The sequence below is a fragment of the Sceloporus occidentalis genome, unplaced genomic scaffold (assembly GCF_023333645.1).
Source record: "Sceloporus occidentalis isolate IW3139 unplaced genomic scaffold, rSceOcc1.0.p SCAF_66, whole genome shotgun sequence".
Lineage (NCBI taxonomy): Eukaryota > Metazoa > Chordata > Lepidosauria > Squamata > Phrynosomatidae > Sceloporus > Sceloporus occidentalis.
In genome coordinates, this window is record NW_028317046.1 from 5,129,660 (window position 1) to 5,250,985 (window position 121,326).

At 43.8% G+C, this 121,326-nt stretch overlaps 2 protein-coding genes and 1 pseudogene across 2 annotated transcripts; 2 read left to right on the top strand and 1 right to left on the bottom strand.

Annotated features, from left to right (window-relative positions):
• Nucleotides 1–1,493: 1,493 nt before the first annotated feature.
• Nucleotides 1,494–93,735, top strand: LOC149286938 (rho GTPase-activating protein 32-like). Its single transcript, XM_089493711.1, has 25 exons — nucleotides 1,494–1,592; nucleotides 2,193–2,279; nucleotides 36,766–36,886; nucleotides 37,788–37,929; nucleotides 45,417–45,525; nucleotides 53,543–53,649; nucleotides 55,192–55,276; nucleotides 69,642–69,728; nucleotides 71,401–71,538; nucleotides 72,457–72,549; nucleotides 73,159–73,281; nucleotides 73,875–73,952; nucleotides 74,152–74,233; nucleotides 80,799–80,948; nucleotides 82,257–82,359; nucleotides 82,480–82,624; nucleotides 83,196–83,278; nucleotides 84,604–84,711; nucleotides 85,393–85,538; nucleotides 86,632–86,833; nucleotides 87,462–87,610; nucleotides 87,724–87,798; nucleotides 88,237–89,223; nucleotides 90,942–91,360; nucleotides 91,513–93,735. The coding sequence occupies exons 1-25, from the start codon at nucleotides 1,494–1,496 to the stop codon at nucleotides 93,733–93,735; spliced, it is 6,141 nt and encodes a 2,046-aa protein (XP_089349837.1).
• Nucleotides 93,736–102,020: 8,285 nt separating this feature from the next.
• LOC149286939 (G protein-activated inward rectifier potassium channel 4-like) lies at nucleotides 102,021–104,961 on the bottom strand. Its single transcript, XM_089493712.1, has 2 exons — nucleotides 104,025–104,961; nucleotides 102,021–102,301 (listed from the first exon to the last, which is right to left on the bottom strand). Exons 1-2 carry the CDS (start codon nucleotides 104,959–104,961, stop codon nucleotides 102,021–102,023), a joined length of 1,218 nt encoding a protein of 405 aa, XP_089349838.1.
• Nucleotides 104,962–114,992: 10,031 nt separating this feature from the next.
• LOC149286940 (ATP-sensitive inward rectifier potassium channel 1 pseudogene) lies at nucleotides 114,993–116,114 on the top strand (annotated as a pseudogene).
• The last annotated feature ends 5,212 nt before the right edge of the window (nucleotides 116,115–121,326 follow it).

Below are 121,326 nucleotides of genomic sequence, written 5' to 3' on the forward strand. Positions count from 1 at the left end.
CTCATTATTTGGAAGTTATTAGCAGTAAATGAATGTAAAAAAATAACGATGTTATGTGAGTTCATTGTTACCGGATAGTACATATCTATAAATGGAAGAAGAACCAAATATGTTTAAAGTTTCCAATAGGCAGTTTCCTGGCATTATTATAAATGTCATATTATGTCAGTAATTATTTCCTTTATCACATTCATCTATTTAATCATCTAAATTCTTTAAATTGCATAAATTGAGATGTCGTTAATTACATTTGACAAAAGGTAACAAGGGAGGGAACATCCTCTAAACCAAATAATCCCTCATTTTTGGTGGTACCCACACATGATCATCTGAGCTACCGGTAATTACGCTGGGTTTCTGTGTGTTAGAACACAGCAGGCGCAGTGAACAGGGACATTACTCAGCCTTTGTCCACAATGAAGAATGATATGATGTCATACACAATACCGGCTTATGTTCCTAAATATTATTGTATCACAGGGTAAAAATGATTTCTTAATAACAGTAAACAGGTTCACGCTTTCTGTGCATTAAAAGTATGGCCTGGGAAGATGCTCTGCCTTAACCATTTGCCACAGACCTGCCGTATCACAGAACAATAAGGCATTCATTTCATTCACATTATAGACAAATAAAACAATTAGGGAAATGTAAATATTTAGTAAATATGTCAGAGTTATGAGGTGATGAAGTATAACTAAGGACAGTGTGGGCAGCAAAGATTCTCCCCCAAAAGAATACGAGGTACTGAACTGCTGCCACGAAACCCATTGTAACAGCAATTACACCACTGACTCAGATGAAAAGGAGTTCTGTTCTTATTGTTCCCGTCAAATATCCAGTCTGTATTCCGGGACAAATTAATTCCAAAGACTCTGACACCCATTTTTTGGCCTGTTGCTTAGTTAGAACCCGTGAAAAAAGTAACTTCCGTTTGGAGAACAGATCTGGGCCGATGTATCTAAAGTTCAAGAGACGCTTGCCTTGGAGCCGGTTTCACAAAAAGGAGTCGATAAAGTCAAACATAGGGCAATATCGCTAAAATGTGTCTAAAGAGTCTAACGAGTAAATATGATGGTGGAGAGTCAGGTTAATGTTCTTCCAATCTTTAAGCAGATAAATTGCTTGCTCACTAGTAAGTGTTATCTCATACACTTCAGGAGAAGCCTCCTATGAAATATGAACATATTGACTCTCATAAAGCTTGTGTTTCATTTTTTTCTAAACATAGAGCCTCGAGGACATAGCCCTCGGCCAAATAAGGAGGTGTTAACAAGAGGTTAATAGGTCTCGATTAAGGGAGTACTTTATTTCATACACAAGGGTCGTTGGACTTTTTAATCAACTTAGATCATCCCTTTTCATGGGTTGGAAGCAGATGTATTTTCCTTGATGTTGTAAACAAGGAATTGCTGAATTGCGTATCCCTCTACTCTTTCGCAAGCACATTTACCGCCCATCTGTGATTTGTGGCCCCACAAGAGGGCGTTCTCATGGATCTCTGGGTCCACCGCAGGGTCACCATATCCGAGCGAGAGGGACCAACCATCCCCACCACGACGTGGGACATTACTACGCTGTGCTCTCCAGAGGTAAATGCTTATCTTTGGTGAAAAGCTACTAGAAACCCTCTCTCTCCGCTCAATTCACATTCAGATGAGGTTCCCGGCACTTCCTTTAAGAATGGCAGAAGAGCCTGGCCGCCTACCCCCATGGGCTGTATGCCCATAGGCATGCGCAAAGTCGCAAGGACTTCATTTATATTATAAATATAATCTGAATTCAAAAGTACTCCTGGCAAACCTTGTGTATTATCTATTCGTTTTTAAATGGCTTCAATTCTGTTTACACTATTAATGATTGATAACACCCTGTTAATGCTGCTTTCCCTGCGTCCTTTTCTTGATTATAGGTACTCGCAGAATCAAAAACACTTCAGTCATTATGATTTATTTTAACATTTATGAGAACTTACTTTAAATATAACACTGATGCAAGTGAAGTACCCTCCCTAAAATTATAACCATAGTCATATGAATAACTCTTTTCCTAATATAACATATGGGTGCATATTAATTGCTACTCGGCCGTGGCATTCCCTGCAGGCTTTCAGAAGCACGTTTCACACCCGTAGCTGTCACTAGATATCAGAAATAATTTTGATTATTGCTTTAGATGTTCCCATATTACAGAACGGTAGTCGGCAGTCAGTCTTCATTGAGTTGATCGGTTACACTGAACGTAGCACACGTCACGCAGTAGATGTTATTCTGCGGAAGGTAAGCAGTGCTGACGGCAGGCGGCTCCGGAGAATATAATATTATCTGTCCGGCTGAAAGATCTTGGAAACTATTAGCCAATAAGTTGCTGCTTACAAAACAAATGATTCCCTGGTAGCGCGTCACGGCGTTCTGACGTTTCCTCCATCTACCGCAAATACAAGCGTATGGCTCGCAGGATCGGCGTTTCATGCTGCCCCCAAAATCCTTGCCTTATAAGTGCATCATGCACACAGACACGCTGACCCTTTTAATCCTTTTGCCGTAGCTTGTGAGACGCCACCCGGGATTAATTCATTATACCGTCCTGGTATGAAGCCTCCTCTCATTGAAGTATTTCCGTATAGTGCATACAATTCAAGTTTATTCATTATTACACATCTCCATGAGTGCCCCCCGTCCCCTCGCCAGGAATATATTCGCTGCGCTCATGGAGGAGGATGAGCCGGCAGGTGTCACTTTAAACACATAACAATAGTAGGAGAGAAAAGAATAGACCCAGAGCTATGTACACACGGATAAACATTTACATGGGGGTGGGGGCAGGTGTCAAAATGTTAGGGCTAGAACAACAGAGCCATTGTTATCAAACATGATAAGTGTATCGGCCTGATCTGCAGACTGGCAGGAGCTTCGCATGGTGTGTTAGTTACCGGACAGGGCAAAACTGACCCAATATTGCCCAAAGCCATCTGTATGAGCATTACGTCTCATATATAATGATAAATATAACTTCCTATCACTTTGCAGCCAGAACAATAAGCTACTATCCTCTTTAGTTGACATATCGTAGAAAAAATGAAACTTGGCCAGAGGGGATGTCAGCGGTAACTGACAGGCGTAGATTACATTCTTAGATGGCAGGGAAAAATTAGAGCAAAAACACAACAGTTTCCACAGTACGTAGCTAGCAAGGGATATTATCAAGCTAAAGTAAAGCACTTGTGGGGTAAGTTACCATCAATCAGTGTCACCTGAGGGACTGTCTGTCAAAATGACATCACATTTGGGTTTAAATAGATTAAAAGCCACATATTTTGCTTAATGCTTTTTTCCCCAAGCTGAAAAAACCTACCTTAAAACAAAATATTTTCTTTACGCTGTTGTACTTTTCAGGTTTCTACTTTATTTATGCTGTTTTGAAAGTCATAAATATTTCCATTGGTGATGCTTAGACGCAGAGCAAACACATCTATTCAGTTAAGAGCGATGATAAAACCAGAACTGGCCTTATCGAGCTATCGGTCTTGGAAATGGCTTTCCAGTTCATTATCTGGCCACTGTATTTTTTGCGTTACTCAGCAGCCTACAAGCTCCATGTATGTGGCAATTACGGAGAGAGATGTTTGTTCTGCCCTCATCAGCCTGATCATGCTTTACTGATAGTGCCCGTAATAGAGATGTGATCACCGAGGACAGTTACCTATTTTTTGCTTGCCTATCAGTAAATGTTTTTTTAATTCCCTTCCTGGAAGCTGAGGTATGTGGCAGCCTGTGGCAGAGCCAGCATTTTCAAATCAACTTCTGGACATGAAGTTCTCAGCTGCCCCCCCCCCCCCCACATGTTCTCTTAAGCCAATGAACACCAATCTGCAGCTTTACAATGAGGAGGAGATAAGTTATGAAGAATAGGAATGAAGCTTTTTAAATGTTCAGTAAAATAAAAATGGAAATGTAAGCAACAGATAGAACATCTTCCTACAGACAGACAGACAGCCTCTTCTATCACACCTAGGAGTAGTATGTGTGATAGTAATGAACAAAATGCAATGAATATTCCATAATGAACAAAATAACACAAAGTCTGTTTACATAAAACACAATGTGAAGGAATTTGGAGGCCCTTCGGATAATGTATTGGTTCCCATAATTACCCCTCAAACACAATGTGACAATCAGATAGAAGATCACTTCAAAGAAAAAATGTCCCATATCGCAAAATCAATCACACCCTCGCTAAAAGCATAAAAAGGTGTAGCCGGCAACAGGGAAACATGTTCAACGCGGAACTTTAAAGGGAACAAAAAGGCATTTTTTATGTTTTTCTTAATTTTGCTCTCACATATGCTTTTAGTTCATAAGAGGGACTGCAGTGAGTGTGGATGATGAACGTTGGGTCATTGTTAGGATCCTTTGCTGAATGAAGAGCAGTTAGATTTAGAATTTGTAAATAAGCAGAAAACCTTTATTTGAAAATAAATCCCATCGGAAAGCGGATCTAGGAGCCGTAACGTGGTATCTCAGCAGACGTTGGTATAAAACGCCACGACACATTTCGTGCCAGCAGCAAATTCTACAAGTCAGGATTTAAATGTCCATAATTGAGACAAACCCTACATTTCAAGAGTTTTTTCAGATGGGCGACAGGTTAATGTGATTAATTCAGGAGGACACAATGCAAATCCACGCTTATTTTCTGTCGGAACTTTTGTGTTTTTGGCTTCTGTCAAGATCATTGTATTTCTTTAGTGTAAGATGTGCCACGGAGAGACATTTCAGACATTATACCTAACATAACATTAGTTTCAAAGCCTGGTGGGTACTTCTTGTTCAACTTATGTCTTACGAAAATAATTTGAAATGTAAAAATGTACTAGCTGAACTTGTTTAATGATAACTACTAGAGGATGGAACAAGTGCTTTGCACACACGGATGTTCCTGAATCCAGGTACTGATCACCTTTCTGGTCTGTCATGCGGAACTTTTGCCCCGAGTTGAAGATTTCTATTGCATGCTGAACATCGTTTTGTTTGTCCATTAAACACATTGAGATTTTGGGATAGTACGTGGGCTTTATTACCGCTGGGTGCTGCTATTGGGCTCTTCTTCAGGCCCAAAATGCTTCCAGCAGTTTGTAGTTGTGCTATACTGCCATCTACTGGCACAGCTGGTACATGAATGCACTGAGACAGCCAGCAAGGAAATGAGCATTAATGAAACACAGACTAAAGCTCCCCAGAGTCACCAGTCTGAGCCTTTATGTCAAACCAGGTTCACCAGTAAGAAATGAGAAGAATGACCTGGAATGGAAAGGATTAAAACTCCAATTCAAGATGAAAGTACTAGGGGAGCTGGTCACCTGGACAGTGGACCCAGAGGAGCTGGAAGATTTCTTTTGTGTTGGGGGGACATGGGTCTCACTTTTACTTGAAGACTTAAGTGGAAGAGATGCAAGGGGACACATATCCCTTCGGGGAGTGAGACCCCAGAGATGTAGATTTGGAGGTTCATTGATCTAGTGTGGCCAATAATGGGCACTTTTTGGCACAGATCACTTTTCTTCACTTTCTGTGAAACACTGAACCTCTGGTTCAAGACCCGCTTGGTCTTATAGCTGAGACCAAGTGGGTACCTGTGAGAGAGGGAAAGTGTGGTCCTGTGGGCCTTAAGGCTGAATGCATAGAGGACTGAAGTGTTGTGAGGGCCCTTCACTTTGTTTTATCAGGGCTTCCATCTCTAGTGGTTCCTCTGTGCCGTGGTAAACATGCCCTGGTGTACGGAGCTGGTGAGAGCACTTGACAGCTTCAGACCCTTCATGCACCTTTATTCTTTCCCATTAACCTGGCCTATGGCTGGTAAGTGGCGGAATTAGGTTTTTATAAAAAGACATAGATTGGGACCTGGAATTGTTTTGCACATTTACAGATTCTCTTTGTTTTTTGTAATATAGATTAAAAAAATACTTTGCACTGAAAATGCCACAGTAGCTGGGTCCCTGAAGTCTTGGTTTTTGGTGGGGGGAGTAAGTTAGCCCTTTGGCTGCCGGCGTCAATAAATATAATGTGATCTAATTGTGTAAAGATTGACAGCAAGCACTAGGGGGCAGCATCACACCGCAGGATCCGGAGGCTCTGCAGGTATTGCCAACATCTTCACACACCTGCAAAAACATCCCAAAGTGACAGAGATGTAAATGACTTACTTCATTGTGTGAAATGAGACTTTGTTGAATTTATTGAATCCTATTTTGTTATCGTGCGATAAGGAGCGCATGAATATCAATGCGAGAGTTATTTGAAAGTAAGCAAAGGTTAGGATATTCTCCTAGACACCAATGGAAATGGGTGTTCCAGTAAAACACTATAATATATATATATATATATATATATATATATATATATGTCATTTAACACTTTAGCATAAATGTAACCTAGATCACATTAGGTTGCACTTGCCATAATGAAGTGGAGGCAGGCGAACCAGCAGTGTGTCTGAAGAATGTATCAAATTATTGTGATTGGCCACAAATCACAAACTAAAAAATCTTATATAGTCATCTCCATAGCAACGCAGTACATATATTAGGATGAGCTGATATCCTGTGGACAGGTTTGTTTATTCCAATATCTCAAAACTCAGAAACATTCTATTCCAATAACTGTTTTTTTGTTATGGGGTGAGGGAGGCACTGAGACCGCGAGGATGGAGAAATTAATTATTATTCATTCATTCCTGGTCTGCGGCTTAGGGGCCCTGGAGTCCATCACGGAGTTCACTAGAGGCTTTAGAGAGACGTCCTGCTCCTTATTCTCCAGTAGGCGGCTGCCTTCCCTGCCATAAGTGAGTGTTTACTCAATCTGTATAATGGTAAAAAGAGCTACAGATTTAAAGATAAGTGCAGTGATTACCTGGCACAAATTGAGCAATTCTGTGTGCGAAGAAGTATCTCTAACAAGCTCCAATTTAGTTGTAAATGGTATAAATGCAGGTCTATTACATTTGCGTACAATGGCTCCCATGTGAGTATCACATACACAACTTAAAGGTTTTCAATCTGAAAGCAGGAAGGGGGCTAATAATTTGGTGACCCAGTGCAGCCTGATAGGTGAGCAGGACTGATTTACCCACACGAGGGCTAGTTTTTGGTATAATTGAAGAAAGGTTTGGAATACAGACATCACAGCAGGTAGTAAGGATCTGTCAACAAATAAAGGGACAGCATGATCCATAAGGAAAGACTCATCTTGTTCTGGAGGCTCTAGAAAGCACCTAGTCCAGCTATTGTCACTACAAATTCCAGTAATAAATGGTTAGGTGTCTCAGAGTCAATTAATGCAAAATGTTCCTCTATAGAAAGACCTTTAAATTCTCTGGTAAGCGTTACTATTCCAATACACAATCTACTTACTTGGTAGAAAAGCAGATGTATTTTTTGTATCTGCTGCTCCTTGGTTATTTATTTTAAAGTCTGGTTGATAATTATAGACAGGTGAATTTATCGAGACCCAGCACCACCTCCTACCAGATTCAGGTCCCAAATCTATCTTACGGCGAGCAGCGGAATCAAAGCCGTGCGAATTGCTTGCCACGCTGAGTGAAAAACTCATCAGTCTTCAGTTTCAGATTGAAAAATAGGAGATAAAAGCAGTGGAAAGAACCTGGCAACGTACCCAGCTCCAGAACTCACGTCCATCAAAACGTGGGTATTAGCCGTGGCTCTCACACCCTATGGGAAGCTCGGGGTATCCTTGTGTATTGCAGCTAACAATTCAATCCTGGGCTTTAGACAGAAGGTCAGCCCCATAATCAGCAGACGGGCAGCAGGTATTACTACTTATAATCATTTCTTGTGATATTTTGGGCTGCACATGGAGGAAGTGAACAGAGTTGTAAATGAAAGGTTATTCAGAAAAGGGAAGGAATAGCAGATCCACAGTTGTTTTGGCCCATATTGAAAAATTTAAAGCTGACCTAAGAAGCAAAGTCAGAGGTAAATTTATTGTCGCCAATGATCCTTCCAGTCCAACAGTAGTCTTGGTGTAAAAAATATAGGAGTTCCGACTATATAATAAAACGTACAATTAGCTCATGAATGATGAAGTATTTTGCTTTTTTAAGACAATAAATAAGATTTTTTATAGTTATACAGTTACTTTGCAGCAGAACTATTTTTTGAGGGAAACGTTTGTGTTCTCTGCCAATCTCCAAAATCTGTGGCACAGCTGGCATATAAACGAGCGCTATGGTCTAAATGGAGGAATGAATGATACAGCGCTGCAAACTTGCAAACCATTTCAATGAGACAGACATGAGCTGGTGCATCTTACGTGTTTCTGAGTATTAGATCTACTCTGTTCTTTTGTCTTTGGGGCATCTTGGAGTGATTTGTGTTCCAACTCTAGACGACATTTTCCTCCGACACGCCTCAGCCAGAAGAGCTTCTAACATCCGTGCGCCCAGCCTAATGCAGCTTTATGTTTAAACTAGTACTGGACTCCAGAGACATTAAGTAGTCCTCCTTGTTTCTCTAGGTCATTGTCGGAAGCACAGATAAAGCAGAGAGCGGTACCGTAGACAGTCATCTACTTTACTCATCCTATGAGTACCATGCATTACCTCTCCCCATTCAGCACCAAAATGTCTTCATTGACAAGCATTAGCCATCTGACATTACGGACAAAGCTGATACTTCCAGAGCAGATAAAGGATTCATTCCCTCAGTGATGAAGAATAGTGTTAATTCATTCATTATGTTTTTCTCCGAGACATCCCCATTCAACCTTGTTGTCTGCTGTAAAAAATAAAAATGCAGCCAACCACATCCCAGCTACTGGGCAATTTCACGGTGATAGTTCACCAACTGCACGTAAAAGAGTCTATTTACATGAATAAATACACAGTATATTCTAAATTAACACTAAATACCTATCTAGCTCATGGAGTTTATCCTCAAAAGACAGAAACCCGAGCATGCGTTTCCGCAGTAAACCTTTACTTTTTGGCATGTGGGAGCGTTCTCTGTACTTCAGTTTTTATGGTGTCCAGCTTGTGCCGCCATTAATGCTGCAATGACATTGTTAGAACTGTTTCTTCTATGAGATGTTCCCCATGTGTATAGCAAACAGTTAATGAGAGAGAGATAAGTACAGGGAAAGACTCATTCTATGCTCAGAGTAGACCAGGCTTATAGAACCTGGATGGACTCCATCAGACAAATATATAGTACGGTCCTTGTGCACAGATTCCCCTGGAGATCTAAGGAGATCATTGCCCTATAGAGGTGGATCACAGACTGAGTGGAGTACTGGCTGGACCTAATCTCCCTCTGAGCCGTGGTGTAGGTCAGTGCCTTTCAGCATCTCCTTCCCAGTGAGGAACCCAAAAGAGCTTCAATATGTTATTCAGGGCCCAAGAAATCACTTTCACACCAGCTGATTGCTCCACAAATAAACAAATTATCATTATCATCTTCCTGCAAATCCCTCGAGAGTCATATAATAAGTTGTGCTGTAGTATAAGCGTGAGATGTCGCTCCGCACATTTGGAGGGACCACCTCATGTTGTTGGTATAACTGCGGGGCACTGAAAGCACAAATAACTGATTAGCACAGTGTTTGTTCATATTAAATCTGAGATGAGAATTTTAGTTTTTTTATTTGTGTGTTTTACTTTATTTCTCTGCATTATGCAAAATTGCAAAGTGACAGAAATACAAACGATCGCCATGTAAGAGGTTTCACCATTCAGCCGTGCTTGCAAAAAAGGCAGATTAAAAATGCCATGAAAGGCTGCTGCTACAAAGTTCCTTCGCATGAAGAAGCCGGGTCAGAGAATTGGGATCAGCGCAGTCAGATTATATAACGCTCGAGTTGCCTTCCAGACACCTTCAGCCTTTTATTCCTGGCCCTGGCTGATTCCATCCGAGTAGACGAATAGAATACGCTCCGTGCTGCCGACGACGTTCAGCCAGATTCCTTTGGAATTTAGCTGTGCGCCCGTCACCTGTCCTGGGTGTCCAGCCGTCGCGTTTAGCTCATGCCGGCCATAGAAACGAATATACGAATCCTCTTTGTTCTGAACTAGGACTTTCAGAAAATCTATTTGTATTGATGATTGTGTGGATTTTGACGTGGTAGCCTGACTGCACTTCTCACGCACACTCTGTGTTCACGCCATCGGTAACAGGTTCTCTGTGACGTGTGACGTTAATGGATCTTGCACAAAGTTCTTTTCTCTCTCCATGAACACAATGCGTGGCGGCTCTGTGTACTCAGCACGCTGCTATATGAACGTTCTTATGCTCGGCTAATGTGTCTTAATAGCTGCCGGTTATCTTTTCTTCATAAAGGCCGCATATAGTTCTTCATGCAGGTAGTCGGCGTGAATCCATGCGCAGGATCTGTCGGGAGACACGGCTCACACTGGATTCTGTTGTTCTTCTAATCTGCCCTTTTAATTGTCTAATTGGTTTCCACAATGGATTTGTTGAGTAAACGCCCTCGGGTCTAACGGGGTGTTCGCAGAGCTCAGCCTGGTGGGAACTGTTTTGTGGGAAAAGCTGAACTGCTTTCCCAGTGCGGTTTTTATTTTTTTTCCATCTCATTCCTTGACCTGAATAAAATTCTTGGCAAAATGCTGTAAAACGTGACCTCACTTCTCTCCCAAACCATTGTCCCGCTCTGCTCCCCCGCTGGGAGATCGGCCTCTTCTTTCAAAGGCCTGTCTGAGCCTCCTTTCACTTCTTGCAATGAAAGGCACGGAGAGAGGTCCAAGAAAAACCCTCAGCTACCGGCAGCACCGGCCGGCTTCTATTCAGTCATGATAAGCGGCTGGGCACCAAGTATTACAGAATTTTACTTCTGAAGCACTAACAGATGTACTCAGCACCTTACAGTATAACTGAAGGAGAGGTAAGATAAGCATAGCCATATATACAAGCGCAGTATGATCGGGTACCGTCAGGAAAGGAGCTTACAGTCGGAGTAGTAGTAGGGAGCAGGAGGGGTAATCGTGGACAGGGAGAGGTAAACCTGCGCAAAGTGTGTATAATACATTATAGATATGTGTACATACATTTATGGCGCTCTTATTCATAAATCCCCAGATGTTCTACTAATGGGAATGTTCATATATGCTAATATCACATGGAATAGTAACCCTTTAGTGGCAGGAAGGCCTCAGGCTGATTGAAGGATCATAGACCCATCCTTCTGACATCTGGAGAATCGTCCCATGTGTGATCCCCGTGACTAAAACACTTTTCCTGGAGGAATTTGTGATGATTCTGCTTTTAATAAGGAGTTTGCAGCCACGGGCTCTGGGCGTTTGGTGAATTTATAGCAACTCGGTCTGGCCGACTTTGCTCGGCTTTGCTTCAGATGCTGTTCCACTTAGTGATGATTGTGGCCACAATCCTTTCATTTGCATTAACGTCCTTTAGTATCACCGGCTCTTCCCACTCCCTTCTCCTTTTACTGTTTTTCTCTCTGCCCCGTCCACCCTTCTCACAATTTCCATTCTTTCTTTCCCCCTTATTGACGCGAGACTTGCTTTTTTCCACCTTTCATTGCCGACTCTCATGTTTAATGTAAAGCAAGTCACACAATATGCAACAATACTGTGTATCCAATGCGCCTTTTACCATGGTGACAGAAGGGCCAAAAATGTGCTGCTCCTCTGTCCCGCAGCGTGTGGGGTACCCATACATGGCGCTGCAGCTCTGAACCGTGCGGGATGTGCAGCCCGAGGACATCGATGGCGTCAACGTGTGAGATGCCGCTGCAGAATCCTAATATTATCAGAAATGTAATAACTCGCCTTTTACCCACACAGAGCAGTCGTGACAGACGGGGCAGACAGGGCAGTCGGGGCAGACAGGGCAGGGGCACTATCCGCGCTGCAGTGACTGCGAACAAACCGATCTCCAGAATATGAAACCAATTATTTGCAATCACTGTGTGGAAACCTGACGAGATGTCGCCATGTTACGGGAAATGAGCGCAGAATCCCAGATACATCGTTGCACAAATTGTAAATATGTTCCAAGGTCAGGGATCGTTGGTTCTGACGGCAGCCGGCCTCATGCATTTGTTTATTCTACCAAATAAAATATTCCTTTGGCCTTTGGGTTTTTCCATCTCTTTTGAACCAGAAGTTTCCTGGCTTAACACCAAATTCAAGCTTTCTATCTGTCACTGAGGGCATTGCTGGCTGCATTAGTCTGGCATGCATGGGGTTAATGGGTCACGGTTCGATGCTAATCTTTGCAGTGCCTGCCGTGAGCCGATTGCTCCGTAATCTACTTTAGTTCAGCTTTTTCCAGCGTTTTGCCGACGCGCAGGCATATAGAGGTATTTAACCTACATCCCCGTCTTCATATTATTGCTTTTTATAGAAAATCTCTTGGACTGCGGTTTAAACTTCGTATTGGTAGAAACAGATTGAGTGCATTAACGCCAACGTACGCACGGAGTGAAAGCAATAAACCAACTTTTAACCAACAGCTACCTGAGAGAGATCTGCTAAATTATCGCCTAATCGAGAGCAAAGAGCCCTTGGGTAAAGAGAATCGTGAAGCCTCGCCCCGCTCGAGGATTCAGGCCAATCATATCTTTAAAACACCTGAAAATGTCTGAAAAGTACCACGCATGATATAAGAATGATGGGATTTCTCCGGTGTTTGGATTCCATGGATCTGCCGACTGCTGGAGATATTAACGCTTCTGCCCCGCGCTCCTCCATGTGCCCCCCGCGGACGCTGGCCTAATTCTGCCCATACCACTCACTTTGTATATCGTATATATATATCGTATATATCACACATTTATATTATATTTATATGATTTTTACGAGTGCAGCCAGAATGTTTGACTCGCTCTTCACTTTTAATAAATCTGTTTTCGGACGGCCAGTCTCTGTAATAATATAAGTGAAATGGTTTCTCCAGCTCAAGGCTGCTTTAACCTTTATCCACAAAGGAAAAGTATTTTACCGGCTGCTCAGCTGGCTCTCCAGGCAGGGAACGGGCAACCTGAATTATTAATGCTCATCTCACATTGCATGGAAGGTGCAGATAAACAGTTCGTGTTGCGGTTGCCATCATTAGTAAGTTATCTGCCTTCTTTTTATTTTCGTAGGAAGACATAAAATCCGGATCAGTTATGAGTAAAGAGATCTCCGCGATCAACGTGAAGCACTGAGTACCAGCAGAGCCCCAGGGAGGGCAGAAAACACAAGGTTTGTAATTAGTTCTTTTATTTGGGGTTATCTGGAGATGCCGTTTAAAGGGTTTGGTTTCTAGCCGTTAGGAGATGGATAATGACGCCGTTATATCGTGTTGTTAAGTCTTTAGGTCACCTGCTTCGGCAGTCGGCAGTCCTCACAATGTCAATGCTTGCGATGAATTTATATTTCACAAAATATGACCCCAAACAATAACAGTTATTTTCCATCGCATTGTGAGTTTCATCCTTTTAGATAATGCATTTGAATGTAGTAGTTCCTGCAGTAAAATAGAATTACTCCTCGTGTACCAACCTTCTCCCCTCTGTGAGTAGAGCCGGGGTTTGCCTTCCAGAGGAGTTGGTAGATGTACCCCAGCTGTGATTTTTTGCTAAGCCACAGGTGGAGTTACCCTTCACACCCTAGCTTTTCGCTATATTTTCCTGAGATCCATCCACGGCTGACTGCAGATTTGCTGAAAATATCTGAATTTAATGTTTAATCTCCAGAGGCTGGAGCCGGATTATAACTCGGGTGATGTGCGCTCTGTATATATATATATATATAATATGAGTATGCACTCGTTCTCATGCAGAAGCCCGGATCTGTATTACAGTCATTAGCGAATGTGAATCATGTTTCAGTGAAATGTGAGCCGAGGTTTGGTAGGAAATGCTTCCCTGCTGCTTCCTCCCCGATGGCGCCCGTTCTCTGGGCATGCTCAGTAGGAATGGTAGAATTCTCACAGCTGCTTTCCAGGCTGACGTAAAACCCCACTGGGCTGTACAGTACAAGGTACCATAACGTGATACTTTAGACTGATGGGTCTCAGGGGTTGTTGGTCGTCGTCAGGTGAATGCAGTAAATACCCGGCTCAGCCCGGCTCTGATCATACGCAACAAAAATTCCCAGCGAAGCACCAAACAGCTTTCCCTAAATAAATTGGGCGCTGTCTCTTTAACGTGCGTCCTACCGAGCGTAAGCGCGGGATTTGCTCAGTACCATCCACCCGCTTAAACCTTTAGTGACCTCCAGGTCTCTCTGCCATTGATGGCCGGACAAAGACCTGGCTATGCCCACAATGGCCGTATTGATAATTAATTATGCTGCACAGTTAGACATTGTGGTTGGTTCTCCGCCTGCATAATGGGCTATTGACAATCATCTGCTGGCCCAGAAAAGTCTGAAAACCCATTTGCATTTTTTTTGCTTTTGAACAAACTAGACACTCCTCATCCCAAATAATGGATGATGACCTAATTGGAAATACTATTATTTCACCCCACAAAAAAAGTTTACACTGCCATAAAAAATGTACATTCTGTTCGCTCTCCTTCTCAGGCCCCATTTCTTGCCGCTTCCAGTTTCTTGCTGCGTGTTCTTTCTTGGCCATTCTTCGCAAAGTGAGTACGACCCTCGGCAAACACCCCTGGAGGTGGAAATCATGCTGGTTTGGGGTTCTTTGCAGTCATCTCTCTGCACCTCTCATACTCTCTAAGCACACGAGTGCAGCGATAGATTGGAGCCGTTCTGGTTCTGAATGTAACGAATAAATGAAAATTACAGGAGACTCTGGAAGATATTCACTAAGCTGTGATATCTGTGCCGTCCGTCCAGCGTGTACAGAATAACACAATCTCTTTACTCCCCGCTGCATGCCCATCACACTGACCTGCCACACACCCTCACCCTAACAGCCTGATCCACACTTATTTCACGTGTGTTACACAAACACACAGCATTCACTCACACACAGATATACAACACGCTAATCATCCTAAATGGGGGGGTCATAGATAAGATGGCGAGGGGAAGGATGTGGGTGAGGGTTTTGAGAGCCCAACTTTGGGACCTCATTTATTATTTTGGGGGCTTTAGCCTGCCTCTGATGAGCTGCTCGGCCCTTTTGCATTTTGTGGGTCAGGGCACTTTGGTTATTTTTGCGTCGGTTATTGGCAGTAAATTGCAGACGTTGCGCGGAGGAAGCTGACGGGTCTCCAGCGGCTTTACCTCTGGCCACACCTGAGTCAATGAATACAGCAAACTTTTATCTGGGGTAAAATGTTCTGAGCCGTAGTAAAGAAAAGCCCCCTCGCGTTATTCAGTCTTTCCCAAAGGACTGATCTTAATTAATTGGATATTTCTACCAGTCCATGCGCAAATCACTTCTCATCTGCTGGTAAGGTTGGGAAAACGTTTCTAGGACAGAACCCTTGGGAAGCTTTATTTCTCTACAAAAATGGTTTCAGAATTTTGCCCTTTTCCAAAAAAAACAACCCTAATCTCTCTGTCTGGGTGGGAATTGAGTCTGTATTTATTAGGCCAACTAAGTTCTATAATTATTACCGTGTTTCTAGCGCTGGCCTCGTACTTGGCTTATCGACTTGTTGGTGAGTTGGGACTATACATGTGAATGGCCAACGCAGGGGCCGGCTGGCTGGGTATGCGGCAGGGTTAAATATTCAGTATCTGGTGAAAATCAGTTTATTAACGACAGCGTATACGTGGCCAGTTTGGCCCCTATTGTTTCTTGATATATAGGGAATTAATATGGTGAGTGTAGCTGGGACTATTCAGATTTACCAAAGATAAACAAGGTGAGTGGCAGCTCAACACGTGTCACAATCCCTAAATATTCATGCTTTTGTTACTATCTTTATATATATCGCTAATGTGAATCCCGTTCACTCACAGACGGCAGAGACGGCTTTCTGAAGCTGCGTGTTTGGAGTCTGTAATATCTCGCAGCCGATGCATTTTCCCAGCGAGGTATTAAGCGGTCGCTGGAACTGAATCTTTGCTCATGAAAGAATATTTTAAGCTCGTGGGTTATACAAAAAGCACAAACCCAGCTGGTAAAAAGCGCACTGCGGATCTCGCCAGATACTTCTCTGTGCGCCATTCTGTCCACACACCATACGTTCATCCCGCGTGTACATTCACCTCCTGATCTGGATTCATTCGTGTGAAGGTTAGATGACTTACTGCGCATGCTTGGAGAAATTTAACCCTTTCGAGTACTAACCAGTTGCCTTTAGCATCCTAGTAGCCAGCTAACTTTCAGTACCTTGGACAACCTCATGGTTCATCTGTATTGCATGATTATCAGGGGTGGATTAACAGTTTGGAAATAGATTTTCCTCTTGGACCGCCACTTACTTGAGTTTACATTCTATCTTTGTCTGCGCAGATTGAGCTTCCTACTTCCTCACGTCATATGACAGCATCTGCCAGTAAGAAACTCCCTTCATGGTCACATGTTGCAATCAGTAAAAGCGGAGACTGCATGTCTGTCTGCTTGGGAGGAAGCGGCAGCTGTCAGAGTGACTGTTTCAGGATTAGAAGCCTGCAGTTACTGGAGCAGAGATGACTCTTCGCAGGTAGAGGTTTTGATACACACGTGTGGAAATGCATGTATGTGCGTTATGTGTGGTATGTAGGGATGTCTTTGTGTGAATGCATGTGATTGGGCATTTCTCTAGATGCTTAATGCCTTTGCATAGCTAAGTTTGCAAGTGAAAAATACAAGGAAAGAAGCAGCTGCCTCCATCACCGTGCCGTATATTAAGCTTACCTTTATATTACTTACTTGTACAAAGGACACACAGTACTCAAACTGAGCCGCTAATGCACTGGCACTATAGGGCATATATATTATTTTAGAGGAGGCCCATTGTAGCAGTGTTGCCCCCTGTGGACCCCTGATCAACCCCTATAATCATGAAAGAGGGGTATCTGAGCAGAAGGCGAATCAATCACTAATTCTTATGTGTGTTAGAGCATTAATTGCACTTGATTTGCTCAATACAGTAATTGCGAACGTTCCCCGGAGACGTGCTGTGACCGCTCTGTGTTGCTCGAGAGGCCGTTTAAATGTGCTTGACTTCTAATGGCTGTAATATGCCCCGCGTCTCAGCGCTCAGCCTTTTCCAAACCTCCTTTTAATGCCTCATTTGTCTGTTTCCTGCGGCTGAACCTTCCTCTCCCTACAAACATCACGCGATTACAGTCAGTCCAGTCCCTCGTTTACATTCCGCGCATCTAATGGCAGAAAACCCATCACGTTTATCCATTCGGGATCCTGCTTTCTGCTGTCCCTTTTAGGCAGGCAGTCTGCATCGTCTACGTCTTTACAACCAGAACCACAAAACATGTCAGCAAAACGAGTCCTTCTATCCGTGCTGAAATGTCATTGTTCACAGTCTTAGCTTTCACTGATATTGCGCTGTTTTATTTGCCCCAGTTGTAGTTTTTGCCCCATAATATAATGGGGATTTTTTGCCACTTCTATGAGTTCTCGCTATTAGACAAACACCCTGACCCCCCTATCATACTGCCTGTGGGAAAGAATAGAATGGCTCAGTCTTAATTACCCAGACACTGTAAATTACATTTGATAAAAGCACAGTTAGGAGGTTTTCCTGGCATAGGCTGGTGCGGCTCGAGCTCAGATTAGTGTTTAAGTTGTTGGTTGTACAGCCTGAGCCTAGGAAAGGTTTTGTATCTGAGTTATCAGGATCTATAAGTTCTGGAAGCTGGAGCCTTTATCTGTAGAGTCTGGCACTTGGAGACTTGTAAAGCATTTTTGATCCTGCATTTGAAACATTTATTTGGCTTCTATCCCATGATGGTTCCTCGGGAACGGCTCTCGCCGCATCAGCGTTTCAATTCCAATTTGTTTCCAAGGTACGATTTTTGTTATCTTGCCTGAAACAAAAAAAACTGTTTTGGAATCCCGCAGCTCTCTGTTACATTCATCTTTTTCACATCATAGCTCTCACCTGCCAGGAAATATTAGGGCTCTCGTTCGGTGCCGCTGCTTTCACCGATAGCAGAGTAACAGATCACGATGTACTAATTTGTGTGCCCATCAGCTGCCGCCGGGCATTCAGCCTTCAGTCTCAGTGAATGATTGGAGTCCGGGCTGGGAGGTCAATGAGAACGTTCAGCGCACCAAATCCCTCCAACCAAAGAGACCCCCGTGACCTGCTCATTAAGATCATCATTCTGTGTAACACAAGACAAACTATATGTTGTCTGCATTAATGCGTCTTTCCTAATAACACCATCTTAATTGCCAATAGCCAAAGACGAACCAAACTCACTTTCCAGGTTTGCTGGTGCACTCAGACTCGACTTTTTGCGTCATAACTGGCACAATTTGTGGCTTATATGTGTCGGCTATTCTGGGTTCTGGGTTATTAGTTATTAACTAAGAGCTTAAAGTGTTTGAGTGACTTCCTCATCTCTACATCCAAGTTAGTAACACAAAACCAGAATGGCTCTGCGGCGCTCGCCCCCCCCCCCCCCGACTCGAATGGTTCCTTGTCACGTGATGTCATTTTTCAGTAAAATATCTTGTCCAGGAGAACATATCCTGAAACTTGACTTTCTGTTAAAAACACAGCTTGAAACGAATGCAAACTTTTTGTGCTATTTTGAAACGACCCGTGTAGATTAACCTGTTTGTGCAGCGACTACATACTCCAACCGGCCTATGAAATATCTCATCCAGAGCTGGTCAGAGCCAGTAGGGTATTGTCCTTCGTACTCATTTACTGCTTTGAGTTACAAGGCATCCTACTCAGGCATTTAACTCCGAGCCGTGTGGTCTCTGTTCACCTCGTGCTGTGCACTATACCCACGAATGTGAGGTCACAGAGGTCCCACGCACAGTGTGGTCAGGTACTTAGACATTGTACCAGGCTGCTGTATAGGCCCTTTGGCCAGTATTAAAGAGGAGCCGTCTTAAAGCCTGCGGCCCCCCCTTCTGTAATACAGACTGTGCAGAAATCAATTTGAAAGCAATCTGATGTTCTGTGCAGAGCAGCCCAGCCGTCCAATCATTAATCAGGAAAGACAGAGGCTGCCCATCCATCCAATCATAAATCAGGAGAGACAGAGGCTGCCCATCCATCCAATCATAAATCAGGAGAGACAGAGGCTGCCCATCCAGCCAATCATAAATCAGGAGAGACAGAGGCTGCCCATCCAGCCAATCATAAATCAGGAGACACAGAGGCTGCCCGTCCATTCATAAATCAGGATAGCGGGATCATATGTTCAGGTAATAACATTGGCTGCAGTATTAATTCTGCTTTATTAATTAAACGCCTAAAAATCCACCTGGGGATCATAATGCAGATCGTTGCGGCACAACAGACATCGCCAGACATCACGCTCTCTGCTTTTAGGGACTGAACCCCACATTTTCATTTTATTCCCAAACTGTATCTCTCTTTACCGCCATTGCCTCTGGGAATGTCATTCACACACGTATGGAACATGTTTCAACGTCCCCTGTTGCTTTTGCCCCTTTCTGAGAACGTATCACATGCCTACCTGAGACTGCAGCCACCTGAGTCACTGCTGGGTTTCTAAGACCAAGCGCTCTACTGGGACAGGCCTTGTTTTTTCTGCAGACTATCTGGAAATGTTTACGGGGCAATGAGGAGCTCAGGGACTCCGGTGAATAACAGCCACGTGTGTTATAAATATGTCGCTGCAAAATCAGACATATTGCTATAGTGTCCGCCATATTTGTTGTAGTATTTTGTACCCGGTCAGAGTCTCCACGCTCACTTATATTTTTAAGATTGATGATCCCCCGATGGAGACTTTTGTCTCTAGTTATGAAACGGTTGCCATTAGGGGTACCTTTTAGGAGAAAGGTTTGCCTCTGAGGGTTTCTGGTTGAGAAGCTGCAGTACAGCAGCAGGAGCCGGCTCCGCACGCCGGGGTCTTTGCTTCACTGTTTAGTTCTCTGATCACAGAACATTTCTGAGATAACGTTGGAACGTTGCTTTTTAATGTCATCATTTGGAAGCTCTTATGGATACGGAGATGATTAAGATCATGTTATTGACAGACTCTGTATACGGACATGAAAGCCGCGCCGTTCCCGGTGCCCACAGAGAGCCACACGACGGAGCTTTAATGTTATTTCTGAAATCTTCGCATCAGCGAGGAGCTTTTTTTATCTCTCACCTCAAGCGATTCCAGCAAACGTTAGCGGTCAGCACAGGGAACTCGAGAGAAATGCAGGAACCACCAGCGGTCCGGCCATGTATACGTCTATCCCGCCATGACTTCTGGGCTATCTACCTGGAAAATCTGGGGTCCCCCTGCGCACCCCCAAACCGATGCAATCCCGCATTGTTACTATTCCGAATGATTTATTTCCATTATCTGATTATTTACTATTAATTAATTACTATAACATTAGGCATTTAATACAAAGTCACATTCCAGTTAATAGAACATGGTGGTTAGCAATTGGCGACGTCTGCGAAGTAAATCCATAAGAGTGTCTCAGCTAGGCGGCCCAATCCTGGACAGGAAGACAGGAAGGTTTCCGCTACGGGCCTCTTTTTTTTTTCTTTTGTAAATTATTGATGTTGTTCTATAAAGTACAGTAAAACCGAATAAAAAAGGAAAAATAACCCCACCATAAAATAAAAACGTACAGATACAATATGTGAACATTCAAAGGGCGTCACAGGAGAGATTTCCAGAATACTCACTGCAGATAAAGCCGTCATTTCTCCCAATGCCTGATGGAAAAGCAACTGGGAAAAAATGCTGCCTTCATGTAGACTTCGATTTACGACGGCCAAGGAATTAGTGTGAACGGATCATAGGCCGGCGGCCGGCGACCATCATTTAATGGTTTGTTGGCGTGAAAAGGTAGCGGAGATTACTGAGAGACATCACAACGTGATCCAAATCAGAGAGCGATGCTTATAACACTAAAGAGACTCATGAGCTGGAACGTTACGGATATCTGAGAGTTTCCGATAATGACAGCCCTGCTAGGAAGTGCTTTTATATAGGGAGGGCTGTGTGTTATATAGGGGATGGCTGCGTGTTATATAGTGGTGGTTGTGTGTTATATAGTGGTAATTGTGTGTTATATAGAGGATGGCTGTGTGTTATATAGTGGTAATTGTGTGTTATATAGAGGATGGCTGCGTGTTATATAGGGGATGGCTGCGTGTTATATAGGGAGAGATGTGCATTAAATAGGGGATGGCTGCGTGTTATATAGTGGTATCTGTGTGTTATATAGGGGATGGCTGCGTGTTATATAGGGAGGGATGTGCATTATATAGGGGATGGCTGCGTGTTATATAGTGGTACCTGTGTGTTATATAGGGGATGGCTGCGTGTTATATAGGGGATGGCTGCGTGTTATATAGGGACAGATGTGCATTATATAGGGGATGGCTGCGTGTTATATAGTGGTGGCTGTGTGTTATATAGTGGTATCTGCGTGTTATATAGGGGATGGCTGCGTGTTATATATGGAGGGATGTGTGTTATATAGGGATAGCTGCACATTATTTAGGGGAACTGTGCTTTATATAGGGAGGTCTTGTATTTGTGTTTATGGAGCTGTAACTGAAAATTCCCCCGCTTTCCGATTCGTCGTATTTCTCCTTCCTCAAAATGCCAGCTTTGGAGAAGCAGCCTGTGCAGAGGACCCGGGGACTCGGCGCCCACAGAGACGCTGTACGGGGTGACATTTACTCTCCCCTGAAATAATAATATGGTATTAGGACGCGGGTCACCCCGGGAGCTCGGAGCGCGGCACACGATGTCGCTGGGAGTGGAGGTGGAAGCTGGAGAAAATGTCACAGAATCAGTAGAAATATTACATTTAACTGTGAAAAGCCTCCAGGTCTGTGAGATTCCCGGCTCTGCCTGCACTCAACACAGAAGCTGCAGCATTCATAGCAGAGGGAGAAAGGCAGCTCTGGCGATTAACTGGTTAAATGGTCCTGATGCTAAAATGTTTGCGATACGCCGGTAATGAGAGTGCTCCGGGGGCACAATACGCTCAGCAGTGCGCTGCGGAGAAGCCAGGGAGGGAGGATGATGTGTGACGGAAGCGACACAAGGCAGGGAGGTTAGACGCGATATTCCATTGTATTTCGCTGAATTTTCGGCATGAAATCCAGAGCAGGTTAATCGGACAGGATCGTGTGGCTGTACCGCTCTCCCCAACACGCTACAGATGGATTTATATGAACATTAAATATCCTTAGAAGTATTACGGAGCACTTTCCTCGCAGTAACAGCTGATTGAAGCATTAAGGTAAATATTTTTTGTGTTAAGCTGCACAAATCCCTCATTTTGTCCGTTTGTTAACTGACCTGCATCGCTATAAATGAATACTGAGTATCTGATTTATGTGACGGGCGGCGTGTCTGATGCTAAGGATCAATATTTTTACTGTTCTTGTTTGATTGTTAAGTTATGGAAAGATAAGTCTTAATCCACTTTTAACTAATTACATAGCATCGATATTACCCGGCGTGTGCCGTACATTTCAGCAAAAAGAAACAGTTCTTTCATTTAATGCGTTAGAAGAGAAAAAGCCTTTTTGTGTTAAACCCATTGTAGTTTAAATCGTCTCCTGAAACCGAGTCTGAGGCTTATTATCCCGACTCCTCGCTGATCCCTGTCACTGATCCTGTCGCTGATCCCGTCTCATCTATAAAGGCTTGGGGATGATTGAACGTTTACCCCAAGCATAGTTTCTATTGTGATCGGTTACGTGACTCCATGAAACCCGGCGCTGAAAGTACGCTGAACCCTGCGTATTCTGTATGTAGTAAAAACGCCCTGTATATATATATATATATATACACACACACACACACATATATATATTATCTCCTGCACCCTAGAGCGAAGTATCATAGATAAGAGCCAGTGATATTGCCGCAATAGAAAGCATGGCCTAAAATTAATTGACTTAAAATATATATGAGAAAATATTCTCCACTTTCAAAACTCTGGACTTTGTATCATCAGACGGGTCGGATCCCTTACCGGTCGCTGCCGGCTGTTTCTGATGAGACGATTCTGGCTTCTGTTGGGGCAGTCGGGTGCTATGGGGGTAGATTGTCTCTATGTGTAGTGTCCTGTCGGGGGTCTGTCCGGTTCCTCTCTCGGTCATCGTCTCCCTGCGGCAGTGAACGTGATGTTTACCACAGTTTGTGCTAAGTTATTATAAAATGAATGCTGCTACTTCATTGCGTGTATTTTTGAGTCTCTGCAGGCTTTTACTTTTATTTGAATGACATTACATATAATGAGCGCCACAAGCGTCTGGAGCTTAAACCTCTAAGGGACATAACAAGGAGCTCCATGAAAGAGCTTCTGGAGGGGTCATTTCCGATAACATGCGTCCATATGCTGCTACAATCTACAAGATCTGAGCCTTGAGCCACGTAAGACCCTCGCAGGTTGTAGACCCCTGTACACGTAACACTGCTATTATCTATAGATGCTTTGCCCCAGATCCCTGTGCTGTTGACAATGTCCCAATACCCTTGGGGCATCACCTCGAATATATTGGCTCATCTTGTTCCAGCACAAGCTATTTCTTAGTTACCCGTGGAGAGGGGTATACGGGGTTAATTCATATGGTTTGTTAAATTACAATACAGATGTGTTAATCAGTGAGGCTCCCTGCGCTTCAATGCAAAAAATTCTCATTTATTTTGTGAATTATCCTTTTTTTTTTTTTATTTTGTGCAACCAATCATTTTGCATTGAAAAATACTGAGGTAAGATAATTATGTGAAACATATTACTGTCAAAGTTTATTCCCCTTATGTTATAGAAATATTATTAATTACACAGATTAGCGCTCCATGCAGGAAACGCGCACTTCGATTACATTCATTTTTCGACTCAATTCAGCAGAATTCTCAGCTTTCTAATGCTTTCTTCTACCGAAATGATTTTGTGGGTGTCTGCGGAGTCTTGGTGGATGTTATGTAGTTTGAGGGTCGAGCTGCTGATGGACGGCCTCGGAGTTCCGGGAGCTTCCCGCACAGGTCTAGGTTTAAATAGTTTGTTTAATGTCCTTTGTCCTCAAAGTTGCGAAGATCCACCGAGCCGGCCTGGTCTGTTCCCTAAACAGGTGAGTGATAAAATGTATGCGGCGTCTGATCAGAACTCGGAATCACATAGAGATGAAGGGCTTATAGCGGCTGATATCTGATATTGTGCTGCGTCCTTTCCTGCCGGCGGCAGCCGGTTACGATGGAGGATTTGTAGATACAAATTTGGGTGAATGATCTCTTTATTTCTCATTTTCATTCATAAAGCCTAAACAGAAGCTCTAAATAAAGATCATTTCCAGATTTTTAGTTTTTAATGTATAGATGTGATTTTATAAAAGTTCTTCCAAATTTTTTGGCAGCATTGCCTTCCGGGGGGTCGTGAGACATCTCTTCCTGAGCGTGAGAGAACGACAGTAGAAAGCCCTTTGCACGGTTTGGTCACAGGATGGTCAGGGCCGCCCGAGCTCTTCCTCCGTTACTTTAGTCTATTACATCACAGCGGACGGAGCAGGAGCCCTGCGCACACTTGGACACAGGCCAAGGCTGCCTGAAATGCTGCCATGAAAAACATCCGATTAACCTCTCCTCAGACACACAGATGGGCTGCTCGGTGAGCTGTGCGCTCTCATCATCCATCTGAAGGGAGCCAGTAGCTTGCCAGAGAACGCCCGTCACACACACTCTCCTTCTTTCACCCCTACACAGAACCCGGCCTAACAACCGGCTCTCGCCCCGATGAACAGGGTCCTGCCGAGTCCTGTGTGGCCCTGTATGCGGCTGCACTCGTTCTCTGCGCTCCACTGTGTTGGGTTGTTTTTCATGTTGTTGTCAGCGAGTTATATCTCACCATTGGTGGTCATCGAGCGCTGTCCAGGGGGGGATAAGTCTGCAAAGAAATATTGTGGGGTGGGTGCGCTAACGCTGAGCGTTGCTTGTTCTGCGTGTGATGAGCCGAGGTGTCATCTTCAAGGCGGCTGCAGGTGACAGCGGTATGACAAGTGGAGCCAAGAGACAAAGCTTTGTTAAAGGGTGACATTTAGGCAAACATTAATTAAGGCTATTTTTATCTCTCCAGATACAAATGCTGCCAAACTCTTTCATGGAAAGTAAAAATGTGGAACGAAAGCAAATCTTTTCTCTGTGAAAAGATCTGGAGATAAAGATCCCTGTTAGCAGCAGCTGGGGAGCCCGATATCAATGACCTGTTCACAATATTTAGAGAGGCGCCTGTGTAAGACATTAGTGATTTTAGATGTTTGCAAGAATTTATATAAAAACGTGGAGAAAGGTTGTTCCTGCGGCATACCCGGCGTACCCTGTGACTGCCGGCTGGGGCAGCTTCTACCAGCGGAGGTGCAAGTTCACCTCTAGTTTGTGGCCTGTGTGCAGGGGTGACTCTAATAATAATAATAATAATAGTAATATTTCCTAGCTCACATTTTGAATATTGTGCTGTAATAATTGGACAGGGGCTGAGAACACGGCAGCAGGACAGTCTGGAACGAGCGGTCTGCCCAACCCCCCACCCCTGCTTTTGTTGCAGCTCAGAATTTCTGTTAATGGGACATCACTGACCAATCACATCAGCCTAGTGAGTGACATTTTTTTATTTCACAACTTTATTTACATGATGCTGCTGTGCACACAGACAAGGAGTAGATCATCTGTAATTGCACTTTGAATCCTCGTTTATCTGATCTGGATGAGTGGTCAGAATTTTGAGCTGTGTGTTTTCATACTGTTCCGTGCAGCGCGTGGATGTATGTGCTATGAAAGTAGATCACCTCCTGGCCTAATGAAACCCAGAACGAATACATATTGTGGGATTAAGGTCTGTGTCTCTCGCCATCTGTGTTCAGCGCGTTCCGATTGTGCTCTGGGATTCGTCGGGGCAGAACTTTCCCAACGCCTGACCCGACTCACATCCCTCAAACATTGCAAGGAACTCATTGCTACAAAACGACTTTTCCCACAGATCTGAAACACAAGAAATTCCGCTAATAACTTCTGTGCTGGCCGGCGATTCGCGGCTCGACGAATAACTCCTTATTTTCCATTCACAAGCAGAACAGTATTATGATGGACGGCATTCTAATTGGATAATTAATTTATAATACTAATTATTAATGGATACTAATATTTAGTTGGTCCTTGGGAGATGTAGGTTTTGTCCTATAGAGACACGGAGCTTGAAGATATTCCTTTCTTAGTAAAATGAATGATTGTGACGTAAAGCGATCAGCGGGTACTCCAGAAATACCTCACTGCGCTTCGCTAACACGGGAAGTTAAACATCGATTAGAGCGTTAAACGCCTTCCCATATAAAGTATAATGAACTTTATACAGTTATATGATTGTTAGACTGTAACGGGGATCAACCCGCATTTCCCTAGCACTGAAATGGTTAATTGACAGGCCCAGCTCAGAACGTTCCTCTCGGATGCGTTAAAGAATATTTACCGAGGCCGAAAGCAGAATGATGTCTAACGGAGCGGGGAGCGCGAGATGGCAGCCATCGCCTTGTAGTTAATAAACATAAATATAATATGAAAGAGTTTTATGCCCCAAGTCCGTAAATGTACAGAAAACAATCACCGAGTCCGACAGCGCCTTCCAGCAGCGGGAATTCCTTCATTATCGTTCATTCTAACGTAGTCTGTAAATAGGTCAAGGTTCCCGGAATTATAATCGGCTGAACTAATTCCTTTTGTTTTTATGCAGATAATTGTTGATGGCTGCCGTGTTTTTCATCTTATGTTCTAACTATATTTAGAATTAAACATAATTAAAACTGCCCCCCCCAATGAGGTCAGATATCAGCTGTGTGCACTTTATACAGTTACAGGTTTCTATACTTTATATAAGTTGGCTTTTTTGCCGTTTGTTAATAAAATCATTTGCTTCAGGGAGGAAAATGTTGGTTTTGTAGTCTGTGGATTTCTGTCATAAAAGCAGTCATTGTGGTTTTAGTTTATTTTTAGTAATATTAATGATATATTCACCTAATTTCTCTGTTGTCGTCAGGACATTATAAATGTTCAAATGATCAGTGGATACATTACTTCAGGATTCTGTATGGAATGTATACGATGGACCTTAATGTGACGTCAGCGCAGAGACCGCTGTCCCTTCTGCATATATTCTGTGATATAGATTCTGTATATATATATATATATATATATATATATATATATATATATATTGTGTGATATATAGTCTGCATATATATATATATATATATATATATATATATATATATACAGGGCCGGCCGAAGACTTAACGCCGCCTGGGGGGGGCGGCATTATCTACCCCCCCACACCGGTACTTACCCTTAAACAGTCCTGCGGCGAGTCTCCCTGTGCTGCCACGGTGCCGGCTTGCAATGCTGAGCGCCGGAAATTCACGTCACTTCCGGCGCTCTGCATTACAAGCCGGCACCGAGACCGAACAGGGAAACTCGCCGCAGAGGAGAGAGAGAGGGGCGCCGAGCGGGTAAGCGAAAACCACTCGGTGCCCCTCTCTCTCTCCTCCGCTTCAAAAAAAAACGCTTGGGGTGGCAAAGTGCCGCCCCTTCTGAAGTGCCGCCTGGGGCAATTGCCCCAGTCGGCTCCATTGTAGGGCCGGCCCTGTATATATACAGTATAGATATATTTTGTGATATAGATTCTGTATATATATATATATTGTGTGATATATAGTCTGTGTATATATATATATATATATATATATATATATATATATATATATATATACAGTATAGATCTATTTTGTGATATGCAGTCACATACACTCTAATCTGGGGTTATGACAAGTGTCCGAAAGCGGAATCCGAAGCTGTATGAGGAATGTGGATGGGGACAAACAACAAGAAATCACCGTATATTTAACCTTTACTTTACTCTTGTGATCATTTCAGAAACCGGCAGCATCTGCATTCACAAGCGACATACGGTTTGATAAATCTAATTCGCTTTGTTTCTGTATTTAGGAGACCGGACTCATGCGTAGTCCTCGTTGTGTGAATGTCCTATTAGCAACAGGTCATTGAGGCAGCAGACGTTGTACCGGGGCTGTGCGTTGCTATGGTAACTGCTGAGCACATGATACCCGCATGCTCAGTTTTCTGCTCAGCTTCCATTACAGGCCCATGGGGGGGGGGTGGAGCTAAACTCGGGACTCGTGTTTGTGTAGCCGCGTTTAAAGATATCTGAACGTCTCACGTCACGGATCTCACGTGAAAGAAATCCGACCGCAGGAATGATTTGCTGACCACGGGCCAGATTGGGAAGGGAGTCTGATCTCCTCATCAGAAAGAAATCTGAAATGCCTCATAGCATCAAACCAGATAAATGCCGTATGAAGTCCCGTGACGGATACACTTCTCATCACTCCCCTTATTGGGAAATTCCAGTTGACTGACTACTTGATGATGTGTCAGACTTTAGTGAATACCGAAGGCTGCCAGTTGTGTAATGCTCTTGTTTCTCTCCTTTGTTTGTTTCGGCTGACTTGGAATCTGCACAATTAATATCTATTCTCAGAGCTGAAATGGGGAAAGGTCTAGGAACATGGAGCTGTGCGGGTTTATAACCGTTCACTGTCCGGACTAACAGGCGCATCACCCCATCATCTTAACGCTTAGAGATGTTGTTATATGTCATATACTATGTACGGTAATAATAATTGCATATGGGTAGAGGACCTATTCCTGCTACAGGTGACGAAGTTTGTGATGTCACCCGTTCCTGTGAACGTCATCATAAAGACACTGAAGCAGAGAATTCTCACGGTTATGATGTCAACGATAAGGATCTTTGCCTCAAAGGGGCAAAAAAAGCTTCATTCTACACAAAAATTGGATCAAAAGAGCTGCTCTGAACTGTCGTAACGAGACACGCAAGACTGTACACGGCTGTGATACACGACCTCTCGTAATGTTTCTATCACATTTACCCCGTGTAACCTCCCATCATCAGGTTGTGTTGGACTACAAAACGTATTGTTCCTTGTCAGATTTATACACACCTAATGTACACACATGTACACACATGTACATGCACAGAGCACACGCTACACACACCTTAGGTGCACAGAGCACACGCTACACATACCTGTACGTGCACAGAGAACCACACGCTACACACACCTGTACAGGCAGGTTTAACATCAATAATTTGTTCACTTGTGTGTAGATTACGATATTTACTGAAGCAAACCCCTAACATGTCATGTGTCTGAAGCGCGGCACCGTCATTGGGAGGTGTGCCGGACCATCCGCATCCTTACAATAGTGAAAGAAACCCTGGGATATAATGTCATATTACAACGCTCTGCTCGGCAGGTGATACGCAGCCACCAGAGACGAAGCTCTCTGAAGGAGGATTACAGACCTCGACCTCCAGACTATGGTGGCTGTTGAGGTGCACGATGGGTCAGCTGTTGGGGGCCACTATGGTAATCCTGGGCCCGGAGCAGGCCCTTTCGGTCTGCCTGGTGTAGGTGTTTAGAAAAAGATCTGCAACCCTGGAGTCGTGATATACTTCAGGACAAACACCGCATTTTACTAACTCTGGCCTTATGGCGATCGGTGTCGATCCGGACAGTTTATATGCAGCGATTTCATAAACCAAAAACAGTTTTTTTAACCGTTCAGTAATTGTCTCCATGGCTGCAATCGTTCCACCGCCAGAGGCGCCTTCAGCGCATTATTCCAAAGACATTGAATGTGACAGTAGATAAGAGCCAGCTGACCCGCACAATCTGCCGCTTCCCTACTAAACGGCTCTGATCTTCCGCCTGAGCAAAAACTTCATGTTTAAACTATGAAATTCTATAAAATCCCATGTAAACGACGTTCTCCTAGTTTTCGGATAGCTGCAGTGACCACACATTCTTTACAAAACATCAGGACTTGTAGGTAGAATAGGTTTTCCTGCAGTTTTGTTCTCTTAGTGTTTTACATAAATAAATATACGTGGATATTTTACTTCCAGATGTCTGTCTGATTATTTTGAAGAATGCGGTAAAATGGAAATAAAACAAATCGGCGCCGGTCACTTTACGCATAACTTTATTCATCAAGACACGGGCGGGCAGAGAGGAGCCGCACTCGTACCCGGTCTGCCCAATTACCAGCAACTCCTGGCCGGCTCTTCCACACTCATTTCCATCGACTTCACTTGATTGCTCTGCTGACTTCCAGTATTGGGGAGAAAATAAGTTTCTATTAATATCAAAGAAGCGTTCGAATTAGCATTTCATGCAGCAAGAGAATAATGGAGCGAATTGTAGCAAACAGTTGTCCGGACGCATGAAGCTGAAGAATTGGAACCTCGCCGTTAATGAATGTGTTCACCTAGACTTGTCTGTTTCACAATTTGAAATTATTTTAATAACGCTGAACAAGCCAAGTATGTTTGGGTGAATGGAAGGCGCCTGATAACGGCTGGGTGATGCTGTCCCACTAACACGGCATCAAATATAAGACCCTGTTTATGGCATAGAGGGCTAGTAACGTATCAGTGACTTTAATAAATAATGTGTAGTGGAGACTCCATTTACAGAACACAAAATTGATTTGAATTTTCTTGAAATGTTTTCGTTGGCTGGAATTCACATTTTGTAGCGTTAAACGGAGCCTACACGGATATCGACATTGTCATAGTAACCGGGCTGTGGGGCTGGAAAGTTGCCAGGACGTGTAGTTAATGGATCCAAACGTGGGTGTCGTGTAGACTGGATGCGCGTCGGATTCACGGATGAATCAGCGCCCTCGTATTCCAAGGATAATTTGTGCAGCTGCGTTCCTGGTCTCCATTTTTCCTGTTTTTCATTAAAGCAGGCTTTCCGTGGTTTATTATTTCATTGTAAACGCAGCAGGCACAGTCCTCGTGTCTATTAAGCTCCTTGGCTTGCAGCGGGCTGTCGGTGTCAGGGGGCGCGAATTAACTCCAGAGGTGCGATGGTTAATTGTTACCGGTGCCTTAATTTGCTGCTGATAACACTGTTTGCAAGCAGCTGCTCTTTTTGGGAAATTGATATCTTATTTTAACATTAATCCAATTTAAAAATGTAAATTTTCCTGCAGCCTGTTCTTTTATCGCTAACAGCGGCAAACATTAGCGGTTATTTATCCTTTGATTTTCTCGGTCACCCTGAGCCTTGCCAACATGAAGCGCACAGGTCTGTTCTGCTAACCCTTTTAAGCACTCGATGGGTTAAAGGCCCCTCAGATAATATATAAAGGCTGATGGGGTCTGGGGCTTTGGATGTTGAACGCCTTCATTATATGGAGCCTTTCAGCCAGTAATAGAAACCAAGTTCTTGACATCGCATTTTGTAGATTTCCAGCCCACAGAAGCAGAAATGTGACTCATTCTCAGACGATCTCATTATTCCCAATTTTCTAGTGTTGGGGAAGGTGAGAGACGGACCCCGGAGCGTCGGGATTCTGTATTTTTAGAGTGTCAGCAAATGGTTAAGAAATCCAGCTTCCTTTGTTGTTTTTTAATAAAACGTTTAGTTTGCTTAGCGTTATTTTTTATTATATTCAATGAATTGTTACTTTTGATAAAATGCTGAATACATTTTTATTGGACAGTCACAGCTTTGAGCTGTTTGTAGCCTATAATGTTTAGAATGATCCAGTAGATCGCTTGTGACCGGGGGCTTCATCTTTTACTTAACACAGAGTACGCTAATGGCTTCTCTGGGTGACTCGTTATCGGGGTCTGCGGTCTGTATTCACGCATTACACGAACAGCTTGCGTCTACATTACACGTTTCTTGCGTTTGTAAATGTTAGGTCTCGTTCCGCTAGATCACTCGACATTCGAAATGCTTATTGAGTGGAGTCGGTGCTTTTGTCTCCCCCGCATGCTGAACAGGATCAGCCAATAAGAAGCTCCCTTTGTAGTCACGTAGCAGTAAGCGGAAGCTGCATTGGCCTCAGAGGCTCGGAGTTACTGTCAGGGTCTCCCAGCCGGCCGCCTATCTGATGCCCCGAGCTGATCGGAGGCGACGCACCAAACACGCGGCCGTTACTAACATGTTTACTGTAAATACACAGTTTGCCCCTCATAAAGCGCAGAACAGGGACTGTTCCACCCGCCAGGGACAACCCGCTTTCCGGGACAGGGTAACAGCGGAAAATTAGTAATAAAATTACTAATTTCATTTATTACATAACATGACGTGTAATTTGTAGGAAACCACATGCGATGATGTCTGTGGCATTTCTGGTTTTGCAAGTCTGCGTGTAAAATTCATGTCTGGACTTCTCTAATATCGGAGAGCATTCTTCTCTCCATACTCCTCAAATCAACCAGTTCTAACTGAAATCTACCCAAATGAGTTTGTGAAAATAATGCCCTTGAGGCTGAACGTCTTTGAAATTCCATCCGGAAAGCTTTGTTCTAAACCAACGAAATGTCCGTGAGGCGACAAACAGAAAATGGTATGAAATGTTTCGGCCTCCACCCCTGAAAGAGCCCGACGGGTGTACGCGCTGGTATTAAAGTCCGGTGTCTCTACAATGTCTGGAGCTCCTCAGCAGACTTTAGTGATGGATTCTGCCCCTGAGGTTTAGTAACGCTTTAGGAGAAGCTGAATTCCGGGAGACTTGCAGGACAGGGCCATCTGGCCGAAAATATTTTCATCCATATCCCCCGGGACTCTGCACATTTGTCCTAGGGGCTGCTTCATTCTGATTGGCTGAAAGTTCTAAGTAACCAATGGGAAGTCTGGGTCAGAGAAGCAGAAGAAATGGATTCCTCAGAATGCAGGAAATAATTTTTAGAAAGAAGCCATTAATTCATCTGACATCGCGTTGACTTACCTCCTGAGTTCTGTCCGGCCTGTACGGCGGAGACGTGAATCCGAGTGCGCCTTTTACTCGCGTGTCTCGAGACGGCAGGATCTCACTGTGTGGCCGATAGTGTTTCAGTTTAATAAGTGCTCTTCTTACTGTAGATTATGGTTATTAAAGTGCTGCCTTAGCCTGTGCATGCGCTCTGACACTGAGAACATTAAATGCGATCCCCACAGCACCTTTTGTGGTCCTCACCAGGTGGCCATTTCTTCTTCTGAAGAGACCTCCTCTGGAAGGTTATGTGACTCTGTGCTGTGATATGTTGGCCCATACGTGATCGCGATCATGAATTTGCATATGTTTTTAATTATATCACCGGTGTCCCAGTCCCCATGCGGATATGAGATACCGGATTTTAACTCTCTCTGTTCTGTAGTATAAGGAGTATTTACTTCTTTTTAAACCCCGTACAGCTGCTCCGGGATTACGGCGCGTTAATGGCAGGCGTGGACATTGCTTTCTCCTGTCTGTATAAAGGTTTAGAAGCACATTCTGTCTGCTCTGAAAACACACAATACCTGGGGATTGACATTTGATATTTTTAGAAGCAGATTTTCCCTTGAATACGTGCTTTCTGGATCCTGCTGGATATTGCTATTGGAATGGAGGTCGTACGCCAGTCCAGATGCATGAAACAAGATGGATCCTTTTTCTAAACGTAACGTTCCGTCCAGTACTATTTCCCACCGCGGTGCCTTTTCTACTTGGAAATCAGGTCTGAGTGCAGTCTGGGGACAGACATTATTCTGCAATCCCCCGCTCTTAGCGTGTTCTCAGTACTGTGGTAAGCAGAGCAGCTGCGAAGGGAAATGGTTAACACGCGTGTGAAGGCGCAGTGACTCCCCACCGTGGCCTTTGCCTCTGTGACTCTCCGCAGTGAGCGCCGTGTCTTCTGCGGCCTCCATGCTGCTCCTCCGTGGGATGTGAAGGAATCTCCAGCTGACGGCTCGCCCGCCTGGCCATTTCGGATGGTAATTTGCATTTCTATAACATAACAATGCGTTGGGCTGTGAATGGAGTCCCTGCGGGGAGGCAAAGGTTAAATGATCACAGGCCAAGCCCCGCACAGGCTCACATTGGATCATCATCATCATCGGGGTAAATAAAGACTTCCTAAAAAATCCCAGGGGAAAGTAAATAATGCCCCAAAGCCGGGTGTCTGAAGGTTTTTGTGATTTGATTAACTGCCCTTTTGGATTCTTTTGTTCAGGAAAAGCAGATAGTTACAGATTTCTCCGATACATGCGCAACACCGAGCGCTTTCCCCGCCGATAATACCGGTTCCGAAAAGAACGCAACGCGTGCCAAAGAGCATATACAGACGCTAAACGCACTGCATGCGCTCAGCCCTATAGATACATATCAGCTATCTTCACATTCTGGGATTCTAATTACTCTGCTGGAATAACGAAAGGTCTCACGTCCACCGGGATTTCCGACGTTCTTTTTATCTGTCTTAATGTTCTGCGATGACGGGGAACGTCTGGTAGATCTTTTTCTGTAGCCTGCGCCTGGGCGGATCCTGATCGGTCCGTTCGCACCGAGGCCTGTTTGCTTTGCCGTAAATGAGTAAAGTTGGCCTTCTCCCAGGTATCACCGATGTTGACGGACGGCTCGGCGGTGCAGGGTCACATGCTTGTCATTATCCTCAGTCTCGCTGGGAAGTTAAACTCTCTCGTATGACTACCACTGACTTCAGTCTCTGGTCTCTCTGGGGGGTGATACCGTCTGTACCCTGGGGGTAGTAACACTGGATCATTTGGCATCATTCATTCCACACCAAGACCTGTCCTGGTTCTTCCTCAACCACCTGCAACTTAAACGGTTCCTCTTGTTCGCTCCACTGCTACCTGGATGTAAGCCGTTTTAATGTGCCGGACGTGAGGCCTCCTGCCTCTCCTTTGTAATTGGTAATTTTACATCTTGCATGCCTATTAAACAGATCACATTTAATCAGGCAGCTCCACTTCAGGTTGGGGGATGGTCAAATGATCCGTTTTATAGCAATAGATTGTAAGTTCCTGTTTTTTTTGCATGATACGAGGTGCTTGTCTTTATCTTCTCTGTCTCTGACCCATCTAAGTAACGTGTAAGTAACGTGTAAGTAACGTGTAAGTTCTACTTGGCGCAATGTGGACAGGATCTGTGCGCATCTGATGATCCAGTTTGGGGAATGATGTCATTATTTCAAGGGAAGTAAATGCTCTTGGCCACATCTGATGGGAAGCTCAGCTCTCCCATTAAATAAAGCATGACACCATTTTTCTCTTGAATAATTCATAGCGTGAAAGTACGAGCTCCTCGGAGTCACTCGGCGGTTCCCACGCACTTGGTATCTGCCACAGGAGGGGCATCTTGGATCCTTGCAGGGTGACGGTGGCACAGAGATGTGTTTGGATACATTAGGTCACATGACGTTGGCGCAGCAATTACCCGAGGGTGCCCTGCGACCCGTGCGAGGATTCTCACCCTGGGCTCTTTTCTGAAGGCCCACTGGCCACTTCATGCCACTGCATTCCCCTCCCACCCTCTCAGGGCTTTCCTGCTGCACCTGATATCCCAACACTATTACCCCACTGCGGGTAACGCGTGGCCCTCACAGGAGGGAGGGTATGTAGCCATGCGCCCGGTGCACCCCGTTACCCGCGCCCCCACCCTTGTTGCCCATTGTCCGTGCCCCCGCCCTGCCATGTGAGGCGCAGCCGGTCCCTTTGTGGTTGTTCTCCTGTTACACGGAGCCCCGGGGGCGCGGCCTCCTCCTCCCCTCCCACTGCCTGGGAACGACCGGCTGAGAAGCTGCTGAGCCCCGGAGGCAGCGCAATGAGTAGCCCCCCGGAGCCCCCACAGACCCTGCAGTATGGAGGCTGAAGCGGGACGGGCTGTCAACCCTTTGAGCCGGTGAGTGTGGTCGGCCCGAGCCGGCGAGAGCGGGAGGGGACGGGGTGTGCGGCCCCGGTATCGGTGCGGACACCGAGAGCCTGCCCGCTGACTGCAGCAAAGGTGCGTCCGCAGCAACATTACTCCGGCTCTACGTGCGGACAGTATGCAGTACCCCGGAGCCAGGGGCAGCACGCACCCCGCCGCCGTTATACCCCCCATTAATCAGACTGTGGGGCAATGTGCAGCCCCCCCCTTACCCCAGCATTACTCCCACTCTTTGGGGCAGTAAGCAGCCCCCCCATTAATCAGACTGTGGGCAGTAAGCAGCCCCCCCATTAATCACACTGTGGGGCAGTATGCGGCATTGATCCCATCCCCAGCCCTGTAGCAGCGTCGGGTGCCTCTGCAGTGGGGACAGACTGCTCTGGGAGGGGGCTCCCTGTAACCGGCTCTGTATCGCTAACATAGACTGAAGTGTTACGGCTGTATGACTGTTTTGCTTTTGACTAAGTGTTGCTGCTGACAGGAAACCGGGTTCTGGACCGAACCATTGATGCAGTCATTATAATTATTTTCTATAGCGCCATCATATTCTGTAGTGCCGTACAATGGGTAGACAGGATACAAGTAGTATATAGCCGTGCTGGCGGCTTACACCTGTGGGCAAGGAGATCCTATTTTACTGCATGGGTCGGTGCCCCTTCCTGAGCATCCCTCATGCCTTGGAACATATTGAAGCCTGCGAGCTTCTGTGAACCCACCGCGTGCAATTTACTTCCTATTAGCTCCTTCCTATTTGTTACGGCGCGTGAAGCTGTTTTTGTGGATACCTGACTGGGGGGGGGGGGCAGGTTTGTGGTTTTGTTTGATACGTTGTTTCCCCTGCGCTTACACCCTGTATTTGCCTGTTTGATGCGGTGTCGCTGCACTCAGATGCTGGTCGGCTGGCAGAGCTCCCTGTCCAACTGCAGCAATCGCGTGACGCGGAGGGCTCTGTGCAGGAGCGTCGCTGACACCGCCTACGTCACATGCCTGCGAATGTCAAACCCCAGACGTAAGGGGTACTGGGGTTCTGTGACGCGCACAGGAGAGGGATCCGGAGGCTCTGAGTGCCCGTCACATTCGGCCCTTCTCCGGTGGTTTGTATCACAGACCGCAGTGTTTGCTCTCTACTCGCAAACAACCCCCTTCTGGGTAAATCTACGCCGGGGTTAGGGCGTTATTTAGCAGCGGAGCGTCTGCGTGCCTTGTTGGGGTTTGCGTCCCACGCCTGGAGGTTTCAGAGGTGAATGTCATGTACCTTGAGGGGTTTCGCCCCCGTGTGCGCTGAATTCGGGGGCAGTTGTTTGGGGCAGTTGTGATCAGATGTATGCAGGTCTCAGCAGCGGCTGTGAAGTATTTCGATGACTTTAATGCAGTTGTTGTGAAATTTGTATTTGAAGTTCCACGTTTAGCAGGTTTCACGTATATGGAGCAGGATGCGGGGAGCGATCGCGCCTTTATTTGCGTAGGATAATTCAGGACGTATCAGCAGTTGGTACTTTGCTTAGATTTAGTTAACTGTCTGAGTCCCGGAGGGGACGGCGGTTTGTTGCGCATGTTAAAGTGTTGTGTACGGCTGTCCTTGTGGTGTTTCTGTTATGCCGCGTGTCGGTCTCGCTGCGTGGTGATGCCGCTGGAAACATATGGGGCATTTTCATGAATACTGACAGGAGAGCAGAACGTTTCACCTCCCTGACTATAGTGCATCACGGAGAGCGGACCCACGTCTAGCTTCCCCTATAACGTCTCCTGGTCTTCATGATAAATGTTTCTGATATTTCCCGACATTATGGGGACCTCACGGTCCTGTCATGGAGAGACCTCCATCCTACTGTGATTCTAGAGAAAGGTTTATCTGCTGAACTATAGCCGCTCCGGCTTAAGACCGTTACCCACGGCCACCTCCTGGGCAGGGAACGCGTGGAATCTGCGGTCACCATCAGGAGTTGGTCGATACGGGCCGGGTTCTGGACTAGCGCCCCATAACATGGACCTGCCGAGCGATCACCACCTGCACCCTCTACGGCGATATTCGCTCAGAGCTTATTCCGAAAAGTAACCAGAGAATAGAGAAACCGGCGTTTATGGCAGGAATTTCTGTCTCTATTTAATATCTTTATATAACATACAAACCCCTAATCTGTACTTGGTGTATGTATATACAGCAGTCAGCAGGAACATTCCGTTGGTTGTCATGGTGATAAGACCACTTTTAAATCCTTCCGTTAGAATCACTTTTATACCTTAAACCGCAATGACAATGGGATTCTTTCAAGTCCCCGTATGATCGGACACGATGGGTTCTGGTTGTTCTGCCTGTTGGGCCGCGTTGACTCTTTCCTGTCTGGTTAATATTTGTCGTAGTTTCAGCTTCTGCGTTGATGGGATTATTATGCAGAGGCACGGATTTCTTGGTTTATTTTTTTTTTTAAGCAGTACTGATGATAACTTCATTATAAAGAAAGCTTTTTAAGAAAAAAATAAATAAGGATTTTGGGTTATTTATTAAGTGATTTGGGTATATAGTTTGAAATGTGGCCTTACCAGCATAGCAACTTTGCATTGGAATCACCTTTTAATTATGACACAAATATTGTTTGTACTCTTTTCACATAAATATTGTTGGTTTGTATCTGTAAATATATCTGTATATGGGTAAATATCCCAAAGGCCGGATATTGTATCTGATATAAACAATAATATGGAGGTAGCACAGGGCTCAGATATATACGGTATATTCCCATCCACTTGCATCCGCTTCTCACCAAAGCGCACGTTTCTGCCTTTGTTGTATTTATATATAAAGTATATTTTTAGGAACCTTCTTCTTCGCTGCCTTTCTTCCTCCCTGACGTAATCCTTACGTTCTTCTGGTTTTTATGTTGACCTGGAATCAGCCAGCCATCCTTTCTGGTTTATTTTTAGGATTTTCCTTCCTGCGGTTCCTTCAAGAATCTCTTCAAATAACCTTTAAATGAATATTAGAGCCTTGAAGCGAATTGTCTCCCAGTAGAGGATGTCTAAGCGGCTCCTCTGGGACCCCAGAGATGTATATAACCCGAGCGCTCCTCAACGCGTTTCGTGCGTTTGGATCTCCGCGTTCCAGTTACCCCTGTGTAGTCTGTGTACCGAGGCTGCGTATTGTGGGGATCACTGACTTTAAAGCAGGCAGAACAGCTTTTGTAACATTTCAGGAAGGCAGGAGCGTTCGTTATAAATAGAAACCAGATCTATATATTGCTTTGTTCCCGGCTCATCTTGAGAAGGCGGGTGGGATTCACTCTAGAAGACCCCAGGGCTGCCATTTGCCATTAAAGTGTTACTGCAATTGGGCCATCATAATGGATGACTATACAGCACGGGTACAGCACCGAGTATCACAGATGGTTCAATGGCTGCACGTTCCATGCCAAATGTTTGCCCCTCATACCTTGTCTGGCGGCTGCTCAGGTTTCTGAAGGTCCTCTGTAGAAAAGGAATGAATCCCAGCCGTTAACGGTTCTTCCCCCGGACTGTTCTAGAAATGGGTTTGTTGGTGATAATGTGATGCCCTTTCCTGCGGTTTATTAGTATTGCGTTTCGTAGAAGGAATATGTTCGGATTTTGGGGTCGTGCTGCAACTGCCCTGTTTTATGCAAGATCCCCAGGTTAAGCTCCTTGTGCCTGGGGGTTTTGCACATCCGCTAAATACGGCTTCTTGTCACAAGAAGTGCTGAGAGAACGTGGCGCGCATGTACACGCATCAAACGGATTCATCCAAATCTCTTCCGTGTCACAAAACACTTCTCTATTCGTTTGTATATTTAGGAAACTGCATGTAGTGGGTTATGTATCAAAAGGTACAAAGTTTGAAGTGATGTTGTCACCATAGCAACCTAACTAAATGATACATTGTGTTATAAAATGTATCTGCCCATTCTATATTTTAGCATTACGATTATTTGTGTGTTCTGTGTGAAGGGATCTTTGTCGTTTGTGGAGGTGATGCTGACCCTCTGGGTCATGTTGAGGATTTTGGCCGTGTCCTGGTTACATGCGGTTTCCCTCATCCCGTTTACTAGTGACGTTGTCCTTTTTTTACGCTAGATTGGTACATGCAACGAGCTTAAAGTGCATTCACTGCTGTCTATGCCGCTGTTACAGAATCACTGATTCAACGGAGAACAGCCGGACGCTGCATCCCCTGCGGTCTCTGCACGCAGGGCCATAACCACCAACGGTGGATGGATCGTTTTGGCCGCAGATATTGTATATTAGTCCAGTGGCTGTTTTTTTTTTGTGGGGGGCAATCACTATCTGGGCCCTTGAGCACCGCCGCACATGGGCCCTTATCGGAAATAAGCCAGTCATGTCCTCATCTTTTCTCAGTTACAGGGTGGGGGACACGTGACTCCAAGAATTGCTCAGGAGCAAATACATAAAAATCTAAATAATTATTTAATTTGCCCAAAATAGATGGTATTTAAGCCAAATTTTAATATGAACCCCTAATAATGACGCTTATGGGAGGCAGCACGAGGTTTCCAAGTCCTCTGTGAATTCAGAGTCCGAACATCTCCAAAAGATCATCCTGGCATGATTTAGTAGCGTTTGAGATACTCGACTGAGCCGGCTCTTGGTTTGCTGCGAGGGGAAATGATTTCCATCCTCGGCGGGTTGCAGTCAGTTTTACGTCCTTCGCCTTATCCTTTGTCGCTGTTTCCTGTGGCGGGTTTGATCTAGTCTTCGGGATACATTTTATTTCAAAATAGAGTCCGAAATGTATTCCTCGGCCAAGCAATACCGTTCAGTGCTTGTTAAGTCCCTCATTTGCCTGGCTGATCTCCGTTCGCGCGCAGGCACACACATGTACACACAGAATGTAGACTGCGTGCTGCGTCCTCGGTGCGCAGCCCTTTCTACCTTCCCTTCCTGTCTGCGCTGCACGGGGGGTGATGTGTATGGCCGTTCTTCCTGTGCACGGCTCCCACTTATCACATACATGGCATGGCTTGGGAGGCGTCCGTGGCAGAGGGTAACAGACAGGTGAGAGATTTCATGGCCTTGGAGGTAAACATCATTCCCTCCCGGGAGATCTGACAGATCCGAGCTCGTTAAATAGAGACAGAAGGATCCTCAGCAAAGTGCTGAACGGAACGTCATCTCTCCATCTGCTCGGCTTCGCCACCATTTATAATCTGCGGCATTCCAGGCTGAGGTATGTGGCAAGCACAGAGTTAAATGCCAGCGTAGCCTAGTGCACACAATGGCGCTGGACACTGCTGTGCAAGCCCAGGCTTAACAATTAGTCCTTGTTGCGGGAAAATCTGAAAGAATTTGAGGAGGATAGGACAATGGCGCGTGCAAAGAATGAACAATTAGCATGTGAATGAGAGCGGGAGCTGGCGTACAGAGAATGGGGTTAAAGCCTTTAAGATACCAATGTCTTCATATCTGCTAAAACACAATGAGTCTTCCGTTAATCATATGCAGATATATACGCGAGCCAGACTGAGCTGTGCGGAATTCATGCATGTGTTGAGATCTCATTTCATGAATACATATAAATGTGTGGCTACAGTGTTACACGTATGTTTGTCCGGTTCTAAAGGTCTTGGCTGTCGGCGGACGCTTCCTTCTGCTGGGCTTTGTAGATCCTTCCCTGGCAGCTTATGGCCAGCAGCCGTACTCGCTCAGCGGATGAATTAATTAGCAAACTGAATGTATCAGATGTCAAATTATGTTTGTGAAGTAGCAGCTCACAGGGAGGAGCCATCTATATATCGTAATCTATTAATATCTGAAATCGAGTAATTCAGTCAAATGAAATCTTTGAGGAAAATACCTCCATTTGTGTGTTTTACCGGAGAGGGTGATTTTGCGCGCCTGCTGGAACTGAAGCTTCTACTGCAAACTTCAGGAGGAGGAGAAACAGCTTTTGGTTCTCGGTCGTTCACTTTTGCTGCAGGTGTGCGAGGGGCTGGTTTATTGAGTGACAGATTCCACTGGGACTCCCCCCCCTTACTGGAAATGGTCTTGTGTCTTGGATAGTGAGGCCATGCTGAGGACCCCCACTATGGTTGGTTTATAACTTTATATACTTAAGGAAGAAGCCCCAGGAGTCTTGAAAGCCAATGTGACTTGACATGTCTCGGCCACTTGAATCGGTCCTAACGTAACAAGTCACACATTTGGCCCCATTCCCTGTGTTCCGAGGCAGTCATTCTGAGTGTCCGTGATCCACGTTCCCCGGTGCAGCACACGGTGGAATGCCCGCTCCTGGCTCAGAAGACAGTTGGATGAGATCACTGGTCAAGTCACTTCCCTTATACTGACTGGGAATGCAGCGGTTATCGTGTGGAATCGCCCGCATCTCCCGGACATTCAGTAACGGAGTGCGGACGCTGCCCCCGGCTCGCCAGGTTCTGTGGGTTTCTTGTGTTCGGGTTGATACCCGCTCTGTGTAATTGATTGCGATGCTCTCCGTGAGGATACATGGGGTGTTCGAGGTCCCCCACCTCCCATGCGACCCCCAAGCTTCCAGTAGATTGAATGTTTGCAGCGATCGCTCCGGTCAGCGGCTGCTCCGGTGTTTTATAAAAATAACCGATGACGCGCAGCATATCTTGTGAAGCGCAAATCATTTGTTTACCGGAGTTCTCCGTATCTACAAAATGTATCTGCTTTTGCTTCCTTAATTTAAGGACTCGATTTCTGATCTCTCCAAACCTCCTGTAATGGAACATAAGAATATCTTGTCAGGGACACCACCGGCACCTTCAATGGACGCCGAAACACGAGTAGCCAAAGGGGTTAACGCAGCTTGTATTAAACCAGTAGCATGGCTTTAAATTATTAGTAGACTGGTGTGATTTTTAGGTCTTTACTCCAACCCTGACCATTTATAATCTGTTATAAAACTATATGGCGAGCGGTTAAATGGCTCTTTAAATGTGGGATTTTAGGAAACTATGTTATAAATCTTTTGAAGTTTTAATTATGAAATGTGGTCCAAATCACCTTAACCGAGGCCAGTACACCTTTATTTATTAAGATCTGTGTTGTTTTTATTAACAATGGTTTTATATAACACCATCGTATTCGCAGCGCTGTACAGTTCCTCGTCCGTAATATCGTTTGCTGTTTGTAACGTTATTAGCTCAGAAATAGAGGTTTGTCTCTCAATGGTCCGTTCTGCTGACAGAGCCACGTACTGATCATGGTCGCGGGTTCTGTGGCTCGCTGTACGCCGGGTCGGTTGTCTGACTGCTGGTCTATTCCAAGTAGAATTTCCAGTGGTGTTTATCGGTCTCATGACGTCGGATCGCAGCGCCAGTGGTTAGAAGGGTACTGCGGTTACAGTAATGGCGGCCGTTGATAGCGATGCCCAGCTGTTGGGTTAGGGCTGACAATAGGATTATTTCACACTTCCTCACCTGTTTCTGTAAGTCAAATTATCTACTACTTGTTATGTCTACCCATTCTACAGCTACAGAATATGATGCGCTCTAGAAAACTATAAATAATACAGAACACTATCCTGAGCCACGTTCTGGTTCACATACAGACATTTTCCCTGTCTCGCTTTTATCCTAATGTCTTTCACCTCTCCTCCATTCCCTGGCACACCACAGTGTATTTACTAAGGATGGAGAATTCTTGGACCTGTTAGTTTGACGAACAGCCATATTATGGGGGTAGCAGAGGCATCGCTAACGCTGACCGGCAACCACCTCGCTAGCCCAGAGACTTGCTGTTCCGCAGGCATCTTGTAGCGCTATCACCACTGCAAGGGATTCTGGGTAGCTACATGCAAATTGTATTAACAAAGATCACCTTTTTGCCTCTCTATCCATTTTATACATTGACCCCTTGGAGCAAATGTACGCTGTACACCCCCCTAAGTAGCAAAATTCAAACTGCTTAATTGAGTTTTTTGCCTTCTTTTGGGTGAAAAGCGGGAATTGTCCGTAAAAGGGTTGAACTTGATGGACTTGGGTCTTTTTTTTTTTTTTTTTTTTTTTAAGCTAAATTACTATGTTACATACGTGTCCCGGCTTATTCTACCTGTAGATGATACACCCCAGGTATAGTAACATGGTAACAGGTTAAAAAGAAGTCCTCAAGTTCAACCCATCTACCTACCCTTCCAGCTTTTTGATCCAAAGGCAAATTAATTCTGTAACAACCCTGTAAAGGGGCGTTTGAGTCCCACGGGGCGATGTCTTCTCTCCTCGGCTGGTTTATCGCCGGTTCTCCTTTTGCACGGATGATATATGGCCCTTTCTATTTGTTGATCAGCATTAACTCAAGCGATGACAGGAATAATTCTCGTTCTCCTCAAAGTGCGTCCGATTGTTGCAGAACATCGTACCGGCACCTGCCCCAAGCACACAACTCAAATGTTACTGTCAAATTATACATTCTGACAGCATTTGGCGTAATTCTGTAATCTGCATGCTGCCGATGCCGTTTCTTGCTTGTAACTTGCGCTGACCTTGTAATAAAGCAGCTGCCCGAATCTGATCCGAGTACCGAGAATCACCGGCTCGATGGAGCGCGAATTCAGAGCGGTCTCTTAGACTGAATGCACAATTTACAAGGAAGAGACGGCTTTTCCTAATCAGTGTCTCTGGAATGAGCATTCGGCTGGTTTTGTTTTTTGATTCCGCCTGGCACAGAGGTGGGCGGCTTGTTTGATCGACCTTTATGCGTTTCTCTGTCTTCTTTTCTTGGGGATATCTCATGGACAGGGATTAAAAGCCTCCTGGAAGCTAGATAGTTATTAGACGTTTCCTCGTTGTTACTGTGCCAGGGGCAGTCAGCGGTCAGCCTCGCACATTGTGATCCGTAGTTTTGGTTTCTGTGTTTGCGGGTTTATGCCCCCAACGGTAGCCGTCTCAGAAGATGCTAGCGCTGCGCAGGCTGCCTGATCTCATCCTGGGGAGGACTATATGTGCAATGCTGTCCCCCCCCCCCCCCCCCGGCTCATGGTGCAAAACTAATGGAACTACTTTACAGACTGGTGACGTGAGCAGGAGAGCTGGCTGTGTATCTCATTAATAAGCACGGCACAGAACGCCTGTAAACAGGTTTTATATGCTTATAGTAACTACATAAATTGGTTTTACTGCGCTTTAAAGCGGTTTGGGGAGAGGCCGTGCCGCGGTTCGTTTGTTTCAAACATCCACCTTCAACAAAATGCTGGATTACAAAAAAAAATTGTATCCAGCCACCCAGTGTACCCAAGCATCCTGGTATATGTTACCCCAGGACAGGGCAGGAACCCACCCGGTGTGTCTCCTAGTGGAGAGGATCAGATTTTGGAGATGTTTTAAAGCCATGGGCACATTTGTAATTTCATTAGATGTAAGCCAATACACGTTCCTTCTAAGCACTATTTTCAGCTTGGTTTCTAATTTAGATTTTAGATACAAAATACATAATGTGTGTACAAAGTACTCCTTTTCAGTGGGTTGTATAGCCGCAGACATCTCTGGGGTAGAAGGACTCGTGCTTTTGCCCTATCCATTGTAACTATTGCCCTCCCTTTGTCTTGCCAGAATAATGAAGTCCTCTCTGCATTTAGAGGAAGATGACTTTGTACCAGAGCTGCCGCGAAGCATCCATCCCCGTGAGAGACCGGATTGGGAGGAGACCATCAGTGCAATGGTGAGTACGGAGGGACGGCGCGGTGGCCCCACAAACTGCTGTGTCCTCTGCCCGAGAACGCCTCGATTGGATAAGTCTTTTAAGTGCTGTTCCTTTGTGTTTATGAGTGAAAAGATGTGAGAGGTGTGTTTCGAGGCGTTTACCTTTTATCTCGCACTCTTATGCCTCCAGCGTGACTGCCTGCCGCCTGACTGCCTGGAGGGAAAGCCATTGCCTTGTTTTTCACAAACAGCTAAACTTGTGGTTGGCCTTAAGATCTGCAGCCGATGAAAGCATTGAAAGGTCACTCGGCTTAGTCTATCCATACAGGACCAAAAACCCTTGATCACCGGCGTCCCCTCTCTGCCACAGCCTGAGCTCACGCTTGCTCGGAATTCTTGGGCTGTTAGGCAGAGGTGGCTCGTCTGCCGAAGCATGTTGGGTCTTGTCACCGGGCAGGCAGGGCTTGGTGATGTATTCATAGGAATGTCTCTGGATCTGGTGATTGATGAATCGCTTTGGCTTCTCCCTGCCTGGCTGCACCGCGCCTCGGGGTCCAGGCTGCAGTAAATGTTTTATCTGCACAATAAGTATACGGAACACAAATTACTAGGATGTAAAATAAATGCACATTCTATTTGCCCTCTTGGTTTTGTGTTTATCTTTTTCTTATCAGGGCTGTGGAATGGCCAGGGGCCAGGTACCAATGGCTACTAAGATTTTACTGCGTTTTGCTCCATCTTCTATTGATCTCTATAGATCCATCCTACTCCAAAAATCAGGATTTCAGTCTGGTTCAGGTATTTGTCCAACCCAACTTTTGCTTCATCATGGATCGTGATAGTGTGGCTTCTGTCCCAAACCACCAGTTAATCCAACAAGACCCTCTAGTGGGTGATTTATTGCAGCCCGCAGTCATGTCTGTGGGTCCAGGTGGGCAGTTTGAGTATCACCCGCTGTGTGGCTTTTCCTTGGCCCAGGCATCGGGAATCATGACCTCCAGGGTGTGATTTGTCGCTCTAGCTGGCAGGATATTTTGTGTCCGTCCAGCTCGGTCAGGCGAGGGGTTTCAGGCTTTTACTTTACTTCACTTTTAATATTTGAAATGAGGTTTGGACATGAATCTAATTATGTGCCGGAGAACGCGTGTAGAGAGCGGCTTCCTCGGGGTTAGTTATACCGGACCAACCGATGCAGGCTGATGAAATATTAATGATACACCAGAGCAGGTTATTTCTCAACTCTGCCCCAATTTTTGTCCTTCTCCCTGACCCCGCCATTCCCTTTCCATCCGTCCTGCTCCATCCACGTGTTATCTGCCCCTCGACGTTACGGCTGCCCTATCCACATGAATGCCAGGATGTTCTCACGTTCTGACCCCCTTTTCTGGATTTCGATTTTCGGACAGTTATTATTGTAATGTTACGTTACATTTTGCTAATTTTTCAGTTAAAGGAGGGGTTTTCCGCAGATATTTAGCGCTGGTCCTCATGTTCCTGCCTGGGTATTTGAGATACTCGCAGCCCCCCGCCGCCTGGAAGCGTGTAATAATCCGCCACAGCTTGTTAAATGGGTTGGAGGCAGCGAGACCGGGGAGTTCGTTCGCATTGACGCTGCCGTCCGAGCTTTTGTGTCCTTTGCTGTATAGTTATTTCTGTTTCGTTTCCCTAACGAGCGGCCGCGGAGAGAAATGTCCGACTCCTGCCGGGACGCTGTACGCTTCGCTCTCAGCCGATCGTCTCACACGCATCGCGGCTCCGGGGTCAGTTCATTTAATGACATCCTGCAGATGCAAACCTTTCATATCACGTTCGCGAGACAAATGCCGGGGGATTGAGATTCTGCTGCAGAGATTAGTGCTTCTTCCTCCCCGTATTATCGTTCACACCAGACCGGGTTTTCTTTTGCAACCTTTTTCTTTTCTGATTAGGCGCAAACAAAAGCCCGAGTTCGTGGCATTCACAGCTGACTTGGCATTGTTTATACAGTAGCGGGTAAATGGTGTGTAGCTTAAGAGCCCTGGGAAGGGGGTTTCCATAGAGACGGGTGTAATAAACCGCTGCGGTGGGCGTTAGAGCCGACGTGCCGCCAATATGCCTTATCCAATATACCGCCCAATAAACGATAATGCCTGACATATCAGAGCTGATCTACCCCAGTGATGCTGCGCATGAACATCACCAGCGATTCTATATCTATTATACATTGTGCTGGGCAAATTACTAGCAAATGTGTAGATCAAACAGGGTAGGCGGACAAGGGGTAAATGTCCTGTCCTGTCTTCTAGTTTACGGGTTTTGGGTGGATATGTGAACGTTTTTGTTGTGTGTTTCTCTGCAACTCCATGTGCAGCCACCAGGGTGTCGAAAGCGACAAGTAGTTCAGCATGCATTTCCATGGTAACGGGACAGAATCGCATGTTGCGTGCGTCATCTGCTTGATATCTGCATGTCCGGGGATTGATGTCTTGCGGGTCCAGCTCACCGCCTGCTGCGGGAAGGTTTTGGAGGAGACGCCGCGTCCTGGATACCGGTGTCGGTGATAACGGGATCGTGCTTCGGGATTCTATTATTCAATTTACGAGCCAAGTCTCACCCTGGAAACTTTTCCTATAAGTTGAGCTTTGAGTTATTAGTGTTTGAGCTTCTGTATGACTCAAAACTCATTCCCCTTAAGAAATATTAAAGTGTTGCTTTATCCACGGGCTGCTCTCGCCCACTTTAATTACTGCGCATCTTTCTTTTAGAAGATTTGTACTGGAATTACTGGTTTGGCGAGGTTTGCAGATATTACAGGCATTTGTGTTTTATTTCTGCAAAGCAATAAAGTTTTATCTCCGGCTCCCTGCGTTACCTGTCACAGGTAAACGCGCCGATTGGGCTGCACACTTTGGATTCTCTGCCCCGGTTAGTCTTGAATTTTCTTGTATATATTATTCATATTTTCATTAAATGGATACTCCGACTATGCATGCAATATACTCCTTTCAGTCAGCTCCAGGACCACTGTAGGCAGGGGTCTTTTAAGACCTCCATGTGCATTTGCAGAAAGCACTTCTATTGATTTCATTGGGAGCACTTTACTGCTTGAAGCAGCCAATCGGTGGCAAGAATTGTCAGGCTATGGAGGAAAGGTTGGTGCGATAGAGTCTGTAGAAGGAAGAGTCAAGGAGGCAGAACATCTTTGGGGCTTTTTCATTCTTAGTGACAAATGAACTTTATACCCCCCCCCCCCATTGAGTGGGCACTAACAATCATTATGGTCTGCTGTAAGTAGTTTCAGCTCTAATCCATGATCGGCTCCACCTATCTGAGTGGGGCCAGACTGTCAAGGGACATCTCCGGCTTTATGCAGGATATCACTGATACGAAATCAATGGGGGCCGCTCCACCCGGTGGGCTTGTAAACTAAATACGGAGGCAGAGCTGCCTCCTGTCTGTTTGGCGATACTGGCTGTGAATGCATCAGACACGCGTGTTTAGGAGTCCAGCTTTGCTCTGGTTGTGTATATGGAGTCCGCTGGGTGTCCAGAACATGATAAACGTAAAACAATGGCCAGTTTCACCCAAAAACCATCAGCTACTAGAATGATTGTCATGATGCAGAAGCTCCTCTGGGGTTGAAGGTGTGAACCAGGAAAATGAGTCGGCTGGCGAGGAAAAATAATGGAGAAACGGTAGAGCCTCTTCTCCAGCTGCTGTGAATTACAACTCCCATTATGCCGGGACATGGAGGGTGGTAATCATTGCCGGTACTAATTCAGTTGGTAAAATGTTCAGATTCACTGGGAAGTTCCTCAGATGTATTCTGGGCAGGATTTTAGTAAATGAGGATGGTTGTGCTGGGATAAGGTTAAGCGTTGCATTCTATTGGCTCAGAGACTCCGGACTCTTCCCATTATCCCTTTTCTTAATTGTGTGTAGATTAGGAATTAGGCCACGGGCAGGGTTACTTCATTCTTGTTTCTCCAGATCTTGGCGTGACCTTTAACCTACGCGTAACATACGTGCTTCGCTTGTGTTTAGTATTCATGTGGAGAACGCAGACCCCCCTGCCTGACGGCAAAGTAGATCATAACCTTGGTGAGACCCCCTAAAAAAAATTCCTGCCTGTTAATTTTTCTAATAAGATTGTATTAATAAACAGCCAAAGTATTTGTGGGTTCTGCTCTGAATTAGCGGCTGTTTCAGGGCGACGTTTCCTGAAGAGATTCTGTGATGGGGAGTTTGATAGGAAATATATTCGTCAGCCGGATTCTACGTGATTTCGGATGTCACCCAAGTTCGCGGCCACAAGCAAAGTCGCTGTTTAATAAAGAGGTGCTAGAAAATGTATCCATTAATAACAAGAATGATAAGCTTTGTATGAAATCTAGTTGTATTTCTCATTACTGGACACGATTCGGCCCTTAGCTATTTACCGTATTTGCTCGATTATAAGACGACCCTGATTATAAGACGACCCCCCAAATCTTAATATTAATTTAGGAAAAAAAGAAAAAGCCTGAATATAAGACGACCCTATAGGAAAAAAGTTTTACCAGTAAATGTTAATTCATTTAAACACTTTTTTTAATAAAAGCTATGCTTGAGAAAAATATTTTGGTTTTATTTCCTTCTATTTTCCAACCTGTCCCCCAGTTATGCACATCTGCCTTATAAGTGCCTTATACCCCCTATATGCCACTGTGCCCCATGATATGCCTTTTAACCCTCTAAATGCCACAGTGCCCCATAATATGCCTTTTAACCCTATATGCCACTGTGCCCCATGATATGCCTTTTAACCCTATATGCCACTCTGGCACTTAGAGGGTTAAAAGGCATATTATGGGGAAGAGTGGCATATAGGGAGGTTTAAGGCATTTCAGGAGGCAGAGTGGCATTAAAGGGGTTAAAAGGCATTTCACAGAGCACTCTGCCTCCAGAAATGCCTCAAACCCACATTTAACACTCCCCCTCCCTCCTCCAAACTTACCGGTGCTTCTGAGTTGGGGGGGGCGCATAACACAGGAGGGTCCAGGTCCCCTGCATCTGAGCCCCAGGTGCTTAGTCCGGGCAGCATGTAGAGCTCCACGCGAATCGCGTAGAGCTCTAAGCACCGGGGACTCAGAAGCACCGGTACGTTGGAGGGGCATAACACAGGAGGATGCAGGTCCCCTGCATCCTCCTGTGTTATGCCCCCCCCCTCCAACTTACCGGTGCTTCTGATTCCCCGGTGCTTAGTCCGGGCAGCGTTTAGAGCTCTACGCGATTGTATCGTGTAGAGCGTAGAGCTCTACACGATACAATCGCGTAGAGCTCTACACGCAGCCCGGACTAAGCACCGGGGACTCAGATGCACCGGTAAGTTGGGTCGGGGGTTAACACAGGAGGATCCAGGTCCCCTGCATCTGGGTCCCCAGTGCTTAGTCCGGGAAGCGTGTAGAGCTCTACGCGATTGTATCGCGTAGAGCTCTACACGCAGCCCGGACTAAGCACCGGGGACTCAGAAGCACCGGTAAATTGGGGGGGGGGGGGATTAACACAGGAGGATCCAGGTCCTCTGCATCGCTGCGGGGGATCTGGATCTTAGTCTCATAATCAAACCTATTTGAGGTCTGATTATAAGACGACCCTGATTATAAGACGAGGGGTATTTTTCAGAGCATTTGCTCTGGAAAAAACCTCGTCTTATAATCGAGCAAATACGGTAGTTTATTTTCGCTCTGCAGTAAAGCGATTATTTTTAGGTGGTAGCTTTTCTCCCCAATTCTTTTAAACTCGCCTACCCCATTACATCTGTCTTTTGATATATCGGCTGGCTTGGGCCCTAAACCTGACATAAACAGCGGGGTTCTCTTTGCCATCACGTGATGAGGAGAGATCTGTGGCCCCCGAAGCTGTGATGTCAGCTCACGTTTTATATAAAGTGTATTTTACGGGTACAAATTCTAGTGACTTGTAAAAATATTTTTAAATTTAAATAAAACAATTCAAATGTCATTTTACAAAATGTGAACAAAATAACAAATGCCATAATTAGATTTATTGGCACAGAATGTGTTTCCATTTTAATGACATATTTCTAGAGAAACCCAATTCCAGAGACTCTGCACAGTAGGTGTCTGCTAAATATTTGTGCTTGATGTTTGCCTGCAGTTGAAAGCAAATTACCGTGATTTATGCGCAGTTCATCCCGCTATGACTGTACGTTGTTCACAATGCTGGTTCTGTCCATACTGGAGAATATTTTGCTCAGTTCTGATATTTTGATCGTTACAGGAAAATACAGCATATCACGGGTAGTGCCCCGTGTGATTTATTACACGGTGTGTTAGCGCGGCCCCCGTAGTGTCTGTGGCACCAAACCTTTGTGCAACGAATATATGAGGGCAGAGACCCGACGAGTCCGATGCAATGGGGAACCAGGCCCAGGGTTCTGTGCTTCCGTTTGCAGAAGTGTTGCAGACCCCCGCAGACGTGGGGTCCTCCTTCAGCGTGTGATTGTGTGTTGGCTGTCGGCTGGCTTCCTTTCATAACTCACATTATTGTGCGATTGGATCAGCCGTTCCGTAGCAGCTGTCGGGGAATTCTGTTTGTGGCAAAAAAACTGTTATGTGGACAGCTCTGGCCGTAGAGCCGGCCGACACTCGGTTTATATGCCAGGTTCACAAGGAATTGTTACCTTCCGCACCGTGATGCTCTTCGGCTTTGCGCAGGTCAGAGATGATGACTCCTTATAGACCGAAAAATCAATAAATTGAGCAATGCGTCAGTCTTTGGTGGCCCGGAGCTGGCATCACGAGCCAAATGAACAAAGAGATGGTTTCGGTGCCAGAGACGGGATCTGCCGCAGATAGACGGAGATGCCCTTTGTGATTGCCGTATCGGGACGTTCCCAATCAGGTGTACAAAGTCCTGACCTGGAGCTCTATATTTTACGGGGGTTGCTGGGAAATCGCTTTAAATTCTGCCCTTGCTTTGTACTATATGTAGAATATTTTCATCCTTGGCCGTTGTTCATACCCTCACTTGGTCCGCATTGTGCCCAAATGTTACGCAAATATATTTTTTTGTGTCTGCGAGGAGCCAAGCACAGGGAGTGCGTCCTGCGCAGGTCCAGATAGTTCTATTGGGCCACCAGCTGCACGGATCCATAGTCTTTCACAATTATGTCGTATTTCAGTGGGTTTTTTTTTTTTTATCCCTTGGTAATTAATGATTTTTCACAGTAAACGCTGAGCTTCCAGCATTATCCGCTTTAAATAATTGTTGTTTTAAAACATTCGATTCAGAAGAAATAAGCAAACGTTCGCTATCGCAGCTCAAGAAACAGGTTTTCCCCGCTGACCCTGCTCCTGGAAGGCACGCATGCACACATTTCCTCTTCTGTGTCTCTGCCCTCTGCTGGTGATATTTAGTAATTGCAGCGCTAATTTAATAAATGTGTATATATTACCATGAAATAACCACGCATCGGCTGTGTGTAAGGTAAGGACGGGTAACGCATGCTTCTGCTGGAGGGCTTGGGCTGATTTCTGCGCGGATGGAGGGTCCTCTCCCACCCGTTACCCGGTGATAGATGGGTATGCAGGCCGGTGACCTAGCAGAGGTTGCAGATCTATTGAAGCAGAAGCCAGAATAATCTTCTTGATATATTTTAGGAGGCATAAAAAGTTCACTAATTAATAAAGATCTGCAAATCCAGAAATCGTGGCTACCTGGGTTTTGTCCAGACCTGTACAAAGTATTTGTGGAGGGAGGTCAGATTTCGGTACCGCTGTTCAGTGTCACGGTGTCCGTGTCTTATGTTTGTGTCGTTAAATACATGACGCATTTTGGGGTATGGAGGGTAAGACGTGTTTTGCTGGCAGTATTCGCTGCGGGTTGCTTTATCAGATTTCTCATTAATGGACCCAGCAGACACACTGCGTTTCAGTGCCGGGCTTTAAATTAATTTTACAGCTTTTTGCCAAACCTCAAACTGAGAACGTTATTCCAGTCCTTGCCGTTGAACCGTTTGAAGTGTAATTAAGCCTTGGTTTTCTGTGTCGTAGGCTCGAGGAGCAGACATCCCCGTTCCTGGAGAGCTCCCGATCGGCGCAGAGATCCCGCTGCGCCCGTGCACCACCACCGCCAGCATGAAGGTCAAGCATGTGAAAAAGTAAGTGCCGTCAGATGGACGGTGGCGGCAGCTCTGACCCTCAGAAAGCTCTAGCATGCGCAGAACGGAACCGCTTTTACTTTGGGTTCTGATCAATGTTGGGGAACGTATGTGAAGGCAAATAATTTCTCGTACTGATCCTGTGATAATGTGTTACTCCTCAACACGTACAAGTACAAGATCATTAAAATAGAAATTTCAGGGGGAATAAGCATCTGCCCGACGTCTGCTTCCCCAGCCAGCACAGTTACTGTTATACCGTATTTGCTCGATTATAAGACGAGGTTTTTTTCAGAGCATATGCTCTGAAAAATACCCCTCGTCTTCTAATCGGGGTCGTCTTCTAATCAGACCTCAAATAGAGGTCTGATTATGAGACTAAGATCCAGATCCCCCGCACCGCTGCAGGGGACCTGGATCCTCCTGTCCCCCCCCCCACACACACTTACCGGTGCTTCCTGCTGTATTGCCGGGGCAGCGGGTTGATGTCTACGCGATCCGCGTAGACAACGTCCGCTGCAGCCGGAAGGAGGTGTGGCTAGCAGCGGGGGTTGTCTGCGTCCGTCGCGGATACCTTCCCCGACTGTCAGAGATCAGAGTTCCCCCCACCGGTGCGGGGAACTCTGATCTCTGACAGCCGGGGAAGGTATCCGCGACGGACGCAGACAAACCCCCGCTGCCAACTCCACCTCCTTCTGGCTGCAGCGGAAGGAGACGTCAACCCGCTGCCCCGGCAATACAGCAGGAAGTTAGAAAGCACCGGTAAGTGTGTGTGTGTGTGCGCGTGTGTGTGTTAAATGGGGACATAGGGCATTTCTGGAATGCCTTATACCCCTATATGCCACTCTGGCACTTAGGGGGTTAAAAGGCATATTATGGGGCAGAGTGGCATATAGGGAGGTATAAGGCATTTCAGGAGGCAGAGTGGCGTTAAGGGGGCATTTAATAGAGCACTCTGCCTCCTGAAATGCCTTATACCTCCCTATATGCCACTCTGCCCCATAATATGCCTTTTAACCCCCTAAATGCCAGAGTGGCATATAGGGGTATAAGGCATTTCTGGAGGCAGAGTGGCACATAGGGGGTCAAAAGGCATACCATGGGGCACAGTGGCATATAGGGGGTTACAAGGCATATCATGGGCCACAGTGCCATATTGGTGTGGCAAGCCTGGGGGCAGATGTGCGTAACTGGGGGACAGGTTGGAAAATACAAGGAAATAAAAACAAAAAAAATATTTTTCTCAATCATAGCTTTTATTTAAAAAAATAGTTTACATGAATTAGCATTTACTGGTAAAACTTTTTTCCTTTAGGGTCGTCTTATATTCAGGCTTTTTCTTTTTTTCCTAAGTTAATATTCAGATTTTGGGGGGTCGTCTTATAATCAGGGTCGTCTTATAATCGAGCAAATACGGTAATACACGCAGGTGCATCTAGAAAAAGAAATTAACCATTAAAGTGATGCCCGTCTCTCCCCTCAGGAATTGTGGGTTTGAGTCAGAAGCACCCCTTCTTATTCCCCTTTTAATCCATCCAACAGGTTATCTTTTACCAAGGGACATTTCCCGAAGCTCGCAGAATGTGCCCATTTCCACTACGAGAACGTCGATTTCGGCAGCATACAGGTAAGGCTTTGAGTCGCGATTGTACCTTTTAATTCTAACTTTTTTTTTTGGTTCTAATTTGCATAAGCTTTTAGGTAAGTTCTGTCTGTCCTGCCAAACATCACTTAGCATTATAAATCACATAAAACATCTTTAAGTGACTGTTTGGTAAAGATGATACTTTTATTGTCTGACGTATAATGGATTGCAAGCTTATAAGAATATCAATAGGTATCAAGGTATAATATAGAAGGCATAAAGGCATCGCCTTTACCAAATCTGCTTCCTCTCTTCAACTCTATACCTTTAAGTGACTTTTATGAGGTCATTTTAGTGCCCGACATATGCTGAAAGCTCAGGCTCGGGGCATAATCTGCAGACTCGACCTTCACGTAATCTTCTATCTGAATGTTAGTGATATTTCTATTAGTCCACGTCTGCTAAGCCTGTGCATGTGGGACGGAACAGCAGCGTAACATCTTCCCTAGTCAGCCTCAGAGACGGATAGTTAAACCTTGTGTGTGTTTTTGTTGATGGAGTCCTTGGAGTAACTATTCAGCGTGTAATTTATATGCCTGGCTTTTCTGTAGCTCCTGCTTCTGGGAGATTTTGGGGATCCATGCCTTATAACTAACCATTTAAATGGAATCTTTGGGATCCTTTATTTTAATGTAATGGCGGCCACCATGATGATGAAGTCCTGGTTAGAAAATCGCATGTCTGTGATGGTTGGAGCTGTGGTTGTGTTTGGCCAGCAGGGGGCAGCACACGCATTTCTCCGTCGTGTCTATAGATGTATTCTGCCTTTATTGGGAGTGAGAGCGCCGCTGTGGCAGTGGAGAGGGGTTAGCAGGCTTGCGGTGGGCTCAGGTGTGCGGGAGTCATGGGGTCCTCAAAATATTAACCTGTTCAGTGCAGAAACTCTGCGTAAACGCCTTTACCTTCCGTTTTCTGATTTCTTGTAATATGACCGATTCCTTCAGTGTCGGATAACCAGCCGGATTGTGGTTTATTGGGATGCCAGAAATGAACCCGCGGACAATGGGTTCTCGGCTACGGCCCACGTTAGTATTCAGAGCCTTTGCCACTTTGTGGGTATTATTACGGTCGCGCATGTATTGATTGAATGCAGATCGGTATTTCTTCTCTGTACAAATTAAAGGCTCTGGGAGAGCAAGGAGATCACTGTGAGGTTCCGGTTAATCCTTCAAAATTATTTCTTCCTGCTGGCACTTAAAGGGTTAACCATAACTGACATCCTTCATGAAGATGGAGGGAAGGGATAGGTTTTGCGCGGTTACGTGTGTCATGCAAACAAAGAAAATGGTGTGTTCCGGTCTCATCCTGTTTAGTGGACGTTACCGTCCGTCATCTACCTGTGAACTCGAAGCGAGATAATATTTGCCTTTTGCTTCGTTTCTTCGTACCCTCCTCCCCCGTTTCTGCCCTTCCTTTACCCAAAGACAGAGCGCCTTCGTAATCATCCTTCTACTGATCGTTATTGATCTTCATTCGTGGTGATCTTGATTTTCTCGCTGCCGTCTGTCGTGCGGATGATGTCCCTGTAGGAGCGTAGGAGACCTTAGAGGCAAATCTGCTGGAGTGGAAGATCTTCAGAATATTATTTCCTGAACAAACTGACGAGTTTCCAGTCCAGATCTGTGTCACTTTACTGGTGGATTAACATGCCGGCCATTATGAACCATTCGCTTGCCAGTTCGGCCTTCCTTTTTCCGTGCTTCGTGCCAGGGGCAGATCTCCAAGCTTTCGGTAGAGGCAAACGCAGTTAACTATTAATGGATGTATAGATGTATGTGCCTCCTGCCCCCCCCCCCCGATGCGGTTACGGAGCCACCTGTCCCTCCCGACTATATTAATAGAAGCGGCTGGGGTGGAAATCCTTCGCGTTTCGCAGAGGCTGGGATTCTTTTGAAAGCTTTTGGAAATTTCTTTTTCTACTCCTGGTCCAGATATAAACGTAGAATCTTCCGGCAGACCGGCCCCTTCCGGTCTGTCTAGTTTGTAACTCAGTCGTTGGTCTCGTCTTAGATTCAGGAGCCGTATGTCTATCCCATGCATGTTTAATACCCTCACTGTATTACCCTCTACCACTTCTGCTGGGAGACTGTTCCACTTATCTACCACCCTCTTTTTAAAGCAATATCTGTTTTAAAAATATTTGATACCAGTTTAAAAGAGACAATGTCCTTTAAAATATTTTCTCATTTAATTTAACCACGGCAAACGTTCAACTGAAGTAAATATGAGACTAATATAGATTTCAATAGATTTATAAATTGAGGCACCTCCACCTTGCTGATGTCGCAGTATTTCTGCAGTAAGCGAAGAGCCGCCCAAAACCCGGATGTGACGCGTGCCGATACTATGCCAAACGTTAACATCCACCTATAATCGGACTGACCCTGAGAGCAATGAACCAGCCCTCAGAGTGAGAGTCTGGTCACCCCAACGGGCCATGTGCAGGGCCGGACGGGGCAATTCCGCCAGAGCCTGTGTTAGTGTAGCTGAGATGTCTCATAATGCATCGTCTGGAGGGCTTGCGCTTTCTAATGAGGTGACCAGGTTCTCTATTGATTCATTAATAAAGGTAATCGGACTGTGGCCTTCTGCCCCTTACTGGGAGAGGATGATGGGAAACGAAGTTGTCGGCTGCTGATGCAGGCCCGGCAGTTTCCGTCACGGACTGGGAGAGGATTCTGGGAATGTTAGTTCCCGTCGCTGGAAAGGTCGGCTGCTTTAGTTACAATGTAACTGCGGAGCCGGTTTATGGTCTGGCGTTTATGGCCAAGTTGAAGGTTCCCGGTGTGAGTTTTTACCCTTTCCGGCTCCGGTTTCAGTTGGAAGGAGGCAGATGGATGGGAAACGCATGCATTTCTGTGCACTGTGGGGGGTTTGGCCTTTAAAGACATTTCCAAGAACGAAAGGCGATATGTTTAACTCTTTAAGCGGGCGAGATATTGATGGCCCCTTGTTACACTGAAGTGGATGTTTACTGTAGGGTTTGAGTTTTCCCTGCTTTTGAACTCTTAAATCTGCTGAATTTCTCAGAAAATCCGTCTTCCCACTTTAAGGGGGTAGCCCCAACTTTAAGCTTTTTGTGAATACAGAATCCTGGAGCTGATGATATTAACGACGAGTCTAGTCGTCTGTTTCCTGCTGTTTCTATACACGTTATCGGGGCTTTTAGGGCTGTAGAACCGAGCTATAGGTCGACCTACTTAGGGGCAGTAAGAACGCCTGCTAATAACCCCTTCACACCACCGTCAAATCTTAGCATCCCTAGCACAGGACAGAAATGCAGCCGTTCTCAGCCAATCTTTGGCGCATTCATGTTATGCGTTAATGTTAATAGCCGAGATCTCGGTTTTGTCCTTGATATGACTTTTAAGGTAACCGCTTTGCGCTCATCACGCGGTGTTGCTAAGTGAGTTTGCCGCTTTAGCGCTGGGGCAGCTGCGCAGGGCGCCATGCATTGCAGCTGCGGCGGGGGTTAGATTTTTCACTGGTGCTGAGGTCATGATAGTATTTTAGTTGCTTTCATGCGACTGCCGGCTGGCTCTCAGAAGCAGTTGTGTTATTTAGTTTAATTGGCCTCCATCGCAATAGATGAATATGCTGGAATTCAGCCTGTTTTCCATTACTTTTTTGCCAAGTTAAATGACTTTTGCAGATTGAATAGAAGGTGAATGGAAAGCATGAATGGGCCCCGAATCACTGCATGTCTGCGAAGACAAAATATAGTGGAAACTTGTTGTTTAACTGCTGACGGTTACAGCCTATATCTTGGCGTTGGGGCTCCACATAGATCACACGAATGCGGATAAGGTGTGGGGGGGATTTTTATCACAATAGGGGCCACAGTAATGTCTTAAGTGAATTCTGGCTGCAACTGAATGCTAAATGTAACATTACAATTTATGAGCTGGTCTTTATTAAATCCAAGAAAGTGTGTCCAGTTTGTGAATCCCCTTAGTGTTCATTTTCTGTTATTTCCCCAAAACTAAAATTCTACTGCACCCTAGCCGAGATTCAGCTCCTATCATCCTCAGCTGCCTGGGAATGGTGGGAGATGCAATCACGGAGCTGGGGGGGTCTTGGAATCCTCCTTCCTATCTTATGTTCCGGATCTGTCTGGGATTCGTTTCCAGAAACATCAGCTTTGAGAAATACCCAAAATAGTTTTATGAAGTCTGTAAAGTGGGTGCAGGTACCACAGCGTCTGCTGCCCCCGAGAGCCGTCGTTCTTTCAGGCTGATGCCCTGTTGGGGGAGGCAAAGCTGAGCAAATGTGTGAGTTTGTTTTCCAGATCATTTGGGCCTCTAGCTGGAGACTGGATTGGTCTCCATGGAAACCGTTTTCCCTGTTCTTCTGAGTAATTGGGCTTACAAGCCCGCCGGCACAATCAGACCAAGGCTTGTTAGATGACTAGTGGAATAGAAATATGCCATTCAGGATCCTTCAACTGAAGAGCAAACGGCTCTTCCCGCTTAATGTCCTCAGGATGAATTGTCCAGCTCTTCATTTGGAACATTTAGACTTCTCCCCATCCCAACTCTTCATGTCATTGTTGCTGTGTATTCTGTCATGGGAAAGGGTCATAGTTGCATGGAATGGCCTTTCAGCAGGGATGGCGATGAGTAGATCTCATTAAGGAGTAAGTGGATTTTTTGGGAGCAGACAGAGATCCTGAATCCAGTTTCAGTTATCAGTAAAATATACAGATTCCAAACCAGAAACCCCAACTATAGGAGGCAGGGAGCTCCTGGCCCAGGACCACCGTCTCCTGCCAAGCGGCCAGATGGGAAGTCTCTACGAGCCCCACACACACACCAGAGGCCCGAATAAGAAACTGAAATGTCAGAAGTACAGATGGAAAATCACTTACTGTGATGAGAGGGTCATTAATAATAATCCAGGTCCCTGAGAACTAAAATAGGAGGCCCTTCAGTATCGTTACAGGGATGGCGGGGTCTCCATCGCTTTTCCAGCAAATGTTTGCCCGGCGTATCTCGGAGAAGAGCGTTCAGGCGGTGTATGTATGTATGTATGTATGTATATGTGTGTGTAGGTGTATGTGTGTGTGTGTGTATGAAGGTGTAACTTACCATGTGCTTGTTTTAGTTGGGGGTCCTAAAGAAATACTACAACCCTAGCCTTAACCCTGATCTTTTTTAAACAACACAATAAATGCCCAACTACTGAAATACTCCCAACCTGCACCTCTACTCCGATACAATCAAAAGAAAAAACATGGACGCTTCTGAAAGTAAAGAAACCATAACAGATACCCCATAGAGTTTATTTGGTTTACCAGTCGCCCCAGTCTGTTCTGAGCAAGACTACAATATCACAAAAAGTGCCCTCAGAGCTAATACATTTTCCCAAAACGGCATCACTTTTATGTTTATATATTTTTATCACAGCAATCTGTAAACATTTAAGAACATAATTAAAATATTGCTGAATTTCCCACTTACTGAAATGGCAATCAACAAAAAATGTATTCTAAAGTCCCTCAAATGAGTTATTATTTCAGATAATTTGGAATAATTGTTTCAGTCTAAATTAGAAAATGTTTCCATCAACACGAAGATATAGTTCCGCAAGAAATGTAAAATTTGCATTGTGTCAATGAAATTACAAGGTTTTTTACAAGGTATTTTTGTCTCGATTGTATACTCTTTGCACGCGGGTGTATCATATCGGCCCAACCCAAAATATGATCAATATGATCCATGGATTGCAGGACGGTGCCGGCTCGTTACAGAGGCTTTAGTGTAGAAAATGAATGAATCCGTTAATTTTGCATTTTTTATTGTCCTTGTCTATAGTTCTGTATAGTGGTTTAGCGAACGTCGTAGTGGGATCTCGGTCATGATGCGATGGGTTTGGATCTTCATGCAGATATTGAATGGAAAGGCAGGGGAGCAGAGAATGGGGGGGCACATACAAACGCTGCACTCATACAGAGAGACCCTGGGGCTGATATTCTGCACCCCAGCTATGCTGTCTCACCATTAAGTGGCGTCTCTCAGGCCTCTCCTCTGTGTCCTCTGCATCCAGCATCGAGGTCTCCCCCGGAGGCAGACGGGGACAGCCGGCTGTCACAGCAGCGCAGGAGAGGCACAGCATAAACTATCGCCTCCCATCCTCCCTCCCCTTCTCGGCTCTCGTGAAAAGCTCCTGAGCGCGTCCTCTGGGACCCCTGCAGCCGGCTAGAGAAGCAGAGAGTGAGTGAGTGAGTGAGTGAGTGGGAGAGAAAAGAGATCACCGCCGATTCCTCTGTAGTACAAATTGAGCATGAAATTGCCAGCGTGCAAGCTACAGAAAAGACAAGGGTGGTATCGGGGTAAAAGCTGAAGTGCATCTGTATCAAAGAGCTAACAGATCCATGCACATGTAAGGAGGTTTTCGCTGGGGTCTGCGCTCTCTCCAATGTCTCCTGCAAAGAGCCTTCTGGCATCTGGAACCTGGAACCCACGGAGCCGGGGCATACGGCCTGCACCGTGCGACCCACCAAATCCCTCATTGTGACGGAGGTAAGCGAGAGCAGCGGCGGCCGGGACGGTGCTCTGCCTTTGTCTCTTTTAGAAACCGTATGCAGCGTTTGGGATCAGAGGCAGAATCCACGGCTCTCTCTGGCAAACAAAGACAATTCGTCTCCAGGAATACTGCAGCCCGTTCCACGCAGCGGCTCGGCACCCAGCAAAAGATGCATTTAAATGCTGTATGTGGTGTTGGCAGTTTGGCGGTGCTGTGTGCACACGCGTTCATTCGTGTATATAATCGCTTCGTGTCTTTGTAATTATTTGCTATTAATTTCTGTGTTCTCCTACCTAATATGTCCAGTTTCTAGAGTCGTCTGCAATTGTACGGGTTCTGCATGGAGCTGCCCTTTGTGAAAGGGTTAACTGGAACACAGCTGCGCAGATGTAATTGATTAGTTTTTCTTCCCTGGAGAATTGTGAGGAATTCCAACCAAGAAAGAAATGTTTTTACAAATCCCTAAACTCTGCAGTCTGTTGCGCCGGAGCCCAAAGGGTTAAGATGATTTAGTCATAGTTTCCTGTGCTGCATGGAATGAAAATTTAAAGAAAAACGTAGCCATATGGCCTTGGGATTCTGGGCCGTCTCTTAGTCTACTTTCCAACTACAGAGTGTGTCTGTACTTTATCTTAACCCATCAGGCACCGCAAGAGCCCTTAATACCCCAACAGGCAAATATGCCCCGGCCCAGTGCCGTTTGCTTCCTGGCTGCTACAGTTTTAAGTATTTGGGACCAAGAATCACATATGTAAAAAAAAATCACCGTGTTGAACCGTTTCACCGAGGACTTTGTATGTAAGTAAGATCAGGTTCTGCCTTTTTTTTTTTTTTTCCGTATTCTGTGATTCATTTTATTTTTATGAGAGGGTTTTTGTGTCGCACAGAGGAACGTGAAATGACTCGCTCGTGTACATGCTTGGTACATGCGTGATGTGAAATAGGCAATGAATTTCATTAAAGCAGCTGAGCTCTCGTGTCCTCCCGGCACCTACTTACAGGGCTAAAGCAGGGGAGCCTTTATTGGTTCTCGGCTCCGACCTAATCAGCTTTGCTGCTGCTAATTCCGAGAGACAGAAACAGATCGATAGAAGTAATGGGAGTTCTTTCAAACCCAGAGGCAGCCATAGAATTCCTTTCTACTTTCTTAACAGGGCCGACCAAGCTGAATGTGAGGTGTATACGGTGCTGTGCGCCCAGGCATCTCAGAATCCTCCGTAATATCTCTGCTTCGCCGCTGGTAATATTGTTGGGTAATTTGCTGCTTTCTGGATTTCGTCTCTGTGTCCCACTGACAGCACCGGTCCTCCTTTCATAATACTTTACAGTCTCGCAGGCGTACTCTGAGAACAGCCAAAGAGCCATTGGATTGGACCACTTGTGTTTGGCACACAGGCTGTGAATCCATTACACGCCGTGCCACAATAAGCTACGGTGGCCTTTTTTTTATTTATCACACGTTTAACCAACTTTAAAGGATAAGGTGTAAATTTGGGGCATTCTTTTGTTGCATAAACCGGGTTGACGCCTGTAATCTTGAGGCTTTTTTTTAAGCAGTGAATCAAGGCCACTGTATAACCTTAAGGACATGCCTTAACTCCGGTAATCCAGTGACGCGCTCAGCCGTTCTGGATGCGAGTGGAGTGTGCGTTTTAAGACTGGCTAGAATGTTAGAGTAATGACCAGTACATCACGTACTCCTGTTATGTAGGTGATGCCAGACTCACCATGTTGGTCACGCTGCTGTTGTGGCGATAACCCAGTCTCTCTTTAGCTTGCGTTAGTTTTACGGATCACACGGGTGCAGAGAGGCCTTGTGTGTCTATATATTGCATGTCTGCAGTTGATGGTGTAACAGAGTCACTAGTTAAGAACATTGATGTAGGTTTGGCTGCTGTGTTGTGGTCACCTCCGCTGTGTCCGGTGATCCAGGTCTCACATCTCGGTGGTGGGTTTCTTCACAGATGGCCTCCTTGTGTCAGCTCAGCTACTGCTTGTGGCTGACGTGCGCAGGATGCCGTCAAATGGAAACCATCGATGCGTTTGTGTTCTTGAACATATATGCGTAAGTTGTCATGTTCACGCGCTCATGATGGGAGTGCACCTGGAACAGACGTTGAACCCCAGTTACTAGTGCTTGGTTGCTCTACTGTGGCTTCCTGGTATTCTGTTACCTGCGTGGCTGCTGTCACAGACCTTTGGCTTGCTTCACATTCTATATTTCTATCAGTTTGCAAGGGAGGAAAATGGTTTTGAGCTGACCAGGCCATGACGTTTTTAAGTGTCTGAATTCACTTGAGGTATCACCATTGCACAAGCCAAGGTAACGAGGCACCTGCCAGATACCGCAGAGATGCCAGTTTTAACAAAAATAACCAAAAACATTTTACTGTCTTAATCTTGAAGAAGAGTATAAGTGTACATATGAATGCATAATAAATATATGCCAAAGACACTGATCCTTGGGATTCTGTTACAGATTCAGATAATTATTTACCAATATTGCCACGTTTGAAGTCCTTTAATATTAGTGCTCTCTCTGTATTAAGATTCAACCAGGAAGAGATGTTGACAGATGAGTCTGCATCGGATTCTATTTGATTAGAAACTACAGTAAAAATACTGCATACGTCGGCAGGGGTGCGAGAACGTGAGGAACTGCTATAGCACCGCTGCTGAATCATTAGGTGTTGATGGGAGCAGAGGCGGTGATTGTTACATTTACTTATTACCCGAGCCGTGAATAGCGATTCAGATAGCGTGTTGGACGACCACTAATTGTGTTTTATTTCTGGAGATGCATATACAGGGTCCCTTTTTTTTCTTAAAATGAGCAATAACGGTCAATTATTTTTTCATTAAGCATTAACAATAAAATGCTGCTCAGTTGGGAATAAAAGCTAGTGTAATTGGAGCAGGGAGGGATGGTCTCCTCTCACTATATCCTAGAAGCTCTTCACTGTCTATCATTAAGCCAACGTCCCAATGTAATATTTTATATAGTTGAGGAGTGATTGGGAAGCTGCCGATCAGGACTCTTCTGCCCGTCTAGTTACCCGTTCTTCCTGCAGTAAAGCCTTGAACCTTAATCAGTCGTTGGTCTTGTCTTAGATTCAGGAGCCGTATGTCTATCCCATGAGTGTTTTGCATTTGGAGGTGTGGGATTGGTACCTCTGGCTGCGGTAGATTCTGCAGGATATTTCAAGGTGGGACCCCATTTTAGGAGTAGGGTTGGAGTCTGAGGTTAGGGTCTTTGTTCCCATCTTGATTGTCTAGCTGCAGTCTGTGGTGGGAATTGACTGCTGAAGGGCTTTTCTTTGGACATCTTCTAGAATTGTCTTCTGACATCTGAGGTTGGTGTATTCCACGGCTTATACGGTAAGATCCTCATTGCTGTGTTCTTCCAGCTCATGGATGGTGGCCGAAACATCACATTCTGCAAAATAAGTCTGCTGGGACCACGCACATTTAGGCCAGAATATGTGTTCTAGACAAAGGATGGGTGCTGTCATATAGTAGAAAGGTGAGTTATCGCTGTTAGAACTAAGCTAAAAGCAACATTAATTCATTCACAACTTAATGGGTTTGAAGACAGATATTCGTTATTAAGAATGGGAAGCAAAATCTTTCTTTAAGCATTAAATACAAAGTGATGGCAGCTCTGTCCTGTTGTTGTTTCTCTTTGTTAAATAAAGTAACATTGTAATCACTCACACAGCACTCACCATGCACAATAAACACTACAGCAAAGTAGTCACCGTATTCAGTTACCCATTAATCCTTAAATGCACGCTTGGTAAGCATTTTCCACGCTGCCGCCAGTTAGCAGTTGCGAAGATTTTTAACCTTTTTGTGTGTGCAACCTTCCCATTAAAATGCCGCCTTCCCATTTATCACTCGAAAGGTTTTGACAGTTGAATTCTAAGCAGCATTTTAACATGCGCCACAGCAGCTGGGATACGCAGGCCTCGGATACACATGCAGGAACTCATTCAGTCCGCTCTCTCCTCCTGGGGTCGGTGGGGAATGATGTCCTCTGCTGTCTGAGGCAGGTAAAGCTTCTAGGCAGTGACAGTACAAGCCTCTGGACAAGCGGTATCAGCCGATAGAAGTCTTTGACGCAGCGTTCTATTTTGGAGTTTTAGTGTCCAGATACGGACTCCTCGCATTGTACATACAAATCTATTAATCTCCTTTAATTCCTGATGTGAAATTCACATTTAAGTCTTGTACTAATTTCCTTATAGTACAGCTTGGTAAACCTTGTGCTGCTACGTTGACCCCAGTAACCGAAAACAATGTTCTAACAATGAAACATATAACAAATCCATATAGAAATCTGTAAGAATGCAGTAATGGGAACCTCGATGCTTGAAAATAGTTTTTAAGACATTTGAGTTCACGTTACCAATTTCTTGCGGTATTAACGGTCTCAGCCGCCAGCCCGGTGTGAGGTGCCGGTGCACTGGCTACATGAAGTCACGATACTGGTGTTAGGTGACACGCTGGACGTAGCTTGCTGTAGGACGTTAGAGAGAGCCGTGGGGTAACGAGTCAACTTCTTTCTGCAGGTTGGGCAGGATCCTACCGTCCACTGAATGACGCCGGTGTAAGGTTGGGTTTATGCCTGTCCTGTGCTGTATGTAGAGCCTCTCCAACACAAGTCACCAAATGGTATAAGCTATAATTATGGATTGTCCACAAAATGCACCAACGTAAAGCCATTTAACAGATGAAATAATTTTGGTTTCAGGCTGTAGTATATATAAAACCTGTCAGCCGTCTATAACTGTGCTAACAGAAACATGATTTCTCCTGCACCCAGGAAGGGGGAGGCCAGAAACACCATGCGACCGTTTCACTGCACTGCGCCACTGTAGACTATTTTTCATAAAGTGCTGTACAGTTTAATTGGAAGACCAAGGAGCTGATTTACAGCAAGTCATTACATGAAACAATAGTTAATGAGGACCCTGCTCTTTGGCCCTCGATTCCTTTCTTTTCTGTTGAGTGAAATCCATTCTTTGTTTTCAAAGAACAGACTATTCGTGAATTTCTTTAACCAAAACATTATTTTTTTTTTAATTTTTTTTTTTAAGCAACAATCTCTGTATTATTTTTGCCATAAGATATGTCACAACGAGCTGGGGATTCAGTTAAAATGTAAACTGCCGGTGTATGGTGATCTGCCACCGTGTCAGCCAGAGTGACCGATCGGCTAGTTAGAGGGTCACCTAGTAATTCTCCTGTCTTGGGCTGTGTGGTGATCGATTCAGAATAGAAACTAGTGCCACAAAAAAAAATACTTGTAAGTAAGCTTAGAACGTGTCGATTCAGAATACAGGAGTCTGATACTGCTGGCAGAGGATAAGGAGGAGCAGAAAGCTGTTATGGTCTGAACCCATTTATTAAGCTCCCTTTACTGTTGGGGTGGCCTTCCTTGGCCAGGAGACTCGTGAAGTACGTGGAAACCCTGGTTTCTCGTGTCCGGAGGTAAAGAGAAGCGCTATGGACATATTAGTTGACTTTGTGCTCTCAGTATGTTGAAATACAGCAGCAGCGTTGTTCTGTTCTCCCAACATCTCCAGAGTGGAAGTTTTTGTTGGCTGTAAAGCTCTGATGTTGAGGAGAGTTAGAGGCGGAAATGTTTTATTCTCCCCCATCGTATGTGGGTTCGGGTTGTTCTTGTATTGTTGTGTTTTGAGATGCACCAGCTGGAGGAGCACATTTGTACAGAATGTATTGACAGCAAACACCAGGCATTGCTCTAGTTCTGTCTGTGTGTGGCCACTTGTACAGAGGATGAAAGCGACCAAACTGGCATTTTCCGGCCCTGCGCCCTAACTCATATATGTGACCCGGACAGTGGGGATCCGCCAAACGGGTAACCAGAGGACATCGCCAGCCTGCAGTTATTAGTATAACACAATAATACTTCTTTAAGACCGTGGTGTGTGATAAAGTGCATGGATTCATCACGTCAGGAGGTTCCGTTTACAAAGTTGTCATGGGCTGACAGGTTCTGGCCAACACATCTATTCACTAAAAGGAACCTGACACCACTTCAATGGATGGGCACGTTGAGTTGGCTTAGCCACTACTATCAGGTGATTTCGAGTTACGTCAGTCTAACCACCCCCTGTTATTTAAACTGGGTGCTGCTGGGGTATGAGGGTTATATCACCTGCAGCAGGGGCTTTTGATTTTCTGTTTAATCCCTGATATATTGTGTATCTTGAGCTCCGTTGTGTAATATATACACAGTTAGAGCAACGTTTGTCATTTTCCTCCTTGGAGGAGAAATTCATAACTGGTTCAGAGAAAAATCGCTTTCCCTGCGTGCGCCTCCATGAATGTTAATGTCTTGCTGCATTATGTAAAGGAATTAATTCTGTCCAGTATTAAGCTCCGAGTTTCAGGCTGGCAGCGGGTTTACCAGCTATTGACCTTTTACCAGATATAATACTTGCAAAAATGATGCGTTTAAAATTCATGGTCGTTTTTACTTTATGCTGCTCTTGCAGAACGTTTTTAATTCATTATTTGCACTGAGTATCTGAGGATTTACTGCTCTGCCAGATGAGACGCGTTATATTGGACGACGGCTGGCCTGGCAGGACTCGCTGCGCCTTCGGGATTTGATGGCTTCAAGCATGTCCTCGGTCCTCAGGGTCAGAACTCTCTTGTGGTGACAGGCCGGCTTCAGCCAAGCGTTGCATTAATGCCCCTGTAGCGGTGCAGGCGAAGCAGAGATCTTTGAGTTAGGGATCAGTGTCCTCGGCTGACTTTAGATTTAATTGTGAAAAAGCGAACAAGTCACAATGCGTTGAATCATTGAAAGCTTGTGTTTATGGAATGGAATAAGTAGAAAACGGTGTATTTTCAAAGTATTTGATGCATAACCTGGTGCTTTGTCCAGAGCATTTAAGACAAAATGGTGACCCTCGGTATTCACTGTAAATATGAATTTACAAAGAAAACTTTATTGTATTGATGTGGCCTTTTAGGAGAGGATTATTTTATTTCACGTTTGTTTGTATCAGATGCTAATGCCAGTCCTTTGTGTTTCATCTCCCTGGCATTGTGAGCTAGAATTTGTTTTGTACCGTCACATCTGATACCTCTGTATATACCGTGTCGCATCCGCCTCTGATACCTCTGTATATACCGTATTCGCATCCGCGGCTATTACCTCCTGTATATACCGTATTCGCATCCGCGGCTGATACCTCTGTATATACCGTATTCGCATCCGCGGCTGATACCTCTGTATATACCGTATTCGCATCCGCGGCTGATACCTCCTGTATATACTGTATTCGCATCCGCGGCTGATACCTCTGTATATACCGTATTCGCATCCGCGGCTGATACCTCCTGTATATACCGTATTCGCATCCGCGGCTGATACCTCCTGTATATACCGTATTCGCATCCGCGGCTGATACCTCCTGTATATACCGTATTCGCATCCGCGGCTGATACCTCCTGTATATACCGTATTTGCATCCGCGGCTGATACCTCTGTATATACCGTATTTGCATCCGCGGCTGATACCTCTGTATATACCGTATTCGCATCCGTGTAATATCATACACAACTTTGTTAAGTGTTGTATGCACCCATTGTACAGCGGTGCGGAATATGATGGCGCTATATAAAACAAATATACTTTAAAAGTATTGGTTGTAGATCTGGTTTGGTTTATTCAAAACAAAAAATAAATCACAGCGTATTAAGTTATTGAGTAAATTTTATGCGTAAACTGGGATGCTGGAGAGAAATCTCATTTTATTTATATTTAATCTCTTGTCTCCCCAGCTGACACTCGCAGACGAACAGAATGAAGTGAGCAGGAACGGCTGTGAATCGAACGAGCTCGTCTTCCTGGTGCTGGTCGCTTGTCAGGTATTTACCCCTCTTCCCCATACTTATCATGACGTCACCCCAGAAACTAAACTAAAGAAGTGCAGTGGCCTCTGGGGTCCAACCTTCCTCAGGGCAGAGGACTGAAACATCAATGCGATATAATGAGTGCTTTTCTTGGGAACTAGTTCTTTTTAATGCAAGGCAGGGTTCGTTTATTAACATATATATATTAAGTGAAGGCAACAAGTTAAATGAATATTCTTTTCCTGATGTCACGGCCGTACGCTGAATGGGTTTCCAAGGAGCGGATGTGATAATCTCAGAGGCTGCTGTGTTCTGCAGCTGTGCTGATTTCTTGCAGCATTACTCTGGGATTTGGGCTGGAGAATCAGTCTATTGTAACAAAAAACAAACTACCAAACAGGTGCAAGACACACTTGGGGCGTTCGCGCTTATTGTGTTGAATAGAGCTCTGTGACGCTGTGCGTGTCCCGTGTTCCCCACCCACATTTCGTGACGCCCCTACCATCTGAACGTGAAAAGGGCCCTTTATAACAGAGCAGCCTACAGCACGCAAACCTCTACACAATACATCAGGCGTTCGCACTGACACGAGTGTATTAAGGGTCGTCCACTCTCTAAGTCCCGTCCATGAGCTCAGTATGTCTTGTTCACGTGGGGTACCGTCTAATTATTCTTTGAGATCACCATATCTTGTAGGCACCGGGGTCTGTCTGAGGTTTCCTGCCCTTTGAATCTGTTTGTACGGGTGGCATTCACAAAACATTATTACACTTGTCTGGCAGCAGCAAGGGAGAAAATGGGAAAATCCCAGCAAAAACTGATAATACTTTTATTGTGAAACAGTCTGATAACGTGGCTGAGGCAGCAGACAGCACCCTGGTATTCTCATTGTTTTTCGGTCCTCTCCAGTATACGAATCTCTGTATTTATTGCATCCTGATTACCGTGTCTGTCTGTGGCTCTCCAATAAACCTGTGCAGGTGGAGTGGGAGTGATGCCGCTGGCCTCTGTTTCCAGCGATGTGCACAAAAACTTTGAGTTTATATCAATATTTTAATGTGTTATTTGGCCGGGCGTCAAAGTCTACCCAGTCTTGTTTCCAGCCACAGCGTTTGGACAGCAGCCAGCGGCCTCGTTCCACGCTCCCTGTGCTGCGTCTGTGGGTCTAAATGCGCTGCCCGGTATGAACTGGAGACTGCATCCAACGCATGTTGGCGATCCAAGACCTGCCGCTGAGGTCATTTCCAAAGGCAGTTGGAGTAATGCAGATCTTCTTTCTAGAATAATGTCGTTGATTTAACCCATCATATAACCCGATGGAGTTCTTTTTGCCGCTGGATGCACATATATCACTGCGCCTGCCATGTGCCCTGTTTTGTGAGCCGCTCCACGTGCTTTGCTGCGTATTACAGACTTAGCAGTAGAATTAGGGTTTAATTCCAGATTTTGCCTGTTATTTGCCCTGGGGGGGGACTTTGCAGCCTGCAGGAGTGATGGCTTTAGCTCTCTTCTCACTGCACATGGCAGAAAATGGATTTTAATTAGACTGGTGGGTATTTATTTTGCCAAGTCCAAATATAAGCACGCCTGAAAGTGCGATTGTGGTGCACCGTCTGCTTTGGAATACAATTGTCCGCCAGGGAAACGTTTCATAGAAAGCACCTTGATAATCCTGTTGTATTTGCAGGGACGCAGCTGGATTGTTAAGCGGAGTTATGAAGATTTCCGGGTTCTGGACAAACATCTCCATCTGTGTATTTATGACCGGCGCTTCTCTCAGCTCTCAGAGCTGCCCCGTGCCGACTCCGTGAAGGACAGTCCGGAGGTACCGTCCCCAGATAGAATTAGTATTCCTCTTGTAGCCTCTCATTTGTTGACTGAAAGGGCTGTCACTGTTGGCCAAAAGATGCCATGGCTGTAGGCAGCGGGGTAAATCCAGGTCGCCTTAAAAGAATACCTCAAATCGAGCTAAATTGAGGTAGCCCTTGTGGTCTGCACAATGGTGTTTGCCATTCTTCCACCTCTCAGAGGGTTAACCCTTACAGTTCCACATATATAGATGTACACGTGGTGGAGGCGGCTGTTATATGCTGGGCTCCGTGACGTTACTGCGTTTAGTACCAGAGACCCTTAGAACCAGTTGCGTACAGTACAGTATTTCTGTTGCCATGGAAAATGTAGCATAAACAGAGGCAGATCTTTTCCAGGTGCGGTTAATGCAGAGGGCGAGACGAAAGTACCTGTTCATTTTCTTTGTCCCCGGCAGCCGGGTGTGACTGGCAGCCGATCGGCTAAATGCTGTGATTCTCAGCAAATCCTTTACATTTTTTTTAGCTCACATTTACATAACGATGAGGTTTACGGTGTTTGCTGCTAGTTTAGCGTGAAAGGAACCTGAACTCTGGTTCTGGATGGGAGAGGTGACATCACAAGGATTAACCCTTTATGGGTATTAGTGATTCTCAGCATTTAATCTGTAGAAGAAAATGGCACTATTGTATAATGAATTGCCTTGAGTGACCAAGAGTGCCCATGCATTTCTAGATCATGGCATCGCAGATAGCCGCATCTTACGAGATCACACATTGTTCGCCAGTTGGTCTTGGATTATAACAGCTGGTGTTGTACGTGAATAAGCCACATAAATGATCAGTTCGCTTGAAACCAATTGAAAATATTACATATATTATATGAAAAGTATCTTGTCCTGGATTGTTTAATTAACGTGCTCATCTCCTCCAAGCTGGTCACACAGATGCTGATGGCTTACCTGTCCCGACTCTCAGCCATTGCTGGGAACAAGATCAATTGCGGACCAGCCCTGACGTGGATGGAGGTAGGTGGGAAAGTCCTTGTTTTCTGTATCTGGAGTACAAACCATAAACAAATGGTATTAAGTAAATGCCCCTCTGAATCCATAGCTGCCAGCCTGGGGCTTGTGCTCCATTATTCTGTTTTGGGATCACCTGGCACAAACGAGTTGGATCTTTTTTGTAGGAAGTCAATCACTTTTATTCTTCTATGACTCTATAACAGGCATCTCCAACTCCTTCCGCAGCGTAATGCTTCTCGCAAGAAATGAGATAAATGCTGTCCTCAGAAATATTTCATTCTTAATGCACAATACAAGCTGATTTCCCACTTGAGAAATTGTTACATTTGCAATCAGAGCAGCGAGGAAATCATTCCAAATGGAACAATTAAACTCTACTTTCTGAAAAGGCTCAACTCGGCGAGTGACAGAGTAAAATGCAAGATAGTTAATGTGTTTTAATTGGATTGAAATCCTGCCTAACGAGTCCCTGGTAAATACACCACTTGCATTACCTGTCCCTTTCTGAATACCAGTGAAAAACGCAAAATAAAAGGTGGGTGATGTTTGAAAAGGTTTTCTCTGGATGGGTACAACACTTGTAAAGTAATTGTGCTGTCTGGACTATTGTAGATCGATAACAAAGGGAATCACTTGCTCGTACATGAAGAGTCCTCCATCAACGTCCCGGCCATTGCTGCTGCCCACGTCATAAAGCGGTACAACGCTCAGGCCCCGGATGAACTGTCGTTCGAGGTACCTGCGTTTCAGCAGTAACTTCTATATAATGTTTACGCTGTAATCAATGTTCCATCTAATTTTTCTTAGTTGGCGTGCGCAGAAAATTTCTCTTGTGCAAAAATTTTCATAGAGCAAAAATTTTGTGCGCACAATATCCGCGCCGCATAAAGTTTCCAAAAAATTATTTTTTTCTTCTTTGGGGAAAAACTGTTGTGCGCACAATTTTCGGACGTGTGCGCTCTCTTAAAAAGCTATGTGCGTGCACACAAGCGCACAGCTTAGAGGGAACACTGGCTGTAATACTCCGTCCTGCTGTAACGTCTATATGATGTATACTCCGTCCTGCTGTAACGTCTGTATAATGTATACGCTGTAATACTCCGTCCTGCTGTAACGTCTGTATAATGTATACGCTGTAATACTCCGTCCTGCTGTAACGTCTGTATAATGTATACGCTGTAATACTCCGTCCTGCTGTAACTTCTATATAATGTATACGCTGTAATACTCCGTCCTGCTGTAACTTCTATATAATGTATACGCTGTAATACTCCGTCCTGCTAAACTGCCAGGGAGAGCTTTTCATTACAGACTATTTTAATCTGCAGGTGGGAGACATTGTATCAGTTATTGACATGCCGCCAAAGGAGCTGACCACTTGGTGGAGGGGGAAACATGGATTCCAGGTGGGTCAGTGTGAGGGATTCACTACAACGTCCGGTTTGATCTATACAGCGGTATAAGGGATCTCTCTGGGAGACATTCATTGCGCTCAGCAGCAGCTTGTCGCCTGTTTGTTTTTGTGATTTGGAATATGCTTTAAAGACTTATTCGCTCCTTTATCCAGCACCTGCTTATCCAGAATCTCTGACTGTTCCCCTGCAGGTGGGATTCTTCCCCAGTGAGTGTGTGGAGTTAATCAACGATAAAGTCCCCCAGTCAATGACAAACTCCGTTCCCAAGCCAGGTAAGTGCGGATATCCAGGCCAGTCCATGCGCCCTGAGCAGGCGTTATTGTCTCATTCGGTGTTCTGTCTGTCATTTCATTGTCTTGTCCAATTTACGTGTCATATTGTTAATCCGAACTTCAAAAATTCAGAGTTAATATTCTAGGCACAAGCATGTTGTAAGGCTACAAACAGCCGTTGTCTTGGTGCTGGGGGAGACACTTAACCCTTTGTCTACCTAAGGCATCAACACAATTTATTAGGAATCAAGAGACATGACTGGTGGGTCTGGCGGATGGATAGTCTATATCATCAGTGCAGGTCCTGAGCAGGCGCCCTGGGTGTACTTCCTGATGGTATAGGGGTGCACATTTGCATACTCTTTCCTGACGATATAGGGGTGTGATTGTAAGTATAGGGGGTATAGGGGTGCGCATGTGCCTTGCTGATTGCAGAAGTGTTATTTTGGTAGAAAGAGGGTGCAGTTTGGGGTCCAGTGACATTGATTTGGTGGTCTTCCTCATAGCTGTATATATTTCTGGTCTAACCTGGCATCTGTTCCATCTCATCCTGTGTATTCAGTGATAACGGAGTCTGAACAATATTATCTTTCCAAGGTGCCTCCTCAGTGGCCTCCCTGCGTGGTTTGGGCCAAAGATTTGGTTATCGCCTCTGAACCCACTCCTCATTTTTCCATAGCCTGTTATCTGCCCCTCATCTACTCTGCCTCAACCTATGGTTAAGTGACACCCCTCCTACTGAAGGCAATTCCCAAACAGCCCCACCATAAAGATGAGTACAACAGTAAACATTGTGGCAGCTAATGCACCACAGCCCATCCCCCGACCCTAATCACAGTGTCCCCAAGGCAGGGGGTAATTAGACAATTGTCAAACAACATGTCTGCTCTAGAGAGACCTGTGGATATTATATAGGGTTGGGATTTTGGAAATGTTAACTAAAAATCAGAATGTTTATGGTCACATTCACATCATTTCCATTATCATTTATAAAATGAAGAATATTGGAATTCTCTTATTTCTACACATATATACTGTCATACAAACATCCAATATCTTGCCTTAGGTTTCAGCCTTTTTTTCGGTAAGATGCGCAGGTTCTGCGCATTCTGCATTTTTATATTCAGCCACCGTTTTGATCTTGGCCATCAGTACAAATCTTGCTGCCTGTCACAGGGCTGGCCAAGGACTCTGTTAACCGAGGAACTGTGAAGGTTTTGTCCTGGGAAGCAGAGGACTGGTGGCTTTGCCGAGTTTATCTCTCTAATTCTCATGATACCCTAGTGAAGAAAACATCCATCCATTCAGACCTGGTGAAGTGTCTGTTAAGGTCTTGTCTTTCTTTGATGTTCCCATGTTCAATCTCTCCTTCTGTTCTGTTCTCCATCTCCATTCCGTGTCACATGTTTGCTTGTTGTACTAACAAAGGAACCACGGATCAGCTCTGGCCCGCAGTAAGTCTGAGCAGCGCTTAGCTTAATTCACTAATCTATCACTTGTGCATCTTTAGGCGTTGTACTGGCATCTGCAACGGGGCAAACTAATTCAGTCCTTTTCACCAAGAGGTCTTGGCACCTGCTGCCAAACATCTTGTCCCCTTGGATGAGGTGGCCTGGAATATTTTGTGCTACGTTGTCAGACGCCAGTGGTGGCAAGCTTTGCGTTGTATGTAGCACTTTTATGGCGTTGGCTGCAGCCATAAGGCTCCGAGCTGCAGGTGCAGCGAGTAATGGAATGGTTAAACATGGCTCTGCTTGTTCGCTTTTTTAATCCTTTTTTTTTCTGTTTTCGTTGTGATCTGTTCCCATCCAGTCTCCCCTGCGCACGGAATGAGGCCGGCTTCCTGGAGCTACTTCCCCCCCTGTACGGTTCCATGTCTTCTGTCTTACCTCACTTTCTTTTTCTGTAATGCATGTTCTGCACACGAAGGGTAAGGTCACTTGCAGTGCTCCATACTAGGGGTAGCAGACATCGTTCTGCTGGAAGCTCCCATTTGCTCCTTGATCCAGACAGACAGGAACCCTAAAAACATTTGTGCGACTTCATTAATGTTAAGCTCCTGGCTTTATAATGCTGCAAAACATTTACCTGTACCTGTCAATCCATCGTTCGTATCAGTAAAGGCCACTGCGTGAACTTAGACAATATCATAGTAACAGCGCTTTGTAAATTATGGAAGTGAAAATAGTTTAAAGGACGTGTCATCTCGCCCTCATTCCAGAGAAAATCTCATACAGGCACAAAAAATGAAGTAAAAATTGTACCAGAAATCATGGCATTCCAAGTAAATAATCTAATGGTATAAGAATCACATTATTGTATTACGTTAATCATAAAGCAGTGTTTGAGGGGTGCAGGAGATGCAGAATAGAGTGGATGTCTCTTTTTATTACAGTCGCTATGTGTGCAGGGTGGGATGTCTCTGTATTAGACAGGCTAAACATGATCTGTATTGAGAAGTTGTCTTGTGGCACTTTTGAATTGTATAAATAGTACTGCAGTTTTGTGCCCGTAAATTTATATTACGCTTTTCCTAATCACTACCCTCCTTAACCGCTTTTGTCTTCCCTCTCCCTTCCCTAAATAAATACAGATTTGGAGATGGATAGTGTGGGGCCAGCGTGCCTTTCTCAGAGTTACTCGCAGCCCTCCTCAGGTACCTCTTCCATATGTGTCCTCCGAGCAGATCCTGTGTCTCTGAGCCCGTGGGAGTTCATTCACCTAACATGCCGGGTTACAGATATATTAACTGTTAAAGGTCCCTGCCGTGGCTATTACTCCATAGCACGGGCATTCACACTTATTGTATAACAGTATTTAGTAATGAATTTCTGATATCCCCATATCCTTTATTTGGTCTGTAAATATGTCTCCCAGTGGGCTCTGAACCGGCTCTGATAGCCTAACCCTGTATGTAGTATAGACTTAGCACCCTCTACTAACACCTGTTCCTCTGTATGGCCAGGAATGGCCTCCATTTTGGCACATGCAGTGCGTTATGGGATATCACAACAACGTTGCGTGTGTTTTTTTTATCATTTTTTTATTTGCAGAGCTGTCTTTGCTTTGTTTCTACATTATATTCAGCAAAAAAAAGTTTGGATGGATTAGTGGTGCGATTGCAATGTGTTTATTTAACACCTTAAAACACAATCACCCCAGTAGTTAAGAAAAGAGGTAAGTTATTACAGTAGTCGCCAATCCAACAGTGTTCCCAAAAATGAAAAGGCGGTGAGGGAATCGGCACCAGCCCTCTGCCCTTTCCAGCTGGAGAGGGTCAGCATTTATTCTGCAGGGAGGGCCCAGACACTTTTAATTATTATAAACCCTCTCCTGGGGGTCTTCCCGTTGCATTGATACATGGAAATGAAGTATCAATCTCAGTGGTGGTCTAATGTTTTGTACCATCAGACACTGGTGTGCCCCACACGTTACCCTTACGTTACATTGTCTGCTTTTGGTCATTGTGACTTGGAACATTTGGTTTTAATCTCCTAGCATCTTCAGGCACCCCTTCGGACCTCCCTGTGTCATCGTCTGGAGATGCACACTTTCTGAGGGTATTTTTTTTTGCTGTTCCTTTCAGTGCTACATTCCTGTGATTTACCTCTAACCCAGGCCCTGTGACCGTACACAATGTGTGTGAAAATGAGCACAATGAGCATGGGAAAATGTATATTAAAACTATACCATTTTCTATGTTTCATCTGTTATGATGATGAGGTTTGAGTATTTGTGTAGGGACATTTACAGTCCCTGCCATCAAAGATCTGCCCGCTCACATGCCGGGGTCCTCTACGATTCATCTTTTTGCTTGGACCTTTCCCACACTGGGCTGCGGAGCACTGGAGACTTGCTTGAAGCACCCAGGCAGAATGTGAGCCAGACGGTGACATGACTGGGGAGGCAGGCGTGTGTTTCTTTATCTGGGGAGGGATCTGTGAGGTATGGGGATGGCAGCCGGGGGAGGGAATCCCGCACAATGCATTGTAAGGCTTGCCCTGTACTGAGAGGTGTGACTGAGGCTGGAGGAGAGAATGAGACTCATTCTTTGCGAGGGGAAGGGAGGAGTGTTTACCTGAGGTGAAGGAGGAGGGTAGGAGAGATTCCTCAGGCAGAAGACAAGGGCTCATTTTACTCCACAAAACAAGAAAATGGTGCATGGCTAATCTGGGACCAACGGGGGAAGACAGGCTGGAAAAGCAGACAGGAGCTGTTTGGTGAACTACAAAGAAAGGGAATGTATCCTAAGACTACAGCCAACAGAGCATGAGATCGCCAGTGATCACAAGAACAGGCTGAGACTTATATGCCGGGCAGTAACTGCAGGAGGTGTATGAGTTATTGAGCGTTTTAGTATGTGTCCTTGGTCAGAGATGATCTGTGTATAGAGTGTGTGCGAGTGATTAGAACATGGGAGTTGATCTGTGTATAGAATGTCTGTGAAGCTTTAGAATGCAAAAGACAGTCTGTGTATAGAGCGTATGCGAGGGTTTAGAATGTGGGACGGCAGTGTGTATAGTGCGAGGGTTTAGAACGTGGGAAGGCAGTCTGTATAGTGCGAGGGTTTAGAACGTGGGACGGCAGTCTGTATAGTGCAAGGGTTTAGAACGTGGGACGGCAGTCTGTATAGTGCAAGGGCTTAGAACGTGGGACGGCAGTCTGTATAGTGCGAGGGCTTAGAAGGTGGAAGGCAGTCTGTATAGTGCAAGGGTTTAGAACGTGGGACGGCAGTCTGTATAGTGCAAGGGGTTAGAACGTGGGACAGCAGTCTGTATAGTGCAAGGGCTTAGAACGTGGGACGGCAGTCTGTATAGTGCGAGGGTTTATAACGTTGAAGGCAGTCTGTATAGAGTATAAGGAAGCTGCCTGTAGTGGTGTTGTGGTCAGGAGTGTCCCATTCAGTGGGGAGAATAACTTGTGGCCCTTCTGCTGCTGGACTCAAATCGTGCATTTTTTTTTCTACGCTGAGGAAATTTTTGGATTTGCCCTCTTGCCTCTGCTTGCATCCCTGGACTAGGTAAGGCGGTGGTGTCCATGTTAACCCTTAAAATGGGACAATCTCTGTAAATGCCTGAGGGTACAGTGGGCAGTCCCAGACTGGTTTCTATTTGGTTGGTCTATTACCCAAGACCCCTCTAACGTCCAGGATTATCTGAAGCAGGGGTAAGAAGACTGGCTGTTATGTCGCTCATCTTCTCCTTGATTTAACTGTTCCAGACACTGTTTGCTTTGTTGTGGTTTTAACCTTCTTGTGGTAAATACCAGGGATTAGCCCTGGCACCTCCTAAGAAAGCATTCTGCTCTTTTGGTGCAGAGCTGGAGTTATTGTTACGGTTCTAGCAAATGACAGCAGACACCTGGCTTCTGAATCGTTCATCGTTTGTTCCTTTTTTGCCTCTGTGTTTAGAATGAAGGGAGTTCCTGGATTTCAAAGGAGTGGGCTGGAGCCCAAGAGAACAGTAGAGGCGCGCAGTGATTGAAGCCGCCTGTGAGAGAGGGCTGGTATTTGTATGCCAGAGGGCATTAAAAGAGGGCTAAGATAGTACTGGCAGGGGTGGTTGGAAAGGCCCCTTTCCAGTGCAGAGTTTAGGATAAAATCCAACTGTGTGTTAGGAGACAGAGGGGGCCGCGATTCGTCCCATGGTACCTGTGCATGATTTCACTGGTTTAAGTTCAGACAGGCATGAAGATGTATAGATTGTTTCAGGCGACTTCACCGTAATAACACAGACCGTGCATGGATAAGATTTAAGGAATGCTCATGGGGTGTAACTTGTTGTAAAGTCTAATTACACATCGTTTAATAAACAGAACCAAAGTATGTTAGCATAAACGGGTTTGCAATCATTAGCCACACATCTGGAATGTACCACAATGTCTGGGGGCACATCCAGGGCAGAAGGTGCTTTATGGTTTGGTTGGTTCTTTTGCTAACAGCTCTTGAGTTAAGATTGCTGTGCATGCGCAGCCAACTGATTGACATCATGCCCTACGCATTGTGTGTTAGTGTCAATGGCTAAATGGACAACCATTTAGCAGATATTAAGAACAGTTAAAACCCAGTGACTAGAATTAAGTTATTTTCACCCTATGAACATGAGTACAACATACTGCATGAGTACAACATACTGCCTGGTATGGAGTGAGTGTACCCTCACTGTAATAAAACCCACTGCCATCTACTCAATAACAAGTTCCTCTATATGGGAAAATAGCCACAGATTACAGAGAACAAAGAGTGACAAAAGCACCCAACCATGCCACGTATGGCTCTTCCATGAAGGTTTCCGGTGGGTCGGTGAGGGGTGCGGTGGAGAAAAGGACGGGCGGCTCGAGTATCTGGTTACCAAGACTAGAAATCGTGTACAATTTATGTGAACAAAATACTGGCAACTAATAATGAAGGGTGTGTCCATCAGCCAAAAAAAGATTATCTTCCTAAACTTTCCTGCTTTGTGTGTTTTAATCAGATATTATATATTAATCAGATATCAGATATTAATATTTTAAAAGCCATGCGATGTCAAGGCTCAAAATGCAATTTGTTTTTTGTGTCTCGCAGTGTCCAGAAAACACGGCAAACTCATAACCTTCCTGAGAACCTTCATGAAGTCCCGGCCCAGTAAACAGAAGCTGAAGCAGCGGGGAATCCTGAGGGAGCGAGTGTTCGGCTGCGATCTTGGGGAGCACCTGCTTAATTCCGGACAGGATGGTAAATGCCCCTTTTGTGTATTCTGTCATGCTAATGCCGGCTGGTAACCGGTGCTGTACATGTTCACATCACATGGATGCTGTTTGCCAGCTACAGAATGATATACAATGAGAAAAGTGCAGATGGTTCGCCCTGTGTATTCAGCCTGGTGACCTTCTTAAACCAACTGTTTGGCTTGTGGAGTGGGTGTACATTGGACCCCTCGCCCCCAGAACAGTAACTGACATCAGACTAATGTAGAGGCAAAGGGCAGATAGAACTGCTGTGTGTTCAGTTCTGCCCATCCACAAATTGCCACATTAGTGTGTCCTGGGACCATGACTTACTCCTGGTATAAGTCATTCCAGTAACTAATTGGTTAAGAGCTCAAAAATGCATTACAGCTGACAAGTCCTAATAAATTATTCAGAGAACCTGCTAACATTTATGCAACACACATAGAAGATACTAAAAGCAGTAGTAATTACAGGGCAGAGCTCCTGAGCCATGGGTGTGGCCTGCAGGGAACCAGTGGATAGCTTTTTTTGGTGTATAAAACCTGACAGGAAACCTGAAACCAGGTGTGCGAGTTACACCTGGAGGAAAAGCTCTGTCCTGTTCGCTATTGTCAGAACCCAGGTGCAATTCCCAGGTGAGCCGCAGAAGTGTCGGCAGTTTCTGTTGCTGAATTGCATGAATTGTGCTGCTATGCGCAGCGTATTGACGTATAGGCTGTTTGTCTAGGGAAATACAGACACTATTGTGTCCCTTCTTAGTACTTCAGAGGGTTAGGATCAGCAGCAGGGGCGTTCCGCCTACAAGATGCAACATAACAAAATATTATAGATATCAACTCAAGTAAGGTCACATCATTTATCACGGGTTCATTCAAAATAAACGGCGGCTTCCTTGATGAGAAATGCTCTCGTCCTATATCATCCCGGTTTGTCTGGATTGTTAGGTACTTACGTGTACTTTTGGAGTTATAACCTCTTGTTGATGTGGGTTCAGTACAGTTTTTCATTGTGGGTGGACAGGTCCTGTCCTATACATTGTCTGTTACATACTCTGCATACCTCTTCGCAGGGTGTACTGGAAGAGCTCGGCCACGTTAAGTACTTGTGTTCTCTGGGGGTGATGTGAGCAACAGACTATGTCTTGGCCCTTTGCACTCACATGCGTGTTATATGTTTTATATTGTGTCAATGGAATCCAGTTAAAGGGCTCATTGGGCTCCTATTTGGCTGGTCCAAGGGTTAAAATCTGCTATGTAAGTAGTCTGTTGCTGCACTCGTGTGTTATTCCCCTTTGCTCTTTTTCTGTGTGAAGTTCCCCAGGTCCTCAGGAGCTGCACCGAGTTCATCGAGAAGCACGGCATTGTGGATGGAATCTACCGGCTGTCAGGGATTGCATCCAACATCCAGAAACTACGGTGAGGGATTCACGAGCACATGCAACGCACCCATCTATCACTTGACAACCAAATATGCTTTTTACATGCATCAATGTCAGGCGTGTTTGAAGGATTATTGGTGGTCCTTGTCTTTTCCAGCCACGAGTTCGACTCGGAGCAGATCCCAGACCTGACTAAAGACGTGTATATCCAGGACATTCACTGTGTCGGCTCTCTGTGTAAACTCTACTTCCGCGAACTCCCAAACCCTCTCCTGACCTATCAGCTCTATGAGAAATTCTCCGTAAGTCGCAGCGGGTTCCTCGTCACGCGGTGAGGTGTAGGATTTTCAGAGAGAGTGTAGTGGAAACAAGGATGCTCAGTTTATGTTTAAACCTTTCTAATGGTGTTCTCTCCACGTCAAATTCCCACCTTGGGCTCTTGTGCTGCCCAGTCAAGTAACTATTTTCCTCAGTGGCTGATTGCTGTACATTTTTAAACATTTATTGGGACAGACTCCCCTCGTTAAGGGAAAAAACTGTTTTTAACTTTTCTAAAATAGTATAGGATATGACATCATAAAAGGTACGGTTTACTTTGACTTACAAGAGGGTAGCTGAAAGGTTAAATATATTAAAAATGCTGCAATATTGATGTAGAGCTTCGTCAGACTTTCCTCATAGATACCAGTGTATCTGAGGCATTTTCAATCTGTATATGCAGAGATGTTTCGTATCACCCTGGACTTTGTTTACAGTAAAGCCATAAGATAAGATCCGCGTGGGCCTTCTTTTGTAAACAAGCACAGCTTAGTTTTGTTAGCTTATCTATCTGTCTCTAATCATTGTGTCTGGAACCCTGATCTTCTCCCGCAGGATGCTGTCTCTGCTGCAACAGATGAGGAACGACTAGTAAAGATTCATGATGTCATCCAACAGCTGCCGCCACCTCATTACAGGTCAGAGTTCATTCTTTCGATCTTTTGTACCCAGAACATGTCAGGCATCCATCTGCACCTCTGCAAAAGTGAACATGCCCCAGCTTAAATTCTTAATTGTGAAGTGGACCTCAATGTGTCCATACTTATAAAACATGTTATTATAGTGTGAATAGACCTAATATATTTAAATGACACAATTTCTTACATTTGTGTAAGATGTAAAGATATATTTACAGAAAGGTAAAGTAGCCTCATCACCCAGATGACGGCGTGCAGGGCGTGCGTCCGCTTCAGCACAGACGGAGGTGACATGTTAGAGCAACATCTGTTTATGCTCCACAGACCCTCCACCCCCATAGGCATTAAGGAATGTCTGTGTGTGGGGGGGATATCATGAAAGGACAGAGTTACTGAGGCCCACTGTCTGCGTCACAAGATATTGTGACTCTAACTTAGCTTGTGATTAATCTACATGGGAAACACAGGGCATTCCTTCAGGCTGCGAGCTGCCTGGCACCCTCGCGTTTACGAGATGCGATATGCATGGCATCCTCTCACCTTGCATTTATTTATCACGGTAATCAGGATTGTTTGCAGCACACAAGGAAATTAGCCGACCTCCGCGGGCTGTGGGGCAGGAAGCTAGCAGGCTTTTTGAAGCATTTGGGATTCTGGAGCAGAATTCAGAATTCAAAATTTCCTCTAGAAACTTACAAAAATTCTTAATTACAAATACAAACCTGGCTGTCTCCAGCCAACAGAGCACAGAGTAAAGTGAATAGTTTGAGCAAAGTCATTAACATGTGCAGGAAACGGGACATATAATAATATTATTATTATTATACCCAAGACTGACCTGGTTTAGGCGTCACATTGAGAGCGTTCCCGTTGAGCACAGCTCAGAGGAGCTGCTCACCCCACCAGAGATAAGAACCATTTGGCCCATCTAGTTTGCCCAAAGACATATTCTCTCACAAGGCGCTCCCTAATCAAGCGAGGGTAAAACCCCACCAAGAACTTTGGTATTTTGAAAGCATGAAGTGTATATTTAATGGCATCACTTGTCCACAAACTCTGTTTTATGTAGCATTGTTCCTTACATGTGTTATGATACACTAATTTGTCACACATAATTATACATTCTCACACTGTGTTCCACCTTAATAAAACACGTAATTGGATATTTATTGGACATTTAACTGTAATGACAGGTATTTTATATATATTTATTGCACCATAACTGGTAGTGGCATGTCACTGGGGAGGACTAGAGAGCAGCCAATGGGACCCGATCTGTCCGTCACTTCCGGTTTTCCCCTAACGGTATTCTCTACCTCACACAGGACTCTGGAATTTCTTATGCGCCATTTATCCCGACTTGCAACGTACTGTTCCATCACCAACATGCACACCAAGAACCTGGCCATCGTCTGGGCGCCCAACCTGCTCCGGTATGGGACCATTACTTCCCGGTATGGTGTATGCCAAGAGGCATTAGGGTATTCTTTGCCTCTGACGTTTCTTATGAAGCATTATTTCCATAATATATTCTCTCCCTTCAACCTTTCTTTCTGTCTCAGGGGGTTCTGGGGTATCGAGTGAATCTATACTTCTCTGGCTCTTCAGACACTACAGGTTTCCTGTTACACCGAAATCGTTATCTGTTCTGTGCATAAATTCCTAAACGCAAAACACTGAACATTCGGTTAGATTTCCCCCCAAAATACAGCGTAGCAGTAAAGATGTTTTTGGCCTAATTTTTCCATCCAAATACCAAATTCAAAACCACTTTTCCTTCAATTAATTCAGTAAGCAAGAAGATTCATTTGTGGATCCGCGGAAGATGGTCGCTGCATAGCTTTGGTCGGCTCTGGGCTGTCTCATTGTTGTAAACGTGGCAGTTTAGTCAAACTTTCATCAGAATTGAGGCAGATTACAAATACCAGTGAAATGGCCCAAACTATACTCTGTATTTGGTTACTTGAGATCTAAATTAGTCTCCTTGTGGCCACAAACCTTCCAGGGCTTAAACCCAAACTTTCTTCTCCTCTATTCTTCTATTGTGTAACATGCAGACGTCTCCCAGGCTGTGAGTCAGAATTGGGTATATGACGGAATGCTTTTGATTTTAGGTCAAAACAGATTGAATCAGCGTGTTTCAGCGGCACCGCAGCATTCATGGAGGTGCGGATACAGTCCGTGGTGGTGGAATTCATCCTGAACCATGTAGAGGTTCTATTCAGTCCCAAACTCAGCGCCGTGATCCGGGATGGTGCTGGTATGTATCAGCAAGGTTAGCTTCCTCATGTTCACTTTTTTAGAAAGGGATGAAGGACTGGGGTTTGGACAGCATCTAGGAATCATGTCCATGAATCTACCTGTCCTCCTCCCCTTGTCTGTTAATGGCACGGGGGTTGCGGGTTTGTAAAGGATTGGTGGAGCAGGGGTTATAAGGCACAGCTACATACCGAGTCTTCAGACATTTAAATCCTCCTATAAACAGCAAAGAGGGAACCCAAACGCTGCCGGCAGCTTCACAAACACAATCCAGGCTGTGACAGACAACCTTCATGTTAAGAGCTGATAGCTGATAACTAGCATTGTGTAACTTTGAGGTAATTCCGCTGAAGCCTCGTGGAAGATTGAGGCTGTACTTCGAGGTAATTGGCAGAATGTTCCTGTTTGGCCTGGACTTTACCAAGCTCTGCCAAAAAGCAAAACACATAGGAACCAGAGGACCTAAAAATCTGTTTTTTTTTTATTAAATTCTGTGTTATAGTGCAATGTAATAACTACCTAATTTCCTCAAACTAACTCGGACTGTATATACAGAAGCTCTGGAGTGGGTTTATAATGCCCATATTTAACGTTTCCCAGTGCTGTAACTCCACCAACTTAAAATGGTACTTCTTAAAGATTGTCATTTTTATACCGCTTAAGGGGTCCACCGTGACCTTACACCATTGGTTAGTGCAGTTTTTCAGTTGATGTGGAATTGAAGTAATTTATGGGTTAATATTACCTAAATACCTGTCTAGTTGTCCCACCCTGGCTGCTTTAGGAATGAGACAGAGGGCACTTAATGTAGTTTAGGATCTGCCGTTCCTGCAGGAACATGTTGCTGGTTCCTTGTGTGATTGACACACCTATAGCAATGCCTTTTCTCCATGCACATCTTGTGTTACACTGTGTGCGCCCAAAGTGTCTGCTTGCAGAGGATGGACCTAGGGTTGTGTTACTGTCTCCATTTTTGCTGCACCTTTCCATGTGTGCCAGTGCATGTGTATAAATCATATAAGGGGTGTAGGGTGGTTGACGTGCCATAGAGCGCCAGTCCGCAGCTGACATTCCTTCCACCTTCCTGTTAACAGGTCACACGTCTCTCTCCCGTCCAAAGTCTCTTCTGGTTTCTTCACCATCAACAAAGTTACTCAGCCTGGAGGAGGCTCAGGCAAGGACGCAGGCCCAAATTAACTCTCCAATAGTGACTGACAGCAAGTACATTGAGGTGGGAGAGGGGCCGGCGGCCTTGCAGGGAAAGTTCCACACGGTAATAGATTTTCCAGCCGAAAGGTAAGAACTGAACCAGAGGTGCCTTTCTCCTGAAATCTGCTTTAATACAAGCACTTTCTAATTGTAAGAGTAAAGGGGTTAAGCTGCGGGTAATAATGGCGGACCAGTTGTTCATTTTATGAAGATATCTGATTTGTTCTCCAAATAAAAGACAATATTTAGAAGACTGTTGCTTTACAGTCACTTGCATGGAGTTAGTACATATCGCATTCTCCTGCTAAAGCGAGGTATTCTTTTCATGTTTGAGTTTTTAAACAACTCAGGTCTCTGTACAGTCCATTCCGCAGTAAATGAGGAGTCCGCAGCTTAATCCCTGACATTCACTTTCTTGCAAGATCTTGGTGATCGTTTGGCATGTTCTCTACCACCATGTTTAATCGACTTAATTTCCTTCCGATAACACACACACACACACGTGTTCCATGTGGGTTATTCCTCATGCTTCTCGCGTGGAACAAACTAGTGATTCAGATGTATTGTCATGGCGTTTCTTAGTGGCTGCCCCAGATCTGCTGTGTTAGGATGCCAATATTAGACCTGTCCTGAATGTTACTGTATATATTGTTTATACGCTATGCTGACCCACTCAAATCCAATGTAGAAACACTGTCTATTTGCAATTTATTAGAAAAAGACCACCCAACAAAATGAAGAAGTCCCCTGTTGGCAGCTGGCGTTCCTTTTTTAACCTGGGCAAATCTTCCTCTTCCTCATCCGTGTCAAAGAGGAAGCTTCAGCGCAATCCAAGTGAGCCGCTGGAAATGAAGGCCTTAGCAGGTGGGCAGAAGCTTTAGGGGACAGCATGTATCATGAGCACAGATAGCTCGGGACAGTAGATCAGTACATTCACTATAAAACGTGCAACACAAACATGTGGTTTGCATCCGCAGGAGGAAGAGGAGACACAAGCACCATGCGCTCAGCCAAGAGCGAGGAGTCGCTTAGTTCCCTGCATGCAGCGGAGGGTAAGTTTGATGTGTAAATGAAAGGGTTAAAGGCATCCACAGATATCTCAGTACTTATTGTTGCGATATCTGAACTTATGAAAAGAAAGCAGATGAATATCTTTGGGAGGTGAGCGTTACATCGGGAATTGGAGGTCCATGTCCTGTAAAGCGGTTTTCTAAGGGGTAGCGTTAGCTGAACCCACCATCGGGCTAGAGAGAGAGGCAGAGGGGTCCAGTCTGGTCCTGGTACTATGGAACTGTTAGTAACACACAATGAAAATACTGCATGTGTGAATATATGTCAGAAAGGAGAGATTTGCATGCACTGTAGGGAGGATCTACTAGTTATTTAGATGCGGTGCCATTATTTGGTAAATGTGCTTGGGGACAGCCAGATCAGTAAATGAAAGATTTTTGTGTACCCTCAAAGTTTGTTGTTTCTTCCCCCCCCCCCAGGGGAGTCCAAGTTATTTCGCCCTCGACGTCCTCGTTCAAGCAGTGATGCTCTTTCTGCCTCGTATAACGGGGATCTTCTAGCTGGCTGCAATCGCTGCAACTCCTATGATAATCTGCCCCAGGACCAAGATAGCGATGGTGACGAGGGGCTGATTCACATTCCTGCAATGCTGTCCACACGTTGCCATGATGATGAAGATCTAAGTCCACCAGACATAGGCATGGCCAGCTTGGACTTCGACCCCATGTCCTTCCAATGCAGCCCACCCCAGCTGGAATGTGAAGGACCAGATATCACCAACTCATTCCATATGGACGCTGCTGCAAGTAACCACAAAGACAGAACGCAAAAGGGAGCTCAAACTCCAGGCAGCGCCTCCGGCTCGGAACCCATGTCTCCCTTCCAAGAAAAGATTCTGAGTCCCTTCCTAACCCCTGACCGCAGTCCTAGTGGGGAGAAAGTCCCAAAGCCCCCATCCTTTGCAGAAAAAGTAGTCCATGCCTTTTCGCCTAAAGTAGGCCGTAAAGTGGTTCGTTGTCCAGTGACCATCTCTGATCCGGTCACCGTCTCGCTGCCCAGCAGGGTATCTGAAATGATTGGGAGCATGCAAAGCACAATCGGGGCTACCCATACACTGGCTTGGTGCAAGGATGGGAGTCCCAAGGAAGCTGGGTCTGTACAAAATACCACATGCAGACTGGAGGATACTGCCATGCTCCCTGCCCCAGCTGTAGCAGAGACCGCTGGATCCTCTGAGCCTCCCTTGGTATTGCATTGGAGCCCCAGTGTCCCAGAGACTGAGGATAATGCACAAATCATCTCGCCGGCTTCATCGCAAGCTGCACATATCACTGAACTGGAATATACAGATCACAGTAACCAGGAGTTCCATACTAGGAACACAGCTGGATCATCTCAAAGGGACGAGACAGAAGTCCCGCAATTAGAAGAAAACAAGCCAGCCCCCACCGTACCTACCCCTCCAGGTATGTAAGAGTCCAGTTATCATACCCACTAATTCTCTCAAAGATTCATCTCTATCAGTTTAAGTTAAACAGCCGTTTACAGTTCCTAAAAAAAAAAGTGCACAAAACAATCTATCAAAATTAAACCTCTAAGTAGTACTCCTTCACTTTACCTACAGTGAGATGTGACAAGACGGGCCCTGTGTGGATCCCATGCACTCATAGAGCAGTCAGAGTAATATCAGGCAGGTATTATAATTGCAGCCATACATACAGACGTTTGCTGCCACATCCAGTTCTAAAGATACTATGTTGAGTGTCATAATGACAATTTTTCTTTATTGGATTTATCTACAGCAATATTATATAATGCAGGGAGGAGACAGAAGGGTACACCCTGTGGAGAGAACGGGGTGTACTATTTTTCTTACCAAAATAAAGAAGGTCCCATGCCAATTCCTAAATATAAGGTTTACTTCCTAACTGGTGTTTAAAAAGGTGCAGTCCACTCCCAATCTAGTTTCGTATATTTTATGGTAGAACCGGTGCTTGTTAATGTGCCATCTGCCCCGGGTTCCTTTCAGGCTCAGTACTGCCCAGTTAACGTGACTGACCGAGAAACATCACACAGAGACAACAATCTTTCTTATGCAAACACAAACTTTTCTAAGGGGAAGGGTGTGTTGCTTTCAATAATTAAACAAAAGATAGATTTAAAAAATGTCATTCTTTATTCTTGCTGCGTTTTATGCTATAAATGTACTGAATGTATCCTTTAATAACTTAACAGCCAGACGCAGTCTGTGGACAATCAGGCCATCTGGCTTAGCCTATTTGGTGCCCTTAGTTACTAATGTCAGATCTGGCATTTTGACTTTTTGCGAATGATAATTCTCAAGGATTTGAATCTTGGTTTTCACCTAACAATATTTAGCGTAATGCTTATTTCAAATACTGCCAAATTGTTGTTGCCTTGGACCCTGGCGAGTTGTATGCTAACAACGTGTCAATAATGCATGCGCTGAAGTACACAGTATTCCCCCAAACCACCTCCAGTGGCACATCACCAGTTACATCAACGAGGACTCTGTCCGATCGACCTTCAGAAAGGTTGGAGACAATGAAGGAATGTTCTGACGCTAGAAGGCACAACTTACATACAATATTACCCTACGTAAAAATGGGTAGAAAAACCCCGCAATCTCAAAGTGCCCGTCACTTAAAAATATACAGGTATTCCCCGCTTTTCAAAAGTTCACTTAACGACACTTCGCTTTTGTGAAAGACTTACATTAGCACATGGTTTCAGTGGGAACCAAAAAGTTAAGTGAAAATAGCGTTCATTATTTTAGTTTTACGCCATTTCAGCTTATAAAACGTTTGGTAGGAACACTCTACTTTCGGATAGTGGCTTACGCCTGTATCATACTTTTTAAAGTAAAAAATCTAACCTAGGAATAGTGCTTTCCACCTGGTATAGATGCAGTCGTACCGGTGTGTGTGCGTGTGTGAGCACAACCTGTTCAACAGTAAGTGGGAAATGTTCACGAATCCCATCTGTATCCTTACGGGGGCTAGAAATGTTATCACAGACATAACACCTCGGGGTGTCCTATGTATGAGCGGCAGATTCCAATGATGTTCATGTTCAGTGTATTTTATGCAAAATCGTATTTGCCGGGTCTTTGTTTATAACTGAAGCAAAAGCCTTAATATATAATTTGGGTTTTTTCCCCCAGGAGCATTTGCTGAAGAATCTCCTCAAGAACCGGCCCCTGTTCCTAGTGTTTCATTAATCCCCCCTCCGCCGCCACCAAAAAATGCTGCCCGTATGCTTGCATTAGCATTGGCAGAATCTGCTCAACAGGCATCTTCGCAAAAGAGACCTCCATATCTCCAGTTTATGGATTTTCCCTTACCTCCCCCTCCAGAGGAACTTCCGCCCCCTGAGAGCCCCCCACAAAAAATGTCCCCCACACCAGCTGTCCCACTGCCTGTCACATGGGAGACCAGTCCTGCTCTGGAGTCCCATAAGACATCACCAGCTACAACACCCAGCACTGCCTCCTCCTTTTCCATCACCACCATCCACTACAGCCCCGTGAGCAGCCAGAATCCACTAACAGGACTGACACCAGGCCTCAGTCCTTCGAGCCAGGTACTGGAAAAATAAACTGTTACATTTATTTCTTCTATTACATAAATGTATCTGAGAATATTTTGCACCACTGACTGCCAGCATATAAACCTGTGAGGTCAAGTAGCTATAAGCAGTATGGCTTGTAAAGTTTTCTTTTTTCTTTGCTCCAGGTTGCTGTATCTATTCCACCTGATGAGAATCAACCTGCTGGGTCCAACGAAAACAGTACCACCTTACCGAGTGAATGTTTCCCTGCAGTGGTTCCCGACCAAGCAAAGGACAGCTCAAGGATGCCACAACTCCACCACCGGTCAGAGTCCTTTCTTGCACAGGCCACATACAGCTCTGCACCACCAGTTCCACCAGTCAGGACCATGGAGAGTCGGCTGGCCACTGCCCTCCACTCAAACTACGACACCATCACAGCCAACAATTACCACTCATTGTTGAGTACAATGATGCTGCCGTCATCTTTGGAAGATGCCTTCCCCAGACACAATTATTCAGCTCACGTTCAGTCTGAGAGCATGTTGGAACAAGCTCCTAACTACAGACATCCTTATCCCTCCCAGGCCAAGCCGGAGGATATAGCTGAAATGGGAGATACATACAGACACCCATATCCATCCTCTGGAAAGTCTGAAACAACTGAGCCTGCAACCAGTTATCGGCACCCATACCCCCCACCCCAGCCTGAAGCCGAGTCTCTGAATGAGCCTTTAGATTCTTTTCTGCAACACAAAACAGTTGTTTCCAAGTCATACCGGGCAGACAGTGTCCCATCACACATACCCCCTCCATCCTATGGTTCTCGCTGTGAAACACCCCCCACAAGTTCTTCTCTCTATGGCACCTACATTAACCCTGTTAAGCACTCGCGTACAAGGAGTAGGCCTGATTACATGTCGTCTGTCAGCTCAGGCACGCGCAGTTTTTCAGAGGAAGCACCTCCCTATCCTACTATCAGACGGGTGCAGTCTCTCCATGTGCCTATGCAACCTCCTCCACCTCCCATACGTGCTGTCCCTATATCAAGAACAGAAGTGCCACCAGATGACGAGCCGACGTACTGCCCGCGACCTCTGTATCAGTACAAACCATGTCCCACCTTCAGTCCTCAGTCTGACTATCATGTCACCCAGCTGCAGCCTTACTTTGAGAATGGGAGGGTCCATTACCGTTACAGCCCCTATACAGGGAGCACTACATATTACTCTTCAGATGGCACTTTCTATGATATGGATCCATACAGTACCTTACGTTTGCGTCAACTTCACCTCTATCCAAGCCGTGACTTTGCTTCTTACACTACAAGAGTTCAGCCTAAAGGTACTTACAGATCACAAGGACTGGCTCCGTACCCCAGAGGCACTCTGAGGGAGCACAATTTCATCAGTCGAGATGTCCCTCCTGCACTGCCCCCTGATCATCCTCGTCCGCTTCATATCTCATGGGACATGGAGGATATGGACCGTTACAGGCTGCAGTCTCTGAGGCGAGAGAATAGGACACGGCAGAGAACCAAGGGACCAGTAATGTCTCAGTATGATAATGTTAACCCATCGTTAGTTGAAGATATAGCAGGGATGGATGTGATCCACCTGCGAAGCCGGTCAGATCCTGGCAAGACTCCTGGCCTCTTGAGTGTGGCCGACACGAAGGATACCCGCTATTCTGGGCGAGGCGAGAGCGATGAACGCGCAGCACATCATCTTGCTTATGGAAATGGACACCAGGACAAACCATCACTCCCACAAAAACAGAGCGGAGCAGGCAGAAGCAGACTTCAGCATGACTCCGAGCACCGGACTCATACAGACCCTGGGCACAGGCAACATACAGATGGAAGGAATGGTCCCCCATGCCCACCTGTGGATTATAGTTCCAAAAATATGCCAAACACCTCAGAATCTACATCACATCACTCCTCTACCAAGTATCCTGTGCCCCTGCAGGAACCCACAAGACTCAACCACAGAGATCTGAGGCACTCTGTGGAAGTGGAGCGACCACTTACTAGACCTGATCACCCACATCGCGAAGGTTACAGAGAAGAGGCAGCTACTTTTGCCTCTGCTGCGCCTCCACCTAAGCCGGAAAGGAGCCATAGCCTCCGGGGCCATAACCCAGAAGCTTTAGATAGAGACCCTGGTATCTTCTATCCTTATCAAACTCTGCACGGCAAGAGGAATAACTCTAGTACTGCACTGCCCCAATATGATAACATAGGCGACTACCATTCTTTCCCCCACCATCGATCCACTAGCCATTCTAACCCAAATGCCTTCCCTCTTCCACGCGGACGAACCTATGCGACTGCCCTGGGCCAAGGAGCCTTTCTAGCTGCTGAGCTGTCCCTGCAGAGACCCGAGACAAAAATTCATGCAGAATGAGGTGCTGTCTGCACCAGAAAGGCTTAGAGAGCTGTAGGAATGGAAGTGTTATCGACGAAAAGAGGACTTCATTCTTATTAGGCAGACCTCTGCTGGACAGCGGACTGTTTTATTTTTCCAAAAGACAGACATATTAAAAAAAGAAAAAAAAAAAAACTTAGACGCAACACAAATTAACTGTGATACATGTACACATCAAGCAATATACATGGACACTGATATAGCCACATGTTCCTTCTTATTAGATCTGTTTTATGTTGTAATCAGTGAGGTCATAATCCTGTACAATTACCCCTCTTGGTGTCCTTCCTAAATGTGATAGAACTCACCAAGAAATAAAAGGACTCCTATTTAATTGGGTTTTTTTATGTATGCAAACAAAAAGCTTTCCTCTACTATCCTTCCAGCCCCGTGCTTCCTGTTGGTTTTAGTGTTACCAAAAAAATCCAAGTCGTTATAAGTGGTGTAAAAAGAAATATGTACCATGAATAATCTGAATTCTCCTAATATGATCTCATTATTAGTGTGGTTCTCAGAACATATTGTGCCTATATCTTGGAAAAATGTCAGATATGAGCAGGGGGGGGGTGTCACATTTGATTATTTACTACAACCACTTGCAGGAAAATATTCAACACTGAACTCATGTTATAAACCATCACACAGTAGTAATGGTGATATGTTTTATTAAATACACGTGGAGACCTGTTTCATCTTATTTCTGAATAGTTACCAAGTAGATTGCTATGCACCCTGCTGGTGGATTTCACATTGGCCGTGGATGGTATGTGAGCGAGTTACCACTGGTGGATTGTTGTATATAAAGCAGGCGCAGTGGGAGGCAGCTCAGTATTTTGGCTGAAGTGCCTGGTCTTCTTTTGTTGGCTCAGATACACTGCATTAGAGAGGATACGATTACCAGGTCACCGGCGAGGATCAGACAGTTACGGAGATACAATGTAGTCTGCCATGTAAAGGCTAAGTGAGTAAATGGAGTTCTTTACCAGGCCTATGTGACCCTTGTAAGATCGAATGCTGTCAGTTTTTTGGGTACGTTAAAGATTGTAGGGAAGGTACTGAAAGCTTTCATCTCATAATGTTAAATTAATGATATGCAACGGTGTTATCAATCTCTTACTTGCTGAGCTTTACAAACAATGTTAATCTATGAACCTTTCTTAGAGGTATTAGAAAAAAAAGCAATCCTAAAGATCAAATTAGGCTTTGTCCAAGGAAAACATGGCGCCTGCCTGCCTGTTTAGTTAATCTTTTTATTGAGAAAAAAAAATCCAACCGGTGCCAGCCAGAAAGACCTATTTAAAACAACAGAGCATGACTATGAGAATTCCACAGCACAGAAATTATAGTTTAGTCATTGTAATATGTACAATCTACCAGTAAAGCACACCGACATAACACTGGCTATAATTATGTCAGATATTCCTAACAGGCCATCGTATTTTGCTCACTAAAAGTCAGTTCCATAGAGCCCTTATGATGTACAGTTTATTACTAAATGACTGTTTCCTTGTATTCTGGGCCTTATAAAGACCAGTTATTGGTACATGCAGAGCAATCACAGTGGAAACCAGACAGTGAAAGATCCCTGTCTAATAATCTAAATCCAATCTACACACACAATGGGGCAATGTGGAACAAATGCAATCAGCTTGAAAAGTGGCTTATTCATTAAACTGATATTTTAGGTGGTTTTTCCACACACAACTGTGTGACAGATACACACGACTGATAGGAAGCGGTCTCAAACCATTATGTGAAAGCAAGACTTGTTTACAAACAGAAAAATAGTTTTTAACGTAATACTATTACTGCTGCTTAACCCCTTAAGGACCAGGCTGTGTTTTACCTATTGTACCATTGGGACCGACGCTGTTTTAATACTTTTGCGGTGTTCGTGTTTAGATATAATTTTCTCTTCACTCATTTAGTGAACCCACACAAATTATATGTTGTTTTTTTCAGGACAAGAAGGGCTTTCTTCAGATACCATTGTTTTAATCATATTATCTAATTTCCCATAAAAAAAATAATAAAATATGATGAAAAATGTAAAAAAAACCCACATTTTCTGACTTTTACCCCAAAAATCTTTTACTCATCCAAAAAAGCTAATGAAAAAACCTACTAAATATATTCTACTATTTGTCCTGAGTTTAGAAATACCCAATGTTTTTATGTTTTTTTGCTTTTTTCTGCACGTTATGGAGCATTAAGTACAGGTAGCGTTTTGCTATTTCAAAACCATTTTTTCCAAATCTGGTAATTCTTCCCCCCATGTGCCATTTCGGGTATCTTTGAAGCCGGCCAATGCAATTTACCCCATCAAATCATATATTTTTGAAAACTAGACACCCCAAGGTATTTCAAATGCTAGTATTTTTAACCCTTTCCATGCATAAGATTCTACCACCAGCCTTTGCCACACTTTGTGTTAGTATTTTTTTGGTATTTTTTTTTACACAAATTGTACTTTGGGTATACATTTATAGCTCCAGGTATACGTCACTATCAAACAACACCCTAATATGTGTTCAATAACATCTCTCGAGTACAGTGATACCACCCATGCATGGGTTTGACTGCTGTTTGGGGTTAAAAGGCCACATTTGGGAAGTGCGCTTTTTTCCCCCTATTTTGGTCAGTCTGTGCCTATGCCCTATCTTTGAGCCTGGCCACTACAATTTACCTCATAAAACCATATATTTTTGAAAACTAGACACCCCAAGGTACTTAAAATGGTAGTATTTAACCCTTTCCATGCATCAGATTCTACCACCAGCCTTTGCCACACTTTGTGGTAGTATTTTTTTTTTTTTTTTTTTTTCACACAAATTGTACTTTGGGTATAAATTTATAGCTCCAGGTATACGTCACTATCAAACAACACCCTAATATGTGTTCAGGAACATCTCCCGAGTTCATTCATACCCCACATGTATGGGTTTGTCTGGTGTTTGAGGTTAAAATGCCACATTTTGGAAGTGCGCTTTTTTTTCCCCCCATTTCGGTCAGTCTGTGCCTATGCCCTATCTTTGAGCCCGGCCACTCCAATTTACCCCATCAAACCATTCATTTTTTTAAATTAGACACCCCTTGGGTATTTGAAATGCTTTTATTTAAATTTTTCCACGTCAGGATTTTTGGGAAGATACAGCGCTAATTTTAGCACTTGCTCATAATAATAAACTTTATTTTTTTATTTTATTTATTTTACTCTTTTTGGACTTTTTTTTTTACATTTTGCTGGAACTGGATAGTTCCTCTAAAGCATAATAATTTTTAAATGTTACCATGTTTTTTTTAAGCTTTTTCTTTTTTTTTTAAATATTTTACTAATCACATAGTGATTAGAAAGCTGGCCTCCATTGACTTGTATGGTTGAATGCAGTACCTGTATTCAACCAGCAAGTGGAGCCAGAGTTCTCTAGAAGGTCAGGAGACTGTCTAGCGAACTTTTTCAACTTTATTTTTTTTTTCCCGGATCGCCGCCATCTTGCGGATGGTGAAGACTGCGTGCAGCTGCGGCTGTGACCGCTCTCCGGAGCGGTCACAGTCCATCAAGAGGTAAGTGTTTGGTGTCGCTGGATGCCTCCTGATCGAGGCATTCCAGCGACACCATTGAAGTTTAGGAGGTGATCGTTGATCGCCTCCTAAACGCTTTTAAAACGGGTTGACGCCCCGGGGAGGGGCCAGACATGGCCCATCATGCCGATCTCGGTGTTGCTGAATGCCTCGACATCGAGGCATTACAGCAACACCGTTTAAGCTTAGAAAGTGATCATTGATCACTTTCTAAGCTTGTTTAAGTCTGATGACGTGTCAGGCACGTCATAGGTCGTTAAGTGACCGTTTTGCATGACGTGCCTGACCCGGCAATGGACGTTAAGGGGTTAATGCCAGGTGCTCTGCTCGCAATCATTCACATTCAATGCTGGCCATAAAATGCAGCCATTATGGAGCTCTACAGCCATCATGTGGTGAACACCTAATGTTGCAGGATTTATTTTCCTGTTTTACAGGCACCGAAGTAACGTATTTAATTAAAATGCAATGTATATAAAGGGACAGTCATGCCATTAATTTAAACACTTCTTTATATGTTCCCTGCTCAATCCCTTTATTATAAATAATTTGACACAGTGGCCGGACAGCTGGTGAGATGCCACCAGGTTTAACGCCGAACCCCACTGAGCTCAGTAAACGGCCACGCACATCTCGGCTGAAGAGATTAAAGAGACGTTCCAGAGCCAAAATTATACAATCTGCTTCTGCATGCAGACTCATGCATGTATTCATGTCAATTGGTGTTGAAAATGAAATTTGTTTAATTTCGCACCTCCTCTGCATCTTCTACGTAAATGTGCTTCCCGGGCAGGTCAGCTCAGCTAGAATGCTGGCCAGGTGAGCACCCATAACTTCGACGTAAATCTATGTAAAATGAATGCCACTGTGCCTTTTACAAATAATCGTGGCTGGAGTTTTTATTTTCGTTGGTTTATCCCCAAATAAAGTTATCAACGGCACCATTCTGCCCGCACCTATTCACAGAATAAACCATGCGTATTAGGTTGGTATTGATTCCTTATTCATCTCCATAAAACAATCTACCAGTATCTGGTTTCTCCACCATGAAATAATTAAGCAAAGCTGTAACTGGACAGTTTTAGGGTGTTATTCAGAGATACAGCAAACATACTGATTTCATTAAATGAACAGGTCAGTATAAAATGCAATAAAATCCATAAATTAAGTGGCATTTCATGAAGTATTCTGAGACACGAGCTGAATGTTGCAAATTCCTAAAGACTTTAATTTCTAAAATGTATAAAATGCTGCACCTAAATAATAATATTAAACAAATTCTTTGGTATAAAATTCTTCACAGCACACCAAGGGTAAAAAAAAACAACAACAAAAAAAAACCGCACTTCTGGGTGCAGCTTATCCGTTTTAAATTTCAGACACATGTTCATTCAGTGGGTACCATATGAGAAAAGATGCTGATGTGTGGGGACGTGAGCAGTATTTGCAAATAAGTTTCTTAAAACATAATTCAACATAATAAAATGAGTCTTACCTTCAGCACCACCAGTAGCTGCCCTCTACTGTTTGTCTTCTTTCCTTTGTTATGCCAGCAAAGGAAACGTTTTATTATCACATTAATACACAGAAACAGCAAATATACAAACCATTTGCCCCATCTCCCTGCTCAAGAGTTCAAACCTCACTTGGTCATTGGTCTTGTCTTACATTCAGGATATCAGTCTTATACAAATAGAATTTAATACATGCATGGTTTCACTGGATTCACATCGACCACTTCACAGAGAGATCACAGCATTATGTTCGGTTCAGTGCCAACATCGGTTCAGTGCCAACAATCCCCAAAGCATAAGCGAAAAATAATGCAACGTAATTGCCACCTGCTTCTCGATGCCCACGCTGACATGGTGGTTGCTGATCCCAGACACAGTGAGGTTCGTGGCTTTGATGGTTTATGACATGTTTGGCAAAGTGCCCCCCATTCCAACAAGTGTGATCATCATTATCAGCATTAGCATTCTCTGCTCCAGCCATAGCAGATATATAAAAATGCACTAGTTATCACTCCCGTATCATACAAGTCACAAAACACATATCTCCTCTGTATATTTCAATATCTTGCATATATTTCCTCTGAGCATCATTAATTCAAGCCTATCCCTATTTAACTAGTTTTTAAGCACCAGCACTTGGTTAAAAAAGAAAAAAGGGGGGGGGGTTAAATTAATTTCACTCCTCCAAAACATGTTGCTGGTTTCCACAACGAAAAAAACGTCTTCTCATGTAATTGTAATGAAGATTTGGTGTAAGGGAATGGAATACAAATCTCACACCATCTACAAATATATTATGTATCTAGAAGTACAATTTTTTATATTTATGGGCCATAGAATTCTTAATTATATTTTCTACGACTTGTGCGTCCCCACTCAGAAGGTGCTGCTCCAGTTATTGGTGTACAATGATATATAATGCCTTGACTGTCTGTCTTGGTTCATCCACTGCTTTTGTTTCCATGGAAACTTCATTCATTGCTCGGAGGTCAGTCTGGTTCAAGGACACCTTGACATGCGTCATTTAAATCCTATTCCATTGAAGGGCTTTTTAGCAAAGTTTTCTTTGAGGTCAGAGAGCTAAGTGCACTCGAAAAAAAAATGTCCGATCCACAAAATGTACAATTCAGGCAGACAAACATGAAGCATTACCCAGCAGGAATTGGAAAGGGTTAGATCCCCAAGCCTTTTATACAAAAGACCAACAATTCTGTGATGCATGTAAAAGCGAATTAGCCTGGAAAAAAATCAATAGGCTTAGTAAGAGGTGCAGAACTCTGACCCAGAAGCAGAGGTTTAAAGGCCAAGATGGACACGTAAAAATGACAGCTCTCGCAGGAGGCAAAAGGCTGGTCTATTCTTTACTGTGGGAATTAACAGCTCCCATGTTGGGAATATAATCCAACAATTTTATCATCTTTATTAAATTCCAATATCAACTTGAGGTACAATATACTGAATCTTTAGTCCAGCAGTCACAATCACCCCATTCAACCAACCTACAAATCTATAAACAAGGAATCCTGTTCCTCCATTGGGTACCTTACACGGAATAAAATTGATGAAATGCTAGCAAATGTATAGATCCGCATAGTTAAAGGCAACACTTGCATGGCAGAGAAAGCCACGTGCTCTCACATGACCGTGTTTTCATTTTAGCAGAACACGATCACTTTAAATCAAGGCACCATGGATAGCGATGTGACAGAAGCTGGAGACTGCCCAGCTTCCCATTTCCACACAGTTACGTTTAAGCCACTTAATCATCTTCTAGATAAGTTTTACACCTTCCTTTGGAAGAAATCCACAGGCTAAGAAGGTGGGAGAAAGACAAAGCAGCTGCATCCACTCTAGTGTCTTCCAAGAACATGCTCATCTCCGAGATTAAAAGCACTCTGAATGTAAAATGATTGGTTTGGGACAAGGCTGCAAAGCTCTTAGAGGTGGTATTCTTGTGTACGAGTCCTTAATGTACTGTATGGTGCAGGAATTATAGGACCAGTATAGTACATTGCTGATAGAGGCAAACATGCACTACACAAACAGAAAAGCAGGGGTTAAAGAGTGGAAACATACCTTCTTAATGAGATTTTAAATTAAAGCAACTGAATAATGAAAAATGCAGAGACTGTGTGCAATCACATTAAAGCCAAACACCTTTATTTCAGCTGTGATGTGACCAAACCTTAAAGACAGGGGTAATAGTCATTTGTCCAGCATTTAATCTATATTTAATCTGTGTGTTTGCCTTTTGTGAAAAATCCAGGCTAGTTTTTCTGGCACCAACCCTCCCCCTGCACAGTGACATCTATAATACCCAACACCAAGGAGGAACGTCTCACCGTTACAGACAGACGACGATGTTGAAATAAAGCATTGAGTCACAAACATTCACCAATACGTTACCCTGGCAAACAGTGCGGGACAAACATACAAACACACGGGGCATGGTTTCTAGTGCAATCAGCACTAGAAACACATTTTACACATAACCAAACAAGTGACTGACTATCTATTCATCAATCCGTCGGCAGCCATCACTACTGGAGATTAGGAAACAAATGGGAGCATATTCCTCCGAAATCCTGACATTCAGGAAACAAACTAGAAGAGTCTCATACAACATGCTTATTGTCTACTCGCCAGTTACAGCCAAGAAAAACTGAAATATTTAGAAACATTTTAAAAAAATACTTCAGATGGTTTACCAACCGTTTCACCCAGCAGTTGCATTTATAGGTCCAATAAGGGACAGGGAGTCAAGCTTCGTGGGATAAATTATATAAGTGCTAACGTTTAAGGAACTTCTACACTCACAGTCGGTCAGAAAAAACCACAGGTTTGTGCTAAATTGGGTGCCGTACCAAACCCCCATAATGCGCAGATACATATATTGGGTGACAATGACCATAGCAGTACAGATTGGGAACAGCAATATTCTGTTTATCCTGTGTAGAGAATTCCTTTTATGCAGAGAAGAAAAAAAACATTGGTTTTAAGAACATAATTCATCTGACCAACTGAGTTTCCATGAAAAATGAAAAGAAAAAAAAAAGTTTCCTTAAACATTAACTCTGACCCAATCCCAGTACTGCCAATCCAAAGACTGAGTGCGGCATCCCTGGTTTGTTTTAGTTTAAGCAGAGATTTCCCTCTGCTTTCTGATGTTCAGACTGGTTGAGATCCTAGTTTTACGTCCTCCGACCTGAGGGCCCCATTCTGTCCCCCTTCGTTAATCTGAGGTGTGAAGAGACGGGCGATGCGGCCTCCCTGTTGAAGACTATCAAGTTCTTTGGCACTGTAGCTGGGCGTAGGGGCCTCGTAGGTGTCATGAAAGCTGGTGTAATCCACTTCATAGAATCCTTTCTCCAAAGTCAGGACCGGAGTGAAGCGGTGACCCCACAAGACTTCAGAAGCCACATATGAACCTCTGGCTTGGCAGGTCATTCCTACAAAAGGTTATAAAACAGATCACGATAACGATCAGCCTGTTTGTGGGCACGTACCAAAATCTGAAAGCCATCTGGAGATCAAACCTGGGATTAGGTGGCAAAAACTACATTTTATGTCTTTCCTTGTGATGACATTAGAGCTGTGTCACAAAAGAGCCTGGCAGAGACTACAATAAAAGCATAAAATGTGTACTGTAACTGATTCATAATTAGACTTCACACATTCTGTGAATAGATAACAACTAAACTGCATTTTTTTCATCTCTTTAAAAAACAAAAATCAAAGAGAAATAACGCGATGCGCGCACAGCCTCTCTTTCAGGACATCTGGCACACAAGAGGTTAAAAGTATTTTGCTGGCATGTTTCCTGTTAGAACGTGATGTTGCATGTAATTTGGCAGCTGCTTTGCAAACAAGGGGTTAAGTGTCCTGCAGTCTTGCTGTTATTTATGGTCTTGCTTAATGTCCCTTGAAATACAGAATGTTGGTTTTGGAGTTAGCCTGCCAGTTACTGGGGTCAAGCCGTGATTTATGTGGATTGTGCCACAGCGGTAGTTATTACACTGCTCCTTGTCTTTCAACTCAACACCTTAACTCACAGCAGCGTATCTATAATGAAATCAATTTGCAGGGTGGGATATTAGACACCAAACTTTCACATAAGTGAGCTGTACCACTCAGCCCCTGAGCCACATATATAGCTTGAACGGGACCAGAGTGATTCGCTTTACATGCTGGGTAAACATTGTATTCTCATGGAGGACCTTGAGACTTGGGACTCAATCATGTTGAGAACAATACATTTGTGTTTATTCAAATCTATTTTAAATGTCACATTTTCTGCAAAAGATGGATCATTACAGAAACACCAAGCTAACAAACTGTATGCATTACTGGGAGATCCTGTGAGCCGCTGTAAGTGCTTCTCATATACTCGCTATCATAGCCTCCTGTACGGCAGCCACCAGAACTGCAATAACTGGGACGGTTACGCTTTAATATCATAATCTCACATAAACTGAAATTATTTGACTTTGGATATGACTATGTATCAAAGAGTACTTGTACTTTTACAGTTTTTATGTGAAAGGTACACGGAAGTATTGGCTGTACTGCAGGGTTTAACCCCTTCATGACCAAGCCTATACATGTAGGGGCTCACAATGCACTCTCCTTAATGTGTTTAATGATAACCCGTTGTACGGCAGGGTTTAATAACAGTGGGTGGAACTGATCTCCAATGTAAGAGGCAAAGAAACCCAATATTATTTTCCTGCCATCTCACGTGAATTTTCTCCGGTGCCCAGGAAATGCTTCCAATTAATCACACTCATGTCTGCCATACATAAAAAAAAGTGAGTATATTGGCAGCAACACGGATACAAAAAAAAAAAAAAAAAGGCATCTCTCATATCACTTCTAAATGATTGTGCCTAAAATATTTTCTTTGCATTGGTAAACTCAAAGGCAGTAACTATAACATTTTCTGGCAGAAGTTATTAATCATGCAGAGATAAAGGAATTTATATTTCTAGTGTACTGGCAGGAAAGTCATTCCAATTACGCACAAATTATTTACCTGAGACTGCCGATTAGTCTTACATGTAAGAAAATTCTATCCGTGGACAACTGCCTTTTTATGTGTAGTATCCCCAAGGTCTCGTGTGATATACACATTTTGCAATAACACAGATAAGGTTTTGAGTTCAAATCACTTACCTGTTGCTTCCACCATTCCTTCAAGTATTACCACAATTTCAAAGTCTTCAACTTCCAACTGCGCACGGGACATTTCCCAGAAGGGGCTTTTTTCATTCATTTCATGTGAAATGATTAAGGGGGAAACCAAGAAAAGTCTGTCATCTCCCGTGTCAAAGCCCACGTTGATATCAGTCTGATTGAGAGGGATAAACTCTCCTTCCTTGGTTTGTTTGGATTTAATGAGCTTGGCTCGGATAGAGGCCTCAACAATGTGAGAGCTGCGCAGGTCCCCGACTCGGAACATCAGACATAGCTTGTCATCTCTCAAAGAGATCACTGCATTATTGGAGAACATCAGGGTCTCAGCACGTTTCTTGGGCTGGCTAATCTTTACAAACATGCAGCCCACCATAAGCGCATTAACAATGGAGCCCAAGATGGCCTGAATGAGCAGGAGGACTATGCCTTCAGGGCACTTCTCTGTAATAACGCGGTAGCCATAGCCAATAGTCGTCTCTGTTTCAATAGAGAAGAGGAACGCAGAGACAAATCCATTAAGATTCTCAACGCAGGGAACCCAGCTTTTATCTCCCATGTGCTCCAGGTCCCCACGGACATAAGCAATAAACCACCAGATTAAGCCAAAGAACAGCCAGGTCACTGTGTACACTAGGGTGAAGATGAACAAGCTGATGTGCCACTTCAAGTCCACGAGGGTGGTGAACAGGTCACTAAAGTAGCGGTATGTTTCTTTGACGTTGCCATGGTGTACATTGCATTTGCCGTCCTTTTCCATATACCTTTGACGCCCCTTGTTGTGTTCAGGCAGAAAATGTGAACGGTCTTTGGTCAGCTGTGGGTCTTGCCGAGCCTGTTTGGGTAACTTTTTGGGCTCTCTGGGTGTAATGTCCACCTCAGAGTCCTGGGCCATGGAGACTCTTAAATCTCTTGCCATGATGGGGGTGAAGCTGATGGAATAAAAAAAACATAGTCCATGAAATAATTATTGTACCCAATAAAACTGTAAAGAAAGTTTAAAAGCCTGAAAACGTACAATCAGAAGCACAAAATAAAGGAATTTTTAAGCCATGTGTTCTCAGATCTCTCAAACAATCATGTTTCCTACTGAACCAGGGCAACTCCAAGGTGAAATCCGATTACACTTGTGAATTTTTCCAATAAATCATTCCATGTTATATCAATTCAGCTGGAATTCAATTAGTGCCCGGTTGTGCAGCTGTTCTGAAGATCAATAACCCAATCTCCTATATACCACTGGGCTGCCCCAGTGCAAATGTGCATTGGTTTTTCTTAAATCCAAGGAAATTCACTCACATGTGACAATGATACTTGTGTTTGTACCGTGTAGAAAAGGTCTGTAATGAGGCCTCCATCACTTTGCGGTTCACTGACTTTAGTTTTAACACCAAGTACATGTATAAGTACAGAACGTCCTTGAGCTGCTCCTCCATCTGCCACAAAAAGAGTTAAAGACTCTTGCATGTTTCCAAATTTTAACAAGAAAATGGCTACAGTTATCCACAAACACAGCCTTCCGAACGCCAAGCCACCCAGCAGCAAATCAAAAACACAGAGTTTGTCAATCTGGAGCAGAGAGCAGACACTGAGCTGAGGATGAATGAGGACTCTGAATGCACTAACTGGGTTATTAAATTATAATATTGTTTCATGGATGTGGTGGGTTGTTTGATAAACTCATCTATTTCCCTCCATTTACTGGCTGGCCATAAACACACACCTTCTTATTCTGCATCTTCAAGGCCAACCTGCACCTTGGAGGTTTTTTTGTTGTTTTTTTTAAAGGCAAATTACCTTTTGTCTTCGATCCTCTATACATATTAGCTGCTGACTTGTTACATCTAACAAAGTTCACTTGACAGCACTCAGTTACTTCAGTCTCTGATTATAGAGATCCTGTGACAAACCTATAACACTGTTGTTCTTAATTCCTGGGCTAAATTTGGAGGAGGTATAAAGACCGACATCCAGAAAAATGCCATAAAGTAACTGTTTCAGGCAGAAACGTACAAAGAAAACAAGTGAAATTACAATGATACAGGTATTTATCACTATTGGGGGCAAAGAACAAAATTAGAAAAAGGAAAAAAAAGGCCAAACTGCTGCAAAGGTTAAACATGTAATCACTGCTTGTTAAGATTTAAATTATTTTTCATTAATGTCCTATATATTCTTAAAGATAATGTATCAGTCTATGATTCTTTATAACCTCTGCCCAGGTAATAAAACTAAAGGATCTTTTAATGATTCCTCGATCCTAATTTCAGTTCTGTTTCCATCATTCCTGTCCTCTCGCAGCGTAAACAACAGCAACTACACACGTGGTGTATGCAACAAAAAAAACCCGGACTTTTATCGTTTGTGTCTAATGTATGTTATGTAAATGTAATAAAAAAACATTACAAACATGCATGTTATACCTATAAACATCTAAACTGGTACAGCACATAAAGCAGAAGCTACAAACTTTTAACATTCATCACATTGTAGTACAGGTCTAACCGTGCCTTAAATCAAACAGATCCCAAAACCCAGGTGTGGGTATCAACAGCTCCATGCATGGCACAAATGTTTCACAAATAGTAGAATATCAGAAGAAAAGCGTTACCGTACGTGCAGGATGGAGACCTCAAAGATGTATGTGGTGGGGAACAAGGCAGAGATGGGCTGCTACTTTCTGACACTGCCTCTCCCTCCGTCCCCGTATCCTCTGCTCTATCACTCTCTGCTCCCAGCTATCTGCCTCTAGTGACAGACATTAACCCCCCAGCTGCCACTGTGTTATGTGCTGGGAGGGGAGAGGGCTGTGGGTGGGGGTTCCAATGTGATCCAGAACATCGCTTTTTTCTCAATGAAGCGGGAGATGGATAAATCTAGACAGAGAGAGTTGCTCACATGTCTAGATGCTTTTCCACAAGACTCACCAGAATACCACCTTTTTTCATGCAACATTTCAGTAATACCAGGGTCTCCATAATATAATATTTTCCTTATAGAGTAAAAGCTCTCAAGACCAAGGACCCCCCTCCTTCTATACCAGTATGTCATAACATATGTTAATGATATTGTCAAATAATACATTATTATTTCCATAGTCCTACTGAATTTGCTGGCTTTATGTGAATAAACATAACGTATTTGATATTTGAAACGGCCATTAATACCTATCTGTCCCGGCACTACCCAGAGCCGCCAGCAGCGAGAGGGATAAGCGCTGGGATTCTCCGCCGGCTGAATGCCATCCAGCTGCCCTGTGCGAGATTGATTGCTAACAGCCCTGCTTTACAGATCAACGTGTCACTGCCAGGCCGTGATAACGGGAAGATTGTCACAGTCTGTGTGCCAGGGCATTGTGGCAGGTTATTTATGTACATATTGTGTTGCTAAGGCACTCAAGCAAGCACAAGCACCAGTATACAATAATGACCAAAAGAGTCTCTGTCGCAGCTTTTCTACATACGAGACATTAGTAAGAAGCAGAAACTTCACAAACATTGGATCAGAAATCATAATTGTCACAGACTAGAGTTTATTTGTAGACCCTTCTACGATTGCAGGGAAGTTGATATTGAACATGTTTACTTTAAACACAGCATATGGCTTTTAACAAAGCGGTATAGTCAAATTTTTATTATTTTGATCATGAACTTAATTAGGATGCTTTACAATAAAGTGAAGGCTGCCTTGCCTCATCCCAAACTTCTGATTTTTGTGATAATTTGTTCCTATGAACACTGCAGTACCTGCCCCAGGGAACAGCTCCATCTGCTGGGTTGTTTTGGGTCGTGTGGAGCCCAAACTTACAGAGTAACATTTCAAGTCTGATGTTGGTACTTGATTATAACAGCTACGCTTCCTGTTCGTAATGCCTTAAGGGAAAAATGCAGCAACATAAAAAATGAACCAAATCACATCCAGAGGAGCTAGAGGGAACATCCATTTCATTCTTTAAACTGGTATATTTAGCAACAAAATTGAGAAAAAAAAACATTAACCCGACAGAATAAAACAGACATGTATTAAATGAAAATACATGTCTCTGTTGATTGAGAGGACGACCCAGTCCATATCTAATACAGATGGGACCGGAGCTGAGAAAACTTGAGTAGCCAACTGTGGATACGAAGCCATGAAGTTCCCCTCACATTGTTGTACATCTAGTACCTTCATAGTATCTCAAGAAAGTGTGAAGGAAATGATTTCAAAATATATATAAGGTATTTTTTTTTTCGTTTTTTTTTATATACATATACCAACTCAACTAACAAAATGCTATTACTATACTATACTATACTATACATGTTGTGCATCTGAGAATTTACCTGTATGAATGGATTACATATATATCTGGGAGAATGGCTCCAAGGCAGAGGATGCATTGAAGGATAAAACCGGCCACTAATGAGCACAATCAGTTGCAGATATACTGCATTTGCTCATGTTATATATATGCTTTCTATGTGCAGAATAGGGTTAATAAATATAAACTATGGGAAACTTCATTACTTCATTACTTGGCTGTTACTTAAAATAATATTTCCGTCTGAGGATGTGTTTCCGTTATGTCATGTCTGCATTGACTCTTATTACACTATGCCTTACTCGGTGTACTTCTGCTTTATTGTTTATCGCTTTTACCACTGTCAATAAACAGATTTGAACAAAAAATAATAATATTTCCATGGAAAACACACTACAAGTTCTAGTAACTTCACTGAGAGACCACCCCAACGGAGCAAATCTGGGGGCTTCAAATATACCTCAATGTGTCCTCAGCCTTAACCTTTCCCACCTCTCACATTTAATCACTAGCCAAGCAGACCCAGTATATTAGGTAATGGTTTCCAAAGATTAGTGGCATTCCGTGACTCGCGTACCTGCTGCATTGACTATCGTGGGAAAAAAATAAGACAACAAAGTATATCATACAAAAGAGAACAAAAGTTATATAGACTGAAGAGAAAGCGGCTGTTAGGTTGCAGAGGTTTTTGTTACAGGTAAATATACCCTTCAAACTTTACCTCCTTATGCACCTTTCTACATAAAATAGTCTGAAATGTCACCTTCAGACCTAATCTGCAGGGATAATCTGCCTGGCAAGAGAGCTGGGAATTGGAGGAACCTTACAGACCCAGGCCTGGCTTATTATATATTATTAAACTATTACAAGCATACCCTGTTTTAAGCACATTCACTTTAAATACACTCTCGAGTAAGCACTTAGTCGCAGCACAGCCATTCCCCTATCTTGCGAAATGCTTATTTCGCAAGAAGAGACGTATAGCAGCATGAGGACAGCATGTCAGTTCATCCGCTGAGCATCTTTTAAAGCGTTCCGTGTTTTGTAGTGGAAATTACCTGATGATTACAGTGCAGAACATCCATACTCAGGGTCCTAGAATTCTAGGGGAAATATTAAAAAGGAGGAAAGGAAATTACAGATAATAGAAAATATATCAAAGGGAACAAGTGGTGCTGTATCCACACTAAACAGTTCGATAAACACAGAAAAATAAGTAGGCTGGTTATTAACAGTCCTTATAATGAAACATAGAATCCAAATATTCTTTAAAATGTTTCTCATTGCCAGGGTGTTACAAATTGAACAAACTTTCAGCAAATAATAAAATGTTATAATAATATACACACACTGTGCAGGACATATAGTTGAGGCACATACTGTAGTCTTTGTTTAGCATTCAACTTCAAATGTAAAAATGCTGCCCATTTATAGAAGGAGGTGGCAATAACAATAACGGATACGGCTTTTTCTAGCTCTGGCCTCATATAGTTTAATGTCTTGAAATGGTTAAAGCAATTCACTCCACTCCCCCTTCACCTTTCTACAGGTAGAAGAAGCCGGCTGCATATATATAAGGTTGTTCTCATTACAGGCAGCTAAAGGCTGCTGGAGTGTAGATATAACCCACCATCCTGCGACTTGCTGGAAGGGCAGCAGACGGTGTAACAAGGTACAGATTAAAGATCTGCGTGATGGTTCACACGGGAGGATACTGGTTGTATGCAGAGCGTGATTGGAATAAAACAGAATTAAACAAATAATGGGGGGGGTAATCCCCAATATTAAACTAAATTGGAAAAAAAAAAAAGTTCTAGTACCAAACAATCTAGTTGGCCTTCAGAGATGAAGTGATCTTTTGGTGTATTTAATATTGGATAAGGATGAAGGTGAGAGCAAGCCGTTTCACAAACCTCAGCCCCCGGAGACCGCAGGTCTCTGCTGTTCAGCTTCACGTAAAAACTTTTGAGTCATTATTGACTTGCAGAGGCGATGCCGGGAGTGAAATAACAGACAAAGTGAAGTTTATAGAATGCCAAATGGGAATGTTATGTCCCCCAAAGTAGAGAGGAATCTATCACTGAAAATTATGATTAGAACTCATAAATTGGCTGCAGAAGGCAGAATTTTGAGACAGTTAAGAGGGTCAGGCATGCAACATGTTGGCTATATAAATTAACTTGGTTGTGGTGGATTTATAAGTATTTTTGTTACAAGATGCACAGTTAAGAAAAAGAATGGCTTAATCACTATACTTGTATTAAATGTAGATGTAATAGCTGCCATGTGTAGTTAAACTCTTTGCTGGGGTATATTTATTCAGAGTGTTTGTGAGCTGGCCCTGCATAATGCATAGCTCAATCAAGAAATCCCATTGATGTAACTATAAATCATACAGTGTCTGCCAAACTCTTCTAGTAGAGAAATATTTCTGGGGACGTGCAGAATTTATAATTAAATCTTAACTCTCCTACAAACTCAGTTCTCACTCAAGTGAATAACCCACCTTTGTTACAGAAGCCATATAATTCTCCAGTCACTCACAAATGTAGGTTTTTGCAATAACCAGCTATCAAGATTGTAAGCTTGCAAACCGAGCCTCTCCACGTAATGTATCAGTTTGTCTTACTCTGTCAATTCTTGTCTTGTCATACCCCTTGAATATATATATTGTATTAATCGCTGCGTAAATTGCTGGCACTATATAAATAAAAGAATCATCAAGTCAAATGTATCCTCAAAATCACTATTTATAAGCGGATGTGAATGCACACTTACAAAGCCAATGCAAGATTTGACGAGGGAGAGCCAGGAGGCACATTTATGCCCGAGGTGATACGAGATTATCGCTGCAGCAACTATTTTTTTTTTTTAAACAAAAGCATGATGGTATTGAGCCCTAGAGAACATCCAGTTGGAAGGTGAAAGGTTGTAGAAACTGATTTTATAGTTTCCATCAAACAATAACTTAATTCCTCTTCACGGAAAAATTAAGAAATTAATTTTTTGCTTCACATTTAAATGAATGGTCATGTCTATAGATTGTTAATGACAATAGTATTAAAGTCCTCAATATCACAAGTTTAGTGTAAATCTGTCTGTGCAGGAAACAGGAGCCATACGCATGCCGCGCAGGTCCAGACTGCTGGATTCTGAGCGAGCAAGTCGACAACCAGATGCCATGCAAGCCTCTGAAATGAGTGTATAGCATATCTCATGTAAACACTTCAAAAATTATGGGAAAATAAGTTAATTGTTTACTTAATATGATTATTTTTACCTCAAGCCTGATGCTCAGAGGCAGTTTATTGCACAAATTCACTTTAAAGCATTGTTTAACGTTACCACATGACAGCTCAATATAGTTATGGCTCATTCACTATGCAAAGATAAAACTTCTCTAACCACCTCGTGGTAAGCCATAAAAAGCAAAAAAAAATGCACAAACAATAAAATTTGTAAAACATTCTATAACAGTCGCTTCTCAAATTTTGCCCTTTATGAAAAATCATATAAACTGGCAAAAGAAACGAAACCTGATTGTGCAAACATAGCATTATCAAGCAACAAAAATAAAATGCTTCACAGCATTTAAACTCACTATTTTTCTTTAACGAACCTCTGACCCAGTCAATATCTACGGTCACCAAAAACATTTTATAATCCATTTCACAGAATTTTATAACGCTAAGAAGCTCCATTAAATATGCACACCAATTATCATTGCTTTATTTCTATAAAAATAATATAAAGATCAATGCAAATTATTTGTTGGTTTACAAAGCAAGAAGAAAATGCATGAAACCATTCAAGCAGTAGCACAGAGTTACAACTCAGAGGACACGGAGGTCTCTTTTTCAGGCACTCTACTGTGTGTTTGCAATGAATTTATACAGAAGTAACATCGACTCTTAAAGAAAGTTTAAAAACTGGGCCTATCTCCATAGAAGCCCCTTCAGTTGTGTTTTATGGTGATAATACCCCCTTTAAACATTGCACCAGATTTATTCATAAAAAGATCAAATCTTTACTTTATGATACCACTCTTATATAAAGCTGAAAAGAATTTGCATCATAAATTCCTTTTAGAACATACTTGCGATAAGAAATGCTTTAATATGCCTTAATGTTCTAACCCAGGGATGTGCTGGTTTTCAAACAACTTCATATGATTTGAACTGTTCAGTCAGCTGAAACATCTCTGTGAAGGTGACAATTCACATCTGTGATGCCAAATCCCTAAGCTTTTACGCCTTGTTTCCGTTATCACTTTTCCTGTGTTTGTCTTTATGGGTCCCCGAGCTCGCCACACATTTGGCATTTGCTCTCAGTGTTTCCCAAATTAAGCCTTTATTATGGCAGGTTGACAGATATATATATATATAACAAACCAAAAAAAACACACCGCATCAGTATTATACATTAAAAAGGACACAAGTAATAGTTTAAATCTACAGACAGCGTGCGCAAATAGATTGGGAAATTTCAGGTTTAGTACACATACACTATATGGACAAACGGAGACTTTGATGACATCACATTCTAAATAGACATTAATATGAAGTTGGTCCCCCCCCCCCCCCTTTGCAGCCATAACGGCTTCCATTCATCCAGTAGAGCATTTAGGATGTTAGACACTGATGTTGGAGCTCACAATCTCCATTCCAGTTCATCCCAAATGTGTTCAATTTTTGAGGTCAGGGATCTGTGCAGCTTGTTCTTCCACACCAAACTCATCCAACCATGTCTTTATGAGCCAGAATTTCATTACGATACTGCAAGTCACTCTCTTAATGCTTGCTGAAAACCCTACTGTGGAACTTACCCATTTTTTCTAGCCATAATATTTATGTCCCTCATTAAACTGCCGCAGGATTCAGCAGTGCAGTTAATGATTAAAGTTTGCTGTTCCTGGACAGCCTGTCTAGAATAAGATGGTTGATCTGTCCTTGAGCTAGGACACAGGATACTTTTCTTTTGGGGACCAGGGTATTTCATGCCATTACAAATATTTTATACGGAAGGATGATTGTTGTTTTGGAAATAATTTTTGAACAGGCCGATAGACAGAAAACAACCAAAGAAAACAGATATTGTGCATCTAGTATCCCAAACACACATATCTCGGTATAATTAAAAAAGGTCAATAACTAAAAAGGTAATCCATAGCATTATGAGGCACAGGTCAAATCCCTTCTGACACAATTTCCAGATCACTTTGCACGCCCAGGATTGGCATTTTAAGAATCACGTTTGACCGACATTATTAGTGTCCTCGCTCTATCAATGTTTCCTTCATAAGGATAGTGGTAGGAATAACTTAACAGAGAAATACAAAAACTCAAATCTATAGAAGGTATACATTATGTTTAGAACAAAAATCTTCAAACTCCCAGTTCGGTACCAAATGTTGTCGAAGAGTTATTGTATCAATTATCCAGATTCTGATTTACTACTACTGCCTCATCATTGCGTACTTTACTCCCAGGATATACTGTCTTATATTCCACATTATTTTGTTTTCTTATTGTTTTTAGCTCTGTACTATTACTTGGTTTACAGATTTATACCTGTCTGAAAAATCTCCAGTACACAGCTGCTTCACCAAAAATTAGTTTGGTGATTCCTAAGGGTACTTTAACATAGTGGGGGGCGAAGCAATGTATGGCCATATAGTATGATGGAATCCCCAATATTTATGCCTTCGAAAGTTTTTTTGAACGCTATACACTTGGTATGCACTGTTTCCGGGAAATCTGAAGGTGTATGCCTGGGGCGTCCAACCTGTGGCCCTCGAGCTGCTGCAGGACTACATCTCCCATAATGCTCTTTCAGCTAAGGGGCTGGCTGATGAGGATGGGAGACGTAGTCCTGCAGCAGTTGGAGGGCCGCAGGTTGGATGCCCCATGGTGTATGCTTTTTCTGTTTTTTTTAGGTTGTACGCTCCCCTAGTTTGTATAAGAAAAAAAAATTGATTACTTGAAACAAGTTGTCAACATATTTGTATCAAAACTATTGCCTACTATTCTGTCTGGAAGCCAGGGATGATGAGGGATAGACATGCAATATACAATAATTGGACACAAAAATAACCCTTTTCTATAAATGTCATGACTAAATATGGGGGGAGTAAATTATAATACGTTTAGGTCTCATAATTAGTTTATACTTTTAGACCATCTTGTGCTTTGTTAGGACCCCCAAAGAAACATATAGCTGCCGAAATCGCATCATTTGAAGAATAAAACACAGATTTGATTGAACATTCAAGGAGACTCGCCCGCAGTTAAAAGGGACAGGTATCTTGTTATTGTGAAGCATTCCCATTACGTTGATCTCATATCTTCATACCCTGCCAACTCTAGTTAGTTTTTTACTTTTCTCATGCTAAAATAAAAAGATGAACTTGGAACCGAGCATTTCACTAATCAGTGAAGAGGATTACAGCAAAGCAGGAAGCAAAATAAGGTAAAATCCAACAACTTTTGCTGTTAAATAAAAAGATAAACCCAACAGCCAATGAGTTTGGTTTTATACACAGATGTACCTCTAAGAGTGACTTTTCTGTTGTACATAATGTGCAGTCTGCCATTGGGAGATTAAAACAAAATGTCTGATTTCTTGTATTCTAGGTAACATCGATAAGAATGTTCTCCTACCTCAGGAGGAAATTAAATACCAATTTGTTCTCGGGACACAAGAGGTCAAGAAACAGACTCGTGTCTAAGGATGGAAGATGCAACATCGAGTTTGGAAACGTGGAAGAGGAATCACGGTTGGCATTCTTGGCTGACATTTGGACCACGATCTTGGACCTCAGATGGAGGTACAAGATGACCATTTTTATTTCAGCGTTTCTGGGCAGCTGGTTTCTTTTTGGCTTGCTGTGGTACGCCGTTGCGTATCTGCACAAGGATCTTCCAGAGTTTAACCCTCCTGTTAACCACACCCCATGCGTGGAAAACATTAATGGACTTACTTCATCCTTTCTCTTTTCTCTGGAAACTCAAGTAACTATTGGTTATGGATTTCGATGTGTGACCGAGCAGTGCGGCACAGCTATTTTTCTTCTTGTTATTCAGTCCATTCTAGGAGTTATAATCAACTCTTTCATGTGTGGGGCTATCCTGGCCAAAATTTCTCGACCAAAGAAAAGGGGAAAAACCATCACTTTTAGTAAAAATGCTGTCATCAGTAAAAGAGGTGGAAAGCTCTGCCTACTCATCAGAGTGGCAAACCTCAGGAAGACCATGTTAATAGGTAGTCACATCTACGGAAAACTACTGAAAACCACGGTGACGCCTGAAGGGGAAACCATTATTTTAGATCAAGTTAATATTGAATTTTTAGTGGATGCTGGGAATGAGAATCTGTTTTTTGTTTCTCCGTTGACCATCTATCATGTCATAGACAAAAAAAGTCCTTTCTTCGAAATGTCAGCCGAGACATTACTCCAGCATGAGTTCGAATTGGTGGTCTTCCTCGATGGTACAGTGGAGGCCACGAGTGCCACCTGCCAAGTCCGCACTTCCTATATCCCAGATGAGATACGCTGGGGGTATCGATTTGCACCAATTGTATCAAAAACCAAGGAAGGCAAATATCGGGTAGATTTCTCCAACTTCAGCAAAACAGTGGAGGTGGAAACACCGCACTGCGCCTTTTGTCTATATAATGAAAAGGACGCGAGGGCAAAGATAAAGACAGGATATGATAACCCGGCCTTTGTACTCGCAGAACACAGCGAGGCCAGCGAAACCAAAATGTAGCCATACACGTCTCCTGCTGGGCATTTAGTGCAACAGGTCCCGGACTACATTGATAAGACTTTTTTTGTTTTGTTTTTTTGAGTCCATAAGGACTCTTCTGGTATAAGCGAATTCTCCATGAGAAGGTAGATTTAGAGGGATTGTCAGTGAACCACAGAAATCTGTTGAACAAGACATTTTCAGATAAATCAGAGATAAGTAAAGCTGCGTATGTTTATGTTTTACAATAGTTTTGTATTTATGTATTATGGCACTTTAGGATAGAAGAAAAAGTCTATCACATTATTTTAATTTAGAAAGGCAGTAATGGCGTTCGCTTTCAGAGCATTCAATGTCTTATTTTGTGAAAAAATACGACATAGTGAAATGTATCATTATTGGGTGTCACACACAACATTATTACAACTACACGATAAACCAAGATTACAGGGGCTCTGAAGAATAAGCGATACAGCTGTGTTAATAAAAATTAGTGTGAAAAACAAAGCAAATTAGCAAATCTATTATAAACTGGCTGGACTTTTCCAAAAGTTGGGAACTTAATAAAGTTATTGGTGACTAATTAACCTATAATGTGGACATTTAAATTCAATTATTGCAGTGATTAAGCTGGTATGAGCACAGTCCTCGGGGATTGTGCACGCTCTCAGCAAATATGATTGTGGCTTGCACCTAAAACTTAATGCCAACTCTTATTAACCCCCACCCATCTATGATTTCCTACGCCATTGTGATCCCTGACTTTTTTTTCATGAAGAATGTTTTTAAACCTAGTTTATGAAAACATAGGTAATGTATTCTATTCGGTTAACTATTTAAATAACCCAAACTCATACATTAAACGTACAGGTCAAAACATGAAAAAAATATTATGAGTTTTATGGTGTAAATCAAAAGGAAGGTTCATGTATCAATCCATCCAGGCAACATTGACCTTCATGGAGATCTTACAACACACTTTCATATTTAGACAATCCAGCAATTAAACTAGGCAGGATTGCTTGCCAGCTTGAGATCAATGAAGTTTATATAGAGAGATATGCAGAGTCTAGCATCCAGTTATATTACCTCTCCAGAACATCCTGCCTCACAAAAGTTTGTTGCCCTGCAATTTTAGAGAAGGTCAATCATAAAAAGCTTGCTTATGATACAAGGTCATATTATGAAGAATAATGGATCTTCTGTCAGTAATGCTAAATATATCACTTATAATAAAAAGTTATGTCTTTGTACAAAACAATTGCATTTTTACAGTAAAAGGGTTTTTTCCCATGTGAATGTTGAAATAAATGAATATCATTTTTGGTAAACCTCTAATAATCAAACCTTCTAAATGCTGGTCTATTCTTAACCATTACAATGCTGCAAATTATTGATTAAGGAGCACTGGACAGGGGACCAAGTATCACTTCCTCTTTTTGCATGGCTCAAAACATGTTGCTTTGTTAATAATGATAATAAGGCATTGAAAGTGGGTGCCATTTATCAACCATAACCAGACCACTAGGTCACAAGGTCTGGTTTGAGCTCACACGATGCTGGAAGATCTCTTCTTCGTCCTTTTCAAAGCAGCTGGTGGGTTAATTTGTAATGTTTGAAACAGGAGGAATATTTAACAGCCCTGGTTGTGGCTGGTTTTTGGCAGCTTAGAGAAGATGTTTTACATTAAGCGACCACAGTGGTGGTAGGAAACGGGACACACAGTATAGGGAAAGAACGTGACTTACCCCCAGGGAGATCTGCTAAATAATGATTGCAAAATACCTGAATGATTATGGGAAGGCCATGAAGAGTAAAATCAAACACAGGTAGTTATTTTAACTCCATGCAGTTTACAATATACCTTGTTCCAAAAAGTTAATCGTTAGGCAATACCTAATTTTATGTCACCAGCAGAACAGCTGCTTAGGTGGTAGGTTCCACTAAATCTGACTTTACAGACAAAGAAAATGGACCAATTGTCTTTTTATGCATTTTTCTTGATGTCATGGTTATACCATATATAATTAACATGAGAATTATGAGATTCATAAAAGATTTATGAGCTGAACAGACAATATAAGATTTTCATAGGTCAAATAAAGTTAACATCAAATAACTGGTTAAACAATTAAAGAACAAAATTATGGAAGTGTGTCTGGTGCAGAATGTTGTAGCTTCCACTGAAACAAAAAGTAAATACCTAAGAGGAGCCTGGAGGGGCACATGTAAAGAAAGCATGGGGTACACAGAGCTGTAACTCAATCTATTTATATTAATGCACCGAGCGCAACAAATTGACTCCTTGGTGGCAAGTTTAAGTTTAGCCAAGTGGCATCTGCTATGATTCTGTGAACTTACTAGGATCTTAACATCAGAAACCTTCTTCCAGCTGCACACAAGAAATGCCAGTGTCTGAAGAATGCATGTTTTAATGAAACATTGGCACACAAAGCATTTCCCCTAAGGGACCTGACAACTAAACAAGTCAACAGCAAAGTTACCCATTGATTCAGCTGTAGCGATGCAGATAAAGCCTTATAGTCTGATATGCTAGACCCAGCTCAACATATTTGTAGAACATCAACTTTAGGAGGGGGAGAATAAATATTTTTACTCACATCTGCGGTGCTTCACGTAACGTCTTCCACCCAGGATGTGTTTTCATTTTCTGATTTAAACACAATAGAAAGTATTAAAAATAAAATTACGGTGTCACATATGCATGGACAGGATTATATTTGAAAGGAACAATCATGATGTACTTTGACAACTTTGCTGCAGAATACAAAGCCTACAATAAAGCCTCAGACAAAATCTTAATTATATCATGTCCTCCCTTGCATGCCTTACAGCTAATATTTGTTATGAAGAGCAAGAGTGGGGGAACTCTGGTGAGCTGAACTTTCCAACAGATTAAAGTCTACAAAACTGCACATTGCCTTACGCTGTCAATTTCTGCTACAGAAAAAGAAAAAAAAAGGACGCATAAAAACAATGGCTAAAATGTAATCTACTACATTTCTGTCTTTAGCAGTAAACCTCACAGCACCTGTAGTACTGTAACTGACCAAAATAGGGTGACAATTGGCCTCTAATATAATTATCTTAAGTTTTCTTCCATTTGACTGCGTTATTGGGATAAAAAGAACCAGCAACAATTCTTGAACCATCCATGGGGACACATTTAACAGGCATCAAAAAAGCACACAACTCATTATGTGAGAATTTATTTGGTATTTTGCTGTGGATGAGCCTTTTCCAAAGCTAGATGGTCGCTTTGCGTAAGAGTGGGTAATTGGCTATATAAATGCCCCCCTGTTGTGCCCTTAGCATTGATGCCAAGTTTTGACCAAATGCAATTAACTGTGAAGCATTGCCCAGGGACTCCTCCTAACAGTTCCCTCTTTGTTCCGCTTTTGTCAGGGTTCTGCACCTCCGATATAGTGGGTTGGGTTCAATCATTGCACTCAATCCAAAGTACTGTTAAGATTCCCTGGATAAAAACACCACCATCTAAAAACACATTTTTCATGCCAATTATATAGTAGTTAATATTAGTTACAGTCTGGTCTGGATATTTTTTTTTTTAGAAAAGCAGAACATAAAGATCTATAAATGATAGTATACACGTTAATATTTTGGAGCTTCTTGATAAAAGGAGAAAGCTGATTGCCTTTTGGAGTCAAGGAGGAATCACCCCCCAAGTGGCAAAAACTGCTTAATTAGGGATTTTTGCATTATTTTGGATCAAAAGCAAGAAGACTAGGTGGAAGGGTTGGACTTGGTGGACTTAGTAAGATCAACCACCCCCCATTTACTTACTATTTATAGTGCATATACTAAGATGTCCTGACCACCCAAATGATTCCTTTGGGGTCTGTCTGGGGAAAAAAAATATTCACATATTCTAGTGTTTATTTGAAACCCTCAGACATTTCATACAACCCCGATGACCAACAGATCGAGTTTAGGGTAACTGGAGTAAATACACAGGGGAAAATATACAATATATATATATATATATAAATATTTGAGGGATACTGAGTACATTGGGGTGCAGGGTAATAGCAGTATTTGGGGTATCTATGAGGTAGTATTTGAGCAGGTAGTGAGTGATATTGGTGTATCTATGAAGTATTTGAGGGGTATGAAGTGTATATTAGGGTATCAAAGAGGTAGCATTTGTTGGGTAAGGAGTGTATATTTGGGTGCAGGCAGTATTGGGGATAACTAAAATAGTATTTGAGGGGTAGTGAGTGTATATTGGGGTACCTATGAGGTAGTATTTGAGGGGTAGTGAGTGTATAGGGGTATCTATGAGGTAGTATTTGAGGGGTAGTGTGTATATTGGGGTGCAGCCAGTATTTGGGGTATCTATGACCTAGTATTTGAGGGGTAGTGCGTGTATATTGCTGTATCTATGAGGTATTTGAGGGGTAGTGAGTGTATATTGAGGTATCTATGAGGTATTTGAGGGGTAGTGAGTATATATTGAGGTATCTATGAGGTATTTGAGGGGTAGTGAGTGTATATTGAGGTATCTATGAGGTAGGATTTGAGGGGTAAGGAGTGTATACTGGGGTGCAGGCAGTATTATGGGTATCTAGGAAATAGCATTTGAGGGGTACTGAGTGTATATTGTGGTATCTATGAGGTAGCATTTGAAGGGTAAGAAGTGTATATTTTGGCGCAGGCAGTATTGAGGGGTAACTGAAATAGCACTTGAGGGGTACTGCATATATATTTTGGTGCAGGCAGTATTGGGGGTATCTATGCGATATTTGAGGGGTACTGAGTGTATATTGTGGTATCTATGTGGTATTTGAGGGGGTAAAGAGTGTATTCTGTAGTATCCATGAGGTAGTACTTGAAGAGTAGTATGTGTACACTGGGGTGCAGTGTAAGGGTAGGGGCAGTATTTGGGGTATTTATGAGGGACACAGTTCTAGTCCCAACTCACCATATCACTCAGGCTCCGCTACCAGACACAAAGCGCGGGAGATTCCGGGGCTACAGTCTGACTAGAGTAAGCGGATGACGCAGCCTACCTGTGCGTGGGGGGAGGGGCGCCTACAGCGGGTACCCGGCCGAGGGTCTGAGAGGCATCTGCTGGGGGCAAATTACCACCTGTAGGGGGTACATGGCTATCTCTGCCAGGTCCTATTTCCCTTGCGCCTAGTAAACCAGAAAACCGTATTTTACCTCACGGGAGGCCGGACGCCATAATCCC

Bases quoted from the DNA above. Each gene is read 5' to 3' on its own strand.
- LOC149286938 (XM_089493711.1), top strand. From the start codon at position 1,494: ATGGATCTCTGGGTCCACCGCAGGGTCACCATATCCGAGCGAGAGGGA. The intron at 55,277-69,641 runs GTAAGGCTTTGA...TTGTCTCCCCAG, and splicing joins TCGATTTCGGCAGCATACAG to CTGACACTCGCAGACGAACA. The intron at 89,224-90,941 runs GTATGTAAGAGT...TTTTTCCCCCAG, and splicing joins CACCGTACCTACCCCTCCAG to GAGCATTTGCTGAAGAATCT.
- LOC149286939 (XM_089493712.1), bottom strand. From the start codon at position 104,961: ATGGCAAGAGATTTAAGAGTCTCCATGGCCCAGGACTCTGAGGTGGAC. The intron at 102,302-104,024 runs GTAAGTGATTTG...AACCTTTTGTAG, and splicing joins AGGAATGGTGGAAGCAACAG to GAATGACCTGCCAAGCCAGA.